At 42.0% G+C, this 144,179-nt stretch overlaps 2 protein-coding genes across 4 annotated transcripts in view; both read right to left on the bottom strand.

The window, feature by feature from the left end:
• Positions 1 to 78,629: 78,629 nt before the first annotated feature.
• Positions 78,630 to 132,052, bottom strand: fbxo3 (F-box protein 3). 2 transcript variants are annotated; one of them, XM_059651985.1, is made up of 11 exons: positions 131,924 to 132,052; positions 128,242 to 128,331; positions 123,942 to 124,105; positions 122,929 to 123,043; positions 103,480 to 103,684; positions 93,048 to 93,093; positions 92,306 to 92,390; positions 91,555 to 91,677; positions 85,739 to 85,854; positions 83,032 to 83,222; positions 78,630 to 80,374 (listed from the first exon to the last, which is right to left on the bottom strand). In XM_059651985.1, exons 1-11 carry the CDS (start codon positions 132,031 to 132,033, stop codon positions 80,318 to 80,320), a joined length of 1,302 nt encoding a protein of 433 aa, XP_059507968.1. In that variant the 5' UTR covers positions 132,034 to 132,052; the 3' UTR covers positions 78,630 to 80,317. The 2 variants fall into 2 exon arrangements, with proteins under 2 accessions (XP_059507968.1, XP_059507967.1); XM_059651984.1 differs by lacking the exon at positions 78,630 to 80,374 and adding an exon at positions 80,489 to 80,863.
• Positions 132,053 to 139,678: 7,626 nt separating this feature from the next.
• The window catches only part of rapsn (receptor-associated protein of the synapse, 43kD), a 58,364-nt gene continuing 53,863 nt past the window's right edge, over positions 139,679 to 144,179 (bottom strand). For both annotated transcript variants that reach the window (XM_048545843.2, XM_059651855.1), the window contains 2 exons: positions 142,556 to 142,755; positions 139,679 to 140,233 (listed from right to left, as the gene is read on the bottom strand). In XM_048545843.2, the coding sequence (XP_048401800.1) occupies positions 140,161 to 140,233; positions 142,556 to 142,755 (273 nt within the window). In that variant the 3' untranslated portion in view covers positions 139,679 to 140,160. The remainder of the gene's footprint in view (positions 140,234 to 142,555; positions 142,756 to 144,179) is intronic.

Genomic DNA, 144,179 nt, shown 5'->3' with positions numbered 1-144,179 from the left:
GATTTTGATCTTCTGAAGTGCTTATCACACTGAAACAAGCATTTCCGTGAAACCTGCATCAGCAGTTGAGTCGTTAGCTGAAATTGAGATTTTGATCTTCCGAAGTGCTTATAACACTGAAACAAGCATTTCAGTGAAACCAGCATTAAAAGTTGAGTCATTTGTTGAAGTTTAGATTTTGGTCTTCTGAAGTGCTGATCTCCCTGAAGTAAGCATTTCACTTAAACTAGCATCTCCAGTTGAGACGTTAAGTGAAGTTGAGATTATGATCTTCTGATGTGCTTATCTGACTCAAATAAGCATTACAGTAAAACCTGCATTCAACGTTGAGTCATTTGGTGATGTTGAGAATTTCTTCTTCTGAAGAGCTTATCTCACTGAAATAAGCATTCATATAAACTAGCATCAAGAGTTTAGTCGTCAGGTGAAATTGAGATTTTGATCTTCTGAAGTGCTTATCACACTGAAACAAGCATTTCCGTGAAACCTGCATCAGCAGTTGAGTCGTTAGCTGAAATTGAGATTTTGATCTTCCGAAGTGCTTATAACACTGAAACAAGCATTTCAGTGAAACCAGCATTAAAAGTTGAGTCATTTGTTGAAGTTTAGATTTTGGTCTTCTGAAGTGCTGATCTCCCTGAAATAAGCATTTCACTTGAACTAGCATCTACAGTTGAGACGTTAAGTGAAGTTGAGATTTTCATCTTCAGATGTGCTTATCTCACTCGAATAAGCATTTCAGTAAAACGAGCATTCAAAGTTGAGTCATTTGGTGATTGTGAGAATTTCTTCTTCTGAAGAGCTTATCTCACTGAAATAAGCATTCACGTAAACCAGCATCAAGAGTTGAGTCGTTAGGTGAAATTGGGATTTTGATCTTCTGAAGTGCTTATCACACTGAAATAAGCATTCACGTAAACCAGCATCAAGAGTTGAGTCGTCAGGTGAAATTGAGATTTTGATCTTCTGAAGTGCTTATCACACTGAAATAAGCATTTCAGTGAAACCAGCATTAAAAGTTGAGTCATTTGTTGATGTTGAGATTTTGGTCTTCTGAGGTGCATATCTCACTGAAATAAGCATTTCTGTGAAACTTGCATCAGCAGATGAGTCGTTAGGTGATGTTGAGATTTTGCTCTTCTGAAATGCTTCTCTCAGTGAAATAAGCATTTCAGTGAAGCCAACTTCAAAATTTGTGTCGATTGGTGAAGTTGAGATTTGGGTCTTCTGAAGTGCTGATCTCACTGAAATAAGCATTTCAGTGAAACTAGCATCTGCAGTTTTGACGTGAGTTGAAGTTGAGATTTTGGTCTTCTGAGGTGCATTTCTGACTGAAATAAGCATTTCCATGAAACCTGCATCAGCAGTTGAGTCGTTAGCTGAAATTGAGATTTTGATCTTCCGAAGTGCTTATAACACTGAAACAAGCATTTCAGTGAAACCAGCATTAAAAGTTGACTAATTTGTTGATGTTGAGATTTTGGTCTTCTGAGGTGCATATCTTACTGAAATAAGCATTTCCGTGAAACCTGCATCAGCAGTTGAGTCGTTAGCTGAAATTGAGATTTTGATCTTCCGAAGTGCTTATAACACTGAAAGAAGCATTTCAGTGAAAGCAGCATTAAAAGTTGAGTCATTTGTTGAAGTTTAGATTTTGGTCTTCTGAAGTGCTGATCTCCCTGAAGTAAGCATTTCACTTAAACTAGCATCTCCAGTTGAGACGTTAAGTGAAGTTGAGATTATGATCTTCTGATGTGCTTATCTGACTCAAATAAGCATTACAGTAAAACCTGCATTCAACGTTGAGTCATTTGGTGATGTTGAGAATATCTTCTTCTGAAGAGCTTATCTCACTGAAATAAGCATTCATATAAACTAGCATCAAGAGTTTAGTCGTCAGGTGAAATTGAGATTTTGATCTTCTGAAGTGCTTATCACACTGAAATAAGCATTTCAGTGAAACCAGCATTAAAAGTTGAGTCATTTGTTGATGTTGCGATTTTGGTCTTCTGAGCTGCATATCTCACTGAAATAACCATTTCAGTGAAACCTGCATCAGCAGTTGAGTCTTTAGCTGAAATTGAGATTTTGATCTTCTGAAGTGCTTAAAACACTGAAATAAGCATTTCAGTGAAACCAGCATTAAAAGTTGAGTCATTTGTTGAAGTTGAGATTATGGTCTTCTGAACTGCTGATCTCACTGAAATAAGCATTTCAGTGAAACTGTCATCAGCAGGTGAGTCGTTAGGTGATGGTGAGATTTTGCTCTTCTGAAATGCTTCTCTCAGTGAAATAAGCATTTCAGTGAAGTCAACTTCAAAATTTGTGTCGATTGGTGAAGTTGAGATTTGGGTCTTCTGAAGTGCTGATCTCACTGAAATAAGCATTTCAGTAAAACCAGCATTCAACGTTGAGTCATTTGGTGATGTTGAGAATTTCTTCTTCTGAAGAGCTTATCTCACTGAAATAAGCATTCATATAAACTAGCATCAAGAGTTCAGTCGTCAGGTGAAATTGAGATTTTGATCTTCTGAAGTGCTTAAAACACTGAAATAAGATTTTCAGTGAAACCAGCATTAAAAGTTGAGTCATTTGTTGATGTTGAGATTTTGGTCTTCTGAGCTGCATATCTCACTGAAATAAGCATTTCTGTGAAACTTGCATCACCACATGAGTCGTTAGGTGATGTTGAGATTTTGCTCTTCTGTAATGCTTCTCTCAGTGAAATAAGCATTTCGATGAAACCAACTTCAAAATTTGTGTCGATTGGTGAAGTTGAGATTTGGGTCTTCTGAAGTGCTGATCTCACTGAAATAAACATTTCAGTGAAACTGGCATCTACAGTTTTGACGTGAGGTGAAGTTGAGATTTTGGTCTTCTGAGGTGCATATCTTACTGAAATAAGCATTTCAGTGCAACCAGCATTAAAAGTTGAGTCATTTGTTGAAGTTGAGATTTTGGTCTTCTGAAGTGCTGATCTCCCTGAAAGAAGCATTTCAGTTAAACTAGCATCTACAGTTGAGACGTGAGGTTAAGTTGAGATTTGGGTCGTCTGAAGTGCTTATCTCACTGAAATAAGCATTCACGTAAACCAGCATCAAGAGTTGAGTCGTTAGGTGAAATTGAGATTTTGATCTTCTGAAGTGCTTATCACACTGAAATAAGCATTTCAGTGAAACCAGCATTAAAAGTTGAGTCATTTGTTGATGTTGAGATTTTGGTCTTCTGAGGTGCATATCTCACTGAAATAAGCATTTCTGTGAAACTTGCATCAGCAGATGAGTCGTTAGGTGATGTTGAGATTTTGCTCTTCAGAAATGCTTCTCTCAGTGAAATAAGCATTTCAGTGAAGCCAACTTCAAAATTTGTGTCGATTGGTGAAGTTGAGATTTGGGTCTTCTGAAGCGCTGATCTCACTGAAATAAGCATTTCAGTGAAACTAGCATCTACAGTTTTGACGTGAGTTGAAGTTGAGATTTTGGTCTTCTGAGGTGCATTTCTGACTGAAATAAGCATTTCCATGAAACCTGCATCAGCAGTTGAGTCGTTAGCTGAAATTGAGATTTTGATCTTCCGAAGTGCTTATAACACTGAAACAAGCATTTCAGTGAAACCAGCATTAAAAGTTGACTAATTTGTTGATGTTGAGATTTTGGTCTTCTGAGGTGCATATCTTACTGAAATAAGCATTTCCGTGAAACCTGCATCAGCAGTTGAGTCGTTAGCTGAAATTGAGATTTTGATCTTCCGAAGTGCTTATAACACTGAAACAAGCATTTCAGTGAAAGCAGCATTAAAAGTTGAGTCATTTGTTGAAGTTTAGATTTTGGTCTTCTGAAGTGCTGATCTCCCTGAAGTAAGCATTTCACTTAAACTAGCATCTCCAGTTGAGACGTTAAGTGAAGTTGAGATTATGATCTTCTGATGTGCTTATCTGACTCAAATAAGCATTACAGTAAAACCTGCATTCAACGTTGAGTCATTTGGTGATGTTGAGAATTTCTTCTTCTGAAGAGCTTATCTCACTGAAATAAGCATTCATATAAACTAGCATCAAGAGTTCAGTCGTCAGGTGAAATTGAGATTTTGATCTTCTGAAGTGCTTATCACACTGAAATAAGCATTTCAGTGAAACCAGCATTAAAAGTTGAGTCATTTGTTGATGTTGAGATTTTGGTCTTCTGAGCTGCATATCTCACTGAAATAAGCATTTCTGTGAAACTTGCATCAGCAGATGAGTCGTTAGGTGATGTTGAGATTTTGCTCTTCAGAAATGCTTCTCTCAGTGAAATAAGCATTTCAGTGAAGCCAACTTCAAAATTTGTGTCGATTGGTGAAGTTGAGATTTGGGTCTTCTGAAGTGCTGATCTCACTGAAATAAACATTTCAGTGAAACTGGCATCTACAGTTTTGACGTGAGGTGAAGTTGAGATTTTGGTCTTCTGAGGTGCATATCTTACTGAAATAAGCATTTCAGTGAAACCAGCATTAAAAGTTGAGTCATTTGTTGTAGTTGAGATTTTGGTCTTCTGAAGTGCTGATCTCCCTGAAATAAGCATTTCAGTTAAACTAGCATCTACAGTTGAGACTTGAGGTGAAGTTGAGATTTGGGTCGTCTGAAGTGCTTATCTCACTGAAATAAGCATTCACGTAAACCAGCATCAAGAGTTGAGTCGTTAGGTGAAATTGAGATTTTGATCTTCTGAAGTGCTTATCACACTGAAACAAGCATTTCCGTGAAACCTGCATCAGCAGTTGAGTCTTTAGCTGAAATTGAGATTTTGATCTTCTGAAGTGCTTAAAACACTGAAATAAGCATTTCAGTGAAACCAGCATTAAAAGTTGAGTCATTTGTTGAAGTTGAGATTATGGTCTTCTGAACTGCTGATCTCACTGAAATAAGCATTTCAGTGAAACTGTCATCAGCAGGTGAGTCGTTAGGTGATGGTGAGATTTTGCTCTTCTGAAATGCTTCTCTCAGTGAAATAAGCATTTCAGTGAAGTCAACTTCAAAATTTGTGTCGATTGGTGAAGTTGAGATTTTGGTCTTCTGAGGTGCATATCTTACTGAAATAAGCATTTCAGTGAAACCAGCATTAAAAGTTGAGTCATTTGTTGAAGTTGAGATTTTGGTCTTCTGAGGTGCTGATCTCCCAGAAATAAGCATTTCAGTTAAACTAGCATCTACAGTTGAGACTTGAGGTGAAGTTGAGATTTGGGTCGTCTGAAGTGTTTATCTCACTGAAATAAGCATTCACGTAAACCAGCATCAAGAGTTGAGTCGTTAGGTGAAATTGAGATTTTGATCTTCTGAAGTGCTTATCACACTGAAACAAGCATTTCCGTGAAACCTGCATCAGCAGTTGAGTCGTTAGCTGAAATTGAGATTTTGATCTTCCGAAGTGCTTATAACACTGAAACAAGCATTTCATTGAAACCAGCATTAAAAGTTGAGTCATTTGTTGAAGTTTAGATTTTGGTCTTCTGAAGTGCTGATCTCCCTGAAATAAGCATTTCACTTGAACTAGCATCTACAGTTGAGACCTTAAGTGAAGTTGAGATTTTCATCTTCAGATGTGCTTATCTCACTCGAATAAGCATTTCAGTTAAACGAGCATTCAAAGTTGAGTCATTTGGTGATTGTGAGAAATTCTTCTGAAGAGCTTATCTCACTGAAATAAGCATTCACGTAAACCAGCATCAAGAGTTGAGTCGTTAGGTGAAATTGAGATTTTGATCTACTGAAGTGCTTATCACACTGAAATAAGCATTTCAGTGAAACCAGCATTAAAAGTTGAGTAATTTGTTGATGTTGCGATTTTGGTCTTCTGAGGTGTATATCTCACTGAAATAACCATTTCAGTGAAACCTGCATCAGCAGTTGAGCCTTTAGCTGAAATTGAGATTTTGCTCTTCTGAAGTGCTTCTCTCAGTGAAATAAGCATTTCAGTGAAACCAACTTCAAAATTTGTGTCGATTGGTGAAGTTGAGATTTGGGTCTTCTGAAGTGCTGATCTCACTGAAATAAGCATTTCAGTGAAACTAGCATCTACAGTTTTGACGTGAGTTGAAGTTGAGATTTTTGTCTTCTGAGGTGCATTTCTTACTGAAATAAGCATTTCAGTGAAACCAGCATTAAAAGTTGAGTCATTTGTTGAAGTTGAGATTTTGTCTTCTGAAGTGTTGATCTCACTGAAGTAAGCATTTCAGTGAAACTAGCATCTACAGTTGAGACGTTAAGTGAAGTTGAGATTTTGATCTTCTGATGTGGTTATCTGACTCAAATAAGCATTACAGTAAAACCTGCATTCAACGTTGAGTCATTTGGTGATGTTGAGAATTTCTTCTTCTGAAGAGCTTATCTCACTGAAATAAGCATTCATATAAACTAGCATCAAGAGTTCAGTCGTCAGGTGAAATTGAGATTTTGATCTTCTGAAGTGCTTATCACACTGAAATAAGCATTTCAGTGAAACCAGCATTAAAAGTTGAGTCATTTGTTGATGTTGAGATTTTGGTCTTCTGAGCTGCATATCTCACTGAATTAAGCATTTCTGTGAAACTTGCATCAGCACATGAGTCGTTAGGTGATGTTGAGATTTTGCTCTTCTGTTATGCTTCTCTCAGTGAAATAAGCATTTCGATGAAACCAACTTCAAAATTTGTGTCGATTGGTGAAGTTGAGATTTGGGTCTTCTGAAGTGCTGATCTCACTGAAATAAACATTTCAGTGAAACTGGCATCTACAGTTTTGACGTGAGGTGAAGTTGAGATTTTGGTCTTCTGAGGTGCATATCTTACTGAAATAAGCATTTCAGTGCAACCAGCATTAAAAGTTGAGTCATTTGTTGAAGTTGAGATTTTGGTCTTCTGAAGTGCTGATCTCCCTGAAAGAAGCATTTCAGTTAAACTAGCATCTACAGTTGAGACGTGAGGTTAAGTTGAGATTTGGGTCGTCTGAAGTGCTTATCTCACTGAAATAAGCATTCACGTAAACCAGCATCAAGAGTTGAGTCGTTAGGTGAAATTGGGATTTTGATCTTCTGAAGTGCTTATCACACTGAAATAAGCATTTCAGTGAAACCAGCATTAAAAGTTGAGTCATTTGTTGATGTTGAGATTTTGGTCTTCTGAGGTGCATATCTCACTGAAATAAGCATTTCTGTGAAACTTGCATCAGCAGATGAGTCGTTAGGTGATGTTGAGATTTTGCTCTTCAGAAATGCTTCTCTCAGTGAAATAAGCATTTCAGTGAAGCCAACTTCAAAATTTGTGTCGATTGGTGAAGTTGAGATTTGGGTCTTCTGAAGCGCTGATCTCACTGAAATAAGCATTTCAGTGAAACTAGCATCTACAGTTTTGACGTGAGTTGAAGTTGAGATTTTGGTCTTCTGAGGTGCATTTCTGACTGAAATAAGCATTTCCATGAAACCTGCATCAGCAGTTGAGTCGTTAGCTGAAATTGAGATTTTGATCTTCCGAAGTGCTTATAACACTGAAACAAGCATTTCAGTGAAACCAGCATTAAAAGTTGACTAATTTGTTGATGTTGAGATTTTGGTCTTCTGAGGTGCATATCTTACTGAAATAAGCATTTCCGTGAAACCTGCATCAGCAGTTGAGTCGTTAGCTGAAATTGAGATTTTGATCTTCCGAAGTGCTTATAACACTGAAACAAGCATTTCAGTGAAAGCAGCATTAAAAGTTGAGTCATTTGTTGAAGTTTAGATTTTGGTCTTCTGAAGTGCTGATCTCCCTGAAGTAAGCATTTCACTTAAACTAGCATCTCCAGTTGAGACGTTAAGTGAAGTTGAGATTATGATCTTCTGATGTGCTTATCTGACTCAAATAAGCATTACAGTAAAACCTGCATTCAACGTTGAGTCATTTGGTGATGTTGAGAATTTCTTCTTCTGAAGAGCTTATCTCACTGAAATAAGCATTCATATAAACTAGCATCAAGAGTTCAGTCGTCAGGTGAAATTGAGATTTTGATCTTCTGAAGTGCTTATCACACTGAAATAAGCATTTCAGTGAAACCAGCATTAAAAGTTGAGTCATTTGTTGATGTTGAGATTTTGGTCTTCTGAGCTGCATATCTCACTGAAATAAGCATTTCTGTGAAACTTGCATCAGCAGATGAGTCGTTAGGTGATGTTGAGATTTTGCTCTTCAGAAATGCTTCTCTCAGTGAAATAAGCATTTCAGTGAAGCCAACTTCAAAATTTGTGTCGATTGGTGAAGTTGAGATTTGGGTCTTCTGAAGTGCTGATCTCACTGAAATAAACATTTCAGTGAAACTGGCATCTACAGTTTTGACGTGAGGTGAAGTTGAGATTTTGGTCTTCTGAGGTGCATATCTTACTGAAATAAGCATTTCAGTGAAACCAGCATTAAAAGTTGAGTCATTTGTTGTAGTTGAGATTTTGGTCTTCTGAAGTGCTGATCTCCCTGAAATAAGCATTTCAGTTAAACTAGCATCTACAGTTGAGACTTGAGGTGAAGTTGAGATTTGGGTCGTCTGAAGTGCTTATCTCACTGAAATAAGCATTCACGTAAACCAGCATCAAGAGTTGAGTCGTTAGGTGAAATTGAGATTTTGATCTTCTGAAGTGCTTATCACACTGAAACAAGCATTTCCGTGAAACCTGCATCAGCAGTTGAGTCTTTAGCTGAAATTGAGATTTTGATCTTCTGAAGTGCTTAAAACACTGAAATAAGCATTTCAGTGAAACCAGCATTAAAAGTTGAGTCATTTGTTGAAGTTGAGATTATGGTCTTCTGAACTGCTGATCTCACTGAAATAAGCATTTCAGTGAAACTGTCATCAGCAGGTGAGTCGTTAGGTGATGGTGAGATTTTGCTCTTCTGAAATGCTTCTCTCAGTGAAATAAGCATTTCAGTGAAGTCAACTTCAAAATTTGTGTCGATTGGTGAAGTTGAGATTTTGGTCTTCTGAGGTGCATATCTTACTGAAATAAGCATTTCAGTGAAACCAGCATTAAAAGTTGAGTCATTTGTTGAAGTTGAGATTTTGGTCTTCTGAGGTGCTGATCTCCCGGAAATAAGCATTTCAGTTAAACTAGCATCTACAGTTGAGACTTGAGGTGAAGTTGAGATTTGGGTCGTCTGAAGTGTTTATCTCACTGAAATAAGCATTCACGTAAACCAGCATCAAGAGTTGAGTCGTTAGGTGAAATTGAGATTTTGATCTTCTGAAGTGCTTATCACACTGAAACAAGCATTTCCGTGAAACCTGCATCAGCAGTTGAGTCGTTAGCTGAAATTGAGATTTTGATCTTCCGAAGTGCTTATAACACTGAAACAAGCATTTCATTGAAACCAGCATTAAAAGTTGAGTCATTTGTTGAAGTTTAGATTTTGGTCTTCTGAAGTGCTGATCTCCCTGAAATAAGCATTTCACTTGAACTAGCATCTACAGTTGAGACCTTAAGTGAAGTTGAGATTTTCATCTTCAGATGTGCTTATCTCACTCGAATAAGCATTTCAGTTAAACGAGCATTCAAAGTTGAGTCATTTGGTGATTGTGAGAAATTCTTCTGAAGAGCTTATCTCACTGAAATAAGCATTCACGTAAACCAGCATCAAGAGTTGAGTCGTTAGGTGAAATTGAGATTTTGATCTACTGAAGTGCTTATCACACTGAAATAAGCATTTCAGTGAAACCAGCATTAAAAGTTGAGTAATTTGTTGATGTTGCGATTTTGGTCTTCTGAGGTGTATATCTCACTGAAATAACCATTTCAGTGAAACCTGCATCAGCAGTTGAGCCTTTAGCTGAAATTGAGATTTTGCTCTTCTGAAGTGCTTCTCTCAGTGAAATAAGCATTTCAGTGAAACCAACTTCAAAATTTGTGTCGATTGGTGAAGTTGAGATTTGGGTCTTCTGAAGTGCTGATCTCACTGAAATAAGCATTTCAGTGAAACTAGCATCTACAGTTTTGACGTGAGTTGAAGTTGAGATTTTTGTCTTCTGAGGTGCATTTCTTACTGAAATAAGCATTTCAGTGAAACCAGCATTAAAAGTTGAGTCATTTGTTGAAGTTGAGATTTTGTCTTCTGAAGTGTTGATCTCACTGAAGTAAGCATTTCAGTGAAACTAGCATCTACAGTTGAGACGTTAAGTGAAGTTGAGATTTTGATCTTCTGATGTGGTTATCTGACTCAAATAAGCATTACAGTAAAACCTGCATTCAACGTTGAGTCATTTGGTGATGTTGAGAATTTCTTCTTCTGAAGAGCTTATCTCACTGAAATAAGCATTCATATAAACTAGCATCAAGAGTTCAGTCGTCAGGTGAAATTGAGATTTTGATCTTCTGAAGTGCTTATCACACTGAAATAAGCATTTCAGTGAAACCAGCATTAAAAGTTGAGTCATTTGTTGATGTTGAGATTTTGGTCTTCTGAGCTGCATATCTCACTGAATTAAGCATTTCTGTGAAACTTGCATCAGCACATGAGTCGTTAGGTGATGTTGAGATTTTGCTCTTCTGTTATGCTTCTCTCAGTGAAATAAGCATTTCGATGAAACCAACTTCAAAATTTGTGTCGATTGGTGAAGTTGAGATTTGGGTCTTCTGAAGTGCTGATCTCACTGAAATAAACATTTCAGTGAAACTGGCATCTACAGTTTTGACGTGAGGTGAAGTTGAGATTTTGGTCTTCTGAGGTGCATATCTTACTGAAATAAGCATTTCAGTGCAACCAGCATTAAAAGTTGAGTCATTTGTTGAAGTTGAGATTTTGGTCTTCTGAAGTGCTGATCTCCCTGAAAGAAGCATTTCAGTTAAACTAGCATCTACAGTTGAGACGTGAGGTTAAGTTGAGATTTGGGTCGTCTGAAGTGCTTATCTCACTGAAATAAGCATTCACGTAAACCAGCATCAAGAGTTGAGTCGTTAGGTGAAATTGGGATTTTGATCTTCTGAAGTGCTTATCACACTGAAATAAGCATTTCAGTGAAACCAGCATTAAAAGTTGAGTCATTTGTTGATGTTGAGATTTTGGTCTTCTGAGGTGCATATCTCACTGAAATAAGCATTTCTGTGAAACTTGCATCAGCAGATGAGTCGTTAGGTGATGTTGAGAATTTGCTCTTCAGAAATGCTTCTCTCAGTGAAATAAGCATTTCAGTGAAGCCAACTTCAAAATTTGTGTCGATTGGTGAAGTTGAGATTTGGGTCTTCTGAAGCGCTGATCTCACTGAAATAAGCATTTCAGTGAAACTAGCATCTACAGTTTTGACGTGAGTTGAAGTTGAGATTTTGGTCTTCTGAGGTGCATTTCTGACTGAAATAAGCATTTCCATGAAACCTGCATCAGCAGTTGAGTCGTTAGCTGAAATTGAGATTTTGATCTTCCGAAGTGCTTATAACACTGAAACAAGCATTTCAGTGAAACCAGCATTAAAAGTTGACTAATTTGTTGATGTTGAGATTTTGGTCTTCTGAGGTGCATATCTTACTGAAATAAGCATTTCCGTGAAACCTGCATCAGCAGTTGAGTCGTTAGCTGAAATTGAGATTTTGATCTTCCGAAGTGCTTATAACACTGAAACAAGCATTTCAGTGAAAGCAGCATTAAAAGTTGAGTCATTTGTTGAAGTTTAGATTTTGGTCTTCTGAAGTGCTGATCTCCCTGAAGTAAGCATTTCACTTAAACTAGCATCTCCAGTTGAGACGTTAAGTGAAGTTGAGATTATGATCTTCTGATGTGCTTATCTGACTCAAATAAGCATTACAGTAAAACCTGCATTCAACGTTGAGTCATTTGGTGATGTTGAGAATTTCTTCTTCTGAAGAGCTTATCTCACTGAAATAAGCATTCATATAAACTAGCATCAAGAGTTCAGTCGTCAGGTGAAATTGAGATTTTGATCTTCTGAAGTGCTTATCACACTGAAATAAGCATTTCAGTGAAACCAGCATTAAAAGTTGAGTCATTTGTTGATGTTGAGATTTTGGTCTTCTGAGCTGCATATCTCACTGAAATAAGCATTTCTGTGAAACTTGCATCAGCAGATGAGTCGTTAGGTGATGTTGAGATTTTGCTCTTCAGAAATGCTTCTCTCAGTGAAATAAGCATTTCAGTGAAGCCAACTTCAAAATTTGTGTCGATTGGTGAAGTTGAGATTTGGGTCTTCTGAAGTGCTGATCTCACTGAAATAAACATTTCAGTGAAACTGGCATCTACAGTTTTGACGTGAGGTGAAGTTGAGATTTTGGTCTTCTGAGGTGCATATCTTACTGAAATAAGCATTTCAGTGAAACCAGCATTAAAAGTTGAGTCATTTGTTGTAGTTGAGATTTTGGTCTTCTGAAGTGCTGATCTCCCTGAAATAAGCATTTCAGTTAAACTAGCATCTACAGTTGAGACTTGAGGTGAAGTTGAGATTTGGGTCGTCTGAAGTGCTTATCTCACTGAAATAAGCATTCACGTAAACCAGCATCAAGAGTTGAGTCGTTAGGTGAAATTGAGATTTTGATCTTCTGAAGTGCTTATCACACTGAAACAAGCATTTCCGTGAAACCTGCATCAGCAGTTGAGTCTTTAGCTGAAATTGAGATTTTGATCTTCTGAAGTGCTTAAAACACTGAAATAAGCATTTCAGTGAAACCAGCATTAAAAGTTGAGTCATTTGTTGAAGTTGAGATTATGGTCTTCTGAACTGCTGATCTCACTGAAATAAGCATTTCAGTGAAACTGTCATCAGCAGGTGAGTCGTTAGGTGATGGTGAGATTTTGCTCTTCTGAAATGCTTCTCTCAGTGAAATAAGCATTTCAGTGAAGTCAACTTCAAAATTTGTGTCGATTGGTGAAGTTGAGATTTTGGTCTTCTGAGGTGCATATCTTACTGAAATAAGCATTTCAGTGAAACCAGCATTAAAAGTTGAGTCATTTGTTGAAGTTGAGATTTTGGTCTTCTGAGGTGCTGATCTCCCAGAAATAAGCATTTCAGTTAAACTAGCATCTACAGTTGAGACTTGAGGTGAAGTTGAGATTTGGGTCGTCTGAAGTGTTTATCTCACTGAAATAAGCATTCACGTAAACCAGCATCAAGAGTTGAGTCGTTAGGTGAAATTGAGATTTTGATCTTCTGAAGTGCTTATCACACTGAAACAAGCATTTCCGTGAAACCTGCATCAGCAGTTGAGTCGTTAGCTGAAATTGAGATTTTGATCTTCCGAAGTGCTTATAACACTGAAACAAGCATTTCATTGAAACCAGCATTAAAAGTTGAGTCATTTGTTGAAGTTTAGATTTTGGTCTTCTGAAGTGCTGATCTCCCTGAAATAAGCATTTCACTTGAACTAGCATCTACAGTTGAGACCTTAAGTGAAGTTGAGATTTTCATCTTCAGATGTGCTTATCTCACTCGAATAAGCATTTCAGTTAAACGAGCATTCAAAGTTGAGTCATTTGGTGATTGTGAGAAATTCTTCTGAAGAGCTTATCTCACTGAAATAAGCATTCACGTAAACCAGCATCAAGAGTTGAGTCGTTAGGTGAAATTGAGATTTTGATCTACTGAAGTGCTTATCACACTGAAATAAGCATTTCAGTGAAACCAGCATTAAAAGTTGAGTAATTTGTTGATGTTGCGATTTTGGTCTTCTGAGGTGTATATCTCACTGAAATAACCATTTCAGTGAAACCTGCATCAGCAGTTGAGCCTTTAGCTGAAATTGAGATTTTGCTCTTCTGAAGTGCTTCTCTCAGTGAAATAAGCATTTCAGTGAAACCAACTTCAAAATTTGTGTCGATTGGTGAAGTTGAGATTTGGGTCTTCTGAAGTGCTGATCTCACTGAAATAAGCATTTCAGTGAAACTAGCATCTACAGTTTTGACGTGAGTTGAAGTTGAGATTTTTGTCTTCTGAGGTGCATTTCTTACTGAAATAAGCATTTCAGTGAAACCAGCATTAAAAGTTGAGTCATTTGTTGAAGTTGAGATTTTGTCTTCTGAAGTGTTGATCTCACTGAAGTAAGCATTTCAGTGAAACTAGCATCTACAGTTGAGACGTTAAGTGAAGTTGAGATTTTGATCTTCTGATGTGGTTATCTGACTCAAATAAGCATTACAGTAAAACCTGCATTCAACGTTGAGTCATTTGGTGATGTTGAGAATTTCTTCTTCTGAAGAGCTTATCTCACTGAAATAAGCATTCATATAAACTAGCATCAAGAGTTCAGTCGTCAGGTGAAATTGAGATTTTGATCTTCTGAAGTGCTTATCACACTGAAATAAGCATTTCAGTGAAACCAGCATTAAAAGTTGAGTCATTTGTTGATGTTGAGATTTTGGTCTTCTGAGCTGCATATCTCACTGAATTAAGCATTTCTGTGAAACTTGCATCAGCACATGAGTCGTTAGGTGATGTTGAGATTTTGCTCTTCTGTTATGCTTCTCTCAGTGAAATAAGCATTTCGATGAAACCAACTTCAAAATTTGTGTCGATTGGTGAAGTTGAGATTTGGGTCTTCTGAAGTGCTGATCTCACTGAAATAAACATTTCAGTGAAACTGGCATCTACAGTTTTGACGTGAGGTGAAGTTGAGATTTTGGTCTTCTGAGGTGCATATCTTACTGAAATAAGCATTTCAGTGCAACCAGCATTAAAAGTTGAGTCATTTGTTGAAGTTGAGATTTTGGTCTTCTGAAGTGCTGATCTCCCTGAAAGAAGCATTTCAGTTAAACTAGCATCTACAGTTGAGACGTGAGGTTAAGTTGAGATTTGGGTCGTCTGAAGTGCTTATCTCACTGAAATAAGCATTCACGTAAACCAGCATCAAGAGTTGAGTCGTTAGGTGAAATTGGGATTTTGATCTTCTGAAGTGCTTATCACACTGAAATAAGCATTTCAGTGAAACCAGCATTAAAAGTTGAGTCATTTGTTGATGTTGAGATTTTGGTCTTCTGAGGTGCATATCTCACTGAAATAAGCATTTCTGTGAAACTTGCATCAGCAGATGAGTCGTTAGGTGATGTTGAGATTTTGCTCTTCAGAAATGCTTCTCTCAGTGAAATAAGCATTTCAGTGAAGCCAACTTCAAAATTTGTGTCGATTGGTGAAGTTGAGATTTGGGTCTTCTGAAGCGCTGATCTCACTGAAATAAGCATTTCAGTGAAACTAGCATCTACAGTTTTGACGTGAGTTGAAGTTGAGATTTTGGTCTTCTGAGGTGCATTTCTGACTGAAATAAGCATTTCCATGAAACCTGCATCAGCAGTTGAGTCGTTAGCTGAAATTGAGATTTTGATCTTCCGAAGTGCTTATAACACTGAAACAAGCATTTCAGTGAAACCAGCATTAAAAGTTGACTAATTTGTTGATGTTGAGATTTTGGTCTTCTGAGGTGCATATCTTACTGAAATAAGCATTTCCGTGAAACCTGCATCAGCAGTTGAGTCGTTAGCTGAAATTGAGATTTTGATCTTCCGAAGTGCTTATAACACTGAAACAAGCATTTCAGTGAAAGCAGCATTAAAAGTTGAGTCATTTGTTGAAGTTTAGATTTTGGTCTTCTGAAGTGCTGATCTCCCTGAAGTAAGCATTTCACTTAAACTAGCATCTCCAGTTGAGACGTTAAGTGAAGTTGAGATTATGATCTTCTGATGTGCTTATCTGACTCAAATAAGCATTACAGTAAAACCTGCATTCAACGTTGAGTCATTTGGTGATGTTGAGAATTTCTTCTTCTGAAGAGCTTATCTCACTGAAATAAGCATTCATATAAACTAGCATCAAGAGTTCAGTCGTCAGGTGAAATTGAGATTTTGATCTTCTGAAGTGCTTATCACACTGAAATAAGCATTTCAGTGAAACCAGCATTAAAAGTTGAGTCATTTGTTGATGTTGAGATTTTGGTCTTCTGAGCTGCATATCTCACTGAAATAAGCATTTCTGTGAAACTTGCATCAGCAGATGAGTCGTTAGGTGATGTTGAGATTTTGCTCTTCAGAAATGCTTCTCTCAGTGAAATAAGCATTTCAGTGAAGCCAACTTCAAAATTTGTGTCGATTGGTGAAGTTGAGATTTGGGTCTTCTGAAGTGCTGATCTCACTGAAATAAACATTTCAGTGAAACTGGCATCTACAGTTTTGACGTGAGGTGAAGTTGAGATTTTGGTCTTCTGAGGTGCATATCTTACTGAAATAAGCATTTCAGTGAAACCAGCATTAAAAGTTGAGTCATTTGTTGTAGTTGAGATTTTGGTCTTCTGAAGTGCTGATCTCCCTGAAATAAGCATTTCAGTTAAACTAGCATCTACAGTTGAGACTTGAGGTGAAGTTGAGATTTGGGTCGTCTGAAGTGCTTATCTCACTGAAATAAGCATTCACGTAAACCAGCATCAAGAGTTGAGTCGTTAGGTGAAATTGAGATTTTGATCTTCTGAAGTGCTTATCACACTGAAACAAGCATTTCCGTGAAACCTGCATCAGCAGTTGAGTCTTTAGCTGAAATTGAGATTTTGATCTTCTGAAGTGCTTAAAACACTGAAATAAGCATTTCAGTGAAACCAGCATTAAAAGTTGAGTCATTTGTTGAAGTTGAGATTATGGTCTTCTGAACTGCTGATCTCACTGAAATAAGCATTTCAGTGAAACTGTCATCAGCAGGTGAGTCGTTAGGTGATGGTGAGATTTTGCTCTTCTGAAATGCTTCTCTCAGTGAAATAAGCATTTCAGTGAAGTCAACTTCAAAATTTGTGTCGATTGGTGAAGTTGAGATTTTGGTCTTCTGAGGTGCATATCTTACTGAAATAAGCATTTCAGTGAAACCAGCATTAAAAGTTGAGTCATTTGTTGAAGTTGAGATTTTGGTCTTCTGAGGTGCTGATCTCCCGGAAATAAGCATTTCAGTTAAACTAGCATCTACAGTTGAGACTTGAGGTGAAGTTGAGATTTGGGTCGTCTGAAGTGCTTATCTCACTGAAATAAGCATTCACGTAAACCAGCATCAAGAGTTGAGTCGTTAGGTGAAATTGAGATTTTGATCTTCTGAAGTGCTTATCACACTGAAACAAGCATTTCCGTGAAACCTGCATCAGCAGTTGAGTCGTTAGCTGAAATTGAGATTTTGATCTTCCGAAGTGCTTATAACACTGAAACAAGCATTTCATTGAAACCAGCATTAAAAGTTGAGTCATTTGTTGAAGTTTAGATTTTGGTCTTCTGAAGTGCTGATCTCCCTGAAATAAGCATTTCACTTGAACTAGCATCTACAGTTGAGACGTTAAGTGAAGTTGAGATTTTCATCTTCAGATGTGCTTATTTCACTCGAATAAGCATTTCAGTAAAACGAGCATTCAAAGTTGAGTCATTTGGTGATTGTGAGAATTTCTTCTTCTGAAGAGCTTATCTCACTGAAATAAGCATTCACGTAAACCAGCATCAAGAGTTGAGTCGTTAGGTGAAATTGGGATTTTGATCTTCTGAAGTGCTTATCACACTGAAATAAGCATTCACGTAAACCAGCATCAAGAGTTGAGTCGTCAGGTGAAATTGAGATTTTGATCTTCTGAAGTGCTTATCACACTGAAATAAGCATTTCAGTGAAACCAGCATTAAAAGTTGAGTCATTTGTTGATGTTGAGATTTTGGTCTTCTGAGGTGCATATCTCACTGAAATAAGCATTTCTGTGAAACTTGCATCAGCAGATGAGTCGTTAGGTGATGTTGAGATTTTGCTCTTCTGAAATGCTTCTCTCAGTGAAATAAGCATTTCAGTGAAGCCAACTTCAAAATTTGTGTCGATTGGTGAAGTTGAGATTTGGGTCTTCTGAAGTGCTGATCTCACTGAAATAAGCATTTCAGTGAAACTAGCATCTGCAGTTTTGACGTGAGTTGAAGTTGAGATTTTGGTCTTCTGAGGTGCATTTCTGACTGAAATAAGCATTTCCATGAAACCTGCATCAGCAGTTGAGTCGTTAGCTGAAATTGAGATTTTGATCTTCCGAAGTGCTTATAACACTGAAACAAGCATTTCAGTGAAACCAGCATTAAAAGTTGACTAATTTGTTGATGTTGAGATTTTGGTCTTCTGAGGTGCATATCTTACTGAAATAAGCATTTCCGTGAAACCTGCATCAGCAGTTGAGTCGTTAGCTGAAATTGAGATTTTGATCTTCCGAAGTGCTTATAACACTGAAACAAGCATTTCAGTGAAAGCAGCATTAAAAGTTGAGTCATTTGTTGAAGTTTAGATTTTGGTCTTCTGAAGTGCTGATCTCCCTGAAGTAAGCATTTCACTTAAACTAGCATCTCCAGTTGAGACGTTAAGTGAAGTTGAGATTATGATCTTCTGATGTGCTTATCTGACTCAAATAAGCATTACAGTAAAACGAGCATTCAAAGTTGAGTCATTTGGTGATTGTGAGAATTTCTTCTTCTGAAGAGCTTATCTCACTGAAATAAGCATTCACGTAAACCAGCATCAAGAGTTGAGTCGTTAGGTGAAATTGAGATTTTGATCTACTGAAGTGCTTATCACACTGAAATAAGCATTTCAGTGAAACCAGCATTAAAAGTTGAGTAATTTGTTGATGTTGCGATTTTGGTCTTCTGAGGTGTATATCTCACTGAAATAACCATTTCAGTGAAACCTGCATCAGCAGTTGAGCCTTTAGCTGAAATTGAGATTTTGCTCTTCTGAAGTGCTTCTCTCAGTGAAATAAGCATTTCAGTGAAACCAACTTCAAAATTTGTGTCGATTGGTGAAGTTGAGATTTGGGTCTTCTGAAGTGCTGATCTCACTGAAATAAGCATTTCAGTGAAACTAGCATCTACAGTTTTGACGTGAGTTGAAGTTGAGATTTTTGTCTTCTGAGGTGCATTTCTTACTGAAATAAGCATTTCAGTGAAACCAGCATTAAAAGTTGAGTCATTTGTTGAAGTTGAGATTTTGTCTTCTGAAGTGTTGATCTCACTGAAGTAAGCATTTCAGTGAAACTAGCATCTACAGTTGAGACGTTAAGTGAAGTTGAGATTTTGATCTTCTGATGTGGTTATCTGACTCAAATAAGCATTACAGTAAAACCTGCATTCAACGTTGAGTCATTTGGTGATGTTGAGAATTTCTTCTTCTGAAGAGCTTATCTCACTGAAATAAGCATTCATATAAACTAGCATCAAGAGTTCAGTCGTCAGGTGAAATTGAGATTTTGATCTTCTGAAGTGCTTATCACACTGAAATAAGCATTTCAGTGAAACCAGCATTAAAAGTTGAGTCATTTGTTGATGTTGAGATTTTGGTCTTCTGAGCTGCATATCTCACTGAATTAAGCATTTCTGTGAAACTTTCATCAGCACATGAGTCGTTAGGTGATGTTGAGATTTTGCTCTTCTGTTATGCTTCTCTCAGTGAAATAAGCATTTCGATGAAACCAACTTCAAAATTTGTGTCGATTGGTGAAGTTGAGATTTGGGTCTTCTGAAGTGCTGATCTCACTGAAATAAACATTTCAGTGAAACTGGCATCTACAGTTTTGACGTGAGGTGAAGTTGAGATTTTGGTCTTCTGAGGTGCATATCTTACTGAAATAAGCATTTCAGTGCAACCAGCATTAAAAGTTGAGTCATTTGTTGAAGTTGAGATTTTGGTCTTCTGAAGTGCTGATCTCCCTGAAAGAAGCATTTCAGTTAAACTAGCATCTACAGTTGAGACGTGAGGTTAAGTTGAGATTTGGGTCGTCTGAAGTGCTTATCTCACTGAAATAAGCATTCACGTAAACCAGCATCAAGAGTTGAGTCGTTAGGTGAAATTGGGATTTTGATCTTCTGAAGTGCTTATCACACTGAAATAAGCATTTCAGTGAAACCAGCATTAAAAGTTGAGTCATTTGTTGATGTTGAGATTTTGGTCTTCTGAGGTGCATATCTCACTGAAATAAGCATTTCTGTGAAACTTGCATCAGCAGATGAGTCGTTAGGTGATGTTGAGATTTTGCTCTTCAGAAATGCTTCTCTCAGTGAAATAAGCATTTCAGTGAAGCCAACTTCATAATTTGTGTCGATTGGTGAAGTTGAGATTTGGGTCTTCTGAAGCGCTGATCTCACTGAAATAAGCATTTCAGTGAAACTAGCATCTACAGTTTTGACGTGAGTTGAAGTTGAGATTTTGGTCTTCTGAGGTGCATTTCTGACTGAAATAAGCATTTCCATGAAACCTGCATCAGCAGTTGAGTCGTTAGCTGAAATTGAGATTTTGATCTTCCGAAGTGCTTATAACACTGAAACAAGCATTTCAGTGAAACCAGCATTAAAAGTTGACTAATTTGTTGATGTTGAGATTTTGGTCTTCTGAGGTGCATATCTTACTGAAATAAGCATTTCCGTGAAACCTGCATCAGCAGTTGAGTCGTTAGCTGAAATTGAGATTTTGATCTTCCGAAGTGCTTATAACACTGAAACAAGCATTTCAGTGAAAGCAGCATTAAAAGTTGAGTCATTTGTTGAAGTTGAGATTTTGGTCTTCTGAAGTGCTGATCTCCCTGAAGTAAGCATTTCACTTAAACTAGCATCTCCAGTTGAGACGTTAAGTGAAGTTGAGATTATGATCTTCTGATGTGCTTATCTGACTCAAATAAGCATTACAGTAAAACCTGCATTCAACGTTGAGTCATTTGGTGATGTTGAGAATATCTTCTTCTGAAGAGCTTATCTCACTGAAATAAGCATTCATATAAACTAGCATCAAGAGTTTAGTCGTCAGGTGAAATTGAGATTTTGATCTTCTGAAGTGCTTATCACACTGAAATAAGCATTTCAGTGAAACCAGCATTAAAAGTTGAGTAATTTGTTGATGTTGCGATTTTGGTCTTCTGAGCTGCATATCTCACTGAAATAACCATTTCAGTGAAACCTGCATCAGCAGTTGAGTCTTTAGCTGAAATTGAGATTTTGATCTTCTGAAGTGCTTAAAACACTGAAATAAGCATTTCAGTGAAACCAGCATTAAAAGTTGAGTCATTTGTTGAAGTTGAGATTATGGTCTTCTGAACTGCTGATCTCACTGAAATAAGCATTTCAGTGAAACTGTCATCTACAGTTTTGACGTTAGGTGATGGTGAGATTTTGCTCTTCTGAAATGCTTCTCTCAGTGAAATAAGCATTTCAGTGAAGTCAACTTCAAAATTTGTGTCGATTGGTGAAGTTGAGATTTGGGTCTTCTGAAGTGCTGATCTCACTGAAATAAGCATTTCAGTAAAACCAGCATTCAACGTTGAGTCATTTGGTGATGTTGAGAATTTCTTCTTCTGAAGAGCTTATCTCACTGAAATAAGCATTCATATAATCTAGCATCAAGAGTTCAGTCGTCAGGTGAAATTGAGATTTTGATCTTCTGAAGTGCTTATCACACTGAAATAAGCATTTCAGTGAAACCAGCATTAAAAGTTGAGTCATTTGTTGATGTTGAGATTTTGGTCTTCTGAGCTGCATATCTCACTGAAATAAGTATTTCTGTGAAACTTGCATCAGCACATGAGTCGTTAGGTGATGTTGAGATTTTGCTCTTCTGTAATGCTTCTCTCAGTGAAATAAGCATTTCGATGAAACCAACTTCAAAATTTGTGTCGATTGGTGAAGTTGAGATTTGGGTCTTCTGAAGTGCTGATCTCACTGAAATAAACATTTCAGTGAAACTGGCATCTACAGTTTTGACGTGAGGTGAGGTTGAGATTTTGGTCTTCTGAGGTGCATATCTTACTGAAATAAGCATTTCAGTGAAACCAGCATTAAAAGTTGAGTCATTTGTTGTAGTTGAGATTTTGGTCTTCTGAAGTGCTGATCTCCCTGAAATAAGCATTTCAGTTAAACTAGCATCTACAGTTGAGACTTGAGGTGAAGTTGAGATTTGGGTCGTCTGAAGTGCTTATCTCACTGAAATAAGCATTCACGTAAACCAGCATCAAGAGTTGAGTCGTTAGGTGAAATTGAGATTTTGATCTTCTGAAGTGCTTAAAACACTGAAATAAGCATTTCAGTGAAACCAGCATGAAAAGTTGAGTCATTTGTTGATGTTGCGATTTTGGTCTTCTGAGGTGTATATCTCACTGAAATAAGCATTTCAGTGAAACCTGCATCAGCAGTTGAGTCTTTAGCTGAAATTGAGATTTTGATCTTCTGAAGTGCTTAAAACACTGAAATAAGCATTTCAGTGAAACCAGCATTAAAAGTTGAGTCATTTGTTGAAGTTGAGATTATGGTCTTCTGAAGTGCTGATCTCACTGAAATAAGCATTTCAGTGAAACTTGCATCATCAGGTGAGTCGTTAGGTGATGTTGAGATTTTGGTCTTCTGAAATGCTTCTCTCAGTGAAATAAGCATTTCAGTGAAACCAACTTCAAAATTTGTGTCGATTGGTGAAGTGGAGATTTGGGTCTTCTGAAGTGCTGATCTCCCTGAAATAAGCATTTCAGTTAAACTAGCATCTACAGTTGAGACTTGAGGTGAAGTTGAGATTTGGGTCGTCTGAAGTGCTTATCTCACTGAAATAAGCATTCACGTAAACCAGCATCAAGAGTTGAGTCGTTAGGTGAAATTGAGATTTTGATCTTCTGAAGTGCTTATCACACTGAAACAAGCAGTTCAGTGAAACCAGCATTAAAAGTTGAGTCATTTGTTGAAGTTGAGATTTTGTCTTCTGAAGTGTTGATCTCACTGAAGTAAGCATTACAGTGAAACAGGCATCTACAGTTGAGACGTTAAGTGAAGTTGAGATTTTGATCTTCTGATGTGCTTATCTGACTCAAATAAGCATTACATTAAAACCTGCATTCAACGTTGAGTCATTTGGTGATGTTGAGAATTTCTTCTTCTGAAGAGCTTATCTCACTGAAATAAGCATTCATATAAACTAGCATCAAGAGTTCAGTCGTCAGGTGAAATTGAGATTTTGATCTTCTGAAGTGCTTATCACACTGAAATAAGCATTTCAGTGAAACCAGCATTAAAAGTTGAGTCATTTGTTGATGTTGAGATTTTGGTCTTCTGAGCTGCATATCTCACTGAAATAAGCATTTCTGTGAAACTTGCATCAGCACATGAGTCGTTAGGTGATGTTGAGATTTCGCTCTTCTGTAATGCTTCTCTCAGTGAAATAAGCATTTCGATGAAACCAACTTCAAAATTTGTGTCGATTGGTGAAGTTGAGATTTGGGTCTTCTGAAGTGCTGATCTCACTGAAATAAACATTTCAGTGAAACTGGCATCTACAGTTTTGACGTGAGGTGAAGTTGAGATTTTGGTCTTCTGAGGTGCATATCTTACTGAAATAAGCATTTCAGTGAAACCAGCATTAAAAGTTGAGTCATTTGTTGAAGTTGAGATTTTGGTCTTCTGAAGTGCTGATCTTCCTGAAATAAGCATTTCAGTTAAACTAGCATCTACAGTTGAGACTTGAGGTGAAGTTGAGATTTGGGTCGTCTGAAGTGCTTATCTCACTGAAATAAGCATTCACGTAAACCAGCATCAAGAGTTGAGTCGTTAGGTGAAATTGAGATTTTGATCTTCTGAAGTGCTTATCACACTGAAACAAGCATTTCCGTGAAACCTGCATCAGCAGTTGAGTCGTTAGCTGAAATTGAGATTTTGATCTTCCGAAGTGCTTATAACACTGAAACAAGCATTTCAGTGAAACCAGCATTAAAAGTTGAGTCATTTGTTGAAGTTTAGATTTTGGTCTTCTGAAGTGCTGATCTCCCTGAAATAAGCATTTCACTTAAACTAGCATCTACAGTTGAGACGTTAAGTGAAGTTGAGATTTTCATCTTCAGATGTGCTTATCTCACTCGAATAAGCATTTCAGTAAAACGAGCATTCAAAGTTGAGTCATTTGGTGATTGTGAGAATTTCTTCTTCTGAAGAGCTTATCTCACTGAAATAAGCATTCACGTAAACCAGCATCAAGAGTTGAGTCGTTAGGTGAAATTGAGATTTTGATCTTCTGAAGTGCTTAAAACACTGAAATAAGCATTTCAGTGAAACCAGCATTAAAAGTTGAGTAATTTGTTGATGTTGCGATTTTGGTCTTCTGAGGTGTATATCTCACTGAAATAACCATTTCAGTGAAACCTGCATCAGCAGTTGAGTCTTTAGCTGAAATTGAGATTTTGATCTTCTGAAGTGCTTAAAACACTGAAATAAGCATTTCAGTGAAACCAGCATTAAAAGTTGAGTCATTTGTTGAAGTTGAGATTATGGTCTTCTGAAGTGCTGATCTCACTGAAATAAGCATTTCAGTGAAACTTGCATCATCAGGTGAGTCGTTAGGTGATGTTGAGATTTTGCTCTTCTGAAATGCTTCTCTCAGTGAAATAAGCATTTCAGTGAAACCAACTTCAAAATTTGTGTCGATTGGTGAAGTTGAGATTTGGGTCTTCTGAAGTGCTGATCTCCCTGAAATAAGCATTTCAGTTAAACTAGCATCTACAGTTGAGACTTGAGGTGAAGTTGAGATTTGGGTCGTCTGAAGTGCTTATCTCACTGAAATAAGCATTCACGTAAACCAGCATCAAGAGTTGAGTCGTTAGGTGAAATTGAGATTTTGATCTTCTGAAGTGCTTATCACACTGAAACAAGCAGTTCAGTGAAACCAGCATTAAAAGTTGAGTCATTTGTTGAAGTTGAGATTTTGTCTTCTGAAGTGTTGATCTCACTGAAGTAAGCATTTCAGTGAAACAGGCATCTACAGTTGAGACGTTAAGTGAAGTTGAGATTTTGATCTTCTGATGTGCTTATCTGACTCAAATAAGCATTACATTAAAACCTGCATTCAACGTTGAGTCATTTGGTGATGTTGAGAATTTCTTCTTCTGAAGAGCTTATCTCACTGAAATAAGCATTCATATAAACTAGCATCAAGAGTTCAGTCGTCAGGTGAAATTGAGATTTTGATCTTCTGAAGTGCTTATCACACTGAAATAAGCATTTCAGTGAAACCAGCATTAAAAGTTGAGTCATTTGTTGATGTTGAGATTTTGGTCTTCTGAGCTGCATATCTCACTGAAATAAGCATTTCTGTGAAACTTGCATCAGCACATGAGTCGTCAGGTGATGTTGAGATTTCGCTCTTCTGTAATGCTTCTCTCAGTGAAATAAGCATTTCGATGAAACCAACTTCAAAATTTGTGTCGATTGGTGAAGTTGAGATTTGGGTCTTCTGAAGTGCTGATCTCACTGAAATAAACATTTCAGTGAAACTGGCATCTACAGTTTTGACGTGAGGTGAAGTTGAGATTTTGGTCTTCTGAGGTGCATATCTTACTGAAATAAGCATTTCAGTGCAACCAGCATTAAAAGTTGAGTCATTTGTTGAAGTTGAGATTTTGGTCTTCTGAAGTGCTGATCTCCCTGAAAGAAGCATTTCAGTTAAACTAGCATCTACAGTTGAGACGTGAGGTTAAGTTGAGATTTGGGTCGTCTGAAGTGCTTATCTCACTGAAATAAGCATTCACGTAAACCAGCATCAAGAGTTGAGTCGTTAGGTGAAATTGGGATTTTGATCTTCTGAAGTGCTTATCACACTGAAATAAGCATTCACGTAAACCAGCATCAAGAGTTGAGTCGTCAGGTGAAATTGAGATTTTGATCTTCTGAAGTGCTTATCACACTGAAATAAGCATTTCAGTGAAACCAGCATTAAAAGTTGAGTCATTTGTTGATGTTGAGATTTTGGTCTTCTGAGCTGCATATCTCACTGAAATAAGCATTTCTGTGAAACTTGCATCAGCAGATGAGTCGTTAGGTGATGTTGAGATTTTGCTCTTCAGAAATGCTTCTCTCAGTGAAATAAGCATTTCAGTGAAGCCAACTTCAAAATTTGTGTCGATTGGTGAAGTTGAGATTTGGGTCTTCTGAAGTGCTGATCTCACTGAAATAAACATTTCAGTGAAACTGGCATCTACAGTTTTGACGTGAGGTGAAGTTGAGATTTTGGTCTTCTGAGGTGCATATCTTACTGAAATAAGCATTTCAGTGAAACCAGCATTAAAAGTTGAGTCATTTGTTGTAGTTGAGATTTTGGTCTTCTGAAGTGCTGATCTCCCTGAAATAAGCATTTCAGTTAAACTAGCATCTACAGTTGAGACTTGAGGTGAAGTTGAGATTTGGGTCGTCTGAAGTGCTTATCTCACTGAAATAAGCATTCACGTAAACCAGCATCAAGAGTTGAGTCGTTAGGTGAAATTGAGATTTTGATCTTCTGAAGTGCTTATCACACTGAAACAAGCATTTCCGTGAAACCTGCATCAGCAGTTGAGTCTTTAGCTGAAATTGAGATTTTGATCTTCTGAAGTGCTTAAAACACTGAAATAAGCATTTCAGTGAAACCAGCATTAAAAGTTGAGTCATTTGTTGAAGTTGAGATTATGGTCTTCTGAACTGCTGATCTCACTGAAATAAGCATTTCAGTGAAACTGTCATCAGCAGGTGAGTCGTTAGGTGATGGTGAGATTTTGCTCTTCTGAAATGCTTCTCTCAGTGAAATAAGCATTTCAGTGAAGTCAACTTCAAAATTTGTGTCGATTGGTGAAGTTGAGATTTTGGTCTTCTGAGGTGCATATCTTACTGAAATAAGCATTTCAGTGAAACCAGCATTAAAAGTTGAGTCATTTGTTGAAGTTGAGATTTTGGTCTTCTGAGGTGCTGATCTCCCAGAAATAAGCATTTCAGTTAAACTAGCATCTACAGTTGAGACTTGAGGTGAAGTTGAGATTTGGGTCGTCTGAAGTGTTTATCTCACTGAAATAAGCATTCACGTAAACCAGCATCAAGAGTTGAGTCGTTAGGTGAAATTGAGATTTTGATCTTCTGAAGTGCTTATCACACTGAAACAAGCATTTCCGTGAAACCTGCATCAGCAGTTGAGTCGTTAGCTGAAATTGAGATTTTGATCTTCCGAAGTGCTTATAACACTGAAACAAGCATTTCATTGAAACCAGCATTAAAAGTTGAGTCATTTGTTGAAGTTTAGATTTTGGTCTTCTGAAGTGCTGATCTCCCTGAAATAAGCATTTCACTTGAACTAGCATCTACAGTTGAGACGTTAAGTGAAGTTGAGATTTTCATCTTCAGATGTGCTTATCTCACTCGAATAAGCATTTCAGTTAAACGAGCATTCAAAGTTGAGTCATTTGGTGATTGTGAGAATTTCTTCTGAAGAGCTTATCTCACTGAAATAAGCATTCACGTAAACCAGCATCAAGAGTTGAGTCGTTAGGTGAAATTGAGATTTTGATCTACTGAAGTGCTTATCACACTGAAATAAGCATTTCAGTGAAACCAGCATTAAAAGTTGAGTAATTTGTTGATGTTGCGATTTTGGTCTTCTGAGGTGTATATCTCACTGAAATAACCATTTCAGTGAAACCTGCATCAGCAGTTGAGCCTTTAGCTGAAATTGAGATTTTGCTCTTCTGAAGTGCTTCTCTCAGTGAAATAAGCATTTCAGTGAAACCAACTTCAAAATTTGTGTCGATTGGTGAAGTTGAGATTTGGGTCTTCTGAAGTGCTGATCTCACTGAAATAAGCATTTCAGTGAAACTAGCATCTACAGTTTTGACGTGAGTTGAAGTTGAGATTTTTGTCTTCTGAGGTGCATTTCTTACTGAAATAAGCATTTCAGTGAAACCAGCATTAAAAGTTGAGTCATTTGTTGAAGTTGAGATTTTGTCTTCTGAAGTGTTGATCTCACTGAAGTAAGCATTTCAGTGAAACTAGCATCTACAGTTGAGACGTTAAGTGAAGTTGAGATTTTGATCTTCTGATGTGGTTATCTGACTCAAATAAGCATTACAGTAAAACCTGCATTCAACGTTGAGTCATTTGGTGATGTTGAGAATTTCTTCTTCTGAAGAGCTTATCTCACTGAAATAAGCATTCATATAAACTAGCATCAAGAGTTCAGTCGTCAGGTGAAATTGAGATTTTGATCTTCTGAAGTGCTTATCACACTGAAATAAGCATTTCAGTGAAACCAGCATTAAAAGTTGAGTCATTTGTTGATGTTGAGATTTTGGTCTTCTGAGCTGCATATCTCACTGAATTAAGCATTTCTGTGAAACTTGCATCAGCACATGAGTCGTTAGGTGATGTTGAGATTTTGCTCTTCTGTTATGCTTCTCTCAGTGAAATAAGCATTTCGATGAAACCAACTTCAAAATTTGTGTCGATTGGTGAAGTTGAGATTTGGGTCTTCTGAAGTGCTGATCTCACTGAAATAAACATTTCAGTGAAACTGGCATCTACAGTTTTGACGTGAGGTGAAGTTGAGATTTTGGTCTTCTGAGGTGCATATCTTACTGAAATAAGCATTTCAGTGCAACCAGCATTAAAAGTTGAGTCATTTGTTGAAGTTGAGATTTTGGTCTTCTGAAGTGCTGATCTCCCTGAAAGAAGCATTTCAGTTAAACTAGCATCTACAGTTGAGACGTGAGGTTAAGTTGAGATTTGGGTCGTCTGAAGTGCTTATCTCACTGAAATAAGCATTCACGTAAACCAGCATCAAGAGTTGAGTCGTGAGGTGAAATTGGGATTTTGATCTTCTGAAGTGCTTATCACACTGAAATAAGCATTTCAGTGAAACCAGCATTAAAAGTTGAGTCATTTGTTGATGTTGAGATTTTGGTCTTCTGAGGTGCATATCTCACTGAAATAAGCATTTCTGTGAAACTTGCATCAGCAGATGAGTCGTTAGGTGATGTTGAGATTTTGCTCTTCAGAAATGCTTCTCTCAGTGAAATAAGCATTTCAGTGAAGCCAACTTCAAAATTTGTGTCGATTGGTGAAGTTGAGATTTGGGTCTTCTGAAGCGCTGATCTCACTGAAATAAGCATTTCAGTGAAACTAGCATCTACAGTTTTGACGTGAGTTGAAGTTGAGATTTTGGTCTTCTGAGGTGCATTTCTGACTGAAATAAGCATTTCCATGAAACCTGCATCAGCAGTTGAGTCGTTAGCTGAAATTGAGATTTTGATCTTCCGAAGTGCTTATAACACTGAAACAAGCATTTCAGTGAAACCAGCATTAAAAGTTGACTAATTTGTTGATGTTGAGATTTTGGTCTTCTGAGGTGCATATCTTACTGAAATAAGCATTTCCGTGAAACCTGCATCAGCAGTTGAGTCGTTAGCTGAAATTGAGATTTTGATCTTCCGAAGTGCTTATAACACTGAAACAAGCATTTCAGTGAAAGCAGCATTAAAAGTTGAGTCATTTGTTGAAGTTTAGATTTTGGTCTTCTGAAGTGCTGATCTCCCTGAAGTAAGCATTTCACTTAAACTAGCATCTCCAGTTGAGACGTTAAGTGAAGTTGAGATTATGATCTTCTGATGTGCTTATCTGACTCAAATAAGCATTACAGTAAAACCTGCATTCAACGTTGAGTCATTTGGTGATGTTGAGAATTTCTTCTTCTGAAGAGCTTATCTCACTGAAATAAGCATTCATATAAACTAGCATCAAGAGTTCAGTCGTCAGGTGAAATTGAGATTTTGATCTTCTGAAGTGCTTATCACACTGAAATAAGCATTTCAGTGAAACCAGCATTAAAAGTTGAGTCATTTGTTGATGTTGAGATTTTGGTCTTCTGAGCTGCATATCTCACTGAAATAAGCATTTCTGTGAAACTTGCATCAGCAGATGAGTCGTTAGGTGATGTTGAGATTTTGCTCTTCAGAAATGCTTCTCTCAGTGAAATAAGCATTTCAGTGAAGCCAACTTCAAAATTTGTGTCGATTGGTGAAGTTGAGATTTGGGTCTTCTGAAGTGCTGATCTCACTGAAATAAACATTTCAGTGAAACTGGCATCTACAGTTTTGACGTGAGGTGAAGTTGAGATTTTGGTCTTCTGAGGTGCATATCTTACTGAAATAAGCATTTCAGTGAAACCAGCATTAAAAGTTGAGTCATTTGTTGTAGTTGAGATTTTGGTCTTCTGAAGTGCTGATCTCCCTGAAATAAGCATTTCAGTTAAACTAGCATCTACAGTTGAGACTTGAGGTGAAGTTGAGATTTGGGTCGTCTGAAGTGCTTATCTCACTGAAATAAGCATTCACGTAAACCAGCATCAAGAGTTGAGTCGTTAGGTGAAATTGAGATTTTGATCTTCTGAAGTGCTTATCACACTGAAACAAGCATTTCCGTGAAACCTGCATCAGCAGTTGAGTCTTTAGCTGAAATTGAGATTTTGATCTTCTGAAGTGCTTAAAACACTGAAATAAGCATTTCAGTGAAACCAGCATTAAAAGTTGAGTCATTTGTTGAAGTTGAGATTATGGTCTTCTGAACTGCTGATCTCACTGAAATAAGCATTTCAGTGAAACTGTCATCAGCAGGTGAGTCGTTAGGTGATGGTGAGATTTTGCTCTTCTGAAATGCTTCTCTCAGTGAAATAAGCATTTCAGTGAAGTCAACTTCAAAATTTGTGTCGATTGGTGAAGTTGAGATTTTGGTCTTCTGAGGTGCATATCTTACTGAAATAAGCATTTCAGTGAAACCAGCATTAAAAGTTGAGTCATTTGTTGAAGTTGAGATTTTGGTCTTCTGAGGTGCTGATCTCCCAGAAATAAGCATTTCAGTTAAACTAGCATCTACAGTTGAGACTTGAGGTGAAGTTGAGATTTGGGTCGTCTGAAGTGTTTATCTCACTGAAATAAGCATTCACGTAAACCAGCATCAAGAGTTGAGTCGTTAGGTGAAATTGAGATTTTGATCTTCTGAAGTGCTTATCACACTGAAACAAGCATTTCCGTGAAACCTGCATCAGCAGTTGAGTCGTTAGCTGAAATTGAGATTTTGATCTTCCGAAGTGCTTATAACACTGAAACAAGCATTTCATTGAAACCAGCATTAAAAGTTGAGTCATTTGTTGAAGTTTAGATTTTGGTCTTCTGAAGTGCTGATCTCCCTGAAATAAGCATTTCACTTGAACTAGCATCTACAGTTGAGACCTTAAGTGAAGTTGAGATTTTCATCTTCAGATGTGCTTATCTCACTCGAATAAGCATTTCAGTTAAACGAGCATTCAAAGTTGAGTCATTTGGTGATTGTGAGAAATTCTTCTGAAGAGCTTATCTCACTGAAATAAGCATTCACGTAAACCAGCATCAAGAGTTGAGTCGTTAGGTGAAATTGAGATTTTGATCTACTGAAGTGCTTATCACACTGAAATAAGCATTTCAGTGAAACCAGCATTAAAAGTTGAGTAATTTGTTGATGTTGCGATTTTGGTCTTCTGAGGTGTATATCTCACTGAAATAACCATTTCAGTGAAACCTGCATCAGCAGTTGAGCCTTTAGCTGAAATTGAGATTTTGCTCTTCTGAAGTGCTTCTCTCAGTGAAATAAGCATTTCAGTGAAACCAACTTCAAAATTTGTGTCGATTGGTGAAGTTGAGATTTGGGTCTTCTGAAGTGCTGATCTCACTGAAATAAGCATTTCAGTGAAACTAGCATCTACAGTTTTGACGTGAGTTGAAGTTGAGATTTTTGTCTTCTGAGGTGCATTTCTTACTGAAATAAGCATTTCAGTGAAACCAGCATTAAAAGTTGAGTCATTTGTTGAAGTTGAGATTTTGTCTTCTGAAGTGTTGATCTCACTGAAGTAAGCATTTCAGTGAAACTAGCATCTACAGTTGAGACGTTAAGTGAAGTTGAGATTTTGATCTTCTGATGTGGTTATCTGACTCAAATAAGCATTACAGTAAAACCTGCATTCAACGTTGAGTCATTTGGTGATGTTGAGAATTTCTTCTTCTGAAGAGCTTATCTCACTGAAATAAGCATTCATATAAACTAGCATCAAGAGTTCAGTCGTCAGGTGAAATTGAGATTTTGATCTTCTGAAGTGCTTATCACACTGAAATAAGCATTTCAGTGAAACCAGCATTAAAAGTTGAGTCATTTGTTGATGTTGAGATTTTGGTCTTCTGAGCTGCATATCTCACTGAATTAAGCATTTCTGTGAAACTTGCATCAGCACATGAGTCGTTAGGTGATGTTGAGATTTTGCTCTTCTGTTATGCTTCTCTCAGTGAAATAAGCATTTCGATGAAACCAACTTCAAAATTTGTGTCGATTGGTGAAGTTGAGATTTGGGTCTTCTGAAGTGCTGATCTCACTGAAATAAACATTTCAGTGAAACTGGCATCTACAGTTTTGACGTGAGGTGAAGTTGAGATTTTGGTCTTCTGAGGTGCATATCTTACTGAAATAAGCATTTCAGTGCAACCAGCATTAAAAGTTGAGTCATTTGTTGAAGTTGAGATTTTGGTCTTCTGAAGTGCTGATCTCCCTGAAAGAAGCATTTCAGTTAAACTAGCATCTACAGTTGAGACGTGAGGTTAAGTTGAGATTTGGGTCGTCTGAAGTGCTTATCTCACTGAAATAAGCATTCACGTAAACCAGCATCAAGAGTTGAGTCGTTAGGTGAAATTGGGATTTTGATCTTCTGAAGTGCTTATCACACTGAAATAAGCATTTCAGTGAAACCAGCATTAAAAGTTGAGTCATTTGTTGATGTTGAGATTTTGGTCTTCTGAGGTGCATATCTCACTGAAATAAGCATTTCTGTGAAACTTGCATCAGCAGATGAGTCGTTAGGTGATGTTGAGATTTTGCTCTTCAGAAATGCTTCTCTCAGTGAAATAAGCATTTCAGTGAAGCCAACTTCAAAATTTGTGTCGATTGGTGAAGTTGAGATTTGGGTCTTCTGAAGCGCTGATCTCACTGAAATAAGCATTTCAGTGAAACTAGCATCTACAGTTTTGACGTGAGTTGAAGTTGAGATTTTGGTCTTCTGAGGTGCATTTCTGACTGAAATAAGCATTTCCATGAAACCTGCATCAGCAGTTGAGTCGTTAGCTGAAATTGAGATTTTGATCTTCCGAAGTGCTTATAACACTGAAACAAGCATTTCAGTGAAACCAGCATTAAAAGTTGACTAATTTGTTGATGTTGAGATTTTGGTCTTCTGAGGTGCATATCTTACTGAAATAAGCATTTCCGTGAAACCTGCATCAGCAGTTGAGTCGTTAGCTGAAATTGAGATTTTGATCTTCCGAAGTGCTTATAACACTGAAACAAGCATTTCAGTGAAAGCAGCATTAAAAGTTGAGTCATTTGTTGAAGTTTAGATTTTGGTCTTCTGAAGTGCTGATCTCCCTGAAGTAAGCATTTCACTTAAACTAGCATCTCCAGTTGAGACGTTAAGTGAAGTTGAGATTATGATCTTCTGATGTGCTTATCTGACTCAAATAAGCATTACAGTAAAACCTGCATTCAACGTTGAGTCATTTGGTGATGTTGAGAATTTCTTCTTCTGAAGAGCTTATCTCACTGAAATAAGCATTCATATAAACTAGCATCAAGAGTTCAGTCGTCAGGTGAAATTGAGATTTTGATCTTCTGAAGTGCTTATCACACTGAAATAAGCATTTCAGTGAAACCAGCATTAAAAGTTGAGTCATTTGTTGATGTTGAGATTTTGGTCTTCTGAGCTGCATATCTCACTGAAATAAGCATTTCTGTGAAACTTGCATCAGCAGATGAGTCGTTAGGTGATGTTGAGATTTTGCTCTTCAGAAATGCTTCTCTCAGTGAAATAAGCATTTCAGTGAAGCCAACTTCAAAATTTGTGTCGATTGGTGAAGTTGAGATTTGGGTCTTCTGAAGTGCTGATCTCACTGAAATAAACATTTCAGTGAAACTGGCATCTACAGTTTTGACGTGAGGTGAAGTTGAGATTTTGGTCTTCTGAGGTGCATATCTTACTGAAATAAGCATTTCAGTGAAACCAGCATTAAAAGTTGAGTCATTTGTTGTAGTTGAGATTTTGGTCTTCTGAAGTGCTGATCTCCCTGAAATAAGCATTTCAGTTAAACTAGCATCTACAGTTGAGACTTGAGGTGAAGTTGAGATTTGGGTCGTCTGAAGTGCTTATCTCACTGAAATAAGCATTCACGTAAACCAGCATCAAGAGTTGAGTCGTTAGGTGAAATTGAGATTTTGATCTTCTGAAGTGCTTATCACACTGAAACAAGCATTTCCGTGAAACCTGCATCAGCAGTTGAGTCTTTAGCTGAAATTGAGATTTTGATCTTCTGAAGTGCTTAAAACACTGAAATAAGCATTTCAGTGAAACCAGCATTAAAAGTTGAGTCATTTGTTGAAGTTGAGATTATGGTCTTCTGAACTGCTGATCTCACTGAAATAAGCATTTCAGTGAAACTGTCATCAGCAGGTGAGTCGTTAGGTGATGGTGAGATTTTGCTCTTCTGAAATGCTTCTCTCAGTGAAATAAGCATTTCAGTGAAGTCAACTTCAAAATTTGTGTCGATTGGTGAAGTTGAGATTTTGGTCTTCTGAGGTGCATATCTTACTGAAATAAGCATTTCAGTGAAACCAGCATTAAAAGTTGAGTCATTTGTTGAAGTTGAGATTTTGGTCTTCTGAGGTGCTGATCTCCCAGAAATAAGCATTTCAGTTAAACTAGCATCTACAGTTGAGACTTGAGGTGAAGTTGAGATTTGGGTCGTCTGAAGTGTTTATCTCACTGAAATAAGCATTCACGTAAACCAGCATCAAGAGTTGAGTCGTTAGGTGAAATTGAGATTTTGATCTTCTGAAGTGCTTATCACACTGAAACAAGCATTTCCGTGAAACCTGCATCAGCAGTTGAGTCGTTAGCTGAAATTGAGATTTTGATCTTCCGAAGTGCTTATAACACTGAAACAAGCATTTCATTGAAACCAGCATTAAAAGTTGAGTCATTTGTTGAAGTTTAGATTTTGGTCTTCTGAAGTGCTGATCTCCCTGAAATAAGCATTTCACTTGAACTAGCATCTACAGTTGAGACGTTAAGTGAAGTTGAGATTTTCATCTTCAGATGTGCTTATCTCACTCGAATAAGCATTTCAGTTAAACGAGCATTCAAAGTTGAGTCATTTGGTGATTGTGAGAAATTCTTCTGAAGAGCTTATCTCACTGAAATAAGCATTCACGTAAACCAGCATCAAGAGTTGAGTCGTTAGGTGAAATTGAGATTTTGATCTACTGAAGTGCTTATAACACTGAAACAAGCATTTCATTGAAACCAGCATTAAAAGTTGAGTAATTTGTTGATGTTGCGATTTTGGTCTTCTGAGGTGTATATCTCACTGAAATAACCATTTCAGTGAAACCTGCATCAGCAGTTGAGCCTTTAGCTGAAATTGAGATTTTGCTCTTCTGAAGTGCTTCTCTCAGTGAAATAAGCATTTCAGTGAAACCAACTTCAAAATTTGTGTCGATTGGTGAAGTTGAGATTTGGGTCTTCTGAAGTGCTGATCTCACTGAAATAAGCATTTCAGTGAAACTAGCATCTACAGTTTTGACGTGAGTTGAAGTTGAGATTTTTGTCTTCTGAGGTGCATTTCTTACTGAAATAAGCATTTCAGTGAAACCAGCATTAAAAGTTGAGTCATTTGTTGAAGTTGAGATTTTGTCTTCTGAAGTGTTGATCTCACTGAAGTAAGCATTTCAGTGAAACTAGCATCTACAGTTGAGACGTTAAGTGAAGTTGAGATTTTGATCTTCTGATGTGGTTATCTGACTCAAATAAGCATTACAGTAAAACCTGCATTCAACGTTGAGTCATTTGGTGATGTTGAGAATTTCTTCTTCTGAAGAGCTTATCTCACTGAAATAAGCATTCATATAAACTAGCATCAAGAGTTCAGTCGTCAGGTGAAATTGAGATTTTGATCTTCTGAAGTGCTTATCACACTGAAATAAGCATTTCAGTGAAACCAGCATTAAAAGTTGAGTCATTTGTTGATGTTGAGATTTTGGTCTTCTGAGCTGCATATCTCACTGAATTAAGCATTTCTGTGAAACTTGCATCAGCACATGAGTCGTTAGGTGATGTTGAGATTTTGCTCTTCTGTTATGCTTCTCTCAGTGAAATAAGCATTTCGATGAAACCAACTTCAAAATTTGTGTCGATTGGTGAAGTTGAGATTTGGGTCTTCTGAAGTGCTGATCTCACTGAAATAAACATTTCAGTGAAACTGGCATCTACAGTTTTGACGTGAGGTGAAGTTGAGATTTTGGTCTTCTGAGGTGCATATCTTACTGAAATAAGCATTTCAGTGCAACCAGCATTAAAAGTTGAGTCATTTGTTGAAGTTGAGATTTTGGTCTTCTGAAGTGCTGATCTCCCTGAAAGAAGCATTTCAGTTAAACTAGCATCTACAGTTGAGACGTGAGGTTAAGTTGAGATTTGGGTCGTCTGAAGTGCTTATCTCACTGAAATAAGCATTCACGTAAACCAGCATCAAGAGTTGAGTCGTTAGGTGAAATTGGGATTTTGATCTTCTGAAGTGCTTATCACACTGAAATAAGCATTTCAGTGAAACCAGCATTAAAAGTTGAGTCATTTGTTGATGTTGAGATTTTGGTCTTCTGAGGTGCATATCTCACTGAAATAAGCATTTCTGTGAAACTTGCATCAGCAGATGAGTCGTTAGGTGATGTTGAGATTTTGCTCTTCAGAAATGCTTCTCTCAGTGAAATAAGCATTTCAGTGAAGCCAACTTCAAAATTTGTGTCGATTGGTGAAGTTGAGATTTGGGTCTTCTGAAGCGCTGATCTCACTGAAATAAGCATTTCAGTGAAACTAGCATCTACAGTTTTGACGTGAGTTGAAGTTGAGATTTTGGTCTTCTGAGGTGCATTTCTGACTGAAATAAGCATTTCCATGAAACCTGCATCAGCAGTTGAGTCGTTAGCTGAAATTGAGATTTTGATCTTCCGAAGTGCTTATAACACTGAAACAAGCATTTCAGTGAAACCAGCATTAAAAGTTGACTAATTTGTTGATGTTGAGATTTTGGTCTTCTGAGGTGCATATCTTACTGAAATAAGCATTTCCGTGAAACCTGCATCAGCAGTTGAGTCGTTAGCTGAAATTGAGATTTTGATCTTCCGAAGTGCTTATAACACTGAAACAAGCATTTCAGTGAAAGCAGCATTAAAAGTTGAGTCATTTGTTGAAGTTGAGATTTTGGTCTTCTGAAGTGCTGATCTCCCTGAAGTAAGCATTTCACTTAAACTAGCATCTCCAGTTGAGACGTTAAGTGAAGTTGAGATTATGATCTTCTGATGTGCTTATCTGACTCAAATAAGCATTACAGTAAAACCTGCATTCAACGTTGAGTCATTTGGTGATGTTGAGAATATCTTCTTCTGAAGAGCTTATCTCACTGAAATAAGCATTCATATAAACTAGCATCAAGAGTTTAGTCGTCAGGTGAAATTGAGATTTTGATCTTCTGAAGTGCTTATCACACTGAAATAAGCATTTCAGTGAAACCAGCATTAAAAGTTGAGTAATTTGTTGATGTTGCGATTTTGGTCTTCTGAGCTGCATATCTCACTGAAATAACCATTTCAGTGAAACCTGCATCAGCAGTTGAGTCTTTAGCTGAAATTGAGATTTTGATCTTCTGAAGTGCTTAAAACACTGAAATAAGCATTTCAGTGAAACCAGCATTAAAAGTTGAGTCATTTGTTGAAGTTGAGATTATGGTCTTCTGAACTGCTGATCTCACTGAAATAAGCATTTCAGTGAAACTGTCATCTACAGTTTTGACGTTAGGTGATGGTGAGATTTTGCTCTTCTGAAATGCTTCTCTCAGTGAAATAAGCATTTCAGTGAAGTCAACTTCAAAATTTGTGTCGATTGGTGAAGTTGAGATTTGGGTCTTCTGAAGTGCTGATCTCACTGAAATAAGCATTTCAGTAAAACCAGCATTCAACGTTGAGTCATTTGGTGATGTTGAGAATTTCTTCTTCTGAAGAGCTTATCTCACTGAAATAAGCATTCATATAATCTAGCATCAAGAGTTCAGTCGTCAGGTGAAATTGAGATTTTGATCTTCTGAAGTGCTTATCACACTGAAATAAGCATTTCAGTGAAACCAGCATTAAAAGTTGAGTCATTTGTTGATGTTGAGATTTTGGTCTTCTGAGCTGCATATCTCACTGAAATAAGTATTTCTGTGAAACTTGCATCAGCACATGAGTCGTTAGGTGATGTTGAGATTTTGCTCTTCTGTAATGCTTCTCTCAGTGAAATAAGCATTTCGATGAAACCAACTTCAAAATTTGTGTCGATTGGTGAAGTTGAGATTTGGGTCTTCTGAAGTGCTGATCTCACTGAAATAAACATTTCAGTGAAACTGGCATCTACAGTTTTGACGTGAGGTGAGGTTGAGATTTTGGTCTTCTGAGGTGCATATCTTACTGAAATAAGCATTTCAGTGAAACCAGCATTAAAAGTTGAGTCATTTGTTGTAGTTGAGATTTTGGTCTTCTGAAGTGCTGATCTCCCTGAAATAAGCATTTCAGTTAAACTAGCATCTACAGTTGAGACTTGAGGTGAAGTTGAGATTTGGGTCGTCTGAAGTGCTTATCTCACTGAAATAAGCATTCACGTAAACCAGCATCAAGAGTTGAGTCGTTAGGTGAAATTGAGATTTTGATCTTCTGAATTGCTTAAAACACTGAAATAAGCATTTCAGTGAAACCAGCATTAAAAGTTGAGTCATTTGTTGATGTTGCGATTTTGGTCTTCTGAGGTGTATATCTCACTGAAATAAGCATTTCAGTGAAACCTGCATCAGCAGTTGAGTCTTTAGCTGAAATTGAGATTTTGATCTTCTGAAGTGCTTAAAACACTGAAATAAGCATTTCAGTGAAACCAGCATTAAAAGTTGAGTCATTTGTTGAAGTTGAGATTATGGTCTTCTGAAGTGCTGATCTCACTGAAATAAGCATTTCAGTGAAACTTGCATCATCAGGTGAGTCGTTAGGTGATGTTGAGATTTTGGTCTTCTGAAATGCTTCTCTCAGTGAAATAAGCATTTCAGTGAAACCAACTTCAAAATTTGTGTCGATTGGTGAAGTGGAGATTTGGGTCTTCTGAAGTGCTGATCTCCCTGAAATAAGCATTTCAGTTAAACTAGCATCTACAGTTGAGACTTGAGGTGAAGTTGAGATTTGGGTCGTCTGAAGTGCTTATCTCACTGAAATAAGCATTCACGTAAACCAGCATCAAGAGTTGAGTCGTTAGGTGAAATTGAGATTTTGATCTTCTGAAGTGCTTATCACACTGAAACAAGCAGTTCAGTGAAACCAGCATTAAAAGTTGAGTCATTTGTTGAAGTTGAGATTTTGTCTTCTGAAGTGTTGATCTCACTGAAGTAAGCATTACAGTGAAACAGGCATCTACAGTTGAGACGTTAAGTGAAGTTGAGATTTTGATCTTCTGATGTGCTTATCTGACTCAAATAAGCATTACATTAAAACCTGCATTCAACGTTGAGTCATTTGGTGATGTTGAGAATTTCTTCTTCTGAAGAGCTTATCTCACTGAAATAAGCATTCATATAAACTAGCATCAAGAGTTCAGTCGTCAGGTGAAATTGAGATTTTGATCTTCTGAAGTGCTTATCACACTGAAATAAGCATTTCAGTGAAACCAGCATTAAAAGTTGAGTCATTTGTTGATGTTGAGATTTTGGTCTTCTGAGCTGCATATCTCACTGAAATAAGCATTTCTGTGAAACTTGCATCAGCACATGAGTCGTTAGGTGATGTTGAGATTTCGCTCTTCTGTAATGCTTCTCTCAGTGAAATAAGCATTTCGATGAAACCAACTTCAAAATTTGTGTCGATTGGTGAAGTTGAGATTTGGGTCTTCTGAAGTGCTGATCTCACTGAAATAAACATTTCAGTGAAACTGGCATCTACAGTTTTGACGTGAGGTGAAGTTGAGATTTTGGTCTTCTGAGGTGCATATCTTACTGAAATAAGCATTTCAGTGAAACCAGCATTAAAAGTTGAGTCATTTGTTGAAGTTGAGATTTTGGTCTTCTGAAGTGCTGATCTTCCTGAAATAAGCATTTCAGTTAAACTAGCATCTACAGTTGAGACTTGAGGTGAAGTTGAGATTTGGGTCGTCTGAAGTGCTTATCTCACTGAAATAAGCATTCACGTAAACCAGCATCAAGAGTTGAGTCGTTAGGTGAAATTGAGATTTTGATCTTCTGAAGTGCTTATCACACTGAAACAAGCATTTCCGTGAAACCTGCATCAGCAGTTGAGTCGTTAGCTGAAATTGAGATTTTGATCTTCCGAAGTGCTTATAACACTGAAACAAGCATTTCAGTGAAACCAGCATTAAAAGTTGAGTCATTTGTTGAAGTTTAGATTTTGGTCTTCTGAAGTGCTGATCTCCCTGAAATAAGCATTTCACTTAAACTAGCATCTACAGTTGAGACGTTAAGTGAAGTTGAGATTTTCATCTTCAGATGTGCTTATCTCACTCGAATAAGCATTTCAGTAAAACGAGCATTCAAAGTTGAGTCATTTGGTGATTGTGAGAATTTCTTCTTCTGAAGAGCTTATCTCACTGAAATAAGCATTCACGTAAACCAGCATCAAGAGTTGAGTCGTTAGGTGAAATTGAGATTTTGATCTTCTGAAGTGCTTAAAACACTGAAATAAGCATTTCAGTGAAACCAGCATTAAAAGTTGAGTCATTTGTTGATGTTGCGATTTTGGTCTTCTGAGGTGTATATCTCACTGAAATAACCATTTCAGTGAAACCTGCATCAGCAGTTGAGTCTTTAGCTGAAATTGAGATTTTGATCTTCTGAAGTGCTTAAAACACTGAAATAAGCATTTCAGTGAAACCAGCATTAAAAGTTGAGTCATTTGTTGAAGTTGAGATTATGGTCTTCTGAAGTGCTGATCTCACTGAAATAAGCATTTCAGTGAAACTTGCATCATCAGGTGAGTCGTTAGGTGATGTTGAGATTTTGCTCTTCTGAAATGCTTCTCTCAGTGAAATAAGCATTTCAGTGAAACCAACTTCAAAATTTGTGTCGATTGGTGAAGTTGAGATTTGGGTCTTCTGAAGTGCTGATCTCCCTGAAATAAGCATTTCAGTTAAACTAGCATCTACAGTTGAGACTTGAGGTGAAGTTGAGATTTGGGTCGTCTGAAGTGCTTATCTCACTGAAATAAGCATTCACGTAAACCAGCATCAAGAGTTGAGTCGTTAGGTGAAATTGAGATTTTGATCTTCTGAAGTGCTTATCACACTGAAACAAGCAGTTCAGTGAAACCAGCATTAAAAGTTGAGTCATTTGTTGAAGTTGAGATTTTGTCTTCTGAAGTGTTGATCTCACTGAAGTAAGCATTTCAGTGAAACAGGCATCTACAGTTGAGACGTTAAGTGAAGTTGAGATTTTGATCTTCTGATGTGCTTATCTGACTCAAATAAGCATTACATTAAAACCTGCATTCAACGTTGAGTCATTTGGTGATGTTGAGAATTTCTTCTTCTGAAGAGCTTATCTCACTGAAATAAGCATTCATATAAACTAGCATCAAGAGTTCAGTCGTCAGGTGAAATTGAGATTTTGATCTTCTGAAGTGCTTATCACACTGAAATAAGCATTTCAGTGAAACCAGCATTAAAAGTTGAGTCATTTGTTGATGTTGAGATTTTGGTCTTCTGAGCTGCATATCTCACTGAAATAAGCATTTCTGTGAAACTTGCATCAGCACATGAGTCGTCAGGTGATGTTGAGATTTCGCTCTTCTGTAATGCTTCTCTCAGTGAAATAAGCATTTCGATGAAACCAACTTCAAAATTTGTGTCGATTGGTGAAGTTGAGATTTGGGTCTTCTGAAGTGCTGATCTCACTGAAATAAACATTTCAGTGAAACTGGCATCTACAGTTTTGACGTGAGGTGAAGTTGAGATTTTGGTCTTCTGAGGTGCATATCTTACTGAAATAAGCATTTCAGTGAAACCAGCATTAAAAGTTGAGTCATTTGTTGAAGTTGAGATTTTGGTCTTCTGAAGTGCTGATCTTCCTGAAATAAGCATTTCAGTTAAACTAGCATCTACAGTTGAGACTTGAGGTGAAGTTGAGATTTGGGTCGTCTGAAGTGCTTATCTCACTGAAATAAGCATTCACGTAAACCAGCATCAAGAGTTGAGTCGTTAGGTGAAATTGAGATTTTGATCTTCTGAAGTGCTTATCACACTGAAACAAGCATTTCCGTGAAACCTGCATCAGCAGTTGAGTCGTTAGCTGAAATTGAGATTTTGATCTTCCGAAGTGCTTATAACACTGAAACAAGCATTTCAGTGAAACCAGCATTAAAAGTTGAGTCATTTGTTGAAGTTTAGATTTTGGTCTTCTGAAGTGCTGATCTCCCTGAAATAAGCATTTCACTTAAACTAGCATCTACAGTTGAGACGTTAAGTGAAGTTGAGATTTTCATCTTCAGATGTGCTTATCTCACTCGAATAAGCATTTCAGTAAAACGAGCATTCAAAGTTGAGTCATTTGGTGATTGTGAGAATTTCTTCTTCTGAAGAGCTTATCTCACTGAAATAAGCATTCACGTAAACCAGCATCAAGAGTTGAGTCGTTAGGTGAAATTGAGATTTTGATCTTCTGAAGTGCTTAAAACACTGAAATAAGCATTTCAGTGAAACCAGCATGAAAAGTTGAGTCATTTGTTGATGTTGCGATTTTGGTCTTCTGAGGTGTATATCTCACTGAAATAACCATTTCAGTGAAACCTGCATCAGCAGTTGAGTCTTTAGCTGAAATTGAGATTTTGATCTTCTGAAGTGCTTAAAACACTGAAATAAGCATTTCAGTGAAACCAGCATTAAAAGTTGAGTCATTTGTTGAAGTTGAGATTATGGTCTTCTGAAGTGCTGATCTCACTGAAATAAGCATTTCAGTGAAACTTGCATCATCAGGTGAGTCGTTAGGTGATGTTGAGATTTTGCTCTTCTGAAATGCTTCTCTCAGTGAAATAAGCATTTCAGTGAAACCAACTTCAAAATTTGTGTCGATTGGTGAAGTTGAGATTTGGGTCTTCTGAAGTGCTGATCTCCCTGAAATAAGCATTTCAGTTAAACTAGCATCTACAGTTGAGACTTGAGGTGAAGTTGAGATTTGGGTCGTCTGAAGTGCTTATCTCACTGAAATAAGCATTCACGTAAACCAGCATCAAGAGTTGAGTCGTTAGGTGAAATTGAGATTTTGATCTTCTGAAGTGCTTATCACACTGAAACAAGCAGTTCAGTGAAACCAGCATTAAAAGTTGAGTCATTTGTTGAAGTTGAGATTTTGTCTTCTGAAGTGTTGATCTCACTGAAGTAAGCATTTCAGTGAAACAGGCATCTACAGTTGAGACGTTAAGTGAAGTTGAGATTTTGATTTTCTGATGTGCTTATCTGACTCAAATAAGCATTACATTAAAACCTGCATTCAACGTTGAGTCATTTGGTGATGTTGAGAATTTCTTCTTCTGAAGAGCTTATCTCACTGAAATAAGCATTCATATAAACTAGCATCAAGAGTTCAGTCGTCAGGTGAAATTGAGATTTTGATCTTCTGAAGTGCTTATCACACTGAAATAAGCATTTCAGTGAAACCAGCATTAAAAGTTGAGTCATTTGTTGATGTTGAGATTTTGGTCTTCTGAGCTGCATATCTCACTGAAATAAGCATTTCTGTGAAACTTGCATCAGCACATGAGTCGTCAGGTGATGTTGAGATTTCGCTCTTCTGTAATGCTTCTCTCAGTGAAATAAGCATTTCGATGAAACCAACTTCAAAATTTGTGTCGATTGGTGAAGTTGAGATTTGGGTCTTCTGAAGTGCTGATCTCACTGAAATAAACATTTCAGTGAAACTGGCATCTACAGTTTTGACGTGAGGTGAAGTTGAGATTTTGGTCTTCTGAGGTGCATATCTTACTGAAATAAGCATTTCAGTGAAACCAGCATTAAAAGTTGAGTCATTTGTTGAAGTTGAGATTTTGGTCTTCTGAAGTGCTGATCTCCCTGAAATAAGCATTTCAGTTAAACTAGCATCTACAGTTGAGACTTGAGGTGAAGTTGAGATTTGGGTCGTCTGAAGTGCTTATCTCACTGAAATAAGCATTCACGTAAACCAGCATCAAGAGTTGAGTCGTTAGGTGAAATTGAGATTTTGATCTTCTGAAGTGCTTATCACACTGAAACAAGCATTTCCGTGAAACCTGCATCAGCAGTTGAGTCGTTAGCTGAAATTGAGATTTTGATCTTCCGAAGTGCTTATAACACTGAAACAAGCATTTCAGTGAAACCAGCATTAAAAGTTGAGTCATTTGTTGAAGTTTAGATTTTGGTCTTCTGAAGTGCTGATCTCCCTGAAATAAGCATTTCACTTAAACTAGCATCTACAGTTGAGACGTTAAGTGAAGTTGAGATTTTCATCTTCAGATGTGCTTATCTCACTCGAATAAGCATTTCAGTAAAACGAGCATTCAAAGTTGAGTCATTTGGTGATTGTGAGAATTTCTTCTTCTGAAGAGCTTATCTCACTGAAATAAGCATTCACGTAAACCAGCATCAAGAGTTGAGTCGTTAGGTGAAATTGAGATTTTGATCTTCTGAAGTGCTTAAAACACTGAAATAAGCATTTCAGTGAAACCAGCATTAAAAGTTGAGTCATTTGTTGATGTTGCGATTTTGGTCTTCTGAGGTGTATATCTCACTGAAATAACCATTTCAGTGAAACCTGCATCAGCAGTTGAGTCTTTAGCTGAAATTGAGATTTTGATCTTCTGAAGTGCTTAAAACACTGAAATAAGCATTTCAGTGAAACCAGCATTAAAAGTTGAGTCATTTGTTGAAGTTGAGATTATGGTCTTCTGAAGTGCTGATCTCACTGAAATAAGCATTTCAGTGAAACTTGCATCATCAGGTGAGTCGTTAGGTGATGTTGAGATTTTGCTCTTCTGAAATGCTTCTCTCAGTGAAATAAGCATTTCAGTGAAACCAACTTCAAAATTTGTGTCGATTGGTGAAGTTGAGATTTGGGTCTTCTGAAGTGCTGATCTCCCTGAAATAAGCATTTCAGTTAAACTAGCATCTACAGTTGAGACTTGAGGTGAAGTTGAGATTTGGGTCGTCTGAAGTGCTTATCTCACTGAAATAAGCATTCACGTAAACCAGCATCAAGAGTTGAGTCGTTAGGTGAAATTGAGATTTTGATCTTCTGAAGTGCTTATCACACTGAAACAAGCATTTCAGTGAAACCAGCATTAAAAGTTGAGTCATTTGTTGAAGTTGAGATTTTGTCTTCTGAAGTGTTGATCTCACTGAAGTAAGCATTTCAGTGAAACAGGCATCTACAGTTGAGACGTTAAGTGAAGTTGAGATTTTGATCTTCTGATGTGCTTATCTGACTCAAATAAGCATTACATTAAAACCTGCATTCAACGTTGAGTCATTTGGTGATGTTGAGAATTTCTTCTTCTGAAGAGCTTATCTCACTGAAATAAGCATTCATATAAACTAGCATCAAGAGTTCAGTCGTCAGGTGAAATTGAGATTTTGATCTTCTGAAGTGCTTATCACACTGAAATAAGCATTTCAGTGAAACCAGCATTAAAAGTTGAGTCATTTGTTGATGTTGAGATTTTGGTCTTCTGAGGTGCATATCTCACTGAAATAAGCATTTCTGTGAAACTTGCATCAGCAGATGAGTCGTTAGGTGATGTTGAGATTTTGCTCTTCAGAAATGCTTCTCTCAGTGAAATAAGCATTTCAGTGAAGCCAACTTCAAAATTTGTGTCGATTGGTGAAGTTGAGATTTGGGTCTTCTGAAGCGCTGATCTCACTGAAATAAGCATTTCAGTGAAACTAGCATCTACAGTTTTGACGTGAGTTGAAGTTGAGATTTTGGTCTTCTGAGGTGCATTTCTGACTGAAATAAGCATTTCCATGAAACCTGCATCAGCAGTTGAGTCGTTAGCTGAAATTGAGATTTTGATCTTCCGAAGTGCTTATAACACTGAAACAAGCATTTCAGTGAAACCAGCATTAAAAGTTGACTAATTTGTTGATGTTGAGATTTTGGTCTTCTGAGGTGCATATCTTACTGAAATAAGCATTTCCGTGAAACCTGCATCAGCAGTTGAGTCGTTAGCTGAAATTGAGATTTTGATCTTCCGAAGTGCTTATAACACTGAAACAAGCATTTCAGTGAAAGCAGCATTAAAAGTTGAGTCATTTGTTGAAGTTTAGATTTTGGTCTTCTGAAGTGCTGATCTCCCTGAAGTAAGCATTTCACTTAAACTAGCATCTCCAGTTGAGACGTTAAGTGAAGTTGAGATTATGATCTTCTGATGTGCTTATCTGACTCAAATAAGCATTACAGTAAAACCTGCATTCAACGTTGAGTCATTTGGTGATGTTGAGAATTTCTTCTTCTGAAGAGCTTATCTCACTGAAATAAGCATTCATATAAACTAGCATCAAGAGTTCAGTCGTCAGGTGAAATTGAGATTTTGATCTTCTGAAGTGCTTATCACACTGAAATAAGCATTTCAGTGAAACCAGCATTAAAAGTTGAGTCATTTGTTGATGTTGAGATTTTGGTCTTCTGAGCTGCATATCTCACTGAAATAAGCATTTCTGTGAAACTTGCATCAGCAGATGAGTCGTTAGGTGATGTTGAGATTTTGCTCTTCAGAAATGCTTCTCTCAGTGAAATAAGCATTTCAGTGAAGCCAACTTCAAAATTTGTGTCGATTGGTGAAGTTGAGATTTGGGTCTTCTGAAGTGCTGATCTCACTGAAATAAACATTTCAGTGAAACTGGCATCTACAGTTTTGACGTGAGGTGAAGTTGAGATTTTGGTCTTCTGAGGTGCATATCTTACTGAAATAAGCATTTCAGTGAAACCAGCATTAAAAGTTGAGTCATTTGTTGTAGTTGAGATTTTGGTCTTCTGAAGTGCTGATCTCCCTGAAATAAGCATTTCAGTTAAACTAGCATCTACAGTTGAGACTTGAGGTGAAGTTGAGATTTGGGTCGTCTGAAGTGCTTATCTCACTGAAATAAGCATTCACGTAAACCAGCATCAAGAGTTGAGTCGTTAGGTGAAATTGAGATTTTGATCTTCTGAAGTGCTTATCACACTGAAACAAGCATTTCCGTGAAACCTGCATCAGCAGTTGAGTCTTTAGCTGAAATTGAGATTTTGATCTTCTGAAGTGCTTAAAACACTGAAATAAGCATTTCAGTGAAACCAGCATTAAAAGTTGAGTCATTTGTTGAAGTTGAGATTATGGTCTTCTGAACTGCTGATCTCACTGAAATAAGCATTTCAGTGAAACTGTCATCAGCAGGTGAGTCGTTAGGTGATGGTGAGATTTTGCTCTTCTGAAATGCTTCTCTCAGTGAAATAAGCATTTCAGTGAAGTCAACTTCAAAATTTGTGTCGATTGGTGAAGTTGAGATTTTGGTCTTCTGAGGTGCATATCTTACTGAAATAAGCATTTCAGTGAAACCAGCATTAAAAGTTGAGTCATTTGTTGAAGTTGAGATTTTGGTCTTCTGAGGTGCTGATCTCCCAGAAATAAGCATTTCAGTTAAACTAGCATCTACAGTTGAGACTTGAGGTGAAGTTGAGATTTGGGTCGTCTGAAGTGTTTATCTCACTGAAATAAGCATTCACGTAAACCAGCATCAAGAGTTGAGTCGTTAGGTGAAATTGAGATTTTGATCTTCTGAAGTGCTTATCACACTGAAACAAGCATTTCCGTGAAACCTGCATCAGCAGTTGAGTCGTTAGCTGAAATTGAGATTTTGATCTTCCGAAGTGCTTATAACACTGAAACAAGCATTTCATTGAAACCAGCATTAAAAGTTGAGTCATTTGTTGAAGTTTAGATTTTGGTCTTCTGAAGTGCTGATCTCCCTGAAATAAGCATTTCACTTGAACTAGCATCTACAGTTGAGACCTTAAGTGAAGTTGAGATTTTCATCTTCAGATGTGCTTATCTCACTCGAATAAGCATTTCAGTTAAACGAGCATTCAAAGTTGAGTCATTTGGTGATTGTGAGAAATTCTTCTGAAGAGCTTATCTCACTGAAATAAGCATTCACGTAAACCAGCATCAAGAGTTGAGTCGTTAGGTGAAATTGAGATTTTGATCTACTGAAGTGCTTATCACACTGAAATAAGCATTTCAGTGAAACCAGCATTAAAAGTTGAGTAATTTGTTGATGTTGCGATTTTGGTCTTCTGAGGTGTATATCTCACTGAAATAACCATTTCAGTGAAACCTGCATCAGCAGTTGAGCCTTTAGCTGAAATTGAGATTTTGCTCTTCTGAAGTGCTTCTCTCAGTGAAATAAGCATTTCAGTGAAACCAACTTCAAAATTTGTGTCGATTGGTGAAGTTGAGATTTGGGTCTTCTGAAGTGCTGATCTCACTGAAATAAGCATTTCAGTGAAACTAGCATCTACAGTTTTGACGTGAGTTGAAGTTGAGATTTTTGTCTTCTGAGGTGCATTTCTTACTGAAATAAGCATTTCAGTGAAACCAGCATTAAAAGTTGAGTCATTTGTTGAAGTTGAGATTTTGTCTTCTGAAGTGTTGATCTCACTGAAGTAAGCATTTCAGTGAAACTAGCATCTACAGTTGAGACGTTAAGTGAAGTTGAGATTTTGATCTTCTGATGTGGTTATCTGACTCAAATAAGCATTACAGTAAAACCTGCATTCAACGTTGAGTCATTTGGTGATGTTGAGAATTTCTTCTTCTGAAGAGCTTATCTCACTGAAATAAGCATTCATATAAACTAGCATCAAGAGTTCAGTCGTCAGGTGAAATTGAGATTTTGATCTTCTGAAGTGCTTATCACACTGAAATAAGCATTTCAGTGAAACCAGCATTAAAAGTTGAGTCATTTGTTGATGTTGAGATTTTGGTCTTCTGAGCTGCATATCTCACTGAATTAAGCATTTCTGTGAAACTTGCATCAGCACATGAGTCGTTAGGTGATGTTGAGATTTTGCTCTTCTGTTATGCTTCTCTCAGTGAAATAAGCATTTCGATGAAACCAACTTCAAAATTTGTGTCGATTGGTGAAGTTGAGATTTGGGTCTTCTGAAGTGCTGATCTCACTGAAATAAACATTTCAGTGAAACTGGCATCTACAGTTTTGACGTGAGGTGAAGTTGAGATTTTGGTCTTCTGAGGTGCATATCTTACTGAAATAAGCATTTCAGTGCAACCAGCATTAAAAGTTGAGTCATTTGTTGAAGTTGAGATTTTGGTCTTCTGAAGTGCTGATCTCCCTGAAAGAAGCATTTCAGTTAAACTAGCATCTACAGTTGAGACGTGAGGTTAAGTTGAGATTTGGGTCGTCTGAAGTGCTTATCTCACTGAAATAAGCATTCACGTAAACCAGCATCAAGAGTTGAGTCGTTAGGTGAAATTGGGATTTTGATCTTCTGAAGTGCTTATCACACTGAAATAAGCATTTCAGTGAAACCAGCATTAAAAGTTGAGTCATTTGTTGATGTTGAGATTTTGGTCTTCTGAGGTGCATATCTCACTGAAATAAGCATTTCTGTGAAACTTGCATCAGCAGATGAGTCGTTAGGTGATGTTGAGATTTTGCTCTTCAGAAATGCTTCTCTCAGTGAAATAAGCATTTCAGTGAAGCCAACTTCAAAATTTGTGTCGATTGGTGAAGTTGAGATTTGGGTCTTCTGAAGCGCTGATCTCACTGAAATAAGCATTTCAGTGAAACTAGCATCTACAGTTTTGACGTGAGTTGAAGTTGAGATTTTGGTCTTCTGAGGTGCATTTCTGACTGAAATAAGCATTTCCATGAAACCTGCATCAGCAGTTGAGTCGTTAGCTGAAATTGAGATTTTGATCTTCCGAAGTGCTTATAACACTGAAACAAGCATTTCAGTGAAACCAGCATTAAAAGTTGACTAATTTGTTGATGTTGAGATTTTGGTCTTCTGAGGTGCATATCTTACTGAAATAAGCATTTCCGTGAAACCTGCATCAGCAGTTGAGTCGTTAGCTGAAATTGAGATTTTGATCTTCCGAAGTGCTTATAACACTGAAACAAGCATTTCAGTGAAAGCAGCATTAAAAGTTGAGTCATTTGTTGAAGTTTAGATTTTGGTCTTCTGAAGTGCTGATCTCCCTGAAGTAAGCATTTCACTTAAACTAGCATCTCCAGTTGAGACGTTAAGTGAAGTTGAGATTATGATCTTCTGATGTGCTTATCTGACTCAAATAAGCATTACAGTAAAACCTGCATTCAACGTTGAGTCATTTGGTGATGTTGAGAATTTCTTCTTCTGAAGAGCTTATCTCACTGAAATAAGCATTCATATAAACTAGCATCAAGAGTTCAGTCGTCAGGTGAAATTGAGATTTTGATCTTCTGAAGTGCTTATCACACTGAAATAAGCATTTCAGTGAAACCAGCATTAAAAGTTGAGTCATTTGTTGATGTTGAGATTTTGGTCTTCTGAGCTGCATATCTCACTGAAATAAGCATTTCTGTGAAACTTGCATCAGCAGATGAGTCGTTAGGTGATGTTGAGATTTTGCTCTTCAGAAATGCTTCTCTCAGTGAAATAAGCATTTCAGTGAAGCCAACTTCAAAATTTGTGTCGATTGGTGAAGTTGAGATTTGGGTCTTCTGAAGTGCTGATCTCACTGAAATAAACATTTCAGTGAAACTGGCATCTACAGTTTTGACGTGAGGTGAAGTTGAGATTTTGGTCTTCTGAGGTGCATATCTTACTGAAATAAGCATTTCAGTGAAACCAGCATTAAAAGTTGAGTCATTTGTTGTAGTTGAGATTTTGGTCTTCTGAAGTGCTGATCTCCCTGAAATAAGCATTTCAGTTAAACTAGCATCTACAGTTGAGACTTGAGGTGAAGTTGAGATTTGGGTCGTCTGAAGTGCTTATCTCACTGAAATAAGCATTCACGTAAACCAGCATCAAGAGTTGAGTCGTTAGGTGAAATTGAGATTTTGATCTTCTGAAGTGCTTATCACACTGAAACAAGCATTTCCGTGAAACCTGCATCAGCAGTTGAGTCTTTAGCTGAAATTGAGATTTTGATCTTCTGAAGTGCTTAAAACACTGAAATAAGCATTTCAGTGAAACCAGCATTAAAAGTTGAGTCATTTGTTGAAGTTGAGATTATGGTCTTCTGAACTGCTGATCTCACTGAAATAAGCATTTCAGTGAAACTGTCATCAGCAGGTGAGTCGTTAGGTGATGGTGAGATTTTGCTCTTCTGAAATGCTTCTCTCAGTGAAATAAGCATTTCAGTGAAGTCAACTTCAAAATTTGTGTCGATTGGTGAAGTTGAGATTTTGGTCTTCTGAGGTGCATATCTTACTGAAATAAGCATTTCAGTGAAACCAGCATTAAAAGTTGAGTCATTTGTTGAAGTTGAGATTTTGGTCTTCTGAGGTGCTGATCTCCCAGAAATAAGCATTTCAGTTAAACTAGCATCTACAGTTGAGACTTGAGGTGAAGTTGAGATTTGGGTCGTCTGAAGTGTTTATCTCACTGAAATAAGCATTCACGTAAACCAGCATCAAGAGTTGAGTCGTTAGGTGAAATTGAGATTTTGATCTTCTGAAGTGCTTATCACACTGAAACAAGCATTTCCGTGAAACCTGCATCAGCAGTTGAGTCGTTAGCTGAAATTGAGATTTTGATCTTCCGAAGTGCTTATAACACTGAAACAAGCATTTCATTGAAACCAGCATTAAAAGTTGAGTCATTTGTTGAAGTTTAGATTTTGGTCTTCTGAAGTGCTGATCTCCCTGAAATAAGCATTTCACTTGAACTAGCATCTACAGTTGAGACGTTAAGTGAAGTTGAGATTTTCATCTTCAGATGTGCTTATCTCACTCGAATAAGCATTTCAGTTAAACGAGCATTCAAAGTTGAGTCATTTGGTGATTGTGAGAATTTCTTCTGAAGAGCTTATCTCACTGAAATAAGCATTCACGTAAACCAGCATCAAGAGTTGAGTCGTTAGGTGAAATTGAGATTTTGATCTACTGAAGTGCTTATCACACTGAAATAAGCATTTCAGTGAAACCAGCATTAAAAGTTGAGTAATTTGTTGATGTTGCGATTTTGGTCTTCTGAGGTGTATATCTCACTGAAATAACCATTTCAGTGAAACCTGCATCAGCAGTTGAGCCTTTAGCTGAAATTGAGATTTTGCTCTTCTGAAGTGCTTCTCTCAGTGAAATAAGCATTTCAGTGAAACCAACTTCAAAATTTGTGTCGATTGGTGAAGTTGAGATTTGGGTCTTCTGAAGTGCTGATCTCACTGAAATAAGCATTTCAGTGAAACTAGCATCTACAGTTTTGACGTGAGTTGAAGTTGAGATTTTTGTCTTCTGAGGTGCATTTCTTACTGAAATAAGCATTTCAGTGAAACCAGCATTAAAAGTTGAGTCATTTGTTGAAGTTGAGATTTTGTCTTCTGAAGTGTTGATCTCACTGAAGTAAGCATTTCAGTGAAACTAGCATCTACAGTTGAGACGTTAAGTGAAGTTGAGATTTTGATCTTCTGATGTGGTTATCTGACTCAAATAAGCATTACAGTAAAACCTGCATTCAACGTTGAGTCATTTGGTGATGTTGAGAATTTCTTCTTCTGAAGAGCTTATCTCACTGAAATAAGCATTCATATAAACTAGCATCAAGAGTTCAGTCGTCAGGTGAAATTGAGATTTTGATCTTCTGAAGTGCTTATCACACTGAAATAAGCATTTCAGTGAAACCAGCATTAAAAGTTGAGTCATTTGTTGATGTTGAGATTTTGGTCTTCTGAGCTGCATATCTCACTGAATTAAGCATTTCTGTGAAACTTGCATCAGCACATGAGTCGTTAGGTGATGTTGAGATTTTGCTCTTCTGTTATGCTTCTCTCAGTGAAATAAGCATTTCGATGAAACCAACTTCAAAATTTGTGTCGATTGGTGAAGTTGAGATTTGGGTCTTCTGAAGTGCTGATCTCACTGAAATAAACATTTCAGTGAAACTGGCATCTACAGTTTTGACGTGAGGTGAAGTTGAGATTTTGGTCTTCTGAGGTGCATATCTTACTGAAATAAGCATTTCAGTGCAACCAGCATTAAAAGTTGAGTCATTTGTTGAAGTTGAGATTTTGGTCTTCTGAAGTGCTGATCTCCCTGAAAGAAGCATTTCAGTTAAACTAGCATCTACAGTTGAGACGTGAGGTTAAGTTGAGATTTGGGTCGTCTGAAGTGCTTATCTCACTGAAATAAGCATTCACGTAAACCAGCATCAAGAGTTGAGTCGTTAGGTGAAATTGGGATTTTGATCTTCTGAAGTGCTTATCACACTGAAATAAGCATTTCAGTGAAACCAGCATTAAAAGTTGAGTCATTTGTTGATGTTGAGATTTTGGTCTTCTGAGGTGCATATCTCACTGAAATAAGCATTTCTGTGAAACTTGCATCAGCAGATGAGTCGTTAGGTGATGTTGAGATTTTGCTCTTCAGAAATGCTTCTCTCAGTGAAATAAGCATTTCAGTGAAGCCAACTTCAAAATTTGTGTCGATTGGTGAAGTTGAGATTTGGGTCTTCTGAAGCGCTGATCTCACTGAAATAAGCATTTCAGTGAAACTAGCATCTACAGTTTTGACGTGAGTTGAAGTTGAGATTTTGGTCTTCTGAGGTGCATTTCTGACTGAAATAAGCATTTCCATGAAACCTGCATCAGCAGTTGAGTCGTTAGCTGAAATTGAGATTTTGATCTTCCGAAGTGCTTATAACACTGAAACAAGCATTTCAGTGAAACCAGCATTAAAAGTTGACTAATTTGTTGATGTTGAGATTTTGGTCTTCTGAGGTGCATATCTTACTGAAATAAGCATTTCCGTGAAACCTGCATCAGCAGTTGAGTCGTTAGCTGAAATTGAGATTTTGATCTTCCGAAGTGCTTATAACACTGAAACAAGCATTTCAGTGAAAGCAGCATTAAAAGTTGAGTCATTTGTTGAAGTTGAGATTTTGGTCTTCTGAAGTGCTGATCTCCCTGAAGTAAGCATTTCACTTAAACTAGCATCTCCAGTTGAGACGTTAAGTGAAGTTGAGATTATGATCTTCTGATGTGCTTATCTGACTCAAATAAGCATTACAGTAAAACCTGCATTCAACGTTGAGTCATTTGGTGATGTTGAGAATATCTTCTTCTGAAGAGCTTATCTCACTGAAATAAGCATTCATATAAACTAGCATCAAGAGTTTAGTCGTCAGGTGAAATTGAGATTTTGATCTTCTGAAGTGCTTATCACACTGAAATAAGCATTTCAGTGAAACCAGCATTAAAAGTTGAGTAATTTGTTGATGTTGCGATTTTGGTCTTCTGAGCTGCATATCTCACTGAAATAACCATTTCAGTGAAACCTGCATCAGCAGTTGAGTCTTTAGCTGAAATTGAGATTTTGATCTTCTGAAGTGCTTAAAACACTGAAATAAGCATTTCAGTGAAACCAGCATTAAAAGTTGAGTCATTTGTTGAAGTTGAGATTATGGTCTTCTGAACTGCTGATCTCACTGAAATAAGCATTTCAGTGAAACTGTCATCTACAGTTTTGACGTTAGGTGATGGTGAGATTTTGCTCTTCTGAAATGCTTCTCTCAGTGAAATAAGCATTTCAGTGAAGTCAACTTCAAAATTTGTGTCGATTGGTGAAGTTGAGATTTGGGTCTTCTGAAGTGCTGATCTCACTGAAATAAGCATTTCAGTAAAACCAGCATTCAACGTTGAGTCATTTGGTGATGTTGAGAATTTCTTCTTCTGAAGAGCTTATCTCACTGAAATAAGCATTCATATAATCTAGCATCAAGAGTTCAGTCGTCAGGTGAAATTGAGATTTTGATCTTCTGAAGTGCTTATCACACTGAAATAAGCATTTCAGTGAAACCAGCATTAAAAGTTGAGTCATTTGTTGATGTTGAGATTTTGGTCTTCTGAGCTGCATATCTCACTGAAATAAGTATTTCTGTGAAACTTGCATCAGCACATGAGTCGTTAGGTGATGTTGAGATTTTGCTCTTCTGTAATGCTTCTCTCAGTGAAATAAGCATTTCGATGAAACCAACTTCAAAATTTGTGTCGATTGGTGAAGTTGAGATTTGGGTCTTCTGAAGTGCTGATCTCACTGAAATAAACATTTCAGTGAAACTGGCATCTACAGTTTTGACGTGAGGTGAGGTTGAGATTTTGGTCTTCTGAGGTGCATATCTTACTGAAATAAGCATTTCAGTGAAACCAGCATTAAAAGTTGAGTCATTTGTTGTAGTTGAGATTTTGGTCTTCTGAAGTGCTGATCTCCCTGAAATAAGCATTTCAGTTAAACTAGCATCTACAGTTGAGACTTGAGGTGAAGTTGAGATTTGGGTCGTCTGAAGTGCTTATCTCACTGAAATAAGCATTCACGTAAACCAGCATCAAGAGTTGAGTCGTTAGGTGAAATTGAGATTTTGATCTTCTGAATTGCTTAAAACACTGAAATAAGCATTTCAGTGAAACCAGCATTAAAAGTTGAGTCATTTGTTGATGTTGCGATTTTGGTCTTCTGAGGTGTATATCTCACTGAAATAAGCATTTCAGTGAAACCTGCATCAGCAGTTGAGTCTTTAGCTGAAATTGAGATTTTGATCTTCTGAAGTGCTTAAAACACTGAAATAAGCATTTCAGTGAAACCAGCATTAAAAGTTGAGTCATTTGTTGAAGTTGAGATTATGGTCTTCTGAAGTGCTGATCTCACTGAAATAAGCATTTCAGTGAAACTTGCATCATCAGGTGAGTCGTTAGGTGATGTTGAGATTTTGGTCTTCTGAAATGCTTCTCTCAGTGAAATAAGCATTTCAGTGAAACCAACTTCAAAATTTGTGTCGATTGGTGAAGTGGAGATTTGGGTCTTCTGAAGTGCTGATCTCCCTGAAATAAGCATTTCAGTTAAACTAGCATCTACAGTTGAGACTTGAGGTGAAGTTGAGATTTGGGTCGTCTGAAGTGCTTATCTCACTGAAATAAGCATTCACGTAAACCAGCATCAAGAGTTGAGTCGTTAGGTGAAATTGAGATTTTGATCTTCTGAAGTGCTTATCACACTGAAACAAGCAGTTCAGTGAAACCAGCATTAAAAGTTGAGTCATTTGTTGAAGTTGAGATTTTGTCTTCTGAAGTGTTGATCTCACTGAAGTAAGCATTACAGTGAAACAGGCATCTACAGTTGAGACGTTAAGTGAAGTTGAGATTTTGATCTTCTGATGTGCTTATCTGACTCAAATAAGCATTACATTAAAACCTGCATTCAACGTTGAGTCATTTGGTGATGTTGAGAATTTCTTCTTCTGAAGAGCTTATCTCACTGAAATAAGCATTCATATAAACTAGCATCAAGAGTTCAGTCGTCAGGTGAAATTGAGATTTTGATCTTCTGAAGTGCTTATCACACTGAAATAAGCATTTCAGTGAAACCAGCATTAAAAGTTGAGTCATTTGTTGATGTTGAGATTTTGGTCTTCTGAGCTGCATATCTCACTGAAATAAGCATTTCTGTGAAACTTGCATCAGCACATGAGTCGTTAGGTGATGTTGAGATTTCGCTCTTCTGTAATGCTTCTCTCAGTGAAATAAGCATTTCGATGAAACCAACTTCAAAATTTGTGTCGATTGGTGAAGTTGAGATTTGGGTCTTCTGAAGTGCTGATCTCACTGAAATAAACATTTCAGTGAAACTGGCATCTACAGTTTTGACGTGAGGTGAAGTTGAGATTTTGGTCTTCTGAGGTGCATATCTTACTGAAATAAGCATTTCAGTGAAACCAGCATTAAAAGTTGAGTCATTTGTTGAAGTTGAGATTTTGGTCTTCTGAAGTGCTGATCTTCCTGAAATAAGCATTTCAGTTAAACTAGCATCTACAGTTGAGACTTGAGGTGAAGTTGAGATTTGGGTCGTCTGAAGTGCTTATCTCACTGAAATAAGCATTCACGTAAACCAGCATCAAGAGTTGAGTCGTTAGGTGAAATTGAGATTTTGATCTTCTGAAGTGCTTATCACACTGAAACAAGCATTTCCGTGAAACCTGCATCAGCAGTTGAGTCGTTAGCTGAAATTGAGATTTTGATCTTCCGAAGTGCTTATAACACTGAAACAAGCATTTCAGTGAAACCAGCATTAAAAGTTGAGTCATTTGTTGAAGTTTAGATTTTGGTCTTCTGAAGTGCTGATCTCCCTGAAATAAGCATTTCACTTAAACTAGCATCTACAGTTGAGACGTTAAGTGAAGTTGAGATTTTCATCTTCAGATGTGCTTATCTCACTCGAATAAGCATTTCAGTAAAACGAGCATTCAAAGTTGAGTCATTTGGTGATTGTGAGAATTTCTTCTTCTGAAGAGCTTATCTCACTGAAATAAGCATTCACGTAAACCAGCATCAAGAGTTGAGTCGTTAGGTGAAATTGAGATTTTGATCTTCTGAAGTGCTTAAAACACTGAAATAAGCATTTCAGTGAAACCAGCATTAAAAGTTGAGTCATTTGTTGATGTTGCGATTTTGGTCTTCTGAGGTGTATATCTCACTGAAATAACCATTTCAGTGAAACCTGCATCAGCAGTTGAGTCTTTAGCTGAAATTGAGATTTTGATCTTCTGAAGTGCTTAAAACACTGAAATAAGCATTTCAGTGAAACCAGCATTAAAAGTTGAGTCATTTGTTGAAGTTGAGATTATGGTCTTCTGAAGTGCTGATCTCACTGAAATAAGCATTTCAGTGAAACTTGCATCATCAGGTGAGTCGTTAGGTGATGTTGAGATTTTGCTCTTCTGAAATGCTTCTCTCAGTGAAATAAGCATTTCAGTGAAACCAACTTCAAAATTTGTGTCGATTGGTGAAGTTGAGATTTGGGTCTTCTGAAGTGCTGATCTCCCTGAAATAAGCATTTCAGTTAAACTAGCATCTACAGTTGAGACTTGAGGTGAAGTTGAGATTTGGGTCGTCTGAAGTGCTTATCTCACTGAAATAAGCATTCACGTAAACCAGCATCAAGAGTTGAGTCGTTAGGTGAAATTGAGATTTTGATCTTCTGAAGTGCTTATCACACTGAAACAAGCAGTTCAGTGAAACCAGCATTAAAAGTTGAGTCATTTGTTGAAGTTGAGATTTTGTCTTCTGAAGTGTTGATCTCACTGAAGTAAGCATTTCAGTGAAACAGGCATCTACAGTTGAGACGTTAAGTGAAGTTGAGATTTTGATCTTCTGATGTGCTTATCTGACTCAAATAAGCATTACATTAAAACCTGCATTCAACGTTGAGTCATTTGGTGATGTTGAGAATTTCTTCTTCTGAAGAGCTTATCTCACTGAAATAAGCATTCATATAAACTAGCATCAAGAGTTCAGTCGTCAGGTGAAATTGAGATTTTGATCTTCTGAAGTGCTTATCACACTGAAATAAGCATTTCAGTGAAACCAGCATTAAAAGTTGAGTCATTTGTTGATGTTGAGATTTTGGTCTTCTGAGCTGCATATCTCACTGAAATAAGCATTTCTGTGAAACTTGCATCAGCACATGAGTCGTCAGGTGATGTTGAGATTTCGCTCTTCTGTAATGCTTCTCTCAGTGAAATAAGCATTTCGATGAAACCAACTTCAAAATTTGTGTCGATTGGTGAAGTTGAGATTTGGGTCTTCTGAAGTGCTGATCTCACTGAAATAAACATTTCAGTGAAACTGGCATCTACAGTTTTGACGTGAGGTGAAGTTGAGATTTTGGTCTTCTGAGGTGCATATCTTACTGAAATAAGCATTTCAGTGAAACCAGCATTAAAAGTTGAGTCATTTGTTGAAGTTGAGATTTTGGTCTTCTGAAGTGCTGATCTTCCTGAAATAAGCATTTCAGTTAAACTAGCATCTACAGTTGAGACTTGAGGTGAAGTTGAGATTTGGGTCGTCTGAAGTGCTTATCTCACTGAAATAAGCATTCACGTAAACCAGCATCAAGAGTTGAGTCGTTAGGTGAAATTGAGATTTTGATCTTCTGAAGTGCTTATCACACTGAAACAAGCATTTCCGTGAAACCTGCATCAGCAGTTGAGTCGTTAGCTGAAATTGAGATTTTGATCTTCCGAAGTGCTTATAACACTGAAACAAGCATTTCAGTGAAACCAGCATTAAAAGTTGAGTCATTTGTTGAAGTTTAGATTTTGGTCTTCTGAAGTGCTGATCTCCCTGAAATAAGCATTTCACTTAAACTAGCATCTACAGTTGAGACGTTAAGTGAAGTTGAGATTTTCATCTTCAGATGTGCTTATCTCACTCGAATAAGCATTTCAGTAAAACGAGCATTCAAAGTTGAGTCATTTGGTGATTGTGAGAATTTCTTCTTCTGAAGAGCTTATCTCACTGAAATAAGCATTCACGTAAACCAGCATCAAGAGTTGAGTCGTTAGGTGAAATTGAGATTTTGATCTTCTGAAGTGCTTAAAACACTGAAATAAGCATTTCAGTGAAACCAGCATGAAAAGTTGAGTCATTTGTTGATGTTGCGATTTTGGTCTTCTGAGGTGTATATCTCACTGAAATAACCATTTCAGTGAAACCTGCATCAGCAGTTGAGTCTTTAGCTGAAATTGAGATTTTGATCTTCTGAAGTGCTTAAAACACTGAAATAAGCATTTCAGTGAAACCAGCATTAAAAGTTGAGTCATTTGTTGAAGTTGAGATTATGGTCTTCTGAAGTGCTGATCTCACTGAAATAAGCATTTCAGTGAAACTTGCATCATCAGGTGAGTCGTTAGGTGATGTTGAGATTTTGCTCTTCTGAAATGCTTCTCTCAGTGAAATAAGCATTTCAGTGAAACCAACTTCAAAATTTGTGTCGATTGGTGAAGTTGAGATTTGGGTCTTCTGAAGTGCTGATCTCCCTGAAATAAGCATTTCAGTTAAACTAGCATCTACAGTTGAGACTTGAGGTGAAGTTGAGATTTGGGTCGTCTGAAGTGCTTATCTCACTGAAATAAGCATTCACGTAAACCAGCATCAAGAGTTGAGTCGTTAGGTGAAATTGAGATTTTGATCTTCTGAAGTGCTTATCACACTGAAACAAGCAGTTCAGTGAAACCAGCATTAAAAGTTGAGTCATTTGTTGAAGTTGAGATTTTGTCTTCTGAAGTGTTGATCTCACTGAAGTAAGCATTTCAGTGAAACAGGCATCTACAGTTGAGACGTTAAGTGAAGTTGAGATTTTGATTTTCTGATGTGCTTATCTGACTCAAATAAGCATTACATTAAAACCTGCATTCAACGTTGAGTCATTTGGTGATGTTGAGAATTTCTTCTTCTGAAGAGCTTATCTCACTGAAATAAGCATTCATATAAACTAGCATCAAGAGTTCAGTCGTCAGGTGAAATTGAGATTTTGATCTTCTGAAGTGCTTATCACACTGAAATAAGCATTTCAGTGAAACCAGCATTAAAAGTTGAGTCATTTGTTGATGTTGAGATTTTGGTCTTCTGAGCTGCATATCTCACTGAAATAAGCATTTCTGTGAAACTTGCATCAGCACATGAGTCGTCAGGTGATGTTGAGATTTCGCTCTTCTGTAATGCTTCTCTCAGTGAAATAAGCATTTCGATGAAACCAACTTCAAAATTTGTGTCGATTGGTGAAGTTGAGATTTGGGTCTTCTGAAGTGCTGATCTCACTGAAATAAACATTTCAGTGAAACTGGCATCTACAGTTTTGACGTGAGGTGAAGTTGAGATTTTGGTCTTCTGAGGTGCATATCTTACTGAAATAAGCATTTCAGTGAAACCAGCATTAAAAGTTGAGTCATTTGTTGAAGTTGAGATTTTGGTCTTCTGAAGTGCTGATCTCCCTGAAATAAGCATTTCAGTTAAACTAGCATCTACAGTTGAGACTTGAGGTGAAGTTGAGATTTGGGTCGTCTGAAGTGCTTATCTCACTGAAATAAGCATTCACGTAAACCAGCATCAAGAGTTGAGTCGTTAGGTGAAATTGAGATTTTGATCTTCTGAAGTGCTTATCACACTGAAACAAGCATTTCCGTGAAACCTGCATCAGCAGTTGAGTCGTTAGCTGAAATTGAGATTTTGATCTTCCGAAGTGCTTATAACACTGAAACAAGCATTTCAGTGAAACCAGCATTAAAAGTTGAGTCATTTGTTGAAGTTTAGATTTTGGTCTTCTGAAGTGCTGATCTCCCTGAAATAAGCATTTCACTTAAACTAGCATCTACAGTTGAGACGTTAAGTGAAGTTGAGATTTTCATCTTCAGATGTGCTTATCTCACTCGAATAAGCATTTCAGTAAAACGAGCATTCAAAGTTGAGTCATTTGGTGATTGTGAGAATTTCTTCTTCTGAAGAGCTTATCTCACTGAAATAAGCATTCACGTAAACCAGCATCAAGAGTTGAGTCGTTAGGTGAAATTGAGATTTTGATCTTCTGAAGTGCTTAAAACACTGAAATAAGCATTTCAGTGAAACCAGCATTAAAAGTTGAGTCATTTGTTGATGTTGCGATTTTGGTCTTCTGAGGTGTATATCTCACTGAAATAACCATTTCAGTGAAACCTGCATCAGCAGTTGAGTCTTTAGCTGAAATTGAGATTTTGATCTTCTGAAGTGCTTAAAACACTGAAATAAGCATTTCAGTGAAACCAGCATTAAAAGTTGAGTCATTTGTTGAAGTTGAGATTATGGTCTTCTGAAGTGCTGATCTCACTGAAATAAGCATTTCAGTGAAACTTGCATCATCAGGTGAGTCGTTAGGTGATGTTGAGATTTTGCTCTTCTGAAATGCTTCTCTCAGTGAAATAAGCATTTCAGTGAAACCAACTTCAAAATTTGTGTCGATTGGTGAAGTTGAGATTTGGGTCTTCTGAAGTGCTGATCTCCCTGAAATAAGCATTTCAGTTAAACTAGCATCTACAGTTGAGACTTGAGGTGAAGTTGAGATTTGGGTCGTCTGAAGTGCTTATCTCACTGAAATAAGCATTCACGTAAACCAGCATCAAGAGTTGAGTCGTTAGGTGAAATTGAGATTTTGATCTTCTGAAGTGCTTATCACACTGAAACAAGCATTTCAGTGAAACCAGCATTAAAAGTTGAGTCATTTGTTGAAGTTGAGATTTTGTCTTCTGAAGTGTTGATCTCACTGAAGTAAGCATTTCAGTGAAACAGGCATCTACAGTTGAGACGTTAAGTGAAGTTGAGATTTTGATCTTCTGATGTGCTTATCTGACTCAAATAAGCATTACATTAAAACCTGCATTCAACGTTGAGTCATTTGGTGATGTTGAGAATTTCTTCTTCTGAAGAGCTTATCTCACTGAAATAAGCATTCATATAAACTAGCATCAAGAGTTCAGTCGTCAGGTGAAATTGAGATTTTGATCTTCTGAAGTGCTTATCACACTGAAATAAGCATTTCAGTGAAACCAGCATTAAAAGTTGAGTCATTTGTTGATGTTGAGATTTTGGTCTTCTGAGCTGCAAATCTCACTGAAATAAGCATTTCTGTGAAACTTGCATCAGCACATGAGTCGTCAGGTGATGTTGAGATTTCGCTCTTCTGTAATGCTTCTCTCAGTGAAATAAGCATTTCGATGAAACCAACTTCAAAATTTGTGTCGATTGGTGAAGTTGAGATTTGGGTCTTCTGAAGTGCTGATCTCACTGAAATAAACATTTCAGTGAAACTGGCATCTACAGTTTTGACGTGAGGTGAAGTTGAGATTTTGGTCTTCTGAGGTGCATATCTTACTGAAATAAGCATTTCAGTGAAACCAGCATTAAAAGTTGAGTCATTTGTTGAAGTTGAGATTTTGGTCTTCTGAAGTGCTGATCTCCCTGAAATAAGCATTTGAGTTAAACTAGCATCTACAGTTGAGACTTGAGGTGAAGTTGAGATTTGGGTCGTCTGAAGTGCTTATCTCACTGAAATAAGCATTCACGTAAACCAGCATCAAGAGTTGAGTCGTTAGGTGAAATTGAGATTTTGATCTTCTGAAGTGCTTATCACACTGAAACAAGCATTTCCGTGAAACCTGCATCAGCAGTTGAGTCGTTAGCTGAAATTGAGATTTTGATCTTCCGAAGTGCTTATAACACTGAAACAAGCATTTCAGTGAAACCAGCATTAAAAGTTGAGTATTTGTTGAAGTTTAGATTTTGGTCTTCTGAAGTGCTGATCTCCCTGAAATAAGCATTTCACTTAAACTAGCATCTACAGTTGAGACGTTAAGTGAAGTTGAGATTTTCATCTTCAGATGTGCTTATCTCACTCGAATAAGCATTTCAGTAAAACGAGCATTCAAAGTTGAGTCATTTGGTGATTGTGAGAATTTCTTCTTCTGAAGAGCTTATCTCACTGAAATAAGCATTCACGTAAACCAGCATCAGCAGTTGAGTCGTTAGGTGAAATTGAGATTTTGATCTTCTGAAGTGCTTAAAACACTGAAATAAGCATTTCAGTGAAACCAGCATTAAAAGTTGAGTAATTTGTTGATGTTGCGATTTTGGTCTTCTGAGGTGTATATCTCACTGAAATAACCATTTCAGTGAAACCTGCATCAGCAGTTGAGTCTTTAGCTGAAATTGAGATTTTGCTCTTCTGAAGTGCTTCTCTCAGTGAAATAAGCATTTCAGTGAAACCAACTTCAAAATTTGTGTCGATTGGTGAAGTTGAGATTTGGGTCTTCTGAAGTGCTGATCTCCCTGAAATAAGCATTTCAGTGAAACTAGCATCTACAGTTTTGACGTGAGTTGAAGTTGAGATTTTGGTCTTCTGAGGTGCATTTCTTACTGAAATAAGCATTTCCATGAAACCTGCATCAGCTGTTGAGTCGTAAGGTGAAATTGAGATTTTGATCTTCCGAAGTGCTTATAACACTGAAACAAGCATTTCAGTGAAACCAGCATTAAAAGTTGAGTGATTTGTTGAAGTTGAGATTTTGTCTTTTGAAGTGTTGATCTCACTGAAGTTAGCATTTCAGTGAAACTAGCATCTACAGTTGAGACGTTAAGTGAAGTTGAGATTTTGATCTTCTGATGTGCTTATCTCACTCAAATAAGCATTTCAGTAAAACCAGCATTCAAAGTTGAGTCATTTGGTCATTGTGAGAATTTCTTCTTCTGACGAGCTTATCTCACTGAAATAAGCATTCACGTAAACCAGCATCAAGAGTTGAGTCGTTAGGTGAAATTGAGATTTTGATCTTCTGAAGTGCTTATCACACTGAAATAAGCATTTCAGTGAAACCAGCATTAAAAGTTGAGTCATTTGCTGAAGTTGAGATTTTGGTCTTCTGAAGTGCTGATCTCCCTGAAATAAGCATTTCACTTAAACTAGCATCTACAGTTGAGACGTTAAGTGAAGTTGAGATTTTCATCTTCAGATGTGCTTATCTCACTCGAATAAGCATTTCAGTAAAACGAGCATTCAAAGTTGAGTCATTTGGTGATTGTGAGAATTTCTTCTTCTGAAGAGCTTATCTCACTGAAATAAGCATTCACGTAAACCAGCATCAAGAGTTGAGTCGTTAGGTGAAATTGAGATTTTGATCTTCTGAAGTGCTTATCACACTGAAATAAGCATTTCAGTGAAACCAGCATTAAAAGTTGAGTAATTTGTTGATGTTGCGATTTTGGTCTTCTGAGGTGCATATCTCACAGAAATAACCATTTCAGTGAAACCTGCATTAGCAGTTGAGTCGTTAGTGAAATTGAGATTTTGATCTTCTGAAGTGCTTAAAACACTGAAATAAGCATTTCAGTGAAACCAGCATTAAATGTTGAGTCATTTGTTGAAGTTGAGATTTTGGTCTTCTGAAGTGCTGATCTCCCTGAAATAAGCATTTCAGTTAAACTAGCATCTACAGTTGAGACGTGAGGTTAAGTTGAGATTTGGGTCGTCTGAAGTGCTTATCTCACTGAAATAAGCATTCACGTAAACCAGCATGAAGAGTTGAGTCGTTATTCGAAATTGAGATTTTGATCTTCTGAAGTGCTTCTCACACTGAAATAAGCATTTCAGTTAAACTAGCATCTACAGTTGAGACGTGAGGTTAAGTTGAGATTTGGGTCGTCTGTAGTGCTTATCTGACTGAAATAAGCATTCACGTAAACCAGCAACAAGAGTTGAGTCGTTAGGTGAAATTGGGATTTTGATCTTCTGAAGTGCTTATCACACTGAAATAAGCATTCACGTAAACCAGCATCAAGAGTTGAGTCGTCAGGTGAAATTGAGATTTTGATCTTCTGAAGTGCTTATCACACTGAAATAAGCATTTCAGTGAAACCAGCATTAAAAGTTGAGTCATTTGTTGATGTTGAGATTTTGGTCTTCTGAGGTGCATATCTCACTGAAATAAGCATTTCTGTGAAACTTGCATCAGTAGATGAGTCGTTAGGTGATGTTGAGATTTTGCTCTTCTGAAATGCTTCTCTCAGTGAAATAAGCATTTCAGTGAAACCAACTTCAAAATTTGTGTCGATTGGTGAAGTTGAGATTTGGGTCTTCTGAAGTGCTGATCTCACTGAAATAAGCATTTCAGTGAAACTAGCATCTACAGTTTTGACGTGAGTTGAAGTTGAGATTTTGGTCTTCTGAGGTGCATTTCTTACTGAAATAAGCATTTCCATGAAACCTGCATCAGCTGTTGAGTCGTAAGGTGAAATTGAGATTTTGATCTTCCGAAGTGCTTATAACACTGAAACAAGCATTTCAGTGAAACCAGCATTAAAAGTTGAGTCATTTGTTGAAGTTGAGATTTTGGTCTTCTGAAGTGCTGATCTCCCTGAAATAAGCATTTCAGTTAAACTAGCATCTACAGTTGAGACTTGAGGTGAAGTTGAGATTTGGGTCGTCTGAAGTGCTTATCTCACTGAAATAAGCATTCACGTAAACCAGCATCAAGAGTTGAGTCGTTAGGTGAAATTGAGATTTTGATCTTCTGAAGTGCTTATCACACTGAAACAAGCATTTCAGTGAAACCGGCATTAAAAGTTGAGTCATTTGTTGAAGTTGAGATTTTGTCTTTTGAAGTGTTGATCTCACTGAAGTTAGCATTTCAGTGAAACTAGCATCTACAGTTGAGACGTTAAGTGAAGTTGAGATTTTGATCTTCTGATGTGCTTATCTCACTCAAATAAGCATTTCAGTAAAACCAGCATTCAAAGTTGAGTCATTTGGTGATTGTGAGAATTTCTTCTTCTGACGAGCTTATCTCACTGAAATAAGCATTCACGTAAACCAGCATCAAGAGTTGAGTCGTCAGGTGAAATTGAGATTTTGATCTTCTGAAGTGCTTATCACACTGAAATAAGCATTTCAGTGAAACCAGCATTAAAAGTTGAGTCATTTGTTGATGTTGAGATTTTGGTCTTCTGAGGTGCATATCTCACTGAAATAAGCATTTCTGTGAAACTTGCATCAGTAGATGATTCGTTAGGTGATGTTGAGATTTTGCTCTTCTGAAATGCTTCTCTCAGTGAAATAAGCATTTCAGTGAAACCAACTTCAAAATTTGTGTCGATTGGTGAAGTTGAGATTTTGATCTTCTGAAGTGCTTTTCACACTGAAACAAGCATTTCAGTGAAACCAGCATTAAAAGTTGAGTGATTTGTTGAAGTTGAGATTTTGTCTTTTGAAGTGTTGATCTCACTGAAGTTAGCATTTCAGTGAAACTAGCATCTACAGTTGAGACGTTAAGTGAAGTTGAGATTTTGATCTTCTGATGTGCTTATGTCACTGAAATAAGCATTCACGTAAACCAGCATCAAGAGTTGAGTCGTTAGGTGAAATTGAGATTTTGATCTTCTGAAGTGCTTATCACACTGAAATAAGCATTTCAGTGAAACCAGCATTAAAAGTTCAGTAATTTGTTGATGTTGAGATTTTGGTCTTCTGAGGTGCATATCTTACTGAAATAAGCATTTCTGTGAAACCTGCATCAGCAGTTGAGTCGTTAGCTGAAATTGAGATTTTGATCTTCCGAAGTGCTTATCACACTGAATCAAGCATTTCAGTGAAACCAGCATTAAAAGTTGAGTCATTTGTTGAAGTTGAGATTTTGGTCTTCTGAAGTGCTGATCTCCCTGAAATAAGCATTTCACTTAAACTAGCATCTACAGTTGAGACGTTAAGTGAAGTTGAGATTTTCATCTTCAGATGTGCTTATCTCACTCGAATAAGCATTTCAGTAAAACGAGCATTCAAAGTTGAGTCATTTGGTGATTGTGAGAATTTCTTCTTCTGAAGAGCTTATCTCACTGAAATAAGCATTCACGTAAACCAGCATCAAGAGTTGAGTCGTTAGGTGAAATTGAGATTTTGATCTTCTGAAGTGCTTATCACACTGAAATAAGCATTTCAGTGAAACCAGCATTAAAAGTTGAGTAATTTGTTGATGTTGCGATTTTGGTCTTCTGAGGTGTATATCTCACTGAAATAACCATTTCAGTGAAACCTGCATCAGCAGTTGAGTCTTTAGCTGAAATTGAGATTTTGCTCTTCTGAAGTGCTTCTCTCAGTGAAATAAGCATTTCAGTGAAACCAACTTCAAAATTTGTGTCGATTGGTGAAGTTGAGATTTGGGTCTTCTGAAGTGCTGATCTCCCTGAAATAAGCATTTCAGTGAAACTAGCATCTACAGTTTTGACGTGAGTTGAAGTTGAGATTTTGGTCTTCTGAGGTGCATTTCTTACTGAAATAAGCATTTCCATGAAACCTGCATCAGCTGTTGAGTCGTAAGGTGAAATTGAGATTTTGATCTTCCGAAGTGCTTATAACACTGAAACAAGCATTTCAGTGAAACCAGCATTAAAAGTTGAGTGATTTGTTGAAGTTGAGATTTTGTCTTTTGAAGTGTTGATCTCACTGAAGTTAGCATTTCAGTGAAACTAGCATCTACAGTTGAGACGTTAAGTGAAGTTGAGATTTTGATCTTCTGATGTGCTTATCTCACTCAAATAAGCATTTCAGTAAAACCAGCATTCAAAGTTGAGTCATTTGGTGATTGTGAGAATTTCTTCTTCTGACGAGCTTATCTCACTGAAATAAGCATTCACGTAAACCAGCATCAAGAGTTGAGTCGTTAGGTGAAATTGAGATTTTGATCTTCTGAAGTGCTTATCACACTGAAATAAGCATTACAGTGAAACCAGCATTAAAAGTTCAGTAATTTGTTGATGTTGAGATTTTGGTCTTCTGAGGTGCATATCTTACTGAAATAAGCATTTCCGTGAAACCTGCATCAGCAGTTGAGTCGTTAGCTGAAATTGAGATTTTGATCTTCCGAAGTGCTTATCACACTGAATCAAGCATTTCAGTGAAACCAGCATTAAAAGTTGAGTCATTTGTTGAAGTTGAGATTTTGGTCTTCTGAAGTGCTGATCTCCCTGAAATAAGCATTTCACTTAAACTAGCATCTACAGTTGAGACGTTAAGTGAAGTTGAGATTTTCATCTTCAGATGTGCTTATCTCACTCGAATAAGCATTTCAGTAAAACGAGCATTCAAAGTTGAGTCATTTGGTGATTGTGAGAATTTCTTCTTCTGAAGAGCTTATCTCACTGAAATAAGCATTCACGTAAACCAGCATCAAGAGTTGAGTCGTTAGGTGAAATTGAGATTTTGATCTTCTGAAGTGCTTATCACACTGAAATAAGCATTTCAGTGAAACCAGCATTAAAAGTTGAGTAATTTGTTGATGTTGCGATTTTGGTCTTCTGAGGTGCATATCTCACAGAAATAACCATTTCAGTGAAACCTGCATTAGCAGTTGAGTCGTTAGTGAAATTGAGATTTTGATCTTCTGAAGTGCTTAAAACACTGAAATAAGCATTTCAGTGAAACCAGCATTAAATGTTGAGTCATTTGTTGAAGTTGAGATTTTGGGAATTAAGCAATTCAGTGAAAACAGCATCTCGATTTGAGTCGTTAGGTGAAGTAGCGATTTGGGTCTTCTGAAGTGCATATCTCACTGAAGTAAGCATTTCAGTGAAACCTGCTTCAGCAGATGAGTCGTTAGGTAATGTTGAGATTTTGCCCTTCTGAAATGCTTACCTCAGTGAAATTAGCATTTCAGTGAACGCAGCATCAAGTGTTGATTCATTTAGTGAATATGGTTTTTGGATCATCAGAAGTGCATATCTCACTTTGTTGATAACAAAAGAACAAAAGTTGTGTCGATTGTTGAAGTTGAGATTTTGCTCTCATAATGTGCTGATCTCTCATTTCGGAGAAACCAGTATGAAAAGTTGAGTCATTTGTTGATGTTGAGATTTTGGTCTTCTGAAGTGCTGATCTCACTGAAATAAGCATTTCAGTGAAACTTGCATCAGCAGAGGAGTCGTCAGGTGGTGTTGAGATTTTGCTATTCTGAAATGCTTCTCTCAGTGAAATAAGCATTTCAGTGAAACCAGCATCAAAAGTTGAGTCATTGGTGAAGTTGATATTTTGTTCTTGTGAAGAGCTTACCTCACTGAACTAAGTATTTCAGGGAAACCAGCATCGAAAGTTGAGTCATTTGATGAAGATGATATTTTGGTCTTGTGAAGTGCTTATCTGACTGAAATAAGCATTTTAGTGAAACCAGCATCAAAAGTTGAGTCATTTGGTGAAGTTGGGATTTTGGTCTTCTGAAGTGCTAATCTCTCTGAATTAAGCATTTCAGTGAAACCAGCATCTGACGTTGAGTCATTCAGTGAGGTGGAGATATTGGTCTTCAGAAGTGCTTATCTCACTGAAATAAGCATTTCAGTTTAAACAGAATCAAAAGTTGAGTCGTTTGGTGAAGTTGAGAGTTTGGTCTTCTGAAGTGCTCATCTCAGTGAAACCAGCATGAAAATTTGAGTGATTTGGTGAAGTTGAGATTTTGGTCTTTTGACAGGCTGATCTCCCTGAAATAAGCATTTCATCGAAACCAGCATCAAAAGTTGCGTATTTTGATGAAATGGATACATTCTTTTTGTGAAGTGCTGATCTCACTGAAATAAGCATTTCAGTGCAACCAGCATCAAAAGTTGAGTCATTAGGTGATGTCGAGATTTTTCTCTTCTGAAGTGCTTATCTGACTGAAATCAGCATTTCAGTGAAAACAGCATCAGAAGTTGAGTCATTTGTTGAAGTTGAGATTTTGGTCTTCTGAAGTGCTTATCTCAATGAAATAAGCATTTCAGTGAAACCAGCATCAAAAGTTGAGTCGTTTGGTGAATTTGAGATTTTGGTCATCTGAAGTGCTCATCTCACCAAAATAAGCATTTCAGTCAAAGCAACAACAAAAGTTGAGTCATTTCACGAAGTTGAGATTTTGGTCGTCAGACGTCGTGGAAAACCTACGCTCTGTTCACAGCAAACAACTGCACCTCCCAGTCGTGAATCATTTCAATTCTGAACGCCCCCACCCACTCCTTGGATGACATGTCTGTCCTGGGCCTCCTGCATTGCCACAATGATACCACCCGAAAGATGCAGGAATGGCATCTCCCATTTTGCTTGAAAAATCTGCAGCCTAAGGTATCAATGTGGGTTTCACAAGCTTCAAGATCTCTCCTCCCCTGACCACATGCCAAAACCAGCCCAGCTAGTGTCCGCCTCCCGAACCATTCCTCCCACCTCAAGCCCCACCCCATCCCCTACCCACTAACCTCATCCCTTCCCCCCTACACCGACCTGTCTGTCCTCCCTGGACTGACCTATCCCCCTCTAACTCCCCTCCTACATTCACCCTCACTAACCCTGCCTCTTTGACCTGTCTCTTATCACCCTATCTTCTCCTTTATCCATCTTCTGTCCACCTCCCCGTCTCCCTATTTATTTCAGAATCCCCTTCCCCTCCTCCATTTCTGAAGAAGGCTCCCGACCTGAAACATCAAGCTTTTCTGCCCCTCTGATGCTGCTTGGCCCACTGTGCTCATCCAGCTTCACACCGTGTTATCTCAGATTCTCCAGCATCGGCAGTTCCTACTACCTCTGGAATTCAGCTCTTTTGTCCAAGTTTAAACCAAGGCTGTAATGAGGTCAGGAGCTGAGTGGCCCTGGCGGAACCCAAACTGGGAATCACTGAGCAGGTTATTTCTGAGCAGATGCTGCTTGATAGCACTGTTGATGACACCTTCCATCACTTTACTGGTGATTGAGAGGAGACTGATGGGGCAGTAACTGGTCGGGTTGGATTTGTGATAATAGGAACTGCAGATGCTGGAGAATCCAAGATAATAAAATGTGAGGCTGGATGAACACAGCAGGCCCAGCAGCATCTCAGGAGCATAAAAGCTGACGTTTCGGGCCTAGACCCTTCATCAGAGATGGGGATGGGGTGAGGGTTCTGGAATTAATAGGGAGAGAGGGGGAGGCGGACCGAAGATGGAGAAAAAAGAAGATAGGTGGAGAGGATAGTATAGGTGGGGAGGTAGGGAGGGGATAGGTCAGTCCAGGGAATACGGACAGGTCAAGGAGGTGGGATGACGTTGGTAGGTAGGAGATGGAGGTGCGGCTTGGGGTGGGAGGAAGGGATGGGTGAGAGGAAGATCAGGTTAGGGAGGCAGAGACAGGTTTTGGGATGCAGTGGGTGGAGGGGAAGAGCTGGGCTGGTTGTGTGGTGCAGTTGGGGGAGGGGACGAACTGGGTGGTTTTGGGATGCAGTGCCTCCCAGTCGCAAACCATTTCCACTCCCCCTCCCATTCTTTAGATGACATGTCCATCATGGGCCTCCTGCAGTGCCACAATGATGCCACCCGAAGGCTGCAGGAACAGCAACTCATATTCCGCTTGGGAACCCTGCAGCCCAATGGTATCAATGTGGACTTCACCAGCTTCAAAATCTCCCCTTCCCCCACCGCATCCCAAAACCAGCCCAGTTCGTCCCCTCCCCCCACTGCACCACACAACCAGCCCAGCTCTTCCCCTCCACCCACTGCATCCCAAAACCAGTCCAACCTGTCTCTGCCTCCCTAACCTGCTCTTCCTCTCACCCATCCCTTCCTCCCACCCCAAGCCGCACCTCCATCTCCTACCTACCAATCTCATCCCACCTCCTTGACCTGTCCGTCTTCCCTGGACTGACCTATCCCCTCCCTACCTCCCCACCTATACTATCCTCTCCACCTACCTTCTTTTCTCTCCATCTTCGGTCCGCCTCCCCCTCTCTCCCTATTTATTCCAGAACCCTCACCCCATCCCCCTCTCTGATGAAGGGTCTAGGCCTGAAACGTCAACTTTTATGCTCCTGAGATGCTGCTGGGCCTGCTGTGTTCATCCAGCCTCACATTTTATTATCTTGGGTTGGATTTGTCCTGTTTCTTGTGTATAGGACATACTTGGGCAATTTTCCACATTGTCAGGTAGATACCAGTGTTGTCAGTGTACTGGAACACTTGGCTCCCTTAGGGGAGCAGCAAGATCTGGAGCACAAGTCTTTAGTATTATTGCTGGAATGTTGTCAGTGTTGGTAGCCTTTGCTGTATCTGTTGCCTCCAACCGTTTCTTGATATCACATGGAGTGAATTGAATTGGCTGAAAACTGATATCTGTAATGCTAGGGACCTCTGGAGGAGGCTGAGATGGTCATCCGCTTGGGACTTCAGGCTGAAGATTGTTGCAAATGCTTCAGCCTTATCTTTTAAACTGATGTGCTGGACTCTTCCATCACTGAGGATGGGGATATTTATGGAGCCTCCTCCTCCAGTGAGTTGTTTAATTGTCCATCATCATTCATGACAGGATGTGGCAGGACTGCAGAGCTTAGATCTGATCCGTTGGTTGTGGGATCGCTTAGCTCTATCATTTGCTGATTTCACCGTTTGGCGTGCAAGTAGTCCTGTTTGGTGACTTCACCAGGTTGATACCTCACCTTCAGGTATGCTTTCCTGCTCCAGGCATGCGGTCCTGCACTCTTCATTGAACCAGGGTTGATTCCCTGGCTTGATGGTAATGGTTGAGTGGGGGGCATGCCGGGTCACGAGGTTACTGATTGCGCTGGAGTATAATTCTGCTGCTGTTGATGGCCCATAGTGCCTCATGGATGCCCAGGCTTGAGCTGCTAGTTCTGTGCGAAGTCTGTCCCATTTAGCACGGTGATAGCACCATGCAACACAATGAAGGTTGTTTTCAATGTGAAGGTGAGCCTTTGGCTCCACAAGGACTGTGCAATGGTCACTCTTACTGATGTTGTCATGGACAGATGTATCTGCAGCTGGCAGATTAGTAAGGATGAGGTCAAGTATGTTTGTTAGTTCCCTCACCACCTGCGGCAGACCCAGTTTAGCAGCTACGTCCTTTAGGACCCATACAGCTAGATCAGTAGGACTGCTGTCAAGCCACTCTTGGTGGTGAACATTGAAATCCCCCACCCAGGGTACATTTTGTGCCCCTGCCAACTTCAGTGCTTCCTCTAAGTGTTGTTCGATATTGAGGAGTACTGATTCATCAGCTGTGGGAGGACAGTATGTGGTATTCAGGAGGAGGTATCCTTGCCCATGTTTAACTTGAAGCCACGAGACTTCATGGGGTCCGGACTCAACGTTGAGGACTCTCTCAAGCAACACCCTATGCTGTGTCTGTCCTGCCAGTGAGAGAGGGCATATTCAGGGATGGTGATGGTGGTGTCTGGGACATTGTTTGTAAGACATGATTCTGTGGGTATGACTATGTCAGGCTGTTGCTTGACTAGTCTGTGAGACAGCTCTCCTAATTTTGGCATGAACCTGCAGATGTTAGTGAGGAGTACTTTGCAGGGTCAACAGGGCTATTTCTGCCATCATCTTTTCCGGTGCCTAGGTTGATGCCAGGTGATCTGTCCAGTTTCATTTCTTTGAGTCTTTGTAACAATTGGTACAACTGAGTGGCTAGCTAGGCCATTTCAGAGGGCAGTTGAGAGTCAACCATATTGTTGTGGGTCTGGAGTCACATGTATGCCAGACCAGGTGAGGGTGGCAGATTTCCTCCCCTGAAGGACATTAGATTAGATTCCATACAGTGTGGAAACTGGCCCTTCGGCCCAACGAGTCCACACCACCCCTTGAAGCATTCCCCCTGACCCATTTCCCTATAACCCACACACCCCTGAACACTACAGGCAATTTAGCATGGCCGTTCCACCCAGCCTGCACATCTTTGGACTGTGGGAGGAAACCGGAGCACCCGGAGGAAATCCATGCAGACACGGGGAGAATGTGCAAACTCCACACAGACAGTCGCCCGAGGCTGGAATCAAGCCCAGGTCCCTGGTGCTGTGAGGCTGAGCCACAGTGCCAGCCCCTAACCAGATGTTAGTTCATGAATCAATTAGTTGAACCAGATGTATTTTTCTGACAATCGGCAATTACATTCTTAATTCTTGATCTTTTTTTGAATTCCAGTTCCACCATCAGCTGTATTTGAACACAGGGCGCCACCACATCAGCTGGTTTTCCAGGATTAATAGTCTAGCAATGATACTACTAGTCCATTGTGCAATACTTTTAGGGTAGGCAGAGGAGTTCTGTTTTACAATATAGACAGAGATTGCTGTTCTCCATAACATAGATATGGGCTGCGTTTCTCCATGATATAGACAGGGAATGCTTTTCTCTGTAATCCAGACACAGACTGCTGTTCTCTGTAACATGAGAAGGGACAGCTGGGGATAACTGTTCCTTGCATTATTGATAGTGATCACTGGACACCGGGGCAGCTGTTCTCCATATTACATACAGGCATGCTGGTCACAATGAAAAAGACAGGGACTGCTGTTCTCTTTGATATAGACAGGGGATACAGTTCTCCCTGATATAGACAGGGATTGAAAGATTTTAGAAAGATTGGGGCTGCTGTTCTTTGTAATATTTGCAGGCACAGTTGTTCATTCAGTATGCAGACTGACGGCTATTCTCCGTATCACTCGCAGGAATGCTGTTCTCTGTAATAATGACAGTGATGGCTGCTCCCTGTAATAAACACAGAGAAGGCTGTTTTCTGTAACAGATGCAGGACTGCTGTTCTCTTTCATATGGACAGGGGCTGCAGTTCTTTATACTACTGACAGGGACAGCCGTTCTATATAATACATACAGGGGCCTGCTGTTCCCTATAATATGGACGGGGACTGTGGTTTACTGCAATATACACAAGGACTACTATTCTCTGTGAGATATGCAGGGACTGCTGCTCTCTGTACTACAGGCAGAATGGCTGTTGTCTGCAATATAAGCAGGGCTGGCTGTTCTCCATAATACGCACTAGGACTTCCCTAGGATAAAGGCAGGCACTGCCATTCTCTGTAATTTAGGTCGTCACAGGCATTCTTAGTAGCAGACACAAGCACTGCTGTTCTCCATATCACACACAGGAATGCTGTTTTGTATGAAATGGACAGGGAATGCAATACTCTGCAATAGTGACTGTGATGGCTGTTCTGTGTAATAAACACAGGGAAGGTTGTTTTCCTTAATGCACACAAGAGGGCTAGTCTCTATAATACAGACAGGGCCTGCTATTTTCTGTAATATAGACGGGGACTGCGGTTCGGTGTATTGTCGGCAGGAACTGCTGGTCTCTATACTATAGACAGGATTGCTGTTCTTTGTAACATAGGCAGGCATAGTTGTTCTCTGAAATATTGACAGGGATCGCTGTTCTTTGTCATAGGCTGTTATATACAGGACTGCTGTTCTCTGTAATATAGACAGGGACTATTGTTCTCTATAATAGATAGGTACTTTTGTTCTTTCTAATAGTGATAGGGAATGCTGTTCTCTATAAAATACAGAGTCTGCCATTCTCAGTTAGAGATTGCTGCTCTTTGTAATATGGACAGGGACTGCTGTTCTCAATAACGCTGTCAGGGATGTTTGTTCTGTATAATACAGACAGGGATTACTGAACTAAATATTTGACAGGCACAGTTTTCTGGAATATTGACAGAGACTGCAATTCTCTATGCATAAATAAGGACTGCTGTTCTCTATAATAGACTTGGGCTGCAGTTCTACAAACTAAAGACACGGGCTTCTGATCTCTTATAATACAGACAGGGCTGGCTGTTGTCTATACTATAGACAGGCATGGATGATCTCTGTAACATTGACAGGGGCTGCTGTACTCTTAGCAGGGACTACTGTTCTCTATAATGTAGACAGGGATGGTGGTTGCCTATTATATAAAGAGGGTCAGGTATTCTTAATGGAATAGATGGGGACTGCTGTTCTTAATGTAGACAGTGATAGCTGTTCTCTGTAATATAAATAGAAATTGCTGCTCTCTGTAATATTGACAGGGACTGCTGTACTTGATCATATAGGCAGTGACAGCTGTTATCTGTAATATAGACAGTGACTGCTGTTCTTCATTGTATAGCTGTTCTTTGTCATTCTTTGAGAATGCTTTTCAGCTTATTAACCAGGACATCTGTTCTCTGTGTGATACTGACTGGGATGGCTGTTGTGTGTGATATTGACAGTGATGCCTGCTCTTTCCAATGTACACAAGGACTGCTGTTATCCTGTCTTTAATAATATACTGGGAGTGGTGTTCTCAATAATACGGAGGGACTGCTCTTTATCTATATTACATGTCTGATATCCCTAAAATAAGTAGCAATGGCTGCTCTCTGTACTACAGGCAGTACTCTGGCAGGGATAGCTATACTCTCTGTCACATACACAGGGATTATACAGAGTTTCCCATAATACACGCAGGAGTGCCTTTTTCTATAATATAGACTGAAACTGCTGTTCTCTCTAAAATAAGCAGAGTCTGCAATTCTTCGTAATAATTCTCTGCTGTTTTATGTAATATAGACAAGGACTGCAGTTCACTGTAATAAACATAGGGACTGCTTTACCATGTAATGTAGAGTGAAATTGTTATTATCCCTCACTCCAACTGCAATCAAGTGTGAGGTGGAGTGAAGTAATGTGAGTTGCTGTTTTGTTTTGCAGGGAGATGGAGAGAGTTGCCACTGGTGAGAGGTAAAATAAGTTGAACAGATTTTGAATGAAGTAGGCTGAGTGGATTAAGAGTGTTGTAGTGAGTTGGCATCAGGTGGAGTGAGGGGTGGATTGAAGAAGTGTGACTTGGATTTAGGCGGAGCGAGATAGAGTTTGTTGAGGTGACATAGAATGAATTGGTCTGTGCTGTAGTGAGGTAGAGAGCCATGGACAGAAGTGAGGTAGAGAGCAAGGGGAAAAGAACAAAGAACAGGCCCTTTGGCCCTCCAAGCATGTGCTGACACATTTTGCCCTTCCATACTAAAACTGTCTTCGCTTGCAGCATCTGTGCCCCTCTATTCCCTTGTATTTGTATCTGCCCAGATACTGACTTCAAGGTGCACATTGTGTCCGTTTCCACCACCTCGCCTGGCAGTGCATTCCAGGTCCTCACCACCTTTTGTGCGGAAAACTTCCCCCACCCCTCCACCACACACCTTGATGCTGTGTCCCCTAGTAATGACCCTGTCACCCTGGAAAAAAAAGCCTCATACTAGAACTGTATGCAATATTCCAAGTGTGGCCTAACTGATGTTCTATAAAGCTGCAGATTTATAAGGTCTTTCCTTATGCTCAATGCCTAGTCCAATAAAGGCAAGCACGGCCTAGGCCTGTTTGACCTTATCTTGCAATGACACCTTCAGTGAACAGTGGACCTGTACACCCAGATCCCTCTGCATTCCACACGTTGCATGGAAAGATCCCATGACCCAGAGATTATAATGACTAGTAAACACCATGAAGTTTTTAGAACTTGGGGTTGTCCCCAGGAATGCCCATCATTGATTAGGTGTCCCATGGGATTGGGTGTTTGGATTAAGGGAAAGAACAGTGACTGTGTTGTTGCAAAACAAAGCGTATACAAATAACATACTTGTTTGTAAAATCAGAGTGCGTCATCAATCTCCCTTCTAATTCAGGGAATATTCTTTGGCTCTCTCCCTGCATCAGCCGGTTTGTGCTTGCCTCAATCCTGCCTGCCTCCTGAGTCTCTGACCATGAGATATGCTCCCATAAGGTAGTTAAAAGTTTTTTATGGGGGGAGGAAGATGGTGGTGGTATAGGAAGAATAAAAAAAACTGCAAAGAGGATGGAGAAAAAGAAAAGGAACCAGCGAGCAGAGGAGCAACAACTGGAGTAGCTCATGCTGCCACCATCTGTATATGGTAGAATACTACTGAAATAGTGGGCAGCTGTCATCTGATAGTGATCTAGCAAATCTAAGTAAAGTTAAAGACGCCTTGTTTCAGAGGAGTTTAATAGTGGACACAAAAACAGCTACTATCCCCTTTTGAGTTGGCAGTGATTGAATTTAAGGGACCAGAGATCCAGCCTGGGCTTCGGGAGAGGGCAGGGTAAGAAAGTCATAATTTTACTCGTGGTAGGGGGAGGTTGGTACGGGAGGAGGAGAGTTAGGTCATCCATGAAAGAGTTATGGTGTGGATGAGGAAATCAGTAGCTGCAGAAAAGGTGCGATAAGCACAAGGCCACAAGCTACAGATTGGGATCAAGTGCATTTTTAAGTGAACTGGGAGAGTTTCTTTCCTGACTCATACAGCAAGTTATCAATACGCACACAAGACATAATCAGAGATGGAGTAATGTATTTTCTACAAGATGGTGCGATGGTGAAGTTGAGGGAGGAGGAGGAGTCATGCACTCTGAAGACTGAGAACAGGTTTACGTTATAATGGATGGGATATAAAGATACAGGGGAAATTGTATTTATAGACTAAAATGCTTAGTAAGTGACTCACTTGGATTCATTTTCTTCTGCAGAAGTGAAGATGGAGACTGACTTGAGAGATATTATTAAACTTGTGGATGCCTTTGACAGCAAGAACGTATATTTTTCCTTCTCTATCCTATTAATCAAATACATTTCATTTCAAAACAAGAGACATCCAACATCTTTTACATTCACTCTGTCCAGAGGTTTCTGCTTTGCTGTTTCCTGGCTGAGTATTGTCCACTTCCTTCTGCCCTCATGGGGTAGAGAGAAAGAAGGTCCCAAATCTACCTGAACCAAAATGGAGATAGAGATACGGTGTCACCATTAGTTGAGGAATCAACTAAGGGAATAAACACACAGGCAATGTCGATATTTAAAATGCTGGATACGCTCAGCATGTCAGCACATCAGATGATTGACATCAGCAGCTACAGTATCGAGTTTTTGTAGACTTCAGGTAGTGAGAATGTGGCCTTTTAGATGTGATTGACATGAAGTGATAAATATAAAAACAATCCACGACAGATTGATGAACTGAGATAGGAGGTTTTTGCATGAAAACTAGCATCAACATGTTGGGTGCCTCGGTCTGTTAGGATGCTCTGAACATACTGCAGCTATTGCAGAATCACCAGTCAGGAGGGTGATGGAATACGCACACCTGCGCAGGATGGATGCAGCTCCAACAACATTCAAGATGCTGATACCATCTAAGACAAAGCAGACAACTTGGCTGGCACCACATCCACTCCCTCCACCAATGACAACTCATTAGCAGCACTGTGGTTGTCTACAACATGCATTGGAGAAATTCATCAGAGATCCTTTTGATGCTGGTTTCATTAAAATGCTTATTTCAGTGAGAAAAAGAGGCCACTTCCAGGCCTAAATTTCAACTTCACCAAATGACTCAACTTTTACTGCTTTGTTTGCTAAAATGCTTAATTCAGTGAGATAAGCACATTTCCAGGCCTAAATGTCAACTTCACCAAATGTCTCACCTTTACATGCTGGTTTGACTCGAATGCTTGTCTCGTGAGTGAAGCACATTTCCCAGTCAAAATCTCAACTTCACCAAATGACTCAACTTTTGATGCTGATTTCACTAAAATGCTTATTTCAGTGAGATAAACACATTCCAAGCCAAATTCTCAACTTCACTAAATGACTCCACTTTCTAAATCCACGTCCAGTTCCATCGCAATGGCCAAGGGCAGCAGATCTCTGGACTACCACCTGCAAGTTCTCTCCTAGCCACTCACCATCCTGACTTGGAAATTTATCGTTGTTCTTTCTTGTCGTTGGGATAAAATCCTGAAGTTCCCTCCATTAGGGCATTGTGAGTCAACTCAGTGTGCGGACTGCAGGAGTTCAAGAAGGCAGCTGTCTGCAATCTTCTGAAGGGCAAATAATGATGAGTATGAAATGCTGACCAGCCTGCCATACCCCATGAGTGAAAGAAAGGAATGATCATTTCCTCTTCTGCTATTGTCCTGAATCGTCATTCCCCAAGCAGCACCCTCCTGAATCACCGTTGAAAGGCCCTCTAAGGAGTCAGTATTCTCTGCTCAGTCCTTGCACCAGTGTACAGTCCCTAACTTACAAGATGACGTAGCTGATGGAACACTGTCTCTTGCAGCCCCTGTTCCAGACATCCTGAAGAAGAAAAGAACAAAATGTTTGCAACCCCCACGTATGACAATCCAACTGTGCTGACTGTTCAATTGGTTTCAATCCAAGATTATATCCACAAGGAAACAATTCTCAACCTTCAGCGATTAAACACTGTGCATTTATTCTCTTCAAACCTGATCTACAACAAAATTTGATAAGTTAAAGGAACAAGAAATCCTGAGTAGCTGCTGAGAGTTTGTACAGTCAACCTGAGTCCTTTGTTGTAAACAGATAGTCAGAATCACAGGTTGTTCCAAAGGTTCAGAGAAAAATTTATCAAAAAGAAAATCAAATTGCACCATCAATGGCTTTTAAGGGGGGAAAAAAAAAGAAAATCGCCGAAAATCCACTTCAGGTGTGACGGAGACAACGGCCCATAGCTGGAGAGAAATTACCGAAGAGATTAGGGTTGAGGTGACTGCTATTGGATGGAGCTGTGCTGTCACTTGAGGGATCATGACTGCATCCAATCTGAAGATTGCAAAACAAACAAAAACAGATTCAGATTAACAATGAGATTGAAGCTTTTGTCCAGTCAGTGCTTCTGTGTCAAATCTGCAGCATGAGGTGGCAGGCGAAAGGTCAAGAGCAAAATTAATATTGGAGAAAGAATAGTTTGCTGGGTTACAGTGAGAGGGGGTGGCACTGGACACATCACCAACTTGGAGTGTGTGAACACAGGATGGGCTGAATGATTGCTCCTCTCCACCCACTGTTCCTTCTGCAAAATTACTATTGAATAGTCACAAAGGGCATTGGAAGAAAGTATGGGTGGGGGATAACTACACTGAGTCAGGAGAGGGGATTGAGCTGGGGGTGGGGTGTGGAGAGGCTATAAAGGGAGGGAACAAATGAGGTTGGGTCCAACACACAGAGGAGAAGTTTAGATCTCAGCCAAGGACGAGAAAGGGATGATTAAGAGCGGAAAACTAGACTACAAAAGTAAACTTGTGGGGAACATACAGGATCCACAGCTATGTAAGGAGTAGAAGGTAGTGAAGATAAATACATGAGCCTGTCAGAATTAAAGGTAAATTAGAATGGGGAACAAAAAGATGAAAGGCCAATTCATACATAATTTTGCTCTGCCTTCACAAAGGAGGACGCAAGTAACATCCTAAAAACTTTGGAAAAACCAAGGTTTAGGGAATAGAAAGAACCAAACTAAATCAGCATTGAGAGAGAAATAGTGTGGCAGAAATTGATGGAATTAAATGCTGATAAATTTCAACAACTCGATAATCTACATCCCACAATGTTTTAGAATGTGGTTGTAGAAATTGTGGATGCATTGGTGGTTATCTTTCCAGATTCATCTCTAATGTGGAATCTTATTGGAAGTCTAAAGGGAACCACATTCACTTCTGAAGGAGGGTCTAGACCCAAAATGTCAGCTTTCCTGCTTGGCCTGCTGTGGTCATCCAGCTCTAAACCTTGTTACATCCATTGGTTTCCCTGGTCAACTCTGCTAGTTACATCCTCAAAACATTCCAGTAGATTTGTCAACCACAGATATATTTTTGTCAATCCTTGACTCTGTCTGACCCTGTCACTGTTTTCCATTAGTTCCTTTCACAGAATTATACAGTGCAGAAGAGGATGAAAGGAAGCTCATCACATTTGTACCACCAAATCTACACTAGTCCCACTCTCCTGCAGTTGGACCATAGCCTTTAATGCGATGACATCTCAAAGTGCTTGTTTTAAAGTTTGAGAGGTCTTGCACCCAGGCAGTGCATTCCAAACCCCAAAATATTTTCCTGAAGTCCCCTCTAAACTTCCTGCCTTTCATAATTAAAATTATGTCTAAGGGGAACAGCTGCTTTTTATCCACTCTGTCCGTACACCTCAAACAGGTCTCCCCTCAACTTTCCGTTCCAAAGAAAGGAGCTTATCTAACCTCTCGTCATAACTAAAAAGCTCCATCTCGGGCAACATCTTACGTATCCCCTCCACTGCAATCACATCTTTCCTGTAGCATGGTGACCAGACCTACACACAGTATCCCAGCTGTGGCCTAACTAAAGTTGTGTACAGCTTCAACATAACCTCCTTGGTCTCACAACCTACACCACAAGTTTTGAGGGCAAGTGTGTCGTATGGCTTCTGAACTACCTTCTTAACCATCATCTTCACCTACTTTCACCTTCATAGATTTGTGGATGAGCACTCCAAGATCCTTCTTAATGTCCTGGAGTTTTGCATTTCATCGAGTACTCCCTTGTCTTGTTAATTCTTCCAATTTCATTTTCTCACATTTATCAGGTTAAATTCTACCTGTGACTGAGCTGCCCACCTGACCTATACATTTATATCTGCCTGTAACCTAACACTTTCCTCCTCACTCAACGACTCAGCCGATCTCGTGTCCTTGGCAAACTTACTTACCACTCCTCCCACATTGACATCACTTATGAATATCACCAACAATAAAGAACCAAGCACTGTGGTATGCGCTGCACATAGGACCCCTGTCACACAAACAGCCTTCTACTTGTCTCCTGTCACTAAGCTGTTGGGATGACTGATGTGAGATTCAACGGTCTGTAATTCCTTGCCCATCTCTACCAACATTCTCCCCCAGCTCCAATCACATCTGGATTATTATATTTGATATCACAACGGAGATGGTAACTCACCTCGTGAGTAGATGGCATTCGTCGTGGCGGGCAGACCAAACAGAATCTTGGGATGGTCACATTGAAGGTGTTTCTGTGCTGTGAAAGATGGTGGAAAGTGTAGTAACCTTCCATATAACCCGAGGCAGTGGCGAAGGTAGTGCAGCTGGTGTATTCGTGTACTGTGCCAGGGCGCAGCACAGGGAATTCACCTGGAGGAGAGTGTGAAAGAAAAAGAGAGAGACAGAAAGAAGATGACAGACTGAGTGCCAAAATCAGAAGTCAGTGGGAAGATGCAGGGGAGAGGCAGAGGGGTAGCGGGTGGGCAGGAAGGGAGGGACAGGAAGGGGCCAACACCCAAAGACTGCCTGCCGCACCCACCCACACTGATCGGCTGGACACTGCCAGTCCCCTAATCCCATCGGCCAGATGCAGCCCTGCTAATGCCACCCACACCCAGCAGGCATCCAGACACTGCTTACTCCCCAACACCAATGCATGTGGAGATGATGTTTCCATAGTTCGAGGGGAAAGGACCTTAGGGCATGTTCTTTGAGTGAACAGATGATCCCTTTGAACTGAGATCAGTAGAATTTCTTCAGCCAGCAGGTATTGAACTCACCACCACAGAAGGCTGTGAAGGCAAAGTCACTGACTGTATTCAAGACAGAGTAGGGCCGATCAGGGATAGCATAGGGAACTTGTGTGTGGAGCCTGAGGAGGTAGGGGAAGCCCTAAATGAGTTTTTTGCTTCTGTCTTTACGAAAGAAACCAACTTTGTAGTGAATGAAACCTTTGAAGAGCAGGTGTGCATGCTGGAATGGATAGAGATAGACGAAGCTGATGTGCTGAAAATTTTGTCAAACATTAAGATTGACAAGTCGCCAGGCCCGGATCAGATTTGTCCTCGGCTGCTTTGGGAAGCGAGAAATGCAATTGCTTCGCCACTTCCGAAGATCTTTGCATCCTCGCTCTCCACTGGAGTCGTACCTGAGGACTGGAGAGAAAGGAAATAGGGAAATCCCCGGCAATTATAGACCGGTAAGTCTCACGTCTGTCGTCTGCAAGGTGTTAGAAAGGATTCTGAGGGATAAGATTTATGACCATCTGGAAGAGCATGGCTTGATCAAATACAGTCAACACGGCTTTGTGAGGGGTAGGTCATGCCTTACAAACCTTATCGAGTTTTTTGAGGATGTGACTAGAAAAGTTGATGAGGGTCGAGCTGTGGATGTGGTGTATATGGACTTCAGTAAGGCATTTGATAAGGTTCCCCATGGTAGGCTCATTCAGAAGGTCAGGAGGAATGGGATACAGGGGAACTTAGCTGCTTGGATACAGAATTGGCTGGCCAACAGAAGACAGCGAGTGGTAGTAGAAGGAAAATATTCTGCCTGGAAGTCAGTGGTGAGTGGAGTTCCACAGGGCTCTGTCCTTGGGCCTCTACTGTTTGTAATTTTTATTAATGACTTGGACGAGGGAATTGAAGGATGGGTCAGCAAGTTTGCAGACGACACAAAGGTCGGAGGTGTCGTTGACAGTGTGGAGGGCTGTTGTAGGCTGCAGCGGGACATTGACAGGATGCAGAGATGGGCTGAGAGGTGGCAGATGGAGTTCAACCTGGATAAATGCGAGGTGATGCATTTTGGAAGGTCGAATTTGAAAGCTGAGTACAGGATTAAGGATAGGATTCTTGGCAGCGTGGAGGAACAGAGGGATCTTGGTGTGCAGATACATAGATCCCTTAAAATGGCCACCCAAGTGGACAGGGTTGTTAAGAAAGCATATGGTGTTTTGGCTTTCATTAACAGGGGGATTGAGTTTAAGAGTCGTGAGATCTTGTTGCAGCTCTATAAAACTTTGGTTAGACCGCACTTGGAATACTGCGTCCAGTTCTGGGCGCCCTATTATAGGAAAGATGTGGATGCTTTGGAGAGGGTTCAGAGGAGGTTTACCAGGATGCTGCCTGGACTGGAGGGCTTATCTTATGAAGAGAGGTTGACTGAGCTCGGTCTCTTTTCATTGGAGAAAAGGAGGAGGAGAGGGGACCTAATTGAGGTATACAAGATAATGAGAGGCATAGATAGAGTTGATAGCCAGAGACTATGTCCCAGGGCAGAAATGGCTAGCACGAGGGGTCATAGTTTTAAGCTGGTCGGTGGAAAGTATAGAGGGGATGTCAGAGGCAGGTTCTTTACGCAGAGAGTTGTGAGAGCATGGAATGCGTTGCCAGCAGCAGTTGTGGAAGCAAGGTCATTGGGGTCATTTAAGAGACTGCTGGACATGTATATGGTCACAGAAATTTGAGGGTGCATACATGAGGATCAATGGTCGGCACAACATTGTGGGCTGAAGGGCCTGTGCTGTACTGTTCTATGTTCTATGTTCTATGTTCTATGTTCTATGTTCTATGTTCTATGTTCTAAGGTTCTTAGGTTCTTGATTACCAAAGGAATCAAAGGTTATGGGGAGAAGGCAGGATAGTGCTGAGGAACATTTCAGTGCAATATCAGCCCACTTACGATCCTATACCTTATGGTCACACAACCACCCTGCATGTGCACAGGCTCTGCTGACACCCCAAACAACCACACAACCTAAATCTGGCCTCCTTGCACAAACGTCCAGTTACCTCGCTCCCAGAGTCCTACCAGTCTCCACCCAAAGTCCTGAATCCCTTCTTCAACACCTCCATCAGTGCCCAAAGTAGGGTTCAATCACTTCGTACCCACTACACCAGGACCTTGGACCTCCTCCACATCTCCATTTGCATTGGTTATTTTCCAGTACCGACTGTCCAGCTGACAGGCATTATCTGGTGAGGCATCTTCCACCATTTCCATCCTGTAGTGAGAGACAGAGAGCGAGCACAAATTAACAGTCAAAAAGAATGGTCCTTCAGTCAGTCAAAAACATGGGCTGGAGAACTGCAACAAAAAACCAGACCAAATATCAACAATTAAAAATCACGACTGATGTTACAGAACAATGCTCAGAGACTCGTAAGTGAGCTTTGCCAACTTATTTCCATTTCAGCTTTCTGTGTTTTTTCTAATTTATTTATTAGGGAGTAACTGGCTAGGGAAACATTTATTGTTGTTCCCCAACAGTCCAGAGGGTAGAGCTGAGTTAATATATTGTGGTTCTGGAGTTACGCGTCGGCCAGACAAGGTAAGGATGGCAGATTTCTTTCCTAATAAGCATATTAGAGAACCAGATGGACTTTTTTTTAAAAACAAAATGACAATTGACAACACTTACACAGCACATATTCAGTAATTTAGCAAACTCTAAATGAATGAGCAAAAATAAATGTTTGTATAATAATTCTTTAACAAGCCTTCAGTCATTTCTCTTTCATTAGCTCATCTAATAAATAAAGAAATGGCAGAACATCTCAATCTCATGGACTACACAATTTAAGCAGCCACTGGTGTTCCTGCAGTACAGTTCAAAGGCCAACAGTCCTAACAATAGTATATTACTGATGATAGTCCACAGTTTCAAAATTGGATTGCCTGAAGCCAATCTGAGGCAGGCTTGACACTTTTCCAGACATATTTGTTTCAACCAAGAATGTAGTGTGGTGAGGAGCCAAGTGACCATAACAGAGCCCAAATAAAACTGCAGTGAGCAGGTTATTTGACAATAACATTAATGAACCCTTTCATCACTTTACTCATGATTTGGTAGCAGGGTGGTATTTTGCTGCATCAGATTTGTCCTAATTTTTGTATGCAGGACATACCTGAACAACTTTCCACAATGTTAAGTTCCATTGTTGTGGCTGTCTTGGAGCAGCTTGACTAGAGGTCTGGTTAGTTCTGGAGCATACACCTTCATTATTGTTGCTAGAATATTGTAGGGGCCAGTGTGCTTGCAGTATCCAGCCTTTCAGCCATTTTTTGATTAAACATATTGAATTGGCTGAAAACTAGCATCGGGAAGAGGTGACAGCATAATGGTATGGTTGCAGGACTAGTAATCTTGTGATCCAAGAAATGTTCTGGGGATCTGAGTTTACCAGGGCAAATAACAGAACTTCAATTCAACAATATTTGGAATTAAATACTTAAAATTAATGACCATTTTTGATTGTCATTAAAACCAACCTAGTTTTACTAATGTTCTTTGATAAAGGAAATCTACAATCAACACCTGGTCTAGCCTACATGCCACTCCAGACTAACAGCAATGTCATTAATTCTTAACTGCTCTCAAAAATAACTAAGCAAGGCACTCAATTGAATCAAACTGCTAGAAAGGATGAAGAAAAAGATCATCTGCCATCAACCTCTGCACTGGAAATGATAACATCAAACAGTGTTGACCTGCAAAGTCTTCCTTCTGAGGGCTAATGCCACAATCCTAAAATTGGAACAGCCACTCAAGACTAGTCAAGTAACAGCTTGACATAGTCATACTCAGAATCATACCTTAAATCGACAATGACGTAGACACCACCATCATTGTATCTGGATACGTCCTGTCCCACCATCAGGAGTCACCCAGCAGAGGTGGCAGCATCTTGGTATACACAGTTGGGAGGTAGTTGCCTTGGGAGTCCTCAACACTGAATTCCAGACCCCATGCAGTCTCAGGGCATCAGGTCTAACATAAGCGAGGAAACTTCCTACTGATTACCACGTACCCTCAGCTGTCGAATCAAAACTCCTCCATAATGAATAACATTTGACAGCAGCACTGAGGATGGCAAGAGTGCTAGGTGCACCCTGGGTGGGGGATTTCAATGTCCACCACCAAGACTAGCTCAGCAGCAGTACTACTGATCAAGCTGGCTGGGCCCACAGCAGGAGGCAAACGAATCAATAAGAGAGATAAACATTTTTGACCTGTTCCTCACCAATCTGCCAGCTGGTCATCATTAGACTCTTAATCCCAGACTTCTAGTGAATTCAAATTAGACGTGTCAGACTTCGAACCCCGGTTCCCAGAACATTACCTGGGTCTCTGGGTATACAATTATGAATCCTAACAGAGTGGAAACCAGGCGTTCAGCCCATACCAGATGTCCAAAGAGCATCTCACCCAGAATTCCTGTAACCATGCACTTCCCATGGCTAATCCTCTTAGTCTACACATCCTTGGACGCTATGGACAATTTAGCATGGTCAATCCACCTAACCGGCACATCAGTGGACTGAGAGAGGAAACTGTCGTACCCGGGAAGAACATGCAAACTCCACAGACAGTCACCAAGAGTGGAACTGAACATGGGTCCCTGGTGCTGTGAGGCAGCAGTGCTAACCACTGAGCCACCATGCTGCCCCTTGCCATCCAACAGCAATACCACAAGGGCAGTGCCTTCCAAATTCAATGGGCACTGCAGGAGGCCATACCAGAATGGGTACCACACATACCTAAAAATAAGCTGTCAACGTGACTAGGAGCCAAACAGGACTACCTGCATGCCAAACAAGGCTGGCAGACCAGATGAACAGGGCAAAGTGATCCTCCAAACAAAGGATTGGAGGTCTACAGCAGAAAACAGACCCTTCATCCCAACATGTCCATGCTGCACAATTAAATGAGTCCCATCTGCCTGCATTTGATCCACTTCCCTCCAATGTGCCTATGTATTTTTGTATGTACCTGACTAAATGTTTCTTAAATGACTAAACTATACCGGCTTCTGCCACTATCTCTGTTCCAGACACTCACCACCCTCTGTTTCAAAGAACTCCCCTCTGGACCCTTTTGCACCCCTCCCCTCTCTCAAAAACCTAGGCCCTCTAGTTTTAAACTCCCTTCCATGGAAAACCTGTGGCTATCTAGCTTAAATATGTCTCATGGTTTTATAGATCTCTATAAGGTCACCCCTCAGTGCCCCACACTCCAGGGTAAACGTCTCAGCCTACCCAACTTCTCCTTACAACTCAAACCTCCCGGTCTAGGTAGCATCCCAGTGAATCTTTTCTGAACTCTTCCTTGTTTCATATGGCAACCAGAACTGCACACAGTACTCCAGATGTGGTCTCACCAATATCTTGTACAGCTGCAACAAAATGTTCTAATCGCTTTACTCAGTGCTCGAACCAATGAAAGCAAGCATGCCAAAAGCCTTCTTCACCGCCCTGTCAACCTGTAACTCCATTTTCAAGGGGCGATGAGCCTGTTGCCCTATATCTCTTTGTACAATAACACTCCCCAAAGCCCTACCATTGACGATGGAAGTCCTGGCCTTGTTTGACCTACCAAAATACAACATGCAGTTATCTAAATTAAACTCCACTTGTCTTTCCTCAACCCACTGACCCAATTGATCAAGATCTTACTGCATTCCCAGATAAACCTTGTTCACCGTGCACTATGCCACCAGTCTTGGTATCATCTGCAAACTTACTAACCATATCTCCTAAATTCTCATCCAAATCATTCACATATTTACAAATAACAGTGGATCCATTCCAAAAAACAAACCACTACCACCACCCTCAGTCTTCTATCATCAAGCAAATTTTGCAACCAATTTTCCCTGTAATCCGTGAGATTTAACCTCACTGCACAACCTACCGTACGGTACTGTGTCAAAGGCCTTGTTAAAATACATGCTGATAACGTCTACTGCACTGTCCTCATATACCTCCTCAGTCAACCCTTCAAAACACTCAAGTTTGAGAGACATGATTTGCCACACACAAAGCCATGCTGACTATCCCTAAGTGAGTCCCTGCCTGTCCAAATGCCTCTAGATTCTGTCTCACAGAAACAGCTCTAAAATATCACCCATGACAGATGTTAGGTTCATCATTCTCTAAATCCTTTGCATTTCCCTACATGTCTTAAATAATAGCACAACATTAGCCAACTTCCAATCTTCAGGCACTTCACAAGTAGCTGTCAATGGTACAAATATCTCGGGTAGAAGCCCCACAATTTCCTCCCTAGCCTCCCACAAAGTCCTGGATATACTTCATCAGATCCCAGGGATTTAACTACCTTAACGTGCTTTAAGACTTGCAGCACCTCCTCTTCTGTAAATGTGGACTATCTTCAAGACATCACTATTTATTTCCCCAAGTTGCCTAGCATCCATGCCTTTCTTGACAGCAAATACGGACAAGATATGTTCATTTACGATCTCCCCTATCTCTCGCAATTCTGCACAGAAAGAGCCTTGTTGATCTTTAAGAGGCCCTATTCTCTCCCTAGTTACGTTTTTGCTCTTGATGCACCTGTGGAACTTCTTTGGTTTTGCTCTACCTTATCTGCCAAAGCCATCTCATGTCCCTTTCTAGCCCTCCTGATTTCTCTCATGCACTGTGACATCCTCTATACTCCTCAAGCAATTCACTTGATCCCAACTGTCAATACATGTCATATTCCTCCTTCTTTATCTTGACCAGGACCTCTAACTCCAGCAATCCAGGGTTTCCTACTCCTGCCAGCCTTATTCTTCACTCCAACAGGAACATGCTGGCCCTGAACCCTCATTAACTCACTTTTGAAACACCCCCAACCGCCACACTTACCAAACGTCCCTTTTCCTGCAAACAGCCTCCCCCAACTAACTTTTGAAAGTTGCTGTCCAAAACCATCAAAACCGGCCTTGCCCCATTTTAGAACCTTAACCCATGGACCAGACCAATCCTTTTCCATAACTATTTTAAAATTAACGGAATTATGGTCACTCGTCCCAAAGTGCTCCCACTAACACTTCTATCACTTGCCCTGCCTTATTTACCAAGAGGAGGTCAAGTTTTGACCCTGGTCCAGTGAGGCCATCTACATTTTTTGAGAAATTCTTCCTGAACACACTTAAAATTTTTCTACATCCAAACCCTTGGATAAGCATATGGATGATGATGGAATAGTGTAGGGGGAGGGGCTTAGATTGGTTCACAGGTCGGTGCAACATCGAGGGCCAAAGGGCCTGTTCTGCACTGTATTGTTCAATGTTCTATTATGGAAGTTCCAGTCAACATTAGGGAAGTTAAAATCCCTTACTATTTCAACTTTATTATTGCTGCTGTTATCTGTGATCTCCTTCCATATTTATTCCTCAATCTCCACTGACTATCCAATAGCACAATACTCTTCCACATGTTATTTCTCAGATCCAAGCTCTGTAGTCCTGCCAAATCTAGTTGCGAACAGCAGTGGACTCTTAAAGAACTCACTGGAGGAGGCCGGTTCACAAATATCCCTATCCTCAATGATGAAGCAGCCCAACTCATCAGTGAAAAAGTGTGAAGGGGATGATCCATCTCAGATTCCTCCACAGGCTCCCAGCATCACAGATGTCTTCAGTCAATTTGATTCATTCGATGTGATATCAAAGAACAGTTGGCGGCACTGCTTACTAAAAAGGCTATGGGGCCTAATAAAATTCTGGCAACAATACTGAAAAGTTGTGCTCCAGAACCTGTCACTCCCTTAGCTAACTCAATTCAATGTGGCAAATTTCCCAGGTACGTCCTGTACACAAAGATCAGGACAGATCTAACTCTGCCAATTGCTGCCCCATCAGGCTACTCTCAATGATCAAGTTGACAGGGTTAAAGAAAGGGGCAGCATACATACCTGATTCTGTATGAGAAGAAATAATGTGGTGGATGCACCGAGCTCAATTCTGGGAGGAAGGAGGTAGCTACAGATATGATGATTTCACCAGTTCGAGCCACCCATCTCTCATCATGAATGTATCTGAGAAAGAGGGAATCGTGTCAACTGAGACTGAACTGTCTTACAGGAGAGTGGCCAGCAAGAAGCCTGGTCTAACTGGAACAGGACCATAAATATCTTGTGGGAACAGAAAGGCAACGTACACATGGTAGGCATACATAAGACTGCATACCCGCAGACACATGATTACACCATTTTGTCTATGCACAAACATTTAATAATTTAAGAGCAAACTGAAGTAGGATCTGAAATGGAACAATGTGCAGGGTCACGAGGAGAAGGCTGGGGAGTAGCATCGACTGAATTCTCCAGGGTCAGACATGGGTGGCTGAAGGCCTCCTCTACTACCAGAACAAATCTGTGATTCAGACTGCCTGAGTGAGACATGCACATGCGGCCATACGTGCTTGCATGTGCACAAAGACGTGCATATTCAGATCCACACACAGGCTTCCAAATGTAGTGCACAAGGTACATCCACACCCTTCCCCAAATGCAGTGCGCACACGCACACAGACACACACGTATGTGCATGCCAAAATGTGCAGGTGTACACAGCATACACACAAAGACATGTGTGCATATGTGAAGCACAGCATACAAGGTGTAAACACACAAACCCACGTGCACACCTATAAGGAACACTGACCGAAATATCTGGTCTCGGATGATGGGAAATCGCCCAGAAATTACATTGTTAACGAACTTGGTGAACCATTCTGTGAATGAGGTGCCTGTAAAAAGGAAAAACAACATTCAACCTTCATCCACCGAGCGTTACACTGCAGTCAGAACTATTAATCTTTTGTGATGTGATCTTGTAAAACAGCGAGAGCTGATCAAATTTTGCAATGGAAAACATTCACACTTCACTGCCTAATCATACACTGTCCAACTTTTAAAGTATCTGGAGAGATCCAAAGTAAATACAAGTCGAACCTACTGGAAGCCTACTTTTTGAGAGGGGGAGAAGACAACACCAACAGGTTAATAGAATCCTCTCAAGGCTGGTGAAGTCAGAAACTCTGGATTTGGTGTTAACACTACTCTACATTCATTAGACAACGTAACAACAGTGAACAGAGAACACAGCTGACAAGACACGATGGAACTGTGGAATTAAAACACATCACTACAAACTAACAGATAACAAGGTGTAGAGCTGGATGAACACAGCAGGCCAAGCAGCATCTTAGGAGCAGGAAAGCTGACATTTCGGGCCCATACCCTTCATCAGAAAAACTGACAGGTTGGTAAGTCTGTAGACGCAAGGAAAGGCGGATAAGTGAGGTACAAAGCACTACCAAAATAAGCTGGTTTCATTCGCTGGCGGCTGAACAATAGAATCCAATTCAACAACAGTGGGGACAAAAAAATCTGGAACTCCATACCTGTTAGGAACATGTCAACGACAGAAGGATCACAAGCCATTTGATTCTGTGGAAGAGAGGAGAACCAAATTACTCCGGTACTACCAGACAGGAGTAACACAGTAGACACACACCACTATGAACACTGGTCAGACAACAGTTGCAGAGCAGACATACAGTCAGAAATCTACAGAACAGATAAAAGCCCTTTAGCCAATTGCATTTGTGCCATTAAAGAACAACCATGTAAAACTTCACTAATCCCATTTACCCGCACTTTGTCTACAGATTATTAATGCCCTGGCATTTCATCTACTCATCCAGATGCTTCTTCAAACCTGCCTCCAACACCTACTCAGACGGTTCCATATTTCACCTACCGTCTCAATTTTGTATATCCCAATCAGATGACGAGTCAACTTCCTCTGATTCAGGGAGGACAAACCCCAGCCTATCCAGTGTCTCTTCATAACTGATGCTTCCCATCTCAGGCAACATCCTGGTGAATCTTCTCTGCACCCTCTCCAGTATAATCACATCCTTCCAATAGTGTTGTGACCTGAGCTACACACAGTAATCTGTCTGTGGCCCAATATTTTTGTAAAGTTTTAAACAAGAATTTCCATGCCCCGGTTCACGAAGTCAGGCATCCCATATACCACCTTGCCTACCTTCAGTGATTCTTTCAGGGATCAATGAACTTGTACACCAAAGTCCCTTTGTTCCTCAGTATCCCTTGGGATCCACCATTCATATATCCTTCCCTTTCTAGAACTCTGAAAATGCATCATAAAATTCCTACAGTGCAGAAAGAGGCCACTTAACCAAAACTTTTGAAGATCATGCCAGACCCAGTCCCCACTATCTCCATAACACCTCATTTATCACCTAGCCTGCATATCCCTGGATACTACGGGCAATTTAACATGGTCAATTCACCTAACCTGCGCATCTTCAGACTGTGGGAGGGAACCGAAGCACCCGGAGGAAACCCACGCTGACATGGGGAGAATGTGCAAACTCCAGAGACCAGAGACTAGCCAGAGACTAGCCAGAGACTATTTCCCAGGGCAGAAATGGCTAGCACGAGGGGTCATAGTTTTAAGCTGGTTGGTGGAAAGTATAGAGGGGATGTCAGAGGCAGGTTCTTTACACAGAGAGTTGTGAGAGCATGGAATGCGTTGCCAGCAGCAGTTGTGGAAGCAAGGTCATTGGGGTCATTTAAGAGACTGCTGGACATGCATATGGTCACAGAAATTTGAGGGTGCATCCATGAGGATCAATGGTCGGCACAACATTGTGGGCTGAAGGGCCTGTTCTGTGCTGTACTGTTCTATGTTCTATGTTCTATGTTCCACACAGACAATCACTGAACATCCAAGGCTGGAATCAAAGCCAGGTCACTGGCAATGAGAGGCAGCAGTGCTAACCATGGAGCCACCATATCATCTCATGCTTCCCAGGATTAACTTCCAACACAATTTGTGATTTTTGTAAGTGATTTGGATGTAGGAGTGGAAGGGTGGATTAGTACATTTGCGGACGATATGAAGGTGGGCGAGTTGTGGATAGTGCGGAGGGTTGTTCGTCATTATAAAAAGGAACTTTGATAGGATGCAGAGTTGGGCTGAGAAGTGGCAGATGGAGTTTAACACTGAAAAGTGACAGAGGTGATTAATTTTGGAAGGACAAACTTGAAAGCAGAACACAGGGTTAATGGAAAGATTCTAGGCAGTGTGGAGGAGCAGATGGATCTTGGGGTTCATATCCACAGTTCCCTGAAAGCTGCCACCCAGGTGGATAGAGTTGTTAAGGTGGCATATGGTGTGTTAGCTTTCAATAATAGAGGGATTGAGTTCAAGAGCCATGAAGTTATGCTCCAGTTATTCAAAAGCCTGCCTTCAGACAACCTGGAGTACTGCGTCCGGTTCTGGTCACCTATTACAGGAAAGACGTGGAAGCATTGGAAAAAGTGCTGAGGAGATTTACCAGGATGTTGCCTGGAATGGAGGAAGGTCTTACGAGGAAAGGTTCGGAGAGCTAGGGCTTTTCTCTTTAGAATGACGAAGGATGAGAGGTGACTTGATAGAGGTGTACAAAATAATCAGAGGTACAGATAGAAGGGGCAAACAGAGACTTCTAGGGTGGAGGTGGCATAGTTTTAAAGTGAGTGGAGGTAGATATAGGGGAGATGTCAGAGTTTGGTTCTTTACTCAGAGTGGTCGGGGTGTGGAATCGGCCTCATTAAGAGCATCTCAGTGGCAATTAGCTAGGTACATGGATGATAGTATAAGGTAGGGATGGAGGTCAGATAGACCTTCGGTTTAGGGTAAAGGTTTGGCACAATATCGTGGGCAGAAGGTCCTGTGCTGTTCTATGTTCTATGCCATTGCTGGGTCCAATTTACCAGCTGACCAATATCACACTATGGCCTGAGACCTCCCTGCACTGATCCCTTTGGCACAGGCTTCCAATCACAAAAACAACACTCCACCACGACTCTTCCCTTTCTAACATGCAAGCCAATTTTTGATCCAGTTTGCCATCCTGTCTTTGATCTTGTGGAATCTTAGCTTTTAGACCAGGTTTCCACGTGGACCATGTCAAAGACATTATTGAAGTCCACGTAAAGCATACTAGCTACATTACTCTCACCAATACATTTAAGTCACCTCTTCAAAAAACTCAATTAATTTAGAATATAGAATTTTACAGCACTGAAGAAGACCATTCAACATGTCTGTAACCAGCTTGTGAAAGAACTACCCAGGTAGTTCCACTCTCCAGCCCTCTAACTTCATCACTTTCAAATACATATATCTAAAACCTCTTATGGAATCTGCCTCCACCTCCCTTTCCAAAACTTAGAAACTGAGTAAAGTTTTTCCTCACGTTATTCCAAGGTCTCTTGCTGACAATCAAGGTCCGGCATCCCCCTCAAAGGTGTACCATTGAGCCTATGTTGTCTATCCGTGTGTCTGCCGCCAAAATGCGTCTGCCGCCAAAATGCATTACCAAAATTACATTTTCCTGTATTGAAATTCATCTGCCAGGTGTATGCCCATTTGTCCAACTCTGAAGTCACTCCGCACCATCCTCAAATTATGATTGTCCCAAGTTGAGTAACTGCAAATTTAGAGATTTTACCCTCAATGCCCCATCTCCAAATCATTTATAAAAAGCAGAAAAGGTCCCAACACCAATCCGTGGGAAATACCACATTCAACTCATCTCCAATCTAAGAAATGTTCATTTTTACCTACCCTCTATTTCCTATCTTTTAGCCGATTTCTGATCCATGCCACCAAGGGCCCAGAAATGTTTGAGACTGATAACTTGGTAACCAACTTGCTACTTGGTACTCTATCAAAAGCCTTCTGAGTCCAAATATACAATATCCAGAGCAGTATGTTCATCCACTACTTACGTCACCTTAACTAAGAACTCAATTGAATTTGTCAGTCAAGACCCGCCCTTGACCACATTGACTGTATGGTATGAACTTATTTTCCTGGGTTTCTTGAGCTATTCTTTGCCCCTTTCTTAAACAACAGTGTCACATGTGAATCCTCCAGATTCCAGGACTAAATCCTGTATTCAGAGGGACTTGGAAAATTTTTGTCAACAGCCCTGCAATTTGCTCCCTTACCACTCTCAGCAATCTAGGATGCATCCCATCCGTGCCTGGTGACTTCTCTACCTGCCAGCCTTTTAAACACCTTTTTTTAGAATCTATCACTGGGCAGTAGCCCAGTTGCTCAACATCCACGTTTTCAACAAGGCCATTGTCACCATCCTGTAATTTGGTGAAGACAGAAGCAAGATACTCATTTAGTATCTCTAATATATACATTGCTTCAGCAAACAGCTTATTCCCCTCTGACTGTTAGGCGGCCTGTCGGATAATCCCAGCAAAGTAATCACCTCTTTTTTTAAAAAACGTTTTAAGCTCTACGCAGATGGCTTTATTGGAACACGCTTCTAGGACATCCTCCATCATTAATACAGTTTCCTTTATCAATAATGCAATATAAACTACCTTACTTCCTGGTGTTGTAATCACAAAATAAGGGGAAACAGATTTAAGACTGAGTTGAGGAGGAATTTCTTTACCCAGAGGGTTGTTAATCTGTGAAATTTCCTGCCCAGTGAAGCAGTTGAGACTAATTAATAGTGTGCTTTTGAGGTAAAGATATATTTTTGAACAGAAAAGGAATTATGGGTTATGGTATATGGGTGAGTGAGAGATGAATCCAGAAAAACATCAGCCATTGTCTTAGTGAATCACATAGCAGGTTCGAGGAGCTACATGGCCTAATCTTGCTCCGATTTCTTATGTTCCTATCCCACCTGAAATGGTAATACTCTGAGCTGCTTGTCCTACCCTTCCTTCCACCACGTCTCAGTGATTGAACAATATCATATTCCCATGGGTCAATCAACACTGTTCATCTGCCTTACCTTACTCCTTGCATTAAAATAGATGCAATTTAGCTTTTGCACACATGCCTTGTTGTGCCCATGTCTTCTCCACCTGCTGGCCTGTTTTAGCATTCCTTCTATATTTGATTGGACTTTGCTCCTGATTTTACATCTGCTCTGTGCTTCACCCTCCTGCTAAATCAGTTTAAAACCTGCACAGCAACATGAGCAAACCTCAGCTAGGATACTGGATCCATTCCAATTCAGCAACAAACGGTTCAGCTTGTACAGGTGCCACTGATCCCAGAAACTATCACAATGGTCCAAAAATCTAAAACCCTCCTTCCTACCTGTCCATTTAGCGATGGGTTCATCTAACCCATCTTCCTATTCCCATACTCAGCAACACGTGGCACTGGAAGTAATCCAAAGATTATGAATTTAGTAATCTTCCTCTTCAATCTACTACCTAATTCTCCTGCTGCAGAATCTCATTTCTCTTCTTAACCATTACATTGGTGTCAATATGTACTACTACTACTGGCTGCTCATCCTCCATCTTATGAATACCTTGTAGTTACTCGGAGACATCCATGGCCCTGGTACCAGGGAGACAACGTACGACTCGAGAGTCTCACTTGTTGGCAACAGAACCACCTCTCACTTCCCTTTCAATAGAGTCCCTGAGCACAGCATGGTGCCACATGGCTACTGCCACTTTCCCCCAAGAGGTCATTCCTCTAACAGTATCCAAGATGGTACATCTGTTTGAGATGGCCACATGGGATTATCGCACTACCTGCCCATGCCTACTGATCTTCCTGGTGGTCACCCAACATTTTTCATCAATGTTACGAGGGTTTCTGTCTCCACCAACTGGGAGGCAGTCAGTTCCAGATTCCCACCACCACCTAGGTGAAAAAATTTTCCCCCAAATCTCGTCTAAACCTTGAGTCCTTTTCCTTAAATCTGTGTCTCCTGGTTATTATCCCATCAAGGGGAAATGTTTCCTCCTGTCTGCCCCATCTATGTCCATGTCAATCATGTCTTCTCCCATTCTCTGCTCTTGGGCAAACAACCTCTCTGTCTGTTCAATTCTCTTCATAACTGACTTTCTTCCGTCCAGGCAACATGCTGATAAGACAAAAATAAAAACTGCTGGAAAACCCTATCGTAAGGTCTGACACAGTTTATGTTTCATCATAGAATCCTTGCTGTGTAGAAACAGGCCCTTCAGCGCAACAAGTCCATACTAACCCTCACAACATCCCACCCAGACCCATCCCATCTACACCTCTGAACACTATGGACAATTTAGCATGGCCAATCCACCTAACCTGCATATCTTTGGACTGTGGGAGGAAACCAAAGCACCTGGAAGAAATCTACACAGACACAGGGAGAACATGCAAACTCCACACAGTCACCCGAGGATGGAATTGAACCTGGGTCCCTGGCGCTGTGAGGCAGCAGTGCTAGCCAATGAGCCACCGTGCTGCCCTCAAAGGTTGCAATCTTTCTTCAGAACCAATAGTAGCCAGGAAAAGGGGGTATATATGCCGAAGACAGGGTGTAAGGGGCAGTGAAGGTGCACGGGAAGGAGTGAGCAGATGGGCAGAGAAAGAAAATGACACTTAAGTAGACAAAGGGATGGATGGTTACAAGAAAAGCTGATAATGGAGACAATAAGTAGGTCATAGTAGGCTGGCTGTGCTGAAAGCAGCTCATGCCATGAAACGGCCTGGGGCGTAGGATGTCTATGGGATATAGAACATAGAACATAGAACATAGAACAGTACAGCACAGAACAGGCCCTTCAGCCCACAATGTTGTGCCGACCATTGATCCTCATGGATGCACCCTCAAATTTCTGTGACCATATGCATGTCCAGCAGTCTCTTAAATGACCCCAATGACCTTGCTTCCACAACTGCTGCTGGCAACGCATTCCATGCTCTCACAACTCTCTGCGTAAAGAACCTGCCTCTGACATCCCCTCTATACTTTCCACCAACCAGCTTAAAACTATGACCCCTCGTGCTAGCCATTTCTGCCCTGGGAAATAGTCTCTGGCTATCGACTCTATCTATGCCTCTCATTATCTTGTATACCTCAATTAGGTCCCCTCTCCTCCTCCTTTTCTCCAATGAAAAGAGACCGAGCTCAGTCAACCTCTCTTCATAAGATAAGCCCTCCAGTCCAGGCAGCATCCTGGTAAACCTCCTCTGAACCCTCTCCAAAGCATCCACATCTTTCCTATAATAGGGCGCCCAGAACTGGACGCAGTATTCCAAGTGCGGTCTAACCAAAGTTTTATAGAGCTGCAACAAGATCTCACGACTCTTAAACTCAATCCCCCTGTTAATGAAAGCCAAAACACCATATGCTTTCTTAACAACCCTGTCCACTTGGGTGGCCATTTTAAGGGATCTATGTATCTGCACACCAAGATCCCTCTGTTCCTCCACGCTGCCAAGAATCCTATCCTTAATCCTGTACTCAGCTTTCAAATTCGACCTTCCAAAATGCATCACCTCGCATTTATCCAGGTTGAACTCCATCTGCCACCTCTCAGCCCATCTCTGCATCCTGTCAATGTCCCGCTGCAGCCTACAACAGCCCTCTACACTGTCAACGACACCTCCGACCTTTGTGTCGTCTGCAAACTTGCTGACCCATCCTTCAATTCCCTCGTCCAAGTCATTAATAAAAATTACAAACAGTAGAGGCCCAAGGACAGAGCCCTGTGGAACCCCACTCACCACTGACTTCCAGGCAGAATATTTTCCTTCTACTACCACTCGCTGTCTTCTGTTGGCCAGCCAATTCTGTATCCAAGCAGCTAAGTTCCCCTGTATCCCATTCCTCCTGACCTTCTGAATGAGCCTTCCATGGGGAACCTTATCAAATGCCTTACTGAAGTCCATATAGAAGGTGGTTTCAAAATTATTAAACTTGATATAGAGACCTGAAGGCTGCAGGGTCCCTAAGCAGAAAGTGAGATGCTGTTCTTTCAGTTTGCACTGAGCTTTGCTGGAGCACTGCAGCAAGCCAAAATCAGAAATGTTGGCCAGGGAACACAGTAGCATATCAAAGCTCAGGTTAATTTTGTCAATAAAATGTAGATGGCCCATGAAATAGTTGCCCAGTCTGCATAACATAGTGATAAATTTTTCTGCACACTGTCCAGTGGTATCATATTCCTACGGTAATGTGGATTCCAGAACTAAATGCAACACTCTAGCTGTGGCTCAATGTTTTATGCAGTTCCAGCATAATATCCCTGCTCTTAAAACTGATGCCTCGACTAATAAAGAGAAACATTCCATATGCTTTCTTAACCACTTTATCCACCTGTCCCGATACCTTAAGGACTGGTGCACAAGCACACCGTCTGATCCTCGATGCCTCCCAAAGTCATACTGCTCATCATGGTATTTCTTTCCCTTGCTCGTCTTGCCCAAGTGCATCACCTCACATTTTTTGGATTAGATTCCATTTGCCACTGACCAGTCTGTCTACATCTTATTCTAACCGAAGGCTAAGCTGCTCACTATTTACTACCATGCCAATTTTCTATCAACTGAGGACTTACTGATTAACCCTCCCACATTCAAGTGTAAATCATTTACACTAATTACAACCAGCATGGCCCCAATATTACCTGTGTCCTCGGGCTCCCGCGAGACAACTTCCAGTTGGAAAAACATCCCTAACCATCATACTCTGCTTCCTAGCAGTTAGTCAATTATGGGCTCTTATCTTCACTACCAATCTCCCATGCAGCACTCTATCAAAAGCCTTGCTGAAGGCAAAGTAGATGACAGCAAAAGCATTTTACTTATCTATACACTTGTTCAGTCTTCAAAAAAAAGTTCAGTCAAGTTGGTCAGACATCACCTCCCCTTAGGGCAGCATGGTGGCTCAGTGGTTAGCACTGCAGCCTCACAGCACCAGGGACCCAGGTTTGATTTCAGCCTCGGGCGATTGTCTGTATGGAGTTTGCACATTCTCCCAGTGTCTGCGTGGGTTTCCTTCGGGTGCTCCGGTTTCCTCCCACAATCCAAAGATGTGCAGGCTAGGCGGGTCGGCCATGCTAAATTGCCCATAGCGTTCAGGGGTGTGTGGGTTATAGGGGGATGGGTCTGGGTGGGATGCTTCAAGTGGCAGTGTGGACTTGTTGGGCCAAAGGGCCTGTTTCCACACTGTAGGGAATCTAATCTAAAAAAATACTAAATGTTCTTGATTAATCCCTGCCTCTGCAAATGGAGATTCATTCTGTCGCTCAGAATTGCTTTCAATAGTTACCATGCCACCAAGATTAGACTGAATGGCCTGCAGTTTCCCCAAATTTATATCTTGTTCCCTTCTTAAATAGCAGTATCGCACTGGCTATCCTCTAGTCTTCTAGCACCCCTCCAATGGAGAGAACTGGAAATTGATGCAAGAGCCTCTGCTACTTTAGAACATAGAACATAGAACAGTACAGCACAGAACAGGCCCTTCAGCCCACAATGTTGTGCCAACCATTGATCCTCATGTATGCACCCTCAAATTTCTGTGACCATATACATGTCCAGCAGTCTCTTAAATGACCCCAATGACCTTGCTTCCACAACTGCTGCTGGCAACGCATTCCATGCTCTCACAACTCTCTGCGTAAAGAACCTGCCTCTGACATCCCCTCTATACTTTCCACCGACCAGCTTAAAACTATGACCCCTCGTGCTAGCCATTTCTGCCCTGGGAAATAGTCTCTGGCTATCAACTCTATCTATGCCTCTCATTATCTTGTATACCTCAATTAGGCCCCCTCTCCTCCTCCTTTTCTCCAATGAAAAGAGACCGAGCTCAGTCAACCTCTCTTCATAAGATAAGCCCTCCAGTCCAGGCAGCATCCTGGTAAACCTCCTCCGAACCCTCTCCAAAGCATCCACATCTTTCCTATAATAGGGCGCCCAGAACTGGACGCAGTATTCCAAGTGCGGTCTAACCAAAGTTTTATAGAGCTGCAACAAGATCTCACGACTCTTAAACTCAATCCCCCTGTTAATGAAAGCCAAAACACCATATGCTTTCTTAACAACCCTGTCCACTTGGGTGGCCATTTTAAGGGATCTATGTATCTGCACACCAAGATCCCTCTGTTCCTCCACGCTGCCAAGAATCCTATCCTTAATCCTGTACTCAGCTTTCAAATTCGACCTTCCAAAATGCATCACCTCGCATTTATCCAGGTTGAACTCCATCTGCCACCTCTCAGCCCATCTCTGCATCCTGTCAATGTCCCGCTGCAGCCTACAACAGCCCTCTACACTGTCAACGACACCTCCGACCTTTGTGTCGTCTGCAAACTTGCTGACCCATCCTTCAATCCCCTCGTCCAAGTCATTAATAAAAATTACAAACAGTAGAGGCCCAAGGACAGAGCCCTGTGGAACTCCACTCACCACTGAATTCCAGGCAGAATATTTTCCTTCTACTACCACTCGCTGTCTTCTGTTGGCCAGCCAATTCTGTATCCAAGCAGCTAAGTTCCCCTGTATCCCATTCCTCCTGACCTTCTGAATGAGCCTACCATGGGGAACCTTATCAAATGCCTTACTGAAGTCCATATACACCACATCCACAGCTTGACCCTCATCAACTTTCTCTCTTGTCTCTTTCTCCCTGATTTTTATCTGCATATCATCCTCTCTCAAGTGAACATCATTCGAAGTATTTATTTAGAATCTTCTTCCACACACCACCACCCTTCCCCACCCCTGGCTTCACACACAAGTATGTGAAGCCGTAAAGGTTGGGTCGCTGCCTATTTTTAACAGAAGTGTGAACAGATTCTTGTTAGCACAGGAAATAAAGAGGATATAGGACTGTGAAATACAGAACACAAACGGATTGACCACGATCACATCTAATGGTGAAGTAGCACTGTGGAGTGAATGGCCTGCTTCTAATTTGTCCTTGTGTCACTTAGTAGCAGCTGCAAGATGGTGGAGAAATGCCCACCTGGGATCACGGTTGTGCTTACCGCACAGTGGTAGAAGATGTCGCTTAGTTTGCGGCCTTCCACCTCATCCAGTGCCATGTACTGGCTGAGCCCAGTGTGAATGCAGAACGTCAGCGGGAGGCAGTGCTTCAGGCCTTTGCGCAGCTGGAAGCCCCCTGCAGCTGTCTCAATGTCCAAGAGATCCTCAGAGCGGTAGTGACTAGAAAGTGCCATACTGCCCATCAGCCTATCAAGTGTGGAGGATTTGGTGAGTGGTGGGGCGGGGAAGGGGGAGGGGGAGGGAAAGGGGAAAGAGTGACAGGGAGGGAAAGAGAGTGAGAGTGAAGAGATGGAAGGGGGTGATGGGGGAGGGGGGGGGAAGGAAAGGAAGGGGACGAGGGGGTGGGGGGTGTAGGAGGGGGAGACGGAGAGGGGAGTGGGAAGAGAGGGAGAGAAGGGGAGGGTTCAAGGAAGGGGGAGAAAGGGGCGGTGGAGAGAGACAGCGGGGAAGACAGAGGGCAGATATAGATGGGGGGGGGGGGATGAGAGATGGGTTGGGGGGGGGGGGGAGAGAAAGAGAGAGAGAATAAGGCCAGTTTGCCTTCAGTCCTGAATGCAGAGCTAAAATACCTCAGACACCTGACTGCGTCATCTTACCTATAAATGCTGAAGAGAGGAATACTCTTTAAAAAAAAAACTCCGTTTTAACTGGCACCTTATGAACTGACATTCTTGATAAAACAGCAAAAATTATATCCCTCAAATACCGTGAGGTTTACTGTATTTCTGTCCAATTATTAGTTTTTTTTTAAATTTATTCACTTCAATGTAAATTTGCTTCTTGTTCAATTGAATGGTCTCACGAATTATCAACAATTGATTCAATTTCCAGTCAATTTCTCCTTATGCTTTTTAAGTAATCAGTTGTGGTTGTGTGAGAAGGCTGTCAAGTTTTATTTATTTAAGGTAAAACTGCATTAATATTAAGTGATTTATGCCATAAATAAAGTACAAGTGATGTATACACTCCTGCATTATGTTTCTTTTAGTGTGCATTTTTACATTGCTTATGCGAACCTCTTGATTATCTAGAATGTTCGATCGATAGGCACACCTCTTGTCCCAAAGATACCAGATTATAAAAAGTTTACTATAGTTCATGAATTAGGATGATGCCGTTTTCATTAATTTGCTCAGGGGAGTGGAACACTGTTGGCTTGATCATTTCTAATCTCTCACAGGACAGTTCAGAGTCAGTCACGTAGCCATTGACCTAAAGTCAAATGAAGGCATGATTAGCAAGGACAGTAGATTTCCTTCCCAAAAAATACAACACAGTGAACCAGATGACATTTTATGAGAATGGTTTTGTAGTCACCATCAGACTAGTATTAAATCTCAGATTTGTCAAAGGAATTCAAATTTTGAGAAGATTTGTAGCTCGGGTTGAGGTTCTGGATGTAAGTTTGCTCGCTGAGCTGGAAGGTTTGTTTTCAGACGTTTCGTCACTTTTTTTAAAATTTGAAAAATATACTTTATTCATAGAATGTACAAAAAATAAAATATTTATACACCTACCCAGTCATGCAAGCCGCTCCGGGTTACCCAGGGGATACGGACACCAACTAAAGGAAAAAACAAAACAAAGAAGAAAAAAAACAAAGCAAATAACCCGGCCGTCGTCTCCCCGCACAGTCCCCGTTGGCCCCCTGACCAGTTGGGGAAGGCGCCAGCTGGGCCCAGTTACCAGGTAGGGCCCTTTTTTCTATTCTGGACGAGGGGTTTCATACGGTGGTCTTTCCCCACTGTGCCCTGGCGGCAGCTGCCCCAAGCTTTAGCGCGTCCCTCAGCACGTAGTCCTGGACCTTGGACTGTGCCAGTCTGCAACACTCGGTCAGAGTCAGTTCTTTAAGCTGGCAGACCGGCAAGTTGCAGGCAGACCAAAGAGCATCTTTCACCGCATTGATGGTCCTCCAGGCGCAGTTGATGTGGGTCTCGGTGTGCGTCCCGGGAAACAGCCCGTAGAGCACGGAGTCCCGTGTCACGGAGCTGCTCGGGACGAACGTCAACAAATACCACTGCATCCCTCTCCGGACCTCCTGCGCGTAGGCACGCTCCAGAAGGAGGTGATAGACAGTCTCGTCCCCCCCCACAGCCACCTCAAGGGCAGCGTGCGGTGGCGCAGAGATTCCGGGCGTGCATGAAGGATCTCACTGGCAGAGCCCCTCTCACCGCCAGCCAAGCAATGCCCTCGTGCTTGTTTGAAAGTTTTGGCAATGAGGCATTCTGCCAAACAACTTTGGCAGTCTGCATGGGGAACCACACGACAGGATCCACCCTCTCCTTTTCCCAAAGGATCTCGAGGATACTACGTGCTGACCACTGCCTGATGGCATTGTGGTCAAAGGTGTTTCCTTTCAAAAATTTCTCCACGAAGGACAGGTGGTACGGGACGGTCCAACTACTTGGAGCGTTCCGTGGCAACGAGGCCAGGCCCATCCTTCGCAACACCGGGGACAGGTAAGTAGTAACACTTGGTGTTTGCATACTGAGGATCTACGCACAGCTTGATGCAGCCACACACAAAAGGTAGCCACGAGGGCGAGTGTGGCGTTCAGTACGTCCTTTCCCCTGTTTTCCAGGTTTTTGTACATGGTGTCCCTGCGGACCCGGTCCATCCTCAACCCCCAAATAAAGTGGAAGATGGCCCGGGTGACCTCAGTGGCGCAGGTCCAGGGAATAGGCCAGGCCTGCGCCACATACAACAGTACCAAAAGCCCCTCGCACCTGACAACCAGGTTCTACCCGCGATGGAGGGGGACAAGAGCGTCCACCTCCCCAGCTTCTGCTTCTGTTTGGTGATACGCTCCTCCCAAGTCTTAGTGCACGCCCCAGCTCCACCGAACCAAACACCCAGCACCTTCAGGTAGTCTGTCCCGACGGTGAAGGGGATGAAGGAGCTGTCATCCCAGTTCCCAAAGAACATGGCCTCGCTCTTACCCCTATTGACTTTGGCACCCAAGGCCAGTTCAAACTGGCCGCACATGTCCAACAGCCTACTCACAGACCAGCGGCATCGTCCATGTACAGGGAGGTCCTGACCTGAAGGCCTCTGCTGCCTGGGATAGTCACACCCTTCAGGCTCACGTCCTTCCTGATGGATGCAGCAAAGGGCTCCATACAGCACACGAACAAGGCAGGAGAGAGCGGGCAGCCCTGCCTGACTCCAGATCTGACGGGAAAACTGTCCGATTCCCACCCGTTGATCGAGACTGTGCTAATGACGTTTGTGCAGAGCAGCCAGATCCAATTGCGGATGCCCTCCCCGAACCGCAATTTGGAGAGGACGTCCCTCATGTAAGCATGAGAGACCCTGTCGAAGGTCTTCTCCTGGTCCAGGCTGACGAGGCAGGTGTCCACCCTCCTGTCCTGCACATAGGCGATCGTATCCCTGATGAGCACAAGGCTCTCAGCGATCTTCCTGCCCAGCACAGCACAGATTTGGTCACGGTGAATCACCGACTCCAGGACAGACCTGACCTGGTTGGCTATGACCTTGGTCAGGATTTTGTAGTCCACGTTCAATAATGAAATGGGACGCCAATTCTTAATTTCTTCCCTCTTCCCCTTCCTCTTGTAAATGAGGGTGATGATGCCCTTCCTCATGGACTTGCACATTTTCCCTGCCTGAAGCGCACTATCGTACACCTCCAGCAAGTCCTGGCCGACCAGGTCCCACAGAGCGGAATACAGCTTGACTGGTAAGCCGTCGCTCCTGGGAGTCTTATTCCTCTCAAAGGACTTGAGGGCTCTGGTCAGCTTGTACAGGGATATCGGCCGGTCCAGCCACTCCCTCGTGCCGTCGTCTAAGACCTCCGTGATAGACGACAGGAACGACTCAGAGGCCGTGCTGTCCGTGGCATTCGCATCATACAGTCTGGCATGGAAGGATCTGCTGATCCTCAAAATGTCGGGCCGAGACAACGTCACCGAGCCATCGTCCTCCTTCAGCCGGCTAAGCACAAAGCTCTCTTTGTGTACCTTCTGAAAGAAGGAACACGAGCATGTCTAGTCCTGCTCCACGGAGCGGACGCTGGACCGGAAGATTATCCTGGAGGCCTCCACGGCGAAGAGCGAGGCTTGCTGGCCCCTCACCTCGCGGAGGTCATCCGTAACATCAACCCACATCGACTGCAGAAGGAGCAGGTTCTGCGTCTTTTTCTGGAGTCGTGACAGCTTTCCCCGCCTCTCTCTCGCCTTCCAAACACCCTTGAGGACAAAGAACCTCTTGATGTTCTCCTTCACTGTCTCCCACCAGTCGCCTGGAGACTCAAAGAGGGGTTTCACAGTTCTCCAACTGGCGTACTCCCTCTTAAGCTCCTCGACGTTCTCTGGGGTCAACAGAGTCATGTTGAGTTTCCACGTCCCCTTGCCGGCCTGCTGGTCGTCCTGTAAGTGACAGTCGGCCAGCAGGAGGCAGTGGTCAGAGAAGAACACCGGCTCGACGCCAGTGGACCTGACCGAGAACGCCCGTAACACAAACAGGAAGTCTATCCTTGAGCAGATAGGCCCGTCTGGCCGCAAACAGGTGTATCTCCGCTACACTCTGTCTGCAGGGGTGCTGAAGACGTCGAGCAGCTTGGCGCCCTTCACCGTGTCCATCAGGAATCTGGGCGTGATGTCCCCCCACACGCTGTCCCCACGCCGGATCTTCCATCTGCATCAATGACGCAGTTGATGTCCCCGCCAAGGATGACCGGCCTGGACGTAGCCAGCAGGGGTGGAAGCCACTGCATGACGGCCAACCCTCACTCCTTACACTGGGGCGTACACATTGATCAGCCTCAGGGGAGTGTTCCTGTAGGTGACATCAGCCACTAGTAGGCACCCCCCCCCCCACAACACCACATGAACTTGAGAGATGGTGAAGTTGCGCCCCCGTAGCAGAACAGCCAGGCCCGAGGAGCGATAGTCGTTACCCCCGACCAGATCGAAGGCCCACAGGTCCAGGCGCCGGACCATTTCCCGTACCTGCTGAGGTGCGGTATCCCGCACTCCTGCAGAAACAGGAGGTCTGCCTTGACGGTGATCAGGTAGGCCAACATGGACACACATCGTTTGGTGGGCTTGACGCTGCACACATTAATGCTCGCAACTCGTACCCCCATTGTGGGTAGTGGCCGCAGGACCCTCCGAGACAAAGGTCCAGCCCCTCCATCTGTCCCTTCATGCCCATTGCCCGGGCGAACTGCTGGACGCTCACCTGGCTTAGGAAACCGTCCGTGCTGCCTTCTGGGTGGCATTCCCCTGTCGGGGGTATGGAGGGAGAAGAGTCCGGCTCTGTGTCAGGCTGGGGACACGCTGTTTGCTGCTTCCCGTCTGAAGGTTCCAGGGGGCCCTCCAGGATCCCAGCAGCGCGTGGCTGGGTGTCGGAGGGAGGCTCAGGAAACCTCCTGTCACCTGGGATCGGGGTGCTGCTTTCCTTCTCCCTGGAAATCTTCAGCTTCTGCTTTGGGCGGGCCTCCTCCGAATCCCCCTCGTCAGAGGAGCTCTTACAGCCCCCCTGTAGCCGCCTCTTCCTGCCTGATGATTGCAGTGCTAGGGCCATCCGGCGCGCCTTCCTCCTCACCTTACGGACCGTCGTCCACTTCCCTGGCATTGCCCCTGCCGGCGACCTGGGCGTAGGTGGCCCCCCGTCGCAGGCATACCCTATAGAGGTGACCCGCTTCCCCGCAAAGGTTGCAGCTTTTCTCTTTTGGGCAATCCTTTGCAAGGTGCCCCTCCTCCCTGCAGATAGTGGCTTTGCAGTTGGCCGCCATGTGTCCTAACCTACCACAGGCATGGCAGACTTTGGGTTGCCCTGCGTAGGTCAGGTAGCCCTTGCTCCCGCCGATCGCGAAGCTGGACGGTGGGTGTATGATGTGACCGTCCGCGCCCGTCCTCAGCGTCACCCTGACCTGCCTCTTACTGGTCCGAAGGGGTCCATGATGTTGGTTAGGTCCCCTTCCACCTTCACGTGAGGAAGGTCAGGACATCAGCTGCTGGCAAATGCGGGTTGTGCATGTGGACCGTCACCATACGGGTCCTCTGCACCGGCATCACGAACAGCGGGACGGTGGTCAGAACGGAGAGGGGCCCTCACCTACTTTCTCCCTGAAAACCTCCAGGAAGCGCTCGCAAAGCTCGGCACTCCTTAAGGTTACATCGTAGAAACCTCCCCCAGGGAAATCCTGCAGGCAGTAAGCGTCCGCAACAGCGAACCCACAACAGTCCAAAAGGACACTCTTCACGAAGGAGGTGCGGTCCACAGGTGCACCTTCATCCACCTTCTTCACGGAAATGCGGATGGTGTTCTGGACCCCCTGACCTGGGGCACGAGCACTCGCCGCAGCCATCGTTGCAGGTTGGCTGCTCCCCTGAACCAGCGTTAGGCCAAAGCCAGCATTAAGATCCACTGGGTGCAAGGGTGCACAGCCAACCCGACATCTTCCTTCCACCTCCAACACAGTCGCGCTCTCCTCTTCTCAGTCCACAAAAGAGTGGGTCTTTATCTTGTTCCGGTTGTAAGCTGGTTCACTGAGCTGGAAGGTTCGTTCCCAGACAATCCGTCACCATTCTAGGTAACATCATCAGTGAGCCTCAGGTGAAGCACTGGTGTTACGTCCCGCTTTCTATTTATCTGTTTAGGTTTCCATGGGTTGGTGATGTCATTTCCTGTTCTTTTTCTCAGGGGGTGGTAGACGGGCTCCAAATCAATGTATTTGTTGATGGCGTTCCAGTTGGAATGTCATGCTTCTAGGAATTCTCATGCATGTCTCTGTTTGGACAACACACCCATCCTAGGACAAGCCAAACAGAGACATGCACGAGAATTCCTAGAAGCATGGCATTCCAACCGGAATTCCATCAACAGACACATTGATTTGGAGCCAATCTATCGTCCTCTGAGAAAAAGAACCGGAAATGACATCACCAACCCAAGGAAACCTAAACACATAAATAGAAAGCGGGACATAACACCAGCGCTTCACCGGAGGCTCACTGATGATGTTACCTAGAAAGGTGACGAAATGTCTGAAAACGAACCTTCCAGCTCAGTGAGCAAACTTACATCCAGGAATTCAAATTTCATCATTTGTCAGGGAGGGATTTGAACCCAGTGTTAATCTGGTCAGTGTTCACTTAGATACCAAGACAGGTGAGGGGAAAGATGAGATCACAAGTTCATGGAAGGGAGGGGCAACTACGGGCAGAAATGGGACTAATGGAAAGGTCATGAAAAACTGGGAGAATGGCAGAGTGTCCTTCCAGGGAGTTTGGCGCAAGGAAGTGTCGTTGAAGGCTCTGTGCCAGTTAGTGGGTTTGCAATGAATATTTGTGGATAAACCATCACTGGAAATGAAGGTGGAGTAGTTGAGGGAAGGAATGGCAGGGAAGAATTAGACACAGACCATGTGGATAATGAGAAATTTGGAACAAAATCAATGAAGTTTTCCAGGTCCAGAAAGGGCAGAAAGAATCCCTAATCCAGTGACTGGGAGTCACCCACCTCCCTCCACTTTCTAAGTTGGACCAGTTCTAAATGTCACAAATTGAACACGAGGTACAGTGTCAAGGAATTGCGGTGAACAGGAAGAGGTTAAGTTCAGGAAGTGGAGATATTGAGTCAGCAGACAATGCCAGAGGAAGGCACAGATGAAGGTGATAACAGACTGGACAGGTGAACAAAAGTCAGGGTCAAGACAGGAAGAACAGACTCTGTTCAATAGAGTGGAGAGTCCAGTTTGTGACTTGTTCAAAGGAGTTAAAGCTGAGTTATTCGGAGGATTAGAAAGGGTGGACAGTGAGAGTCTTTTTCAGAGGATGATGACTTCAGCTTGTACAAGGGGGCATAGCTATAAATTGAGGGGTGACAGATTTAAGACAGATGTCAGAGGCAGGTTCTTTACTCAGAGTGGTAAGGGCGTAGAACGCCCTGCCTGCCAATGTAGTTAACTCAGCCACATTAGGGGCATTTAAACAGTCCTTGGATAAGCATATGGATAATGATGGGATAGTGTAGGGCGAGGGGCTTAGATTAGTTCACAGGTCGGTGCAACATCGAGGGCCGAAGGGCCTGTTCTGCGCTGTATTGTTCTATGTTCTATCTGCAGAATAGGAGCTGGAATGATAACGTTCAGGGCAGATCAGGCAGGCCTGAGGAATATGGTTTGCTTTTTCTTTGTACAGTCAAACTCAAACAGGTATGGATCTCTGACACAGAAGCCATGCCACTGTTGTCAACACGGAGGTTTCAGCTTTATACGAGTGCCTTGTACACAATGTACGTACAAAGAGAGGAAATCTCTCTTTGGCCTTGTTTTCAGTGGCAGCAGTGTGGAGAGAACGTGAGCCAGGAAGGAAGTGATATATTTGGGCATTGGTTAAACCCGAAACACTACACGAGTAGTGTCTCCTACCCATCCTCCTCCCCTAACAAAAAAAAAAGTGGAGGGTCAGTAAGGTAAGGATTTTTTAAAATTACTCTTCTGGAATTCTAGAGTAGAGGGAATGGAAGCTAGGGCAGTTGCATGTTCCTCTTGCAGGATGTGGGAGGTAAGGGTCACTGCAGGTGTCCCCTCTGACTTCACCTGCGAGAAGTGCACCTAACTCCAGCTTCTCACAGACCGTATTAGGGAACTGGAGCTGGATGAACTCTGGATCATTCAGGAGGCTGAGGGGGTGATTATAAGGTGGTGATCATACCCAAGGTACAGGAAAAAGGTAGCTGGGTGACTGTCAGGAGGAGGAAAGGGAATAGGCAGATAGTGCAGGGATCCCCTGTGGCTGCTCCCCCTCAATAATAAGTACACCGCTTTTTTTTGGGGGGTGGGGGGAGAGGAGGTAACCAACCAGGGGAAGGCCACAGCGGACAGGTCTCTGACATTGAGCCTGGGCCTGTGATACAGAAGGGAACAGGGGAGAATAGCAGAGCAATTGTAGTGGGGGATTCAATAGTAAGAGGCACAGACAGGCGGTTCTGGGGATGTGAACAAGATGAACGGATGGTATGTTTCCTCCTGGATGCCAGGGTCCGTGATGTCTCAGATCGTGTCTTCAAGATCCTTAAGGGGGACAGTGAGCAACCAGCAGTCACGGTACACATCGGTAGCAATGACATAGGTAGAAAAAGGACAGCGAATGTGAAAATGAGTACAGGAGTGAGGTGGGAAGCTGAAGTCCAGGACAAACAGGGTAGTTCTCTCTTAATTACTACCAGTGCCACGTGATAATGAGGTAAGAAATAGGAAGAGTGTGCAGCTAAACACATGGCTACAGGGTTGGTGTAGGTGGGAGGGCTTCCATTATGTGGATAATTGGAGCACATTTTGCAGAAGGTGGGACCTGTACAGTAAGGACGGGGCGCACCTGAACCAGAAGGACACAAATATCCTGAGACGGAGGGTTGCTCGAGCATTACGGAATGGCTTAAGCTAGATTGGCAGGGTGAGGGGAAATGGATTTGTAATTCATAGGATGAGGTATTGAGCCTTCCAACGGAAATAGCAGTGAGCCAGGTTGTTTATAAAGAAATGCAGTCGATGGAGCGTAATTGTGGACACAGATGTTTGAGGTGTGTATACTTCAACACTAGGAAGTATACACACCTCAAACACCTCGGTGTCCACAATTACGCTCCATCGACCCATAAGGCAGATGAACTTAAGAGCATGGGACAGTACTTGGAACTACAATGTTGTGGTCATTACAGAAACTTGGGTAACTCATGGACAGGAATGAATTTTGGACGTTCTGGAAGTTAGATGCTTTAAAAGAAATAGCAAGGGTGGAGAAAGAGGCAAGGGAGCGGCATTGCCAGTCAGGGCTAGCTTAGCAGCTATTGAAAAGGCAGTTCGAGAATGATATGTCTACAAAGTCAGAGATAACAAGTTGTACAACTGGATGAACACAGCAAGCCAAGCAGCACCAGAGGGGCAGGAAGGCTGACATTTCGGGCCTATACCCTTCTTCAGAAATGGGGGAGTGGAAGAGTGATCTGAAATGGGGCGCCACGGTGGCAGCCTCACAGTGCCAGGGACTCTGGTTCGATTCCAGCCTAGGGTGACTGACTGTGTGCAGTTTGCACATTCTCCCTGTGTCTGGACTGTGGGAGGAAACCCACGCAAAGATGTGCAGGCTAGGTGGATTGGCATGCTAAGTTGCCCATAGTGATCAGGGGTGTGTGGGTTATAGGGGGATGGGTCTGGGTGGGATGCTTCAAGGGGCGGTGTGGACTTGTTGGGCTGAAGGGCCTGTTTCCACACTGTAGGGATTCTAATCTAATCTAAAAGAGATAAATAGGGAGAGAGGGGGAGGAGGATAGAGGATGGATACAGAAGACAGGTGGAGAGGAGACAGACAGGGTCAAAGCAGCAGGATGGAGCCAGTAAGGGTGAGTGTAGGTGGCGTGCTAGGGAGGGGATAGGTCAGTCCAGGGAGTACGGACAGATCAAGGGGGTGGGATAAGGGTAGTAGGTCGGAGTTGGGGGTGGGCTTTGTGGTGAGAGGAGGGGATAAGTGGGAGGAAGGACAGGGTAGGGAGGCGGGGACAAGCTGGGCCGGTTTTGAGATGTGGTAGGGGGAGGGGGGATCTTGAAGCTTGTGAAGTCCACACTGATGCCATTGGGCTGCAGGGCTCCCAAACAGAATAGGAGATGCTGTTCCTGCAGCCTTTGGGTGGCATCATTGTGGCACTACTGGAGGCCCAGGGTGGACATGTCGTCGGAGGAATGGGAGGGGGGAGGTGAAATGGTTCGCGACTGGGAGGTGCAGTCGTTGAGTGCAAACCGAGCCCAGGTGTTGCACAAAGCAACTCATCCCTCACACTCTGTCTCCACAACAACAACCAAAACAGAATCCCCCTCACATACCAGCCCCCAACCTCCGGATCCAACATATCATCTTCTGACACTTCTGCATTTGCAATCCAACCCCACCAAAGACATTTTTCTCTTCCCATCCTTATCCGCTTTCCGGAGGGACCACTCTCTCCAGGACTCCATTGTCCACACCACACTCCCCTCCAGCCGTACCAGACCCAGCACTTTTCTCTGCAACCGCAGGAAGTGCTACACCTGCCCCTACACCTCGCCCTTCACCCCCATCCCAGGCCCCAAGACGACTTCCTATATCAAGCAGATATTTACCTGCACATCTGCTAATGTGGTATACTATATTCGCTGTTCCCGTTGTGACCTCCTCTACATCGGAGAAACCAAGCGGACGCTCGGTTCGCACTAAGCAACTGTACATGCCAGTCATGAACCATTTCAACTCCCCCTCCCATTCCTCAGACGACATGTCCATCCTGGGCCTCCTGCAGTTAGAACAATTCTGCAATCTGAAGGTTGCAGGAACAGCATCTCAAATTCTGCTTGGGAACCTTGCAGCCCAATGTTATCAATGTGGACTTCACAAACTTCAAATTCTCCCCTCCTCCTACTGCATGCCAAAACCAGCCCAGCTTGTCCCCGCCTCCCTAACCTGTCCTTCCTCTCACTTATCCCTTCCTCCCACCTCAAGGCTCACCTCTATCTCCTACCTTCTTGCCTCATCCCACCCCCCTGACCTGTCCATCCTCCCAAGACTGACCTATCCCCTCCCTAACTCCCCACCTACACTCAATCCACACCTCTTTGACCTGCCTGTCTCCTCTCCATCTATCTTCTCCGCTATCCATCTTCTATCCATCTCACCCTTCTCCGTATTTATTTCAGGCCCCCATTTCCCCTCCCCCATTTCTGAAGGAAAATCTAGGCCCAAAATGTCAGCTTTCGGGGCGGCATGGTGGCTCAGTGGTTAGCACTGCAGCCTCACAATGCCAGGGACCCGGGTTCGATTCCAGCCTCGGGTAACTGTCTGTGCGGAGTTTGCACATTCTCCCCGTGTCTGCGTGAGTTTTCTCCAGGTGCTCTGGTTTCCTCCCACAGTCCAAAGATGTGCAGGCTAGGTGGATTGGCCAAGCTAAATTGCCCATAGTGTTCAGGGGTGTGTGGGTTATAGGGGAATGGGTGTGGGTGGAATGCTCCAAGAGGCAGTGTGGACTTGTTGGGCCGAAGGGCCTGTTTCCACACCATAGGGAATCTAATCTTTCCTGCTCGGCCTGCTGTGTTCATCCAGCTCTACACCTTGTTATCTCAGATTCTCCAGCATCTGCAGTTCCTACTATCTCTGTCTACAGAGGACCAGAGGGGCAGCCGGGAAGGAAAGCAGTGAGTATAAATACTCACCCTTCGACGCCAACGGCCATTTTGAGTGCGAGCAGCAGCGGAGGCAAGACGGACCCGGAAGACTGCAGCTAAGGTAAAGCAGTTTATTTTAAAATTACTTACCGGTAGCGGGCAGCGGTGTTTTTCCTCTTTCAGAGAAGGAGCGGGAGCACCAGAGGAAGTAACGAGGACCAGAGGGGCAGCCGGGAAGGAAAGCAGTGACCATATATATCAGCAAGGCGGCTAAACCCAAGACTCTACAACTGTAGAGTCTCCCACCCGCCCTCCTCCTCGAACCTAGTTAATAAGGTAAGGTTCATTCTAAACTTTCTCTATTGAATATAAGTTTGTTATTAATTTGTTATTATTATTTGACGTAAGCTTTCTACTTTAGTATTGAGTGGGTGTTCAGATAAGTGGGGTATGGATGCTAGGGCAGTTGCTTGCTCCTCCTGCAGAATGTGGCAGTTGGGAGATGTGGCACACGTCTCCGCTGGCTACATCTGCGGGAAGTGCACCCAGCTACAGCTCCTTGAAAACCGTGTTAGGGAAATGGAGCTGGAGCTGGATGAACTACGGATCATTCGGGAGGCAGAGGGGGTAATTGAGAGGAGTTATCGGGAGTTGGTCACTCCTAAGGCTCAGGACGAGGATAGATGGGTTACAGTTAGGGGGAGGAAAGGGGACAGACAGACAGTGCAGAGATCCCCTGTGGGCATTCCCCTCAGCAATAAGTATACCGTTTTGGATACTGCTGGGGGGGATGACCTACCAGAGGAAAGCCATAGTAGTCAGTTCTCTGGCACTGAGCCTGACACTGTGGCAAAGAAGGGAAGGGGGCAGAATAGAAAAGTACTCGTGGTAGGGGACTCGATAGTTAGGGGAATCGACAGGAGATTTTGTGGGCAAGATCGGGATTCCCGGAAGGTATGTTGCCTCCCTGGTGCCAGGGTCCGGGACGTCTCCGATCGGGTGTATAAGGTTCTAAAAGGGGAGGGCGAACAGCCAGAAATCATGTTACATATTGGCACAAATGATATAGCCAGAAATAGGTTTGAGGATATAAAAAGTGATTTCAGGGAGTTAGGATGGAAGCTGCAGAGCAGGACGAACAGAGTAGTGTTCTCTGGTTTACTACCGGTGCCACGAGATAGCGAGGTGAGGAACAGGGAGCGGGCGCAGCTGAACACGTGGCTACGCAGCTGGTGTAGGAGGGAGGGCTTCAGATATGTTGATAATTGGGATGCCTTCTGGGGAAGGTGGGACCTGTACAAGAAGGACGGGTTGCATCTGAACTGGAAGGGGACCAATGTCCTGGGTGGAAGGTTTGCTCGAGTAGTTCGAGAGGGTTTAAACTAGTATGGCAGGGGGGTGGGAACCTGAGCTGTATACCAGAGGTGAGCGTTGATGCAGGTGAGGCAGTAGCAAGAGGTAGACCAGCTAGTGGGAAGGATTTTCCTGGGAAGGAACCAAGGGATCGGTTAAAGTGTGTTTGCTTTAATGCAAGGAGTATCAGGAATAAAAGTGATGAACTTAGAGCATGGATCAGTACCTGCTGCTATGATGTTGTGGCCATAACAGAGACATGGGTTTCTCATGGGCAGGAATGGTTGCTGGATCTTCCAGGGTTTAGAACATTTAAAAAGAATAGGGAGGGGGGAAAAAGAGGAAGGGGTGTAGCACTACTAATCAGAGAGGGTATCACAGCTACAGAAGCTTCCTTTGTCGAGGAAGATCTGCCTACTGAGTCAGTATGGGTGGAAATTAGGAACAGCAAGGGAGTAGTCACCTCGTTAGGGGTTTACTACAGGCCCCCCAATAGCAGCAGGGAGATTGAAGAAAGCATAGGTCGACAGATTTTGGAAAAGTGTGCACGCAGTAGGGTTGTTGTAATGGGTGACTTTAACTTTCCTAATATTGATTGGAACCTCCTTCGAGCAGAAGATTTGAATGGAGCTGTTTTTGTAAGGTGTGTTCAGGAGGGTTTCCTAACGCAGTACGTTGACAGGCCGACGAGGGGAGAGGCCATTCTAGACTTGGTGCTCGGAAACGAGCCGGGGCAGGTATCAGATCTTGTGGTGGGAGAGCATTTTGGTGATAGTGACCATAACTGCCTCACATTCTACATAGCTATGGAGAAGGAGAGGATTAGGCAAAATGGGAGGATATTTAATTGGGGAAGAGGAAACTATGATGCGATTAGACATGAGTTAGGAAGCATGGACTGGGAGCAGTTGTTCCATGGTAAGGGAACTATAGACATGTGGAGACGGTTTAAGGAACAGTTGTTGGGAGTGATGAGTAAATATGTCCCTCTGAGACAGGCAAGAAGGGGTAAGATTAAGGAACCTTGGATGACGAGAGCGGTGGAGCTTCTAGTGAAAAGGAAGAAGGTAGCTTACGTAAGGTGGAGGAAGCTAGGGTCAAGTTCAGCTAGAGAGGATTACATGCAGGCAAGGAAGGAGCTCAAAAATGGTCTGAGGAGAGCCAGGAGGGGGCACGAGAAAGGCTTGGCAGAAGGAATCCGGGAAAACACAAAGGCATTTTACACTTACATGAGGAATAAGAGAATAGTCAAAGAAAGAGTAGGGCCGATCAGGGATAGCATAGGGAACTTGTGTGTGGAGCCTGAGGAGGTAGGGGAAGCCCTAAATGAGTTTTTTGCTTCTGTCTTTACGAAAGAAACCAACTTTGTAGTGAATGAAACCTTTGAAGAGCAGGTGTGCATGCTGGAATGGATAGAGATAGACGAAGCTGATGTGCTGAAAATTTTGTCAAACATTAAGATTGACAAGTCGCCAGGCCCGGATCAGATTTGTCCTCGGCTGCTTTGGGAAGCGAGAAATGCAATTGCTTCGCCACTTGCGAAGATCTTTGCATCCTCGCTCTCCACTGGAGTCGTACCTGAGGACTGGAGAGAGGCAAATGTAATTCCTCTCTTCAAGAAAGGAAATAGGGAAATCCCCGGCAATTATAGACCGGTAAGTCTCACGTCTGTCGTCTGCAAGGTGTTAGAAAGGATTCTGAGGGATAAGATTTATGACCATCTGGAAGAGCATGGCTTGATCAAATACAGTCAACACGGCTTTGAGAGGGGTAGGTCATGCCTTACAAACCTTATCGAGTTTTTTGAGGATGTGACTAGAAAAGTTGATGAGGGTCGAGCTGTGGATGTGGTGTATATGGACTTCAGTAAGGCATTTGATAAGGTTCCCCATGGTAGGCTCATTCAGAAGGTCAGGAGGAATGGGATACAGGGGAACTTAGCTGCTTGGATACAGAATTGGCTGGCCAACAGAAGACAGCGAGTGGTAGTAGAAGGAAAATATTCTGCCTGGAAGTCAGTGGTGAGTGGAGTTCCACAGGGCTCTGTCCTTGGGCCTCTACTGTTTGTAATTTTTATTAATGACTTGGACGAGGGGATTGAAGGATGGGTCAGCAAGTTTGCAGACGACACAAAGGTCGGAGGTGTCGTTGACAGTGTAGAGGGCTGTTGTAGGCTGCAGCGGGACATTGACAGGATGCAGAGATGGGCTGAGAGGTGGCAGATGGAGTTCAACCTGGATAAATGCGAGGTGATGCATTTTGGAAGGTCGAATTTGAAAGCTGAGTACAGGATTAAGGATAGGATTCTTGGCAGCGTGGAGGAACAGAGGGATCTTGGTGTGCAGATACATAGATCCCTTAAAATGGCCACCCAAGTGGACAGGGTTGTTCAGAAAGCATATGGTGTTTTGGCTTTCATTAACAGGGGGACTGAGTTTAAGAGTCGTGAGATCTTGTTGCAGCTCTATAAAACTTTGGTTAGACCGCACTTGGAATACTGCGTCCAGTTCTGGGCGCCCTATTATAGGAAAGATGTGGATGCTTTGGAGAGGGTTCAGAGGAGGTTTACCAGGATGCTGCCTGGACTGGAGGGCTTATCTTATGAAGAGAGGTTGACTGAGCTCGGTCTCTTTTCATTGGAGAAAAGGAGGAGGAGAGGGGACCTAATTGAGGTATACAAGATAATGAGAGGCATAGATAGAGTTGATAGCCAGAGACTATTTCCCAGGGCAGAAATGGCTAGCACGAGGGGTCATAGTTTTAAGCTGGTCGGTGGAAAGTATAGAGGGGATGTCAGAGGCAGGTTCTTTACGCAGAGAGTTGAGAGAGCATGGAATGCGTTGCCAGCAGCAGTTGTGGAAGCAAGGTCATTGGGGTCATTTAAGAGACTGCTGGACATGTATATGGTCACAGAAATTTGAGGGTGCATACATGAGGATCAATGGTCGGCACAACATTGTGGGCTGAAGGGCCTGTTCTGTGCTGTACTGTTCTATGTTCTATATTCTACAGAGTCAGTTTGGGTTGAGGTCTGGAACAAGAAAAGAGCTTTGTTGTTTTTTTTTTAAAGCAAGCCCCCTAATAGTTGCAGAAAAGTAGCGGAGCGGATTGGGAAGCAGACACTGGAAAGGTGCAGGTGAAGTTACAGGTTTGCTTCAACTTTCCAAATATTGATCAGAGACATCTTAGTTCTAATAGTTTAGATCTGAATGGATTTTGTCCAGATGGATTCCTGACACAGCATGTAGGTAGACCAACATGAGGGGAGGCCACTTTGGATTTGGTGCTTGGCAATGAACCGGACCAAGTGTCAGACGTGTTGGTAGGACAGCATTTTGGCAGTAACAACCATAACTCTGTTAGTTTTACAATAGTCATGGAAAAGGATAGGTACATACAGCAGGGTAAGGTTTATAATGGGGGAAGGGTAATCATAACTCTGTTAGGCAATAACTGGGTAACATAACATGGGGACAGATGCAGTCAGGGAAGAGCACTATTGAAATGTGGAGATTGTTAAAGGAATGCATACTGCGTGTGCTCAATATGTTTGTTCCTAGCAAGCAGGGGAGATGTGGTCGAGTGAGGGAGCCTTGGTTCTCAAGAGATGTCGAACAACTTGCTATGAGGAAGAAGGTTGCTTGTGAGAGGCTTAGGCAACAAGCAACCGAAAAGGCTCTAGAGGGATACAAGTTATCCAGGAAGGAGCTGAAGAAAGGGCTTTGGAGAGCTATGAGGGGGCATGAGAAAACCTTGGCAGATAGGATCAAGGAAAACTCCAAGGCTTTTTACATGTACACGAGGAATAAGAGAATGACCAGAGAAAAAGGAGGACCGATCAAGGATTGTAAAGGGAATTTGTGCATGGAGCTTAAAGAGATAGGAGAGGTCCTTAATGAATATTTTTCTTCTGTATTCACAGCTGAGAGAGGCCGAGTTGTAGAGGAGGACAGTGTGAAACAGGCTGGTAGGCTACAGGATGTCGACGTTAGCAAGGAAGCTGTGCTAGGAACTTTGAGCAAGTTGAAGATAGATAAGTCCCCTGGGTCTGATGGAATATAACCAAGGATTCTACTAGAAGTGAGGGAAAAGATTGCAGGGCCTTTAGCAACGATCTTTTCGTCCTCACCATCCACAGGTATAGTGCCAGAAGATTGGAGGGAGGTAAACATCATTCCCTTGTACAGAAAAGGGAATAGGGATAACCCTAGAAACTACAGGCCAGTTAGTCTCACGACAATGGTGGGCAAATTACTGGAAAGGATTCTGACAGATAGGATTTATGATCACTTGGAAAGGCACAGTTTGACTGGCGATAGTCAGCATGGATTTGTGAGGGGTAGATCATGCCTCACAAACCTTATTGAATTTGAATTCTTTGACGAGGTGATCAAACACATGGATGAAGGTAGGGCAGTGGATGTGGTATACATGGATTTAAGTAAGGGGTTTGATAAGGTACCCCATGGTAGGCTCATGCAGAAGATAAGGAGGCATGGGATAGGGGGAAATGTGGCAGACCGGATTCAGAATTGGCTGACCCTTCGAAGAGGAGGAGTGGTAGTGGATGGAAAATATTCAACATAGTGCTCAGTTACGAGTGGTGTACCACAAGAATCATCTATTTGTGATTTTTGTAAATGATTTGGATGAAGGAGTGGAAGAGTAGATGAGTAAGTTCGCGGACGATACGAAGGTGGGTCGCGTTCAGGATAGTGCGGAGGGCTGTTCTAGTGAGTTTTGAGGAGATTTGTAGCTCAGGTTGAGGTTCTGGATGTAAGTTTGCTCACTGAGCTGGAAGGTTTGTTTTTAGATGTTTCACCACCATTCTAGGTAACATCATCAGTCAGCCTCCGGTGAAGCGCTGGTGTTATGTCCCGCTTTCTATTTATCTGTTTGTTTCCTTGGGTTGGTGATGTCATTTCCTGCATGTCTAGGTTACAAAGGGGCATTGATAGGATACAGAGCTAGGCTGAGAATTGGCAGATGGATTTTAACACTGGAAAGCATGAGGTGATTCATTTTGGAAGGACAAACTTGAATGGAGAATACAGGGTGAACGGAAAGATTCTTGGCAGGGTGGAGGAGCAGAGGGATCTTGGAGTTCATGTCCACAGTTTCTTGAAAGCTGCCACCCAGGTGGATAGAGTTGTTCAGAAGGTGTACAGTATGTTAGCTTTCATTAATAGAGGGATTGAGTTCAAGAGCCATGAAGTTAGGCTTATGGATGATAGTATAAGGTAGGGATGGAGGTTAGACGGACCTTAGGATTAGGTTAAAAGTTCAGCACAACATGGTGGGCCGAAGGGTCTGACTGTGCTGTACTGTTCTATGGTCTATCTCCAGAGGGCAAGAAACTAAGACCAAAATCAGTGACACTTTCCAGTTCTAGAGAAGGCAGAAAGTATCCCAGATCCAGTGGCTAGGAATAAACCACATCAGTTATACACACAGCAAGGACCAAGGACACTGGGACACACTGCCAGAAGAGGTGGAGGAAGCAGGCACATTGGTGACATTTGAGGCACATGGATGGTTACATGAATAGGGAGGGAATAGCAGGACGTGAACCAAATAGGGGAGAAGGTTTGTGTTTTAGGTTAGTTAGGGCATGATGATCGGCTTGGAGGGCAGAAAGGCCTGTTCCTGTGCTGTACCTCTCTTTAGTTCTTTGACACAACCCTCTGTACAGACAGCAAGGAACTTAGACCAGGAGCCTCTGTGCACACAGTGAGGAACTGAGAAACCACCTTCTGTATACTCAGTGTGAAATTGAGAACACAACTGTATGTACACACTGAGAAACAGAGGACAATACCCTCAGAATACATAGCAAAACGCCAAGAACACAACCCTCAGGATGCACAGTGCAAAAACGGGTACGACCCACTATACTCACAGCTTCATTGTATCTTACCCAGGAACAACCAGTCGCTGCCCGTTGTGAATGCGAAGGGAACAGCGATAATCATTGGGGAGCTTGAATTTAATTCGCCGTTCAACAACATCCAGCTCTTCTTCAGTCAAACCCACTACAGACAGGAGGAGGCCAGGCATCAGAAACTAGTACAGCTTTTCATGTAATGAGAAGCTATCAATGATATTCAATATACAATTTATAAAATCACTCAGGGCCCAGGTTTGATTCCAGTCTTGGGTGACTGCGTGGTCTTTGCACGTTCTTCCTTGCTTCAGTTTCCCCTCTCAGTCTGAAGATGTGCAAGTTACGTGGGTGGGCCATGCTAAATTGCCCATTGTGTCTGGGGATAAGCAGGCTGGGTGGGTGAGCCATTCTAAGTGCAGGATTACAAGGATAGGGTAGGGGGCTGGATCTGGGTGGAACGGTCATCAAAGAGTTAGTGCAGACATGATGGGCTGAACAACCTCTTTCTGTACCATGGGGATTCTATGATTCTATAATATAAACAATACACAAACAGCACAGGGTACAGACAATACACGAATGACAGATGTTAACACACAAAACACAAACTAGAAATTAATATATAGGCATTACAGACATGGCAGAGTAATTTCACAGAAAATGCACACTAATACAGCAGATTGAGGCCTTGAGGCCCAAATCAGTTTTGTCTTTCTACTTTCCCCAATTCACCCCTTCTTCATTCATCTCTGTTCCTCACTCCTTCCACTTTCCAAAAGTCTACCTCCATTCTCTCCCCATCTCCCACTGCAGTCAGTAATACATCCAGCACCTCCCCATTCTCTGTAATGCTCTGGTGATGTGGACAAAGGACTGATATCATTGGGCAAATATCATTGAAGTCTGGCTGAGTCTACAGCTCACTCCCTGAGATCACTGCACCAGCCTCACTTCGCTCCACTCCACGACCAGCCTACTCTAGTTACTATTTCACCCTACCCCATCTCACCATTCCATGGTACAAATGGCCAGACTGGTCTAGTTACCATTCAATGAGGCAATCATACGGGGACATCTCTGCCCCAGGTATTCTTTCAAATCCTGCCAGGCCTTTTTTAACTGGCTGTAGTGATCAATGTAGCGTCCCATGTCGCAGTAGAACTGACGGAAAAGCTCCATCCAACGTATATTCTGCTGCATTTTATCCTCCCTGCCAAGACAAGATGTGAGTGATAGATATTTAGTGAACCAAACTTTCAGCCATGCAGATACACAACAGACAACTAAAACTGGCACATACACAGAACACTTTTGTCCCCGTATCTATAATACACACTTGCGCAAGCATACGTAGACACACATTCTCACACCTGCACATGCACACATACATTTGTACATACAGAAGATGCACAGATAGGCAATTACAGGATGCTTACAGCACAGGGGACTGACATTTATTCTGTCATATCTAAGCTAACTCTATGCAGAACAATTCTGCCACTGTCACTCGGCAAGTCAGAATTAGTTCAGTTGTGTTGAGTGTCAAGAGAGGAAGGCAAGGTCGGATGGTCTTTTCTTCAATGATAGGAATTTAATAGGTAAGATTGATGAGTTAATGACATGGATTGACATGTAGAAGCATGATATTGTTGCCATCGTAGAAAAATGGTTGAGGGAAAGGCTGGACTGGCAACTTAATATTCCAGGCTACAGGTTCTTTTGGCAAGGCAGAGTAGGGTGTAGAAAGGGTGATGGTGTAGCAGTCAATTAATAAGGAGTCAATTACTGCAATACAGAGAGATGATATCTTGGAAGGCTCTTCAAACAAGACTTTATGATTATAACTTAGGAACGTTAAAGGGGGCAGCTGTTTTACTGGGAGTAGATTAGAGGCCCCCCAAACAGTCAGCAGGAATTCGAGGAGCAAATATGTAGACAGTTCACAGTGGTGTGTAAGAGTAATAAACAGGTAGTTATACTGTGGAATTTCAACATTTCCAAAGTAAATTGGGATAGTCATTGTTAAGGGTTTAGGGATTTCTTGAAGTGTAACCAGGGAGTTTTTATATCAATACATAGAAGGTTCAACAAGGAATGGTGCAGTGCTGCATCTGATTCTGGAGAAAGAATTTGGATAAGTGTTTGATTTGGCAATGGGGGAACATTTTAGAGATGGCACCCACTACAGGGTACAGTTCAAATGTGTTCTGGACAAGGAAAAAGCTGGCGTGCAAAAGATGGCTTTGACTGGGGAAAGGCATATTTTCTTAAAATGAAGCAGAATCTGGCCACAGTCGACTGGGTAACAGCTATCTGTGGGGTCAAGCCTACAGCAGAGCAGTGGGGGGGGGGCATTCAAAAACGGCTTGGGTAGAGTACAGGTCCAACGTGTATCCTTTAAGCAAAATGTAGGAGCGATAAGTTCAGAGAATCCATAATGTCTAGGGTAATTCAGGGCTGGATGAGGAAGAATAGTGCTTTTAGTCGAATGAACACTTCTCTTCAGTCTTCATTTTGGAAAGGACAACGTGGGTACAGAATTCAGGAAAAGCGGCTGTAAGGAACTTGCACAGTTTGACTTCAGATATGGGGAGGTATTGGTTTAAAAACTGATAAATCCCTGGCACAGAATTGCAGCCCAGGCTGCAAGGCACAAAACTGCAGGGACTCTGATGCAGATGTTTAATTCCTCTTCAGCCATGGGACAATTGCCAGTGAACTGGAGGTTGGCTAATGTGGTTCCACCTTTTAAGAAGGGTGGTTGAGATAAACCAGGAAATTACAGACCAGAGTCTCACATCAGAGGCAGAGAAACAATCAGAAAACTTTATGAAGGAGAAATTTAATACCTACTTAGGTATTAATTAGGGATAGTTTGCATGGCTTTGTCAGAGGGCAGTCATGCCTAACAAATTTATCAGAATGTTTTGAAGATGTGTTGAAGTGTGCAGTGAGGCAAGTTCGATCGATATAGTTTTCATGGATTTTAGCAAAGCTTTTGACAAGGCCCCACTTAGGGAATTGATTGAGAAGGTTAAATTAGATGGAATTTAGGGAAATATGGTGAGAGGGATCAGAAACTGACTTGGTAATAGGATATAAAGGGTAGAAGGCTGTCCGAGTGGCCTAATTTGCCAATCTGACATCTACCACGTGCCCTGTTTTGCTTTATTCCCCGGCTGCCTTATTTGCCATTGAGTGAAGTGTCCTTGCTAGCACTGCCTTTGCCTTCATAGAGAATTCAATTGTGTACCTCAATTGTGTCCAACGGTGTACAACAAGAACCAGTACCGAGACCCTTACTGGCTATTATATACATAAATGATACAGATGAAAATGTGGGGGAATGTTAAGAAATTTTGCAGATGATACCAAGATTGGTAGAGTGATTAAAAGTGAAGCTGGTGGTTGTAGGTTACAGGATGATGGGTTGGTGAGATGGGCAGACTAGTGGCAGACAGTATTTAGCCCCAATAAGTGCGAAGTGATGCACTTTGAAAGAAGCAGCAAGATGAGGGAGCATTTAATGAATGGCAGGACACTGAGTTGCTTAGAGGAACAGAAGGATCTTGGGGTAATTATTCAGAGATCCCTGAAGGCAGCAGAGCACATGAATAGCATAGCTAAGGCGGCACACAGGACACTCGCTTTCATCACTTGTGACAGAGTATCAGAGCAACGACGTAATACTGGAGTTGTACACAGCATTGGTCTGGCCACAACCAGAGTACCCTGGGCAGTTCTGGTCACCTCACTTCCTCGATGTGATAGCACTGGAAGGAATACAGAGGAGGGTCAGCAGGATGCTTCCTGAGATGGAAACTTAAATAGACGAGGGATTGGTTTCTCAAGAGCAGGCTGAAACTGGACATGATTAAGGTGTATAAAAAATGAGGGGTATGGCCAGGGTGAATCTCTATTTCCCTTGGTTGAGGGGTCAATCACGATATGGTATAGTTTGAGGGTAAGGGGCAGGAGATTCAGAAAAGAATTTGGAGAAAAAACCTTTTACCGCTCAGCAAGTGGTGGGAATCTGAATGCACTGCCTGTGAAGGCAGTGGAGGTCAAAAACCTTACAACCTTTAACAAATATTTAGATGAGCACTTCAAATATCGTAATATTCAAGGACACAGGACAAATGCAGGAAATTGGGATTAACGTGCATTTAGTTATGTCAGTGTAGACTTGATGGACCGCAGAGCCTTTTCTGGACTGGAGTAATCTATCACTTATCCCCCTTTTTGCCCCATATCCCTGAAACTTTATTCTTTTTGAGAACAATTCAATTCACTTATGACAGTTACAGTCCAACCTGATTCTGACATTTATGAACTCCCAGGTTATAAATGCACGCTCTTAAAAGAACTTCTCCTTGAGTCATTAGTGGCTTTTCCTCAAACTGGTGACCTCTGGTCTCAACCATTCCATTAATGAGAGCAGGTTTTAGAGAATGGCATACAATTTTGAATCCTTCGATCATTAGACCACAAGAAATCAGTAAGAATTGGGCTGATTCTTGACCTTCTCAAGCCTGCTCCATCATTTAATTAGATCCTGATTCAACGTAGTTCATGACAAGCTTCCTGACAGTTTCCCATATCCCTTGATTTCCCTGCTAATCAATGATCTCTCTCAGCTTTAAAATGCAACAGGGTAGAGATCACAGATACACAGCAAAGACTGAAGAGCAGAGAGACAGGGTGCAGATTCCAGATACAGATCAGAGTGGAGAGATCGGATAGGGATGGCAGCCCAGAGGGGCAGGGTAAAGAGTGTGGATCAGGAGATAGTAGCTTTGGTTGCTCTGCTATTTTAAAGGATGTTTTTAAACAATAAAGGGTACAGAAAAAAATTTACAAGTATGTTGTCAGGAGGTCTTGAGTTCTTCAAAGTTTGGATCAGCTGGGACTGTTCGCCCCTGGAGCATAGAAGGCTGAGGGTTGACCTTATGGAAATGGTGTATGGATAATGTCTTTTTCTAAGTGTAGGGAAATCCACAGTTAGAGGGCACATGTTTAATGTGGGAGGGGAAGGAATTAAAAGGGACCTTGAGAGCAACTTCTTCGCACGGAGGATGGTGCATTATTAGCTACCAGAGGAATTGGTAGAGGCAGGTACAATTACAACATTTACAGACATCTGGATAGGTATATGAATGGGACAGGTTTAGAGGAATATGGACCAAACACAGGCAAACGGGACTAGCTCAGTTTAGGATATCTGGTCAGCATGAACGAGTCTGAACCTGTTTCCATTCTGTATGACTGAAGTGAAACACACAACTCAAAGAGCAAATACTGGTATTCAGGGATTCCTGTCTTTCATCCCTTGGTCCCAATACTTACTCTGTCAGCAGCCAGTATTTCTCACAAAGTCTCTTCCACAGGGGGTCATGACTGCAGAGTTGATGGAATCTGCGACAAACATACTGGCAACTGGAAGGGTGAAGTAGAAACATAAGATAATCAAATCAAAACAACTGCTGCTCAGCGTCAATGGCATCCTGAACCAGGAGATGGTCAGGAACTCGATCTAATGCTAAAATCAGGCCTCTAAACAGCCTTCTCATGTCTCATCTTTTAATTCCTGGTGGCATCCTCCTCTCCCACTTCAACCTCAGTGTATGGCTGGCTCGGCCACATCACACTGTAATAGGACAGCACAGCTCAAGTGATCACTTAGCCCATCAACTGCGTGCCAACACCTTTACAGAGAAACTCCATTCATGCCTATCTCATCATGCACCTACCTGACCCTGGAACACCTGTGTATCCTGTGGCCTGTGTATCCAAGTGCCTATCCCATCTGCACCACCCTGCTCCAGTCACGAGTGTCTGTCTGCCCTGTCCTAGTGATATGCATCTACCAGCCCCTGTACTGGGGACACAAATCCACCTCCCCTATCTGCATTCTGTTTACCCACTATCCCCAACCCAGCTGTGCATCTCCAGCTGCGCATCTCCAGCTGCGCTATTCACACTCTATGTATCATCATCAGTCCACCCTTATGCTGTTCTTCCTCTCACCCATCCCTTCCTCCCACCCCAAGCCGCACCCCCATCTACCTACCTACCTCATCCCACCTCCTTAACCCGTCCGTCTTCCCTGGACTGACCTATCCCCTCCCCACCTATACTCTCTCCACCTATCTTCTTTTCTCTCCATCTTCGGTCCGCCTCCCCCCTCTCCCTATTTATTCCAGAACCCTCACCCCATCCCCCTCTCTGATGAAGGGTCTAGGCCCGAAACGTCAGCTTTTGTGCTCCTGAGATGCTGCTTGGCCTGCTGTGTTCATCCAGCCTCACATTTTATTATCTTGGATTCTCCAGCATCTGCAGTTCCCATTATTTCTGTGAATGGTGCCTGGATCTCTAAAAGCCTGCATATGCGCCCAATCTCATTCCCATTTTGTTTCCTCGGTATGCAAGTAACTCTATGGTCACTCCATCACCCAGCAGCTCCTATCAACCTCCTCATGCACATCCAATGCTTCATCCTTTGTGTGACATCTGGCTGTTTCTACCTCCTTCCCCTTTCATTGCTTACTGATGCCTCCTTCCTACAGATTTCTCTACTCCCTTGCCCTGTGCGATCCTCTCATTCCTCATCACTTTGCCTCTGCACCCCTCCCGTTTCATATCTCTCTCCCTCTCCCACTTCTTCAGCTTTTCACCCTCTCCTCCTGCTCACCTCGTTCCACACACAGCCTCTTTCTCCCTCCCCTTCACACCACTCCCACAATTTTTCTCTTTATCCCCATTACACACTCGCCTCCCTTTCACTACCCACCTTGTCCCTCTCAGAGTTAATCTAGAGCCATGTTGTTCACTCTACCTTCTTCTTCAAAAATTCTTTCACAACATGTCAGTGTGCCCAGCATTTATTACCCATCCCTAGTTACCCTTGAAACGGTGATGGTCAGCTGCTTTATGTACAGCTGTGGTACTTGGTCACAAAAATGCCCAAAAAGCTGTTAGTTAGTGATGTAGCTCCAGGATTTTAACACCGCAACACTGAAGGAACAACAAGTTAGGATGGTGAGTAGTTTGAAGGGAAACTTGCATTCCATGCATCTACAGCCTTTGTCCCCCTGGATAGTAATATTTGTAGGTTTGGAAGGTGCCAAGAAGCCCTGGTCAATTTCTGCACCACATTCTTTAGCCGGTACATTCTGTTAATATTTAGCATTGATGGTGGAGGAAGTCATGGAAACATACCATGGAAACAGGTCCTTTGGCCCAAGTTGGTCCATGCTGACCATGGTACCCACTCAGCTCGTTCCAATTGCCCACACTTAGTCTATATCCCTTCAAACCCCTCCCATCCATGTACCTGTCCAAATGTTTGCCACTGAACCTGCTCAACCACTTTTTCTGGCAGCTCATTTCAGAAATGCACCACTCTGTATGAAGAAACAGCCACCCCTCAGGTCCTTCTTAAATCTATCTCCTCTTACCTTAAACCTATGCCCTCTAGTTTTCAACTTCCCATCCCTGGGGAAAAAGACTATATGCATTCATTCTATCCATGCTCCTCATGATTTTACATACCTCAATAAAATTACCCTTCATTTTCTGATGTTCCAATGAAAGAAGTCCTATCCTGACCAATCTCTCCCTACGACTCGGGCCTACTACTCCTAGCAACACCCTCATAAATCTTCTTTGCATACTTTCCAGTTTAATTACATCATTCCTAGAACAGGATAACCAGAACTGTACACGATATTTCCAATGCGGCCTCACCAATGCGTTACACAACTGTAACATAACGTCCCAACTCATATACCCAATGCTTTGACCAACGTAGGCCAGCATGCTAAATGCCTTCTTCACCACCCTATCCACCTGTGATGCCAGGTTCAATGAACATGCACTTGTATTCCCAAGACCCTCTGTTCCACAACACTCATCAGGATTTCACCATTCACTGTATAAGTCCTACCTTGGTTTGACTTTTCAACGTGTAACACCTCATATTTATCTGTATTGAATTGCATTTGCTAATTTTCAGCCCACTTCCTCATCTGATCAAGATCTGTAATTTTTGATAACCTTCCTCATTATCACCAATGCCTCCTAATTTTGTATCATCTGCAAACTTACTAATCGTGCCTTGTACATTCACATCGAGATCATTTATGTCAATAACAGACCCCTATGGCACACCACTAATCAAAGATCTCCAGTCTGAGATGCAACTTTCAACTATCACCCTCTGCTTCCTACCATCAATCCAATTTTGAATCCAATTAGCTAGCTCTCCCTGGATCCCATGTGACCTAACCTCATGACTAGCCTGCCATGCAGAACCTTGTCAAAGTAGGACAACATCCACTATCCTACCCTCAACAATCCTCTTAGTTAAAACTCAAAGATTTGTCAGACATGACTTCTCACAAATATCCATGCTGACTATCTCTTATCAGGTCTTGACTATCCAAATGTTGGTTGATCCTGTCTCTCAGTATCCTCTCCAATAACTTGCCTACTCCTGATGTCAGGCTCACAGGCCTGTAGTTCCCTGTCTTGCCTTTTCTACATTTCTTACACAATGGAACAACATGAGCCACCCTTCAGACTTCAATGGGTTGCCTTGTCCTGGATAGTGTCAAGTTTCTGGACTGTCGTTGGGGCTGCCCCCAAACAGGGCAAACTGGGGAGTATTCCACCGCACCCTGGACTACTGCCTTGTAGGTGGTGAGCAGGCTTTCTCTTTTGGGAGGCGTGGAGTCAGAAGGGGAGTTATTCGCTGCAGCACGGCTGGCCTCTGACTTGATCTCTTGTGGCCAGTGTTTTATGTGGAGAGTCCAACTGAGTTTCTAGTCAATGGTAACCCCCAGGAATGTGAAAGTGTACAAAAAACAAAGTTGCTGGAAAAGCTCAGCAGCATCTGTGGAGGAGAAAACAGAGTTAACGTTTCGGGTCCGGTGACCGTTCCTCAGAACGCGAGAGAGACCCGCCCCCATCCCCACTCAATTCCCTTCCACCAGTCCCGGCACCCTGCTCTCCACCGTCACCGCAGTACCTGACCAGGTCTCTATGTTCCAGGAAACTGAATATCAGCAGAAGCGGCTCGGCAGGCAGGAGCGCGGCGCTCAACAGTTCAGGGGTCAAGGCCCGACTCTCGTCCGCCATTTTCACGTGAGGGCGTGGTCTGACCCAGACCACGCCACCTGGAAGGGGCGGGCACAACGCGGCCGCGGCTTACGGGCATGGGGGGGCGTGATAAAGTGCACAGCTACGCCCTTTGTGGGGCGGGGGTGTGGGTGCGTTAAACGCCGAACTCGGACCATTGGGGATAATAATGTGCAGAACTGGATGAACGCAGTAGCCCAAGCAGCATCGGAGGAGCAGGAAGGCTGACCTTTCGGGCCCACACCCTTCTTCAAAAATGGGGGAGGGGAGTTCTGAATTAAATAGGGTGAGGCGGATAGAGGAGAAGATGGTTTTTTCTCAGGTTTTGCCTCCACACTGAGACCGCCAAAAGCAATCCCAGACATCACCGTCACTGAGGCCGAGCCCCAGCACGTAAGCCAGTAAAAGTGAATGTAGGTGGGGTGGTAGGGAGGGGATAGGTCGGTCCAGGGAGGACGGACAGGTCAAGGGGGCGGGATGAGGTTAATTGGTCGGAGATGGGGGTGGGGCTTGACGTCGGTGGAAGGGATAGTTGGGAGTTAGGACGGGTTAGGGAGCCGGGACGAGCTGGGCTGGTTTTAGGACGCGGTGGGATTTTGAAGCTTGTAAAATCCACATTGATACCATTGGGCTGCAAGGTTCCCAAGAAGCAGCCTAATGGTATCAATGTGGATTTCACAAGCTTCAAAATCTCCCCTGCCCCTTCCGCCTCCCAAAGCCAGCCTCATCCCGCCCCCTGGACCGACTTATCCCCTCCCTAACTCCCCACCTACAATCACCTTTACTGGTTCCGTCCCCGCCCCTTTGACCTGTCTGCCTCCTCTCCATCTATCTCCTCCTCTCTCCCTATTTAATTCAGAGCCCCCTTTCCCTCCCCCCTTTCTGAAGAAGGGTGTAGGCCCGAAACGTCAGCCTTCCGACTCTTCTGCTGCTTGGCCTGCTGTGTTTATCCAGCTCTACATCTTGTTACCTCAGATTCTCCAGCATCTATAGTTCAAACTATCTCTGTTTTCTTCCTGTCTTGTTTGCAAAGTTGTAGCTTTCGTGTAGTCGACATGCTTGTGTAGGATGCCTCTCCAACCTGAATATTGTATGTCATGGCACGTGACCTCACACTGACCATGCTGCTTACCCGTGCAGGTCTATTCCCATGATTTTTGACAGCAAACTCTCTCCTGAAGATGACTGTCTCACTTCGAAAAGTCTTGGTGTTCCTGATGCCATTTCACCCTTATCCCCAGATCCAGGATGATTGAGTTAACCTGGTGTGGAATCGTCTCCCCGTTAGCAACTCTGTCTCTGTCATTGCGTGAGGGATGGTCTGATAATCAACAGGAACTGAGCCTGTTTGATATTGAGTGAAGTTGTAGGCTATTTTTTTTAAAGCCTGGCTTCAAAGTTTGGACTGCTGTTTCCAACAGAGCATTGAACATTGGATCATGTGGAGCTGTCCTTACATGCCGAATGCCATCCAACTTGAGGAAATACTCAAATTTGCTGCTGGTGAATGATGGCCTGCTGTCTGTGACTGACACCTCCAGTGGTCCATGTACTCCCAAAGATGCTGGCAACTTATCGACCTTTGTCCCCATATCTGATGAATGAACTCAATGCGCAACGAACTATTTTGAATGAGTATCCGCAATGACTAAAAGCATAGAGACCATGAACAAACCGGCACAGTTCATATGTTATCGAGTCCAGGGTCTGTGCAGCCATTCCATGAATGTGAGGGAGCTGCTGGCTGTAATTTTTGTCCTTGTTGCCACTTTAGGCACTACCCCACCAATGCGGCTATGTCTGCATCCAAACCTGGCCACTCAACATAACTTCTCACCAACATCTTCATTTCAGAAACCCCTGGACATCCCTGGTGGATTTCAACCAGTATCTGGCGATGACCTTTGCCTGGGACAATCACTCTTGTTCCCCTTAACAATATGCTGTCCTCTGTGGTGATCTAGTCTTTCCAGATCAAGAAATGTTTCAGTTCTGGCTGTGATGGCTCTTTTGTTTCCCCTTCACCGCCAGCTGTTTTAATTTTGGCAGGACAGGAATTTTTTTGTCTGATAATGTCAGCACTAACTGGAAGGGTATCCAGAAAGTTTAAATCTAGAATGGACTCTTCCAGTGGTCACACCACAAACGGTGTATCCACCAGTGGGAGGTACGGCTCCGCCTCCTCGACAATGTTCCAACTTGCAATTGTATACACTAGGAATAAAAGCCTACTGCTGAATTTGACTTGAAACTATAGTCAACATGGCCCTGTTGTATTTAATTAGCCCTGACAAGGGTTTGTGGTCCATTTCTATTACAAATTTACGTTCGGCAAAAGGTATTGGTAGAACTTTCTCACACAAACCTTCCTCCTCTATCTGGGTGTGTCTTCGTTTGGCCTCAGCCAAAGTCTATTGGGAGTTCCTCTCCCCAGGTCACCGGTGAGCCAACACTTCCCCGACACCATACGGGGAGGCATCACATGTCAGCACCACATCTTGCTTGGGATTGTGGTGGGCCAGCACCTTAGATGACGATAGCTGCTTCTTCACTTCTCTAAAGACTACATTTTGCCTCCAAGACCATTTCTAATGCTGACTGTTTTTCAATAGCAGATGTAAGTGTGCCAGGTTACGTATGAATTTTCTGTAATAATTCACCAAGCTAATGAAAGACCTAAGCTCCAGTACAGATGGATCACCTTTACTTTGTCTTCCAATGTAACCCAGTCTTGTTGCTCAAGTAGGTGACTTGGTATGCCCGAAACAGATTTTTTCTCTAATTATGATACATTTAAGCACTATGTCCAAGTTCACTAAATGCTCTTTTTTGCTCTTCCCAGTTATTAGCATGTCATCCAGATAAATGGTGATGTGGGATAGATCTTGTAAAATGTTCTCTAACGTTCACTGGAAAATGACACAGGCTGATGATCCCTCAAAAGGCACTCTCGTTTATTGGTACAAACCCTGTACAAAATGGGTATTAATTGTAGCATACTTCTGGGAATCCTCATCTAATCACAATCCCAGGCGCACACAGCTCATGTCCAGCTTTGTGAAGGACAACAGCTAGTTTTGTGTAAAAATCCTCAATGTAAGGGACCGGGTATTCATCCAGCTGCAAAAAGCTGTTTATCATTTGTATGAAATCCCCACAAAGGCAAACTGATCTGTTGGGCTTCACAATTTGTACGACCAGTGCTGCCCATTCCACTAACTGTACTGATTTGACGATTCTTTCACTTTCGAACTCCTGGATTTTAGCTTCTACTTTTGCATGCAAGACAAATGGCATTGGGCATGCCTTGCAGAATCGTGGAATTGTTTTCATGGTCAACATGACATTGGAATACAGCATTCACTTCTGGTCTCCTGCCAGAGGAGGGACATTGTGAAACTTGAAAGGGTTCAGAGAAGATTCACAGGAGATGTTGCCAGGGTTGGAAAGTTTGAGCTATAAAGTGAAGCTGAATAGGCTGGGGCTGTTTTTCTTGGACCGTTAGAGGCTGAAGTGGTTGTGGGGGAGGGGGGTGGCAGGGTGACCTTATAGAAGTTTATAAACACATGAGGGGCATGGATTGGGTGAATAGCCAACATCTTTTCCCCAGTGTAGGGGAATCCAAAACTAGGCAGCATAGGTTTAAGGTAACAGAGGCAAGATTCAAAAGGGACCTAAGGGACAACGTTTTCACGCAGTGGGTGGTGCTCATATGGAATGAGCTGCTAGAGGAAGTGGTGAGGGCTGGTATAATTATAACATTTAAAAGGCATTGGGATGGGTTTAGTAATAGGAAAGGTTTAGAGGGATGTGGGCCAAATGCTGGCAAATGGGACCAGATTAATTTAGGATGTCTGGTCAGCATGGACAGGTTAGACCGAATGCTGGACAGCTCTTTGGCTCTGTGACTATTTAAGGTGACAGGTTGGTGAAGAAGAGGGTGACAGTTTGGTGAGGGTTGGGCAGTAGGTGAGAGAGGGGAGGGTGAAAGGTTGGTATGGGGTGGGCAGTAGGTGGGAGAGGGGAGGGTGACAGGTTGGTGAAAGGTGGGCAGTAGGTGAGGGGGGAGAGTGAAAGGTCGGTGAGGGGTGGGCAGTAGGCGGGAGAGGGGAGGGTGACAGGTTGGTGAAGGGTGGGCAGTAGGTGGGAGAGGGGAGGGTGACAGGTTGGTGAGGGGTGGGCAGTAGGTGCAAGATGAGAGGGTGACAGGTTGGTGAGGGGAGGGCGGTAGGTTGGAGAGGGGTGGGTGACAGGTTGATCAGGGGGAGGATAGTGGATAGGAGGGTGACAGATTAGTGAGGCAGAGGGTGACAGGTTGGTGAGGAGAAGGGCGGGGGGTTGAGTAAGAGATTGGTGAGGGGAAGAGTGGGGGTGTTTTGGAGCATTGTTGGATAAGTTGGGAGTGGGAAGCTGCCAACCTGTCAGGGTGTGTAGTCAAGGAGAGGGTGGGTCACTTTGGGTAGATTTCAAGTTAGGGCGTGTTGAATCAGGGTGTTGATTCAGGATATCAGGTCAGGGGTTTACAGGCCTGGTTAGGGCAGACATAGGAGTTAGTCAGGACAGAAGATTGAAGGGGGTATTAAATCATGAACGATGCTGAACATTATGCAATCGTCAGTGAATATTCAAAATTCAGACCTTATGATGGAGGGAAGGTCATTGATCAAGCAGCTGAAGATGGTTAGGCTGAGGACATTACCCTGAGGGACTCCTGCAGAGATGTCTTGGAGTTAAGATGACTGACCTTCAAAAACTGCATGACTCAAACCAGCAGAGAGTTTGTCCCCTGATACTCATTTATTTTGTTAGGGTTCCTTGATGCCACACACGGTCAAATGCAGCCTTGATATCACGGGCTGTCACTCTCACCTCACTTCTGGAATTTAGCTCTCTTGTCCATGTTTGAACCAAGGCTGTATTGAGATCAGGAGCTGAGTGGCCCTGGTGGAAGTCAAACTGGGTGTCACTGAGCAGGTTATTGCTGAACAGGTACTGCTTGATCGCACTGTCACTGACACTTGCCATCACTTTACTGATGATCGAGAGTAGTTGATTGAGATTGAGATGATCGTGCTGGAGTACAATTCTGCTGCTGTTGATGGCCCATAGCACCTCATGGATGTCCAGTCAAGTTGCTAGATCTGTCTGAAGTCTGTCCCATTTAGCACAGTGCTAGTGCCACACAACACAATGAAGGGTATTCTCAATGTGAACACGGGACTTCACCAGAACTATAGAGTGGTCACTCTTACGGATACTGTTATGGGCAGATGGGGCAATAATTGGCCAGGTTTGATTTGTCCTGCCTTTTTTGGACAGGACATAAACTGGGCAATTTTCCACATTACAGCACAGAACCGTACAGCACAGGAATGGGCCTTTCGGTCCACAGTGTTGTGCTGAATATGATGCCGAATTAAATGTTTATCTATAAGTCCCTTAAATACCCCTATCATATCTGCCTCCACCTCCATCCCTGGCAGCAAGATCCAGACTCCTACCACTTCCTGTGTAAAAAACTTGCCCCTCACATCTCCTTTGAACTTTCCTCCTCTCACCTGAAATGCATGCCTGTGGTATTAGATATTTCTACTGTAGGAAAAAGATCTGAACATCAACCCTATCTATGCATCTCATAATTTTATAGACTTTGATTAAGTCTCCCCTCAGCCTCTGTCACTCCAGAGAAAACAACCCGGGTTTATCTAGCCCCACTTACAGCTCATACTCTCTAATCCAGGCAGCATCTGCACCTTCTCCTAAGCTTCTACATCCTTCCTGTAATGTTGCGACCAAAATTGAATGCAATACTCTAAATGTAACATAACCAAATTCTTATAAAGCTGCAACATAGCATGTTGACTCTTGTACTCAATTCCCTGACCAATAAAGGCAAGCATACCATATGCCTTCTTTACCACCCTATCTACTTGTGTTGCCATTTTCAGGGAAAACTATCAGATAGATGCCTGTGTTGAGGATGTACTTGAACAGCTTGGAAGTCTGTCCCATTTAGCACGGTGACAGTGCCACACAACACAAAGGAAGGTATTCTCAATGTGAACTCAGGACTTCAGATTGTACAGTGGTCACTCTTATTGATACTGATATGGACAGATGCATTTTCAGTCAGCAGATTGACAAGGATGAGGACAAGTATGTTCTTCCCTCTCAGCTTCCTCAGCACCCACTGCAGACCCAGCTTAGTAGCTATTTCCTTTATGATTTGATCAGCTCGATCAGTGGTGGTACCATCTAAGTAAGGTTGAATATGGGTTCCACACAACTTCCTTTCTTGACAATTCTGATCCTCTAGGAATAAAACTGAACGTTTGGTTTGTTTTAGTTACAGCTTTAGCTATGACGCAGCATTTAAAAGATAAGTATGAAGCTGGATGAACACAGCAGGCCAAACAGACACAGAGGAGCAGGAAAGCTGACGTTTTGGGTCGAGAAGGGTCTTGACCCTAAATGTCAGCTTTCCTGCTCCTCTAATGCTGCTTGGCCTGCTGTGTTCATCCAGAGAGAAGAACAGTTGTACAGATAATGATTAGCCCAGATGAATGAATAGCTACCACTGGGGACTATAGTGGCTAACAATGGGTTGTATGTAATAGCAGATTATGTGATAACAAGGCCTGGTGTATGGGTGTTGAGGTAAGGACAAGGGAGAAGGTGCCTCAAGTCCTAAAATTGTTGAACTCAATATTGAGTCCAGAAGGTTGTTGAGTTCTCAAGCAGTAAATGAGGTGCCGTTCTTGCAGCTTATGGTAAGCTTAACTAAGTAACACTTAAGTAAGTGTTAAGTAACACTGCAGCAAGCCTAAGGCAGAGTTGTTTGCCAAGGAAGGAGGAGGTGTGTTGAAGAGATGGGCAACTGGAAGTTCAGGGTCTTTTTTCCAGATACAGCACCCAGTCAATCCTTTGTTTTCCAAATATGGAGAAGACCATGTTGTGAGCAGCAAAGATTGAGTGAAGTGCAGATAAAGCGCTTCTTCAGCTGGAAGGTGTGTTTGGGCTGTTGTACACTGAGAGGGGGAGGAAGTAAGCAGGTAGATATTATATCTTCTGCAGTTGCAGAGGAAGGTGCCATGGGGCCATGTTGGAGTGTTGGGAATTACAGGAAGTACAGACTCCATTCTATTCTCTTAGTTCCTCCATCTCCATCTCAACTATGCTGACGATGCCAACTTTGACAAGGGGCCCTCCAAAATGCTCACCTTATTCCACAAACAAGGCTTCTCCAGTACCATGGTTGTCAGGGCCATCAGCTGGGTCCAACCTATCTCTCGCACTTCATCTGTCAACCTCTCTTTCCTTCCACATTGGTGATAGAGTCCCCTTCTCCTCAGCTACCATCCCACCAGCGCCCACATCCAAAGGATTATTAGCTGCCATTTCTTCCACCTCCAGTGGGACGCCACCATCAGATACATATTTCCCTCCTCTCCCTTGTCAGCCTTCCACAAGACTGCTCCCTCCAGCCATTACTTACTCCTTAACCCCTCCTTCTCACCCTATCTTCTGTATAGAAACCAACTTATTCCTAGCTACCATCAGTTCGGAGGACAGGTCACTGGACCCTAAACATCAACTTCACAGATGCTGCCAGACCTGCTAAACATTTCCAGCCATTTCTGTTTTTATTTCTGATTTCCAGCATCTGCAGTTCTTTGGTTTTTTACAAAATCTATTGAGGCTGGAAGAATTGCATCCAAGTTGATCCTGATGTTTGGATGAAACAGTAAAGATTTCTGAAGTCAAACATTCAAACAGATCACCTTGTTAATCAAATTAATTTGAACATCAGATGCTATAACGAATACATTAATCCATCAATATTCAGATCATTATCCTAATACATTACAACCAGATATCAGTCAAACATGTGTAACTCAGGTAACATTGTAGGGCCTTGAAGTCAATAGTCCAAGTAATTCTGTCATCTTGACCCCCATCCATTCAATGTTCACAGCTCGAGCCATTAGATGTTAACAGACTCTTAGCAAGGTGAACTCAGTCAAAAGTAGCTCCTTAAAGTGTTGTTGTCTGGGTTTGTGTCACTTTCAGAATCCATGGCTGTTTGTCAATGATTGGATTGGGAAAGAATTCCCCGTGTTGTCCCGGTCACACATAGCCAGGCTTCATGGCAGACCGCCTACAGTTTGGACAGCCTCGCGTTCCACTGTTTTGTAAGCATCTGGGACAGAGAGGGAGATCATTAGAAACAGCTAGAGCCCCAGCATAGTGCCCGATGGGTGAAAGGTTCCAGACTGCCCAACTCACTTGCTGAAAAGAAGCCCAGATGCTGGAGAGTCAAGGAGCAATCATTCTCAGAGCAATACCGACAATAGACAGAGAGAGACAAGGAGAAAAACACAAAGGAGCAGATAAACAGACAGGAAGGGAGTCAGAGAAAGAGAAGTGGGAGGAGTGAGAGACAGACAGAGAGAAATGAGACAGAGAAAGACAGATAGTGGGGAGAGAGATGGAGGGACGCATAGGAACAGATAGAGTGCGACAAAGATCCTGTCACAGAAAAAAAAGGAACATGGAAAGACAGAAACAGAGACAGATGGAGGCAAAGGCACAAAGAGAGGAGACAGGCAGAGAGAAGGGGAGAAGGCAAACATGAAGAGAGATAGAATCACAGGAAGATAGGGAAACAGGCAGAGAAACAGATGCGGGGAGAGAAGGGAAACATAGACACACATACTAATAGAGGAGGAGATAGAACAATTGAAATACAGAGAGAGAAAGATAGAGAGAAGGGGAGAGACCAAATCTGACTGAAACAGTAAGAAAAACAAACTGTTTACATCAGCTGTAGCGTTGAGTATAAGAGCAAGGAGGTGCTATTGGAGTTATACAGAGCTTTGGTCAGGCCACAGGAAGGATGTTATAGCGCTGGAGAGGTATAGAGGAGGTTCACTAGGATGTTGCCTGGGATGGAGAAATTGAGCAACAAAGAAAAGACTACATATTCTTGGATTGTTTTGTTTAGAGCAGAGAAGGCTAAGGGAGGTCTAAGGTGTATAAGATCATGAACGTATTGACAGGATGAATAGAGAGCAGATGTTCCCCTTGGTTAAAGGGTCAATCATGAGACAGAATAGAGACTAGGACCTGAGGGCACAGCCTTGGAGTTAAGGGAAGACCTTTTTGATCAGAGATAAGGAGAAACTTCTTCAGCCAGAGAGTGGTGAATCTATGGAATTCACTGCCACAGAAAGCTGTGGAGGTCAGTTCATTGAGCATATTTAAGCCTGAGATAGGTAGGTTCTTGATTGTCAAGGGGATCACGTATTATGGGGAGAAAGTGGGAGATTGGGGTTGAAAAATTTATCAGCCATGATTGAATGGTTGAGCAGACTCAATGGGCTGAATGGACTAATTTCTGCTCCTATGTCTTTCGGTCTTACAGTTTTAGGGTAAGAGGCAGGAGATTCAGAGGGGATTTGGGGATTTAAAAAAATGTTTCATTCAGCAGGTGGTTGAAATCTGGAATACACTGCCTGTGAAGGTAGTGGAGGCTGGAAACCCTACAACCTTAAAAATATTTGAATGAGCACTTCAAATATTGTAACATTCAAGATAATTGGACAATTGTAGAAAATTGGGATTAGCACACTTTTAGTGATAGCTGTGTCAGTGTAGACTCTCTGATGAAGGGTCTAGGCCCAAAACGTCAGCTTTTGTGCTCCTGAGATGCTGCTGGGCCTGCTGTGTTCATCCAGCCTCACATTTCATTATCAGTGTAGACTTGTTGGGCTGAAGGGTCTTTTTTGTGCTGTACAAATCTGTGAATCTATGAGGGCGAAAGCTTCCAAGAAACAGAGAGAGAAAAATGGAAAGAAAGACAGGGATACAGAGGGAGAGAAGGAGAGACTTAGACAAAAACAGACAGAAAGAGCATTGCTCAGTATAGTATTTGCTAAATACTAATTCTCTGATATGCGGCACTCCCTCAGCACTAACCCTCTGACAGTCCGGTGCTCCCTCAGTAATGACCTTCCAACAGCATGGAACTTCCTCAGTAGTGACCAACTAATAGTGTAGCACTTCCTCAGTACCGATGCTCTGACAATGCAGTACTCCCTCAGTACTGACCCTCCGACAGTGCAGCGCTCCCTCACTACTGACGCTCTGACAACGTGGCACTCCCTCAGTACAGACCCTCTGATGATGCAGCACTGCCTCAGCACTGAACTTCCGACAGTGAAGCACTCCCTCAGTACAGATCACCTGACACTGCAAAATTCCCTCAGTACTGATCCCCCCGACAATGCGGCACTCCATCAGTACTGACCCACCAACAGTGTAGCACTCCTTCAGTACTGACTCTCTGACAATGCAGCCCTCCCTCAGTACTGACCCTCCGACAGTGCAGCACTCCCTCAGTCCTGCACTGAAATATTTACTTTATGCTCTAGTGTCTAAGACGTGATCTCCCTTTACATGGCATTGCTCTGCAACTTACAAGTCGTTTTCATTTTTTTGTTTTTCTAGGTCTGAGACTTACTTTAGGTGGAAAAGATGGGAGCATGGCAGCGCCTGGAGCTGTGAGTTCTTATCTCCAATGGAATCTCCACACATCCCGCAGTACAACTCCATGTCTTCCATGCATTCATGGAATTTAACAACATGTTCTCGCAGAAGCTGCTGGGAGCCTTTCACTCGATAGATTGTCTCACTTAAACTGTGTGCCTTCAGCATATATAGCTAAGGAGAGGGAGCAGAAACCAAGCTTCAGTAGGTAGATGGGGCAGGGACAGTCACACACTCTCTCTCTCTCTCTTTTTCTCTCTCTCTCTCTCACACACACACACACACACACACACACACACACACACAAACTCACACACACTCAAACACACACAAACACAGGCAAAGACACTGAGAAAGAGGCAAACAGACAACAGGCATACACACAGACACCATCAGTAAGATGGGGCCAGATTTTCAGAGTTGCCGAAGCGTTGAATGTCTTTAAAATTTAGTTGACGGGACCTGATCCACTAAGTTCTGCCTCTATTTCTGACAGATTCCATTTTTGTCATTTCTGGGGGCATGATTCCCATATGATCAAAGCCCAAACTCAGCAAGCTCACTTGAGCTTTAGTTACAATCCCAGATAATGTTACTACTGGACAAGTCGAATGGCAGAAGTTGATACTGGCTCGATTGATTGCATCTTTAATCCTTCTTTGGTTGTCAATCTGTTGCTCATATCTTAGAATCCCTACATTTATTTCATTTATCTATGTTAAGTTTCACAATGTCAGGAGATCTCACACCCGTGTTGTGCTCCTCTTGCTCAATGTGGGAGCTCAGGGACATGGCTGATGTCCCTGAACTCCTTCATGTGCAGGAAGTGTGTCCAGCTGCAGTTCTTGTTAGACTGCTTGATGGTTCTGGAGCTGCGGATGGACTCACTTTGGAGCATACACGATGCTGAGGGCGTCGTGGATAGCATGTTTAGCAAGTTGGTCACACCGCAGATTAGGACTGCTGAGGGAGAAAGGGAATGGGTGACCAAAAGGCAGAGGAAGAGCAGGAAGGCAGTGCAGGTGTCCTGTGCGGTCATTTCCCTCCGAAAAAGGTATTCCGTTTTGGATGCTGTTGGGAGAGATGGCTCACCAGGGGAAGGCAGCAGTAGCCAGGTTCATGGCACCGTGGCTGGCTCTGCTGTACAGAAGGGTGGGAAAAAGAGTGGAAGGGCAATAGTCATTGGGGATTCAATTGTAAGGGGAATAGATAGGCAGTTCTGCGGTTGAAAATGAGGCTCCCGAATGGTATGTTGCCTCCCAGGTGCACGGGTCAGGGATGTCTCAGATCGGCTGCAGAACATTCTGAAGAGGGAGGGTGAACAGCCAGTTGTCGTGGTGCATATAGGCACCAATGATATAGGTAGAAAACAGGATGAAGTCCTACAAGCAGAATTTAGGGAGTTAGGAGCCAAGTTAAAAAGTAGGACCTCAAAAGTAGTAATCTCAGGATTGCTAACAGTGCCACATGCAAGTCAGTGCAGAAATGAAAGAATAGCCAGGATGAATGCGTGGCTTGAGAGATGGTGCAGGAGGGAGGGGTTCAGATTTTTGGGACATTGGAACCTGTTCTGGGGAAGGTGGGACTATTACAAATTG

Source organism: Stegostoma tigrinum, chromosome 17, assembly GCF_030684315.1.
Source record: "Stegostoma tigrinum isolate sSteTig4 chromosome 17, sSteTig4.hap1, whole genome shotgun sequence".
Classification (NCBI taxonomy): Eukaryota; Metazoa; Chordata; class Chondrichthyes; order Orectolobiformes; family Stegostomatidae; genus Stegostoma; species Stegostoma tigrinum.
Note: the sequence above shows the minus strand (reverse complement) of the source record. Positions and strands in the feature narration are given on the sequence as shown.

Coding starts and splice junctions, on each gene's coding strand:
- fbxo3 (XM_059651984.1), bottom strand. CDS start 132,033: ATGGCGGACGAGAGTCGGGCCTTGACCCCTGAACTGTTGAGCGCCGCG. Junction 123,044..123,941: donor TATGATTGCCTCATTGAATG/GTAACTAGACCA, acceptor TCCTGTCTGTAG/TGGGTTTGACTGAAGAAGAG. Junction 103,685..122,928: donor CAGCGACTGGTTGTTCCTGG/GTAAGATACAAT, acceptor CACACTTGATAG/GCTGATGGGCAGTATGGCAC.